General features: G+C 48.0%; 5 protein-coding genes, 1 long non-coding RNA gene and 2 pseudogenes across 18 annotated transcripts; 2 read left to right on the forward strand and 6 right to left on the reverse strand.

The window, feature by feature from the left end:
- Window positions 1–239: 239 nt before the first annotated feature.
- Window positions 240–4,296, forward strand: DAZAP2 (DAZ associated protein 2). 2 transcript variants are annotated; one of them, XM_060657587.2, is made up of 4 exons: window positions 240–372; window positions 1,406–1,524; window positions 1,917–2,085; window positions 2,840–4,296. In XM_060657587.2, exons 1-4 carry the CDS (start codon window positions 360–362, stop codon window positions 3,160–3,162), a joined length of 624 nt encoding a protein of 207 aa, XP_060513570.1. In that variant the 5' UTR covers window positions 240–359; the 3' UTR covers window positions 3,163–4,296. The 2 variants fall into 2 exon arrangements, with proteins under 2 accessions (XP_060513570.1, XP_060513569.1); XM_060657586.3 differs by having other exon boundaries at window positions 1,917–2,162; window positions 2,840–3,078.
- A 1,376-nt stretch (window positions 4,297–5,672) lies between these two features.
- On the reverse strand, window positions 5,673–23,361 carry SMAGP (small cell adhesion glycoprotein). Its single transcript, XM_060657588.3, has 4 exons — window positions 22,451–23,361; window positions 21,477–21,535; window positions 7,158–7,238; window positions 5,673–6,435 (listed from the first exon to the last, which is right to left on the reverse strand). Exons 1-4 carry the CDS (start codon window positions 22,561–22,563, stop codon window positions 6,257–6,259), a joined length of 432 nt encoding a protein of 143 aa, XP_060513571.1. The 5' UTR covers window positions 22,564–23,361; the 3' UTR covers window positions 5,673–6,256.
- Window positions 18,913–19,040, reverse strand: LOC144617008 (U4 spliceosomal RNA; annotated as a pseudogene).
- A 3,497-nt stretch (window positions 23,362–26,858) lies between the features above and the next one.
- BIN2 (bridging integrator 2) lies at window positions 26,859–61,389 on the reverse strand. Of its 4 annotated transcripts, none has more exons than XM_060657574.3 (13): window positions 61,266–61,389; window positions 53,144–53,224; window positions 42,935–42,989; window positions 42,541–42,635; window positions 41,729–41,824; window positions 40,166–40,273; window positions 39,774–39,859; window positions 38,080–38,155; window positions 36,540–36,622; window positions 32,138–32,855; window positions 29,867–29,947; window positions 28,176–28,247; window positions 26,859–27,365 (listed from the first exon to the last, which is right to left on the reverse strand). In XM_060657574.3, the coding sequence occupies exons 1-13, from the start codon at window positions 61,344–61,346 to the stop codon at window positions 27,342–27,344; spliced, it is 1,656 nt and encodes a 551-aa protein (XP_060513557.3). In that variant the 5' UTR covers window positions 61,347–61,389; the 3' UTR covers window positions 26,859–27,341. The 4 variants fall into 4 exon arrangements, with proteins under 4 accessions (XP_060513557.3, XP_060513556.3, XP_060513558.3 ...); XM_060657573.3 differs by having other exon boundaries at window positions 32,138–32,858; XM_060657575.3 differs by lacking the exon at window positions 61,266–61,389 and adding an exon at window positions 60,675–61,103 and having other exon boundaries at window positions 32,138–32,858.
- Window positions 61,390–61,413: 24 nt separating this feature from the next.
- LOC132694375 (uncharacterized) lies at window positions 61,414–75,660 on the forward strand. Of its 3 annotated transcripts, XR_013556767.2 has the most exons (5): window positions 61,414–62,058; window positions 67,828–67,948; window positions 71,951–72,037; window positions 74,856–74,972; window positions 75,401–75,660. It is a non-coding gene; the product is annotated as an uncharacterized LOC132694375 (long non-coding RNA). The 3 variants fall into 3 exon arrangements; XR_009617276.3 differs by lacking the exon at window positions 75,401–75,660 and having other exon boundaries at window positions 61,415–62,058; window positions 74,856–75,279; XR_013556768.2 differs by lacking the exon at window positions 75,401–75,660 and having other exon boundaries at window positions 61,416–61,818; window positions 74,856–75,279.
- On the reverse strand, window positions 64,459–87,923 carry CELA1 (chymotrypsin like elastase 1). Of its 2 annotated transcripts, XM_081796160.1 has the most exons (10): window positions 85,840–87,923; window positions 83,707–83,949; window positions 82,102–82,244; window positions 81,341–81,423; window positions 80,072–80,172; window positions 78,845–78,970; window positions 77,922–78,058; window positions 76,502–76,647; window positions 65,412–65,561; window positions 64,459–64,616 (listed from the first exon to the last, which is right to left on the reverse strand). In XM_081796160.1, the coding sequence occupies exons 3-10, from the start codon at window positions 82,139–82,141 to the stop codon at window positions 64,599–64,601; spliced, it is 801 nt and encodes a 266-aa protein (XP_081652286.1). In that variant the 5' UTR covers window positions 82,142–82,244; window positions 83,707–83,949; window positions 85,840–87,923; the 3' UTR covers window positions 64,459–64,598. The 2 variants fall into 2 exon arrangements, with proteins under 2 accessions (XP_081652286.1, XP_060513568.1); XM_060657585.3 differs by lacking the exon at window positions 83,707–83,949.
- Window positions 87,924–89,859: 1,936 nt separating this feature from the next.
- Window positions 89,860–126,534, reverse strand: GALNT6 (polypeptide N-acetylgalactosaminyltransferase 6). Of its 6 annotated transcripts, none has more exons than XM_081796158.1 (12): window positions 125,775–126,534; window positions 117,853–117,975; window positions 112,508–113,101; window positions 110,761–110,933; window positions 99,602–99,751; window positions 98,301–98,535; window positions 95,995–96,112; window positions 94,395–94,595; window positions 93,757–93,888; window positions 92,585–92,686; window positions 91,418–91,570; window positions 89,860–90,394 (listed from the first exon to the last, which is right to left on the reverse strand). In XM_081796158.1, the coding sequence occupies exons 3-12, from the start codon at window positions 112,996–112,998 to the stop codon at window positions 90,281–90,283; spliced, it is 1,869 nt and encodes a 622-aa protein (XP_081652284.1). In that variant the 5' UTR covers window positions 112,999–113,101; window positions 117,853–117,975; window positions 125,775–126,534; the 3' UTR covers window positions 89,860–90,280. The 6 variants fall into 6 exon arrangements, with proteins under 6 accessions (XP_081652284.1, XP_078305980.1, XP_078305981.1 ...); XM_078449854.2 differs by lacking the exon at window positions 125,775–126,534 and adding an exon at window positions 121,836–121,947; XM_078449855.2 differs by lacking the exon at window positions 125,775–126,534 and adding an exon at window positions 121,304–121,786.
- Window positions 126,535–130,379: 3,845 nt separating this feature from the next.
- On the reverse strand, window positions 130,380–131,040 carry LOC132695356 (actin-related protein 2/3 complex subunit 3 pseudogene; annotated as a pseudogene).
- Window positions 131,041–139,017: the final 7,977 nt, after the last annotated feature.

The following is a 139,017-nucleotide window of genomic DNA, read 5'->3' on the forward strand; positions in this document are numbered from 1 at the left end:
CCGGGGAACTGTTTCATGGTCCTGCCTCCGAGCGCCCAAAAGAGAAAAAAAAAAAAAAAAATCCTGTTTTGAGACAATACCTGTATTTGGTTTTCTTCGCGTCTTGGGACGCGGGTGGGGGTTGGAAGACAAGACACAAGGGGCGGAGCCAACGCGCGCGACGGGCGGGACCACGCGAGCCCTCCCTCTAGCTACTGGAGGCCGGGCAAAGGGGCGGAGTTTCCGGTAGCAGCGGCACTCAGGCGTCGGGTGACGCTAGGCGGACGAGTCGTCACGTGACACGGAAGTGACTACGAACAGGAAGAGGACGAAAAAAATAACCGTCCGCGACGCCGAGCCGAACCGGACCAGCAGCCACCATGAACAGCAAAGGCAAGGACAGGGGGCGGCTGGGGCCGTCGCGGGGAACAGCGCTAGCCTGGAGCGAGCGGGCCCGGACCCCAGGGTCGCCAAACGCCAAGCTTGGGGCGAGCTGAGCCTCGCTCCTGGGCCGGCTGCAGTTCCGGGGGCTGCGCCAGAAGCCTTCGTCATCCCCGAACTACGGCTGCTCGCTCCTCCCGGCCCTTTCCCCCTTAAACTCTGTGGCGCAGTTTGGAGCTGCGGGCTCGGGTGGAGGGGTGGGGGGTGGGGGGAAAGGCTTGTCATGATAGGCATGTGCAGGAGCAAATGGGGAGCTAGAGCAGGGATTTGGGCAGGCCAATGGAGAGCCAGCGGAGGCGGGGCGCCGCGCTCCGGAACCAGAGGCTGGCGTCCGGGCTTAACTAGTGAGGTGCCGGCGCTGGTGGGCGGGCCAGGGGGCCAGAAAGGTCTCTTTCGCCTTTTCCTCCGATGGAGGCCTGGACTTCTCCCGGCTCCTGTGATTGCCCTAGTGTTTATCAGAATACGATCCTTTGTTGTTCCTCAGGACATTTACCTTCTCTCGGGTCTGAAGGTTCACTTCCACCACTCACTTTATTTGGAAGTCGACCTTGAGTAGGAAATCGATGGGGTAAATAATCGTAGCCACTGTGACTCAACGAGGTCTTGGCCAGTTACAACCAGGCCTATGAAGACCACCTAGAGCAGAGGCAGGATAGACCGTTGGTACATTGGCAGGCACGGGTGCCCAGACCTGCCCTGCATTGTGAAAGAAACTTGGGCCCAGCTAGACTTTCCCTTACACCAGTATGCTAACGGGAAGAGCGCCTTCCTGTCGATTGAGAATCCAGCATCTTCGGGTATAGGCCGGGGAGAGGGTGCAAAGAGAATGCTTATTTTCCTGGTTCCGGAAATCAGGCCCTCCAGAGCAGTCTGTTCCACATCTCCTGCTTGTTGCCGCTAGGTTAGCTACCCAGTATGCTCTGCCCCATTTTGGTGGTTCTGTGTGATAGGCAACATGCATTTTCCCCCACCCCTTGTCTTCCAGGTCAATATCCGACACAGCCAACCTACCCTGTGCAGCCTCCTGGGAATCCAGTGTACCCTCAGACCTTGCATCTTCCTCAGGCTCCACCCTATACTGATGCCCCGCCTGCCTACTCAGAGGTGCTCCCAGTTTACTCGACTTGAACTGAATACTCTTCGGATCACATTTTCAGCCCTGAGCTAAGCCTGACTTCACATATTTATTTACTCTCCACAAACAGGAGAGAGTGCTGCCATGAATAATCTGAAACCCTGTATACTTCAGCAGTTTCTTTTGGGGTTGAGAATGCATTATCTGATTATATCTTTTGGCACAGGCTGAGGTTAAGAAGATGAGTGTGTGTTCCTTGAGTCTAACATTAGCTATAGCAGGAAGCGATCCAGGAGAATATTGAGTGGCAATGGAAAGGCAGCCTGTGTAACTTAGAGTGTAATCTACCTAAGGAGAATTAAGAGCTCTAAAATTGGAATGTCATGAAGTAACATGTGGCCTTCTCTTCTGCCTCTTGTAGCTCTATCGTCCGAGCTTTGTGCACCCAGGGGCTGCCACAGTCCCCACCATGTCGGCTGCGTTTCCTGGAGCCTCCCTGTATCTTCCCATGGCCCAATCTGTGGCTGTTGGACCTTTAGGTTCCACAATCCCTATGGCTTATTATCCAGTTGGTCCCATCTATCCACCTGGTTCAGCAGTGCTGGTGGAAGGAGGGTACGATGCAGGTGCCAGATTTGGAGCTGGGGCTGCTGCTGGCAACATTCCTGTGAGTATGACCTTATCAGAAAAACTCAGCTCTTGTGTCTTTTAACTTTCTGAAAAGATTACACATTCATCCTTTCGCCACGCCTGGGCAGTAGCTGTGGTATTGGTGTGAGTACTGATATCCAGGAGTCAGGTGTGAGGGGGCAGGAGAACTGTGGCAAGTCAGTAGCATCGGGCACATTCCCTGGGGTCTCAGTTAACCAGATTCCTTTGTTTTCCTGTCTTAGGAGTGCTGTCTGCTGCTCTTTCTGCTTCATTCTGGTACCGGGCTAGTAATACTCCTTATTCATTCCATAAGCATTTACTTTGAATTTGCCATAATCCCTATTAAGTAGCATTTGGAAAGATACTAGAGATTTTAGTTATGTTTCCTGCTTCGCTCCCCCTTGCATAAGAATTAGAGCCCAAATGGCTCTTGCTAGGGCCAGCCACTCAAAACCATATACTAGAAATGAGGTGGGAATGCCTTTGGATGAGTGGTAGGCTCTTTCCTGTTTGCATCTTTGGGTTCACAGAAAATCCAGACCTGCTTTACAATCCAAATTGGTGGCAGAACTAGCTCTAAGATGTGATTGGTCAGCATACTGCCGTCTTCTTAACGGATCCCGTTTTCACCTGTGCCCACTTCCCTCGTCTCAGCCGCCCTATGCCCAGTCAACCTTTGTGTTTTCCTTTCAGCCTCCACCCCCTGGATGCCCTCCCAATGCTGCTCAGCTTGCAGTCATGCAGGGAGCCAATGTCCTCGTAACTCAGCGGAAGGGAAACTTCTTCATGGGTGGCTCAGATGGTGGCTACACCATCTGGTGAAGAACCAAGGCCACCTCTGTGCCGAGAAAGACATCACATACCTTCAGCACTTCTCACAATGTAACTGCTTTAGTCATATTAACCTGAAGTTGCAGTTTAGACACATGTTGTTGGGGTGTCTTTCTGGTGCCCAAACTTTCAGGCACTTTTCAAACTTAATAAGGAACCATGTAATGGTAGCAGTACCTCCTTAAAGCATTTTGAGGTAGGGGAGGCATCCATTCATAAAATGAATGTGGGTGAAGCAGCCCTAAGGATCTTCCTTGAATTCCTCTGGAGTAATACTGTACCATACTGGTCTTTGCTCTTAGTAATAAAACATCAAATTAGGTTTGGAGGGAACTTTGATCTTCCTAAGAATTAAAGTTGCCAAATTATTCTGATTGGTCTTTAATCTCCTTTAAGTCTTTGATTTCTATTACTTGTTATAAATGAAACGCATTAGTTGTCTGCCTTTCCCTTTCCATCCTTTGCCCCACGTCCCACCCTCAACCCTAGTTTTCCAGTTCCTTCCCGCCAATCTCCATTGAATCAATGGTGCAGGACAGAAAGCCAGTCAGACTAACTTCCTTCTCTCCTTGCACTTCTCCCCACTTGCCATCTTTTAACTAGTCTTTCACAAGGATCCTCTGAAACCCCTTCTGTGCCCCAAGCACGGACCCCATCACTTCTGTTTTTTTGCGTCTCCTCAGGCAAAAGTGGAGGGTGCCTCTCGGACCCTCCTTGTAGGCTGTCTCTTCATCCGTGAACTAAACCCAAATTTGCTTCGGTGCCAGAAAACCTGAGAGCTGTATTTGAACAAAGGGTATCAATGCAAACTGTACTGTAAACAAGTTTGTTTAAAATGTCGGGGCAGGGAGGGGGCTGCATTTCAAAAGCCTGATGACGTTAGAGCCAAATTAGGGGACGTTTTCCCATCCAAAAATTGGTCACCATTTATCGTCAGAGTATCTGATGTAGGCACTCACGGCTCCCAAGAACTCCTAAGCTGGGTTAATGGGGTCATATTAGGAATCCCTCACTACAAAATGACTTGAGTCCAGTGAAATCTCATTAGGGTTAAGAATATTTCAGGGATCCTTAATATTTTGATTTTTGTTTTCTGAAATTGGATTTTATTTTATTTTATCTTATAATTTCAGTTCATCTAAATTTTGTGTTCTGTACATGTGATGTTTGACTGTACCATTGACTGTTATGGAAGTTCAGCGTTGTATGTCTCTCTCTACACTGTGGTGCACTTAACTTGTGGATTTTTTATACTAAAAATGTAGAATAAAGACTATTTTGAAGATTTGAATAAAGTGATGAAGTTGCATTACACCTCACTTCAAGGATTCTTTACTCAGCTTGTTTTTAGGTTTCTTCTCTATATATCTTATATTCCACCTAAAATTCAAATAGGTACTGTTGTCATTCTGTTGGGTTTTGTTTTGTTTTTTAACGAAGCCTTTGAAATAAATGCAGGAGTGTAAGGCCAAGATTTGACCATTTTCATGAGTCCCGTTCTAGATGTTTTCCTTTTCTTTATTTCCTAAGCTCTTTCAGATTTTTAGAAGCCTGTTATGCCAGAGGTATTCAGAACATAAACTTAAGGGGGCGCCTGGGTGGCTTAGTTAAGCATCCCACTCTTGGTTTTGGCTCAGGTCATGATCTCATGGTTCTGGAGACTGAGCCCCAAGTCAGGAGCCTCGCTGACAGCGAGAAGCCCGCTTGGGATTCTCTCTCCTCACTCCCTCTCTCTCTGTTCCTCCCCTTCTTGCTCGCTTTCAAAACGGGCTTGAGCTCACCTGATGTAGAACTCGAACTCATGAACTATGAGATCATGACCTGAGCCAAAGGCAGATGCTTAATGCCTGAGCCACCCAGGCGCCCCTGAGAAAAATGTTTTAGTATAACAGTTTTTGTTAAGTTCGGGGTAACCTTTCAATTTCACCAAAGTTCTGTGTGGAGAAATACTGAAAGCAGATTATCAAGACGGATTCCTCAACTCCTGGGTCTTAACTGTGGGAGGAACAGAGTTTGGATGATGGAAGCAATACAATTTATAGACTTCAAAGGAGATTTAGCTTAATTCCAACTAAACAGTACCTGGGGAGCCAGGATTCCTACTGAAACACTGTATCTTTTAAACACCTCTAATTTTGGGGACTAAGATCCAAGAAGCTTCTCTGGGCTTGATTCAAAGGACATTGGTGGGTAAAATGGTAGGGAGGTAGTTCCTGGTGCCCTCTCTGTATACATAGAATGGGTCTGGGAAATTCTGGCCCTTTCCAGGATGGAAGGTAAACCAACTCATCACCCCAGGGATGTTTCTAATGACACTCCTCTGGGACAAGCTTCCCACCACCATTTTTGTTTCAATCTTGTGAGATGGTTCTGGAACTTCTGAAACTTCCCTGGGGTTCTTACTGCTTGGGAGAGAACATATGTAAAAGAGTTAAATAAGCAAAAAAAAAGAAAAAAAGCCTGGGGGTACCTGGGTGGCTGGGTTAAGCGTCAGACTTCGGCTCAGGTCACAATCTCGCAGTTCATGGGTTTAATTAAGTAAGCCCTGCATGGGGCTCTCTGCTGTCAGCACGGAGCCCACTTCGGATCCCCTGTCTCCCTTTCTCTCTGCCCATCCCCTAAATAAATAAACATTAAAAAAAATTAAGTCTGGATAAGTCAAAATATAAAGGTAGTTATTTCTTGCACACGAGAATCGGATTTCTATTATCAATAAACATTTTTAATTGTGAAAAAAATAGTAGCATCAGTGTAAGGTTGTTGGGGAATATGGAAAGGAAGAAGGCTCAGGAGATGGAGCACATTCATCAGGAGGTGAGGTCTCCATAGTCTGTCCCTCCTGGTCTGGCCTTTTACTGTGGTATCCAGCACCTGGCAAGAACTAGTATGGACACTATCTCTGCACAGGCTGTCAACTAGTTGACCAGGTAAGGGATAGGGGAGCAGCCAGCGACTCTTAACTGTCCTTCCCTTCGACCTTGAAAACACTGAAGATGATTGGGCACATACTCATGTTGTCGGGTAGAGCTCCACCTTCTTGGGCAGCCACAGAAACCCGCTATATTAGAAAGGCCTGGCTAACGACATCATGAGCAGTTTCCTCTGTGTCCCTGGTGTCAGTGACGCTGGCATTCATTTGGGCCTGTGTCCTAGAAAGAGCTCAGGTTTGCCTATATCGATCAGTGCTGCTCACTGGTTTCAGATAAAACTTGGCGCCTAATAAATTAAATAGTGTGTTAACACTGGAGCCTGGATAAGCTCCTTGGGGCCCGGGAGTCATTAGATGAAATATTCCTCCTTCTCCCTGCCCTTGGCTGAGTCACTCTCCATTTGGAGGATGGCGCTGGGCTCGCCTTCTGCAGGTTCGTAGGTGACGTAGCTGCCTTTGTTCTTGTACAGGTAAAAGAAGATCAAGATCACGACCGAGAGCAGGGTGAGGAAGACCACGGTGATAACAACTTGGAAAGGAGAGGGAAAATGCAGACATGTTTCAGGACTGAGGATGTCTCAGCAATTCATGGGGCCCCCTGAATTTGACGATTCCCTCGCTATGTATAAGCACCCTCACTATTTCTAAGAACCAGGGTTCTAATTAACCGGTGGCCACTTGCAAATCCATATTCCCCAAGTCCAACTTCCATGGTGCATGACCCCCGGAGTACCTTGGTACTTAAGCTAAGGACACAAGGCTTTTGATTTCTGACAAAACAACTCCCTCTCAACCGGTTCCTGATGATTAGGATAGAAACAGGAAGGAGGGAAACAGGAAATACCTTATCCCAAGAGGAAGGCATTTTAAAACCCACAGCCTCCTGCAGGGATTTCTCTGATCCCTCCCATCCTCTTCCTCACCCACTTGACAAACCACACACATCCTCATCTCTCCCCGCACAGTGGAGTGTAGCGCCCGTACGCGCTTACATCTGTTTGTGGCCGCTTCCCACGTTTACCGGCAGTGTCTCTGGCACAGAGCCTCTAAGAGTCTTTTACAGCCTTGCGTGTGTGCGTGTGTAAGATAACCTATGTGCCCAAACGAGCCCATTACTGGATTTGGTCTCCAATCTGTGGTGCTTTCCTGCATAGGGAAAATCCTAGTTCGGCCACTGGGTTCCCCATCTGTGGAGTGAGATAGCCGTGGAATTCAAGAGGTCTCTCAGATTTGGCTCAGGGCGTTTGTTACCTGCTATGAGTGCTGTGCTGGCCTCGGCTTTGGGGGACAGGGCTTCAGTGGCCTGCAGGATTGGGGTGGTCATTGGCTCTTCTGGAAAATTTAGAAAAGTGAAAAGGGAAATGGGGTGAATTCTTCTGTCCTAAAACATACATCCGTCCTTCAAATTTTACCACCCCACCTCTTCCCTAATAAAGAAGTTATCATTCAACTCCTGTAGTAAATCCGTATAGAAAAACCTGGAGAATAGAAGAGAAAATAAACTACCATCCAAAGACCATGAACAAGTTGATGGGTTTCTCTCTGCCTAATATAGTGGTTAAGAGTATGGGCTCTAGAGCCTAAATGATGAGGTTCGAATCTGAGCTCTGTCCTTTACTGGCTGTTACCTTCAGAAAATTACCTACCCCGCCCCACCCCCCTGCATGTGTCAGCTTCCTCACCTGCAAAATGGAGATAAAAGTATCTACTTTATAGGCTTGTTGTGACAGGTAGTAAGTAACTCAATAAAGATAAGCTATTGTGGGGCACGTGGGTGGCTTAGTTAAGGGCTCAGGTCATGATCTCACAGTTCATGAGTTTGAGCCCCGCATCGGGCTCTGTGCTGACAGCTCGGAGCCTGGAGCCTGCTTCGGATTCTGTGTCTCCCTCACTCTCTGCCCCTCCCACACTTGTGCTCTGTCTGTCTCTCTCAAAAATAAATGAGTGTTAATACATGGTCTTACAAACTCTTTGTAAACGTTATTTTAAAATAATGAAACGAATGCTTCTCTCTTATTAAAACCCTTTCTTACACTTCCAGAGTAGGCCCTGTAATTTAAAAGGTTCCGAAACAAGGCCTCTCCTACCCTAAAATACATCTCCTACCTCCTCCTGCTATTGTTCTATCCGTCCTTTAGAGCCTGAAAGTCCCGCCACTAAGGTCATTACCTAGGGTGGGAACACTCAGAACTACAGGTCTCCAGAAGTCCCTTTTAAGTGTTTATGCGGGCAGTCAGGGAGACGGAGCCCGTTTAGTTCTCGCCCCAGTTAGCATTTTCATGTAGGGATTTGAAGAGGCACCAGGTTCAGTTAACTGCAGGACAGAGGTATCCTGGGGAAAACAGGGGGCATTATTCAATATTCATTCAATAAATAATAGCAGCACTCATTAACTGCCTACCCTTTGCCAGGTACTGTGCCAGGCACACTTGGAGATGCAATGGTGAGCAAAATGGTGTCCCTTCCCGGAGCCTACCCTCCACCATGCCACGGTTCACAGTTAATGACCGTGATACATGAAACAAAGGAAATCGCCGGGCACTCGGGAAATCATGTGACTTGGGCTTGATCTAGTCCTCCAGCAGGTGCAGCCTCCACAGGAAGTAAGATTTGAGGTGGGAGCCGAAGCAGGGGTAGGTGTTTACAGGGGAAGAGGGACAAGAGGCGGGGCACATTCTAGGCAGAGAAAAGAGCCCGGGTCAAAGCTCTGAGACAAGAGCCGGTGCGGCTGGACCACAGGGCAAGAGCGTGACTCCTGTCTAATGCCTGACACCTGCAGGTTTCCATTTAGGGCAAGTGAAATGAAGTCACCAGTGGTGGGCCTGGGAGCCGTGTTGAAAGGGGCCAATGGTGGTGAAGGGTCTTTTTTTTACACAGGCCAAGAAGAGGCCTGATGAACCTGGTCTTGCAACAAAGCAGAGGTGAGCCGCCTACAGCACCTGCCCTCCCCACGCCAGGCCAAACCCTTCTCCACTATTCTCCACTCTTTCTTTAGGAATGGATAGCTCAGCCACTCCATGGCCTTGGGCAAATGGTTACATCCCTCCCATTCACTCAAGTGCTCTAGTGTTGCTGATGGGGGGTGACATTAACCAACTTTGCAGGGTGATGGTGAAGCCTGAAAGAGCTCGGAAGCATCACAGAGTGCTTACTACTCAATATATTATTTAAGGTGACTTTGTTTATGTGCTCAGTGATTAAAAGCTGCTCTCGGTTGGAACCCTGCACCGACAAATTACTAGGTGACCCCTTAAGGAAGTTACTAAATCTCTCTGAGCTTCAGTTTCTTGATTTCCAAAATGGGAGCATGGTGGGCAGCTGGTGAGATGGCTCCAGACGATCCTTGCCACCTGGTATTTATACCTTTGTGTAAGCCCCTCTCCCTGTGCGTGGGCTGGACCCAGCGACTTCTAACAAACAGAATACAGCAAAAGCGATGGGATGTCATTTCTGATAGACACCCTGAACTTACCCTCCTGGTCAGACTCTGACTGCTGCCTCTTAACACGTACACTTTCCTCCCCCAAACGTCCCAGGGCTGGCTGCACTCCTTTGCACTCCACCTTCTAGAATCCTGTACAGATGCTCTTAGTTTTGACTTTCTTTTTTCTTTCTTTCTTCCTTCCTTCCTTCCTTCCTTCTTCTTCTCTCTCACTCTCTTTCTCTCTTTCTTTTAAGTAGGCTTCACGCCCAGCGTGGAGCCCAATGTGGGGCTTGAACCCATGACCCTGAGATCAAGGCCTGAGCTGAGATCGAGTTGGACCCTTAACTGACTGAGCCACCCAAGCATCCCAGTTTTGCCTTTCCTAAACATGAGAAAACATAAGACATACAAAAAGCCCTGAGAAGAACAGTTTATGTACAGAATCTTAAGTATAAAAATTAAGAGGATTCCGTTCAATCCACCAACAGCAATTTACTTTGCACCTCCTGGGTGCCTGAGGCAGAGTCATAGATGCTGGGAAAGGTGACAGTGATGAGGTCAACCAGGGACCGGACCATGGAGCTCAATCTCAGTGAGGGTTCAGAGGACAGATACATAGGACTCCCTGGAAAGAGAGTCTGGGGCGGAAGATGATTCCTATTTGGGAAATTCTGCAAACGATCCCGATTATGACAGCTGCTATTTCCTAAGTCCCTGCTTTGTGCTGGGTGCTTTATATACATGCTTATTAATCCTTACAACATCAATCACTTCCAAGTAGGTGTTTTTATTTGCTAATGTGGACCTGGAGGCCCTGGGGGAGTTAAGTGACATGAGGCACGTCACACATGAAGGAACAGTGCATGGAGCCAAGCTCTGAATCCAGGACTACCCGCTCCAAAGCCCGAGCAAGGTATTTACACTAACACTTCCTACTACCCTCCTTTCCTCTTTTTTCGAATAGTGAAGGAGAGGAGGAGATCATAAAAGGTAACCATGAGGCAGCACAAGAAACTTTCCAGAAAGTTCAAGGGTTTAAAAGATACGGATAAAGGCGGAAGAAGAACCAGCTGGCCACAATCAACGACACACTGTGGTGTCACAAAAAGTGCATCCTTAAGGGCAACTGGTAAGCGGGGAGTGAAGTCAGCGTGATGTGGGAGCCACATTACTTCATATGCAACCTCCCTGACTTTAATGTTGGATGTGATCAGAGGCAAGCTGGCTACAACTAAAGGGTACATTTCAGCAATAGACCTTCACAGACAGAAGATTCAACAGAAGTGCCTTCCTTGGATGCCGTGATGCCGTTCTTGGTCGGTTTCCATTTACGCAAAGCCATCTGGTGAGGCAGGAAGTACGAATGAAGGAGGTACAAAGAAATTTACCTCTCTATGAAGACAATGGATTAATGAAGAAGGCAGACCCAACATCAGATTTTTACTTCTGATGAAAATGGTCTCTTTTGGAAGTGAAGGCTCTTGGGAATCTACTTCTAAAAGGAGGAAGCACACCTCTCAGGAACAAAGGCTCATCCATTTTGTTGCATGTGTCGGAATTTCCTTCGTTTTAGGGCTGAATAATGGGACACAGGAAATTCTGACACGTGTTACAAAATGGATTCCACTTATAGGAGGTACCTAGAACAGTCAAGTTCATAGGGACGGGAAGTAGAATGGTGGTTGTCAGGAGCTGGGCAGAGGAGGGATGGGGAGTTGTTGTTTAATGGGTATGAGAGTGTCAGTCTGGGAAGACGAGAAATTTCTGGAGATGGATGGTGGTGATGGTTGCACAACAATGTGAATATACTTAATAGACATAATATTGTAAATGTTATGTATAATTTTACGATAGTTAAAAAAACCCTTTTCTTTATACAGTTTACATTCTCAGAAGGGGAAGATGGACAATAAACTAAGTAAGTTAAAGATATACTGTATTAGATGATGATTGGTGCTATGTAGAAAAAAAGAGCAGGAAGGGGGTTGGGGCTTGGCCTGTGGATAGGGGTAGACGGAGAGTCTTCCTGATAAAGTGACTGGAGTAAAGACCTATGGAAGGCGAGGAAGGCAGCCAGGCAGAGATCTGGGCAGAGGGAACAGCAAGTGTGAGGTGGGGGTATCCACAATAGTGGAAAGCACTGGGGCTGTAGAACGCTTGGCATGCGTTAAGGCATGGCATGGAGGTCATGGTGGAGGGGGGGGGAATGCCAGCAAGAGGAGATGGAATTAAAGGGGCTGTATATTTTGGCTTTTTCAGTGACTGAAATGAGAACCTTTAGAGGTTTTTGAGCAGGGACTGGATTTATATCTCAAAGCACTGCTTTTCAGTCTCTGTGGTGCATAAGAATCTCCTGAGGATCTTGTTAAAATGCAGATTCTGATTTGGTGGGTCTGGGGACGGCAGGGGGGTGGGGTGGGGCTGAAATTCCAAAGACCATACTTCTTCTTCTTCTTTCCTTCTTCTTCTTTTTTAATGTTTATTCCTTTTTGAGAGAGAGTGCTCAAGGGGAGGGGTAGAGAGAGAGAGGGAGACAGTGGATCTGAAGCAGGTTCTGCACTGACAACAGAGAGCCTGACTCCCGGAGGCTCGAATTCATGACATGAACTGAGCTCATGAACACGATTACATGACCTGAGCCAAAGTCTGTCGCTTAACCAACCGAGCCAGCCAGGCGTCCCCAAAGACCACACTTTTGAAACGATGAGACCACCATGTTGTGAAGAAGCCCGATGTAGCCCACAGGAGGATGAGAGGCTCCACGTGGGGAAACTGAGGCACCCCACGCTCGGCTGACAGCTAGAAGCAGCTGCTAGATGTGTGAGGGAGCCTGTTTTGGACCTTCCAGCCAACTGAAGCTGCGGGAATGGGCACAGACGAAACCAGCAGAAGTGTGCCAGCAGTCCCACAGAATTGTAAGAAATAATAAAATTGTTCTTATTGTAAGCCACTGGTTGTTGAGGTTTGTGATGCAGCAATGGGTAACTGAAACAGAAGCTGATTTTTTTTTTTTTTTTAGAGCCCCAATGTGGGGCTTGAACCCACAACCCTGAGATCAAGGCCTGAGCTGAGATCAAGAGCCGGACCCTTAACCAACTGAATCCCAACCCTGCAGGTGCCCCCAAACAGAAACTGATTTTAAAGGATCCCTTTGCCGTGTGGACAAGGGGCTGTGGGAAGATAGGACAGGGGTAGAAGCAGGTTGTTGTACCCTCCCCAAGGCCACAGCTGCATCCACCCAAAAGGGGTGACTTTTTCTACTGGCTTGGAAGCACTGACTGGGTCTAGTGGCAGCCCAGTGAGAAAGTGGTGGGATTCTGGCAAGGGTGACGGCAAGGTTTTGGGACTGAGTAACTGGAGGGCATGGTGTCACCCGAGATGGGAAGCCTGCAGGAGGAACAGATGTGGAAGGGAAGATCAGAATTCAATTCTGGACACGACTGCTTATTAGACATCCAAGTGCAGATGTTAAGACTGGAATTTTGGGAAGAGGTCTGGACTGGAGGTTTAAAAAGTCAGCATATTAAAGCCCATGAGAGTGTGTGAGATCACCAAGGGAACAAGTACCAATATGCAGGCCCAAGGGCTGAGCCCACAAAGGAAAGAGCAAAGGAGACTGAGGAGTAACAGCCAAACAGATCAGGTACTAGCATTACTGGGTTTGACCACGCAGGGCTCACATGTTGTCATGACCCGGACAACACAAGCTGTAGTGAAATCCGGCGTCAAAGGCCCTGGTTTACAGTGGATTCAAGGAAAGAAAAAAGAAAAAGAAAAGAAAAAAAAAAAAAAATGGAAGAGGAGGAACTGGGAGCAGAATATAGATAAACTTTTTCCTGTAAATATGAGCAGAGCAATGGGGCTGTAGTGGGAGGGGGATGGGAGTTCAGGGTTTTTGTTTATTTTTTTAAGGATGGGAGAAATGACAGCATGTTTATTTATGGATAGGAATAACTCAGAGAGGGAACAGCTGGTGATACGTGAGGGAGGAGAGTGGCTCCAACCACGTCCTTGACGGGGACGGGACCCAGTGCACAGAGAGACTGGCTGGCTGCAGGAGGAGCAGAGATCTGGCGTCACTGACACGCACGGGGGCAGGCGGCAGGTGCGCGGGGGCGGTGGGAGCCTCTGGCAGTTCTTTCTGAGAAGTTTAATTTGCTCAAGAAAATAGAACGCAAGGTCATCAACTGAGAGTGAGGATGGGGACTGGAGTTTAAGGAGAGTTGAAAGGTGCGGTAGGAGTAAATAGCCTCTTATCACAGAGCATGGGTAAGACTGTTTCTAACATCCTGCGGAGTAGTACAGGCTGGCTCTAAGGTCTAAGTGGAGAAGTGATTGACCATCAAGAAACGAAGTGATGCACGTGTAACCACAGGGTCTTCCGCTAGGATCTGACCTCGGTTCTTTCTGAATTGATACTATTATGTCAAACCACGCCGGTTCTAAATTTAAGGTCCCTCTGTAATTCAAAATAAGTCGTAAGATAGGTATAAGAAAGTTCATGTAATTCAAAATATGTCGTAAGATAGGTATAAGAAAGTTCAGAGGCGCCTGGGTGGCGCAGTCGGTTAAGCGTCCGACTTCAGCCAGGTCATGATCTCGCGGTCCGTGAGTTCGAGCCCCGCGTCGGGCTCTGAGCTGATGGCTCGGAGCCTGGAGCCTGTTTCCGATTCTGTGTCTCCCTCTCTCTCTGCCCCTCCCCCGTTCATGCTCTGTCTCTCTCTGTCCCAAAAATAAATAAAAAACGTTGAAAAAAAAAATTAAAAAAAAAAGAAAGTTCAATATCATTTTTCCCTTCTGATAGTAACTCTGCCTTTTTTGCTTGCCTTGTAAGACACTGCACGTTAAATCCTTTGCAAGATCTTTAGGATCTTTTTTTGGTGATCTGCTTTACTGGTGCCTTCTACACGAGCTTAGTGTGGAAGGGCTCAGTGCCCTTTGGGTAAAGGCAGACTCCTGCAGGCCCAGGGAAGGTTCCACAAATTTGTGCAAGTCTCCAAGCAAGAGGGGCAACCAGTAAACTGATGAACAGAGAGATTTCAACTGACTGCAGAAATGGGCCAAATTGAACAAGATGAGAATTCGACAAGAGTCCTTGGTCTTAGGTTCAGCAAACCAACTACTCACGAAGAAAGAAGGGGGGCGCCATGGGTTAGCGGTAGCATATATAAAGACTTACAGTGAGATCAGTGGAAAGCAACTGGTACTAGAAGGATATACCCCAAAATGGCAACAAGAGTGATAGCTAGGTGGTGGAATTTTCGATGATTTGTAATTTCTTCTACATGCTTTCCTTTATCTTCTCAATCTCTTATGGTGATAACTACAGTTGATCCTTGAAGAACACAGGTTTCAACTGCATGGATCTACTTCTCAGGAGGATTCCCCCCCCCCCCCAAATACAATATAGTACTGTAAATGTATTTTCTCTTCCTCATGATTTTCCTAATAACATTTTCTTTTCTCTAGCTTACTTTACTGTAAGAATACAGTGTATAGTATGCATAACATACAGAATATATGTTCTGTGTATGTGTGTGTGTATGTGTATATATATATATATATATATATATATATATATATACACGTTATATGTATATACAATCGACTGTTATTGGTAAGGCTTTTGGTCAACAGTAGGCTATTAGTAATTAAGTTTGGGGGGGGGAGTCAAAAGTTATACATGGATTTTTGACTGTGTGGAGGTTGGTGTCCCTAATCCCCATGTTGTTCAAGGGTCACCTGTTCTTTTACAATCTTAAAAAAAGTTAGGGGCGCCTGGGTGGCTCAGTTGGTTAAGCATCCGGCTTCAGCCCAGGTCATGATCTCACAGTTCATGAGTTCGAGCCCCGCACTGGGCTCTCTCTCTGCTGTCAGCAAGAGCCTACTTTGGATCCTCTGTCCCCCTCTGTCTCTCTTCCCCTTCCCTGTTCATGTATTTTTTTTCTCTCTCTCTCAAAAATAAAAAAAATAAATAAAATAAATTTTTTTAACTTGCTGTCATCTTAGGCCCCCGTTAATATAAATACGGTCTCTAATAATGGAGGTAACAACGTGGACCTACTTTGTGCCACTCTTAGACTGCAGAGCTGCATCAGGGTGTGACAATTATGTGGTGAACAGCCAAAATAATGAAAGGCTTGGAAACCATCAGATAAGGAAAGCTTCTAAGACAAAGTCCAGACAGAACACTTAGGGAGAGCCCAGAATTTGAATGCTATCTTCAAATATGCCGACGGATGGCCTGTGCAAGAGGACCACTGGCGGAAACTAATGGGAGAGAGAGGTCTCCCCCACCCCCCCGCTGCCACCGGGCAGGAAGACCAAAACGGGTCACATGCTTCAATGGGGTACTGGAGAGAGAATTTTAGCACAGAATGGGTGGGTGAACTAGCTGACCCTCAGGAACTTTCTCAGCCTTAATTTTGGAATTTAAAAAAAAATTTTTTTTTAATGTTTATTTATTTTTGAAAGAGACAGAGCACAAGCAGGGGAGGGGCAGAGAGAGAGGGAGACACAGAATCCGAAGCAGGCTCCAGGCTCTGAGCTGTCAGCACAGAGCCTGACGCGGGGCTGGAACTCACAAACCTTGAGATCATGACCTGAGCCGAAGTTGGGACACTTAACTGAGCCACCCAGGCGCCCCAATTTTGGAATTTTTATAAAGTGAAAGTGTTCCTTTAGAATTTTCTTCGAAATCAAATTTCTGAACTGGTGAAATCTCAGTGAAGTCTCTAGTTTAGTTATCAGGATTATACCGATGTTAATGTGTTGGTTTTCGCAACGTGCCATGGTCATGTAAGATACTGACATTAGGAAAACCGGCTGAAGAGTACATGGGAACTCTCTGCATTATTTTTGCACCTTTTCTACAAATCTAAATTCCTCCAAAATAAAATGTTTACTTTTTTTTTTTTTTTAAATCGAATTTTGAACTCCACTCCACTAAAGGTCATGGGGTATCCTAGGTGCTAATGAGCTAGGGTCTTCAGGCTTCAAGTGTCACAACTGTAACCTATGGGGGTGCCTGGCTGGCTCAATTGGTAGAGCCTGTGACTCTTAATCTCAGGGTTTTGAGAGACATAGGGAGCAAGCGGGGGAGGAGCAGAGAGAGAGGGAGAGAGAATTCCAAGCAGGCTCTGGCCTATCACTGCAGAGCCCAAAGACGATGTGGGGCTCAAACTCACAAACCTCGCGATCATGACCTGAGCCCAAGTCAAAGAGTCAGAAGCTTAACCGGCTGAGCCACCCAGGTGCCCCTTAACCTCAGGGTTGTGAGTTTAAGCCCCATGTGGGGCATGGAGCCTACATAAAATTAAAAAAACAAAACTGTAGTCTATATTTGCACTTTATACATTATAACATACATTATTTTCTCTCCACCCCATGGTGGTGATGTAAACAGGGTTGGTGTTATCATCATGTACGAGCTCAGCAAACTGCATCAAGCAGCCCAGAGTTACTCGGCAGTTGGCTGAGTTGGGCTTCAAATCTATCTCCTTATTTCAAGGTTCTTTCCACCGCACAGTACCAGCTCTCCAGGTTCTGGAAACATCTCTGCTCTACTCCCAGCTAGCCATTTTGTTTACATGTCCACTGGGTTTGGTTCCCGGAGTTTTACTGCAGAACGGAAAGGGTGTTCACTATAGCACTGTTCGCAAGAGTTGACACATATCTGAATGTCTATCGGCAGGGGATGATTAAATAAATTACAGGCCATTCATTCTGGAAACACTATACAGTTGTTAAAAGGAACGTGGTTAGATCTGCTATTACTGACACAGGATATACGGTTAGATGAAAGAAGCAAATTGCTAGGGCAGTAATGTGTAATATGATTACGTGTTTGAAAAAAAGTAAATTAAAATGAAACTATAAACGTACACACACACACACACACACATACACATATGTCTGCGTATACACCGAAAAGGTCTAGAAGTCTACTCCTTAAGTGGCATGTCACAGCTTTTTTTAAAAAAATAATTTTTAAAATTGTTTATTTATTTATTTGGAGAGAGAGAGAGACAGACAGACAGACAGACAGAGCGAGCACCAGCAGGGGAGGGGCAGAGAGGGAGAGAGAGAGAGAGAGAATCCCAAGCCGACTCTGTGCTGTTGCCGGGATGCGGGGCTCCATCCCACGAACCGTGAAATCACGACCTGAGCTGAAACCAAGAGGTGGACGCTTAACCGACTGAGCCACCCAGGCGTCTTGCATGTAACAGCTTTTTAATGAAAAAATAAACAACAGGGGCACCTGGGTGGCTCAGGCGGTTAAGCGTCTGACTTTGGCTCAGGTCATGATCTCAAGGTTTGTGGGTTCGAGCCCCGCATCGGGCTTTGTGCTGACAGCTCGGAGCCTGGAGCCTGCTTCGGATTCTGTGTCTTCCTCTCTCTCTGCCCCACCCCTGCTTGCACTCTGTCTCTCTGTCTCAAAAATGAATAAACATTAAAAAAAAAAAATTAAAACAAAAGAAAAAGGAAACAACAACCAAGTAAACTTAAGTTCAGGAAGCCTGGCAAAAAAAGGGGGTAAATGGCTTATAGCTTTCCTACCATCATCTCCTGTTCCTACCCTGCTTCTCTCCTGTCTCCCTGTCCAAATAAAGGAATAATGATGTTACTCTCTTCCTTCCCTTCTCAGACATGGAAGGACTGTAACACCATTTTTCATTCAGGCGGGAGGCTTAGGGTACAGGACCACAGTAAGATTTGAGGCTCCACCCAAATCCTAACCAACAGCAAATGAACTTCAAGATCTATTTTGCCTATTTACCCTTTTTTGGTTCTTGTTAACCCAGATACCTGTCGGTTTCCTTGTGACCCCTGTTTCCAGGCTAAATCTCTTATCACTGAGGCATCATATCCTTTGCCACTTCAGTTTGCCAACCTACTTATTTGCTCTAAGCTTGCCCAACAAAGGGCGGCTCCCCCAGTTCTCCTTTCTATGGGAACCCGCCCTGGAAGTCTGCTCCCTTTCTCCTTCCTTCTCTTTCATGTGCCTGGGCCAACGGGGTGGAGTGAGACTCTGAGAGCGATGTACGATGGCAGAAAAACCACAGGCTTTGGAGTAAACCAGACCTGGCACAAAATCCTGCCTCGGCCTTTATTAGGCACATGACCTTGGGAGAATTTAATCTCTGTACATTTCTTCATTGCCTCGAACGTCAGTTTTTGCTTCTCCAAAATGAGAATAAAACCTGTTCACAGGGCTGTGAGTAGGAATAAGCAAGATGAAAAAGGTGGGGGGTCTAATTCAGAGTGAAGACAACCTAGGATGTGGCTGTGTAATTAGGTGGCACAAGAGATGGGCTTAACCTGGCGCAGGGCAGGGGGAGACACAGCCCACAATGCCAGTTTCCACTCCACCCTGCTTTCAATAGGGCGGCTTGTGTGCTGGGCACAGCAGGCACAATGCCTAGGGTCTACAGTACTTTAGGGGCCCATCAAAGTGTTTTCTGAGGATTTTAATTGTAGCGATTTAAATTTCTTTTAAAATCAGAAGAAAAAAATGGAATGTTAGGTCAAGGAAACTGTCATATTGTTATATCAATCAATTATTAATTATAAATATAAAATAATGGTTTCATTATATCAATATTGTGTTCTTCTTTATACCAACACGGTTGTAAAACAATTTTTCAATTAGCAATAATCACACCTTCAATATCATAGCGTTGGCTGTGATACAGCCACTATGCAAGCTTAAAAACTACAATTTTATATAAATGTAAATATATTTTTTAATGGAAGAATGGGCTCACAAAGGCAAAAGTACCAAGGGCCTCTGAAAGCCATAACGTGTCCTCACTTTCAACACTCCCAAAGGATCTCCTTTAGGACATCTTTATAGATTAGGGAAAAGGGATGTGAGGCGGCATAGGTGGGGAGGCGGGGAAGCCACAAGCAAAACTCTCAATTATCCCATCCTTCAAAGTACAAGCCCTCCCCCTGTCTGTGATTTCCCTGTCCCTGTCAAGGAACTTTTGTTCGCTTGAACCCCATGAATGGGGGGCTGTATGATACATCCCAGAATACCACTTCATTCATGTCGCTCGTTGGGTCAAGAATACAAATATAAAACTCAACGACAACCACAAAACCAGCCAATTAAAAAACGGCCAAGGACTTGAATCGACATATCTGCAAAGGAGATATGCAAAAAAAAAAAAAAAAAAAAAAAAAGAAGGAAAGAAAAGAAGAGTGCTGTTAAGGATGCAGAGAAATTGGAACCTTTGTGCGTCAATGGTAAACAGTATGGCCGCTCCTCAAAAAATTAAACAGAAACACCACATGATCCAGCAATTTCACTACTGGGAATGTACCCAAAAGAACTGAAAGCAGGTACTCGAGAAGTCATTCATATTCACAGCAGCCTTATTCACAGTAGCCAAAAGGTGAAAGCAATCTATTGATGGGTGAATGGATACACAAAATGATGTATCATATATATATGTATAATGATGTATGTGTGCTATTATTCAGCCTTAAAAGGAGAGAAATTCTGACACATGGTGCAGCATGGATGAACCCTAGACATGTTAAGAGAGTCAGACAGAAAAGGACAAATATTGTATGATTCCACTTACATGAGGTACCTCGTCAAATTTCTACAGATAGAAAGTATATTGCTGGTCATTAGGCGCTGGAGGGCAGGGCAGTGGGGGGTTATTGCCTAATCAATACACAGTTTCAGTGTGGGAAGATGACAAAGTTCTGGAGATGCGCCGTCACGATGATTGCACAACAGTGTGAATGTTAATCAGTATTTAATACCACTGGGCTACCAAAACGTGGTTAAAATTGTAACATGTATAGTATCTGTATTTTACCACAAATTGAAAAAAGGAAAGAAGAGAATTTACCCAGGTCTTAATTCCTCAGTTAGCTGCCCAAGCATCACTTCTTTTCCCTCGGGGAGGTTTATTCTCACGGTCCTCTGCCCTCTCCTCCAGAACACCGTCCAGGACAAATGCAGTCTTGGTGGTTTCGCACAAGGCACGAACCTGATCCGGAACACTCACTGTGCCCTTCTTGCTGTGTACAAACCTCATCGATTCTTTAAGCGTAAGTACTCCATTCCATTCCCCACTCACAAAGCCTTTGCTGACCAATCTGGACTCCTAGCCACTTCTCCCTTTCCTCATCTCTCACTGGACAACGAACATTGTGAATAGTGCGCATCACCAGTTACAGAGGACACTGTCTTAGACTTCCCTGGGGTTGTCACATGTCACATCAGTATAGTAGATAATGTCGGTCCTAATGACGAATGAGGCTGTGTATATGAAAACAAAGGTGTATAGACCAACCAAGGTTTTGTTCCCCACCCCCCCACCCTAAATGAGTACACAACGAAAACACAATCAGTGACTATCTGATGGTTTGTCTGGCTCAGCTTGGTTACGGAACAAAAGGCGGGGAATCTGTTCTCAGAGTGAGGAGAGGTGGATCCCTGCCTGCAAGAAACAATGGGTTTTGATCCTGGACCGTAGCATCAGAGGAATGGAATTAAAAAGCAGGCAGGGGCACCTGGGTGGCTCAGCTGGTTAAGTGTCCGACTTCGGCTCAGGTCATGATCTCACGATCTGTGAGTTTAAGCCCCACATTGGGCTCTGGACTCTGGGCTGACAGCGCAGAGCCTGCTTGTCTCCCTCTCTCTGCTCCTCCCCCGCGCTCTCTCTCAAAAATAAACAAACATTTAAAAAAACAAAACAAAAACAGACAGAATTCCTTTCCAGGAAAATGTGGGTCTCTAACAAGCACTTGTTTGTTACCAACGTTACTGAATGCTTACTAGATATGAGACACTGTTGCTAGGTGTTTTATATGTGGTATCTCATAATAACCTCGCAAGATAGGCACTATTTCCCCCATTTTACAGATGAGAAAACTGGAGCTTTGAGGGTAGATCACTCACTCAAGGTCACAAAGTTTTAAGTGGCAGTGTCGGGGACCAGCCCAGGTCCCCGCGATTTCAGATTCAAACCGCACCAAAGTAACCACTCTGGTTGCCCTCTGGGCCTTCCAGGCCCTTTGGAGGTGAGCACGGAGATCTGGGCTGAGGCCTCAGGGAATTCCAGGCCTGGGCTGGGGGTAGACGAATGTCTCTACCATTAGTATTAGGAAAGGCCTTCACCTACCTCCTGGAGAAGGCGTGGTTAGCAGGCTAGTCATCGCAGCAAGTGGAGAGAGAGCAGATCTGTGGGAAGAGGGACAAAGACGGCATGAGGTGGATGGGCCCCTACCTGGCGCTGGAGAGCCTTTGGAGCCAGGTTTTCGTGGGTCCCTTCCCTCATGGGGCTAGTCCTAAACCCTTCTCTTTGGGTTTCCCTGAGCACATCTTCGGGCTGGAGCTACCAAGAGCAGAGCCGAGATCTCTGGTACTTGGCGGACGCTGCCTTTGAACGTGCCACCCCGAGATCCTTTCACTCGGCCACCAACCACATTTACCTAAGGGATCTCTCCCGGCCTGAGAAAGTTAGGCGAAGGTATGCAAATTAGCAGCGCACCCAGTTTCGCCCGGCCACAGGCACGGGTGCTCTGCGCTTCGCGAGCCTGGCGGCTGCGCCCAGCCGTCCACTAGGGGTCAGGAGAGGGCCGGGAGGGCAGGACGCACCGGCCCCCCCGCGTGGGGGCAGGGTCGGGGCCTGGGGGCGGGGAGCCAGGCACCAGAACGTGGAGGTGAGGGGCCTCAGTCGCCTTCGGGCCCGTCCCCGACCAGCCGCCGTCGGGCCCTGGCCCGCTCTCCTCAGTCGTCCCTTCCCCGTCACGCTGCGCCGTCCGCGCACCCCCTGCCGTACCCCGCCCGCCGGCCACTAACGCCGAGCCCTGCTTGGCCCCGCGCGGACGTCGGGGCTGGCGCGGCGCGGACCCGGCGACTCGGCCTCGGCCTCGGCCCCGCCCCTCCAGCGTTACCGGCACAAGGCTCCCGGGGCAGCCCGCGGCGCGTGAGACCGGCCGTCCGGGGCGGGCGTTTCCGAGCGGCCGCGACGGGAGGCTCCGGCCGCTCTGGGCTGGCATCGCGCCCGCGGCCGAGGCGACTGCCGTGTGCTCGCGGCCCCCGGGTTCGGCCGGGCCTCCCGCCCTCCCCAGGTGCCCTCCTCCGCGTGCTCACCTTCCCAGTCGGACGGGCTGCCGCGGAAAGGGCCCGGCGCCGCTCCGCGCGTCCTTTTGAACTCTCCGGGGGGCGGGAACGGCGGAGATTCGCCGAGGGCCGCCGAGGGACATCGAGCGGGAGGAAGCCGCGGACCGGGGCGCGGAGCTAGCTGCGGAGGCCGGCCGGGAGTGGGGGTGGGGGGGCCGGCCGACTGGGTGGGACAGGAAAAGAGGAGAGAAACCGCCCTCTGCAGGTTCCCTCTGCCCGCCCGGCCGCCGCTGCTCCCCCGGGAGGAAAGGCTGCTTTTCCTCGTCCGATTGTCACTTTCCTCTCCATCCGGAGCCGCTTCCTCCCTCGTCCCGAGGCTCCAGACGGCGTGGGATCGGAACTGGGATAACTGAGATCTGTCCGCTTTCCCCCGATCGACGGAATTTGAACTCCCAGCAAACGCGGAAAATCACGTTTACTTGCGTTTGCGTATCGTTTACGTAAACAGGTCCGCGTCCAGAAAGCTTGGAGCTTCCCGCGGCCGGGAAGACGGGAGGCTCGGAGGGGGAGGGAAGCGGGGCCCCATCCGGATCTTCCTCCTCTGACATTCTTCCGAGGCTGTGTAGTATAGAGGGTAAGAGCGTCACGGACTTTGGATTCAAACGGTCCCAGCGCCGCGGCTTGTTAGCTGTATGACTTTTGGGCGAGTTACTTAACATCTCTAAAATCTGTTCTCTCATCCCTGAAATGAAGCCATTTCACGGCCACACTTCTAGCACCTGGTAAGAATCTCAACCTGTTAATCAGTGCCACACTTAAGCCATCTTGACTCACTTCTCTGTGGCAGGAAATGTTCTCATATTAATGAAGTCAATGACTAAGGATGTAATAGTATAAACACAGGCTCTGCCATCCGCCCTGCTGTGTGATCTTGGACAAGCGACCTTGGTTTCATTTCTCCATCTAGGGCAGTACCTCTTTCTTGGAGTTACTGGGGGTGGTGGAGGATCGAATGTTAATACACCTAAAGCATTAGAACATTACCTGGCACATAGTAAGTGCTCAATAAATGGTAGCCATTTTTATATTGACTTCCTACTTAGAACTCAAGTGGTTTATTCTGCCTTCCATTCCAGTGATACAGACTTCCTTGCTTCCTTATTCCAGTGAGGAGTTCTCTGGTTTGGAAATCAGTATTTATATACACTGATGGACCGATCTTGTGCATGTTCATTTGGGGAACAAAGACTGACGGAGAAAGTCTCAGAGAATAGAGGCATAGTGTGAGAAAAAAAGCAAAGACACAAATAAGCAAGGGTAGTTGCTTTCATTCCTAAAGATATTATTTGGTTGGTAAAAAACAGAGGGAAAAGAGTAAATTGATGAAATTCATTTTATTTAAATATATCTTTAAAGGCACAGTAGGTATCAGTGAGGCAAAAGAAAGCCCATGTATGGGAAAACTACCAATCCAGCCAAGAAAGACAAAGAAAGTAACATGGAGGCAAGATGTATATAAGTTAGCCAGTGCCTGGATGGCTCAGTCGGTTAAGAATCTGACTTCGGCTCAGGTCAGGATCTTATGGCTCGTGAGTTCAAGCCCCATGTCCAGCTCTGTGCTGACAGCTCAGAGCCTGGAGCCTGCCTTGGATTCTGTGTCCCCCTCTCTGCCCCTCCCCCACTAGCGGTCTGTAACTTCAAAAGGTTTGCAGGTACGTGATTTTATCCGTGTTGGCACATACCTACCATTCATTTTAAAAGTATAAACATGCAGAAGAAGGAGATCAAATATGCATATGCTCAGCACCTAATTGAGCATAAAACAGCAATACCATAAGCATCAGGTGTATTCTGTTCTTCGGTATAGCCTATATATCCTGGATGTGTCATGTTTCCAGTGTTCTCTAGGTATCTCACCTAGTCTGTCAATGCTGTCCTTCACATTACTGGAAGGCAGGGACTGGGTGATGTTCTTGCAATTCATTTTATATGGAGATGCATACAGACAGATGATGAATGGAGCCTCATTGGTGGTGAGTGTTCTCTAAGGATTAAATGCTAAACTTCAGAAACTGGAGCAGCCATTCTTTGGTCAACAGACCTCAGGGGCCTCAGGGCAGGGAATAAGAGATACTCATCTCTGCCCAAGGTATTGGCTTCTAGCCCCTTCTTGTGCTGCTGCCAGGACGGCAGTCTTCTCAATCCTAGCCTTTCCCCTGGACAACTTTACCGTTTTGTAAATCAGGGTAAACGATTTGGTTCCTCGTCGGGACTATCTTCCCTAAATAAGCAAAATTCTTCGTTAATGCCCAGCATACTGGCCCTTTCCCCTGTCTTCCTGGGACCATATGCAGATGAAGTGTCCATCTCACAATCTAGTAAATATCTGCACGTCAGTAGTGCCTCTGTGGTACCAGTTACTTTGGGTGCTTCCCCCCGCCTCCCCCCCCTTAAGACTATAAGTCCCTAGAAGTCCTCTCTGGCACACCCCTTTCCTAGGCAGGAAAGCCTTGCGGAGAAAAGACATGAATTGGATTTTGCCAGATGAATGTGGGAGGGGCAATTCCAAGCAGGTCATGGAAGGCCTTGGACAGCTAAGGGCCTGTATTCCCAGCGTCACCCCTGCCAGTAGCCCTGGAGTATCGCTCCCGGTTGTGATTCTGAGTGCCGCAGGGATGGGATGCCTTATAGGAGAGGTGTTAACATACAGGCAGTAGGGCTTGTACAGGGCAGCATGCAACCTCTTGTCTGTTTTGGCAGGAGCGACCTTTTGAAGGCTTTCAAATAAGATCAGCAGGATTAGCTCTTAGAAAACTCCTAAATACAAACACTGATTTCCAGTTCCCCAACAGACGTATTTGCTGGAAGGTCCTGCAAGTTCTCGAGCTCCTTGTAGCCCGTGGTTGTAGGCAGAAAGCGTACACTTTGATCAGTTCTGACGCGTGTGGGTACTCATTAAACGATCACAATACCATGGATGTTTCCATCGCTCTAAAAGTGTCCTTGTGCTTCTTTGTCATCCATCTTCATTACCACCGCCCCGTCGTCCCACCACCCCCACTGGTCTCCCTGTCATCGTAGACGCTAACCTGCCTCTCCATCAACTGGGCCAGATTCTTTCTCCAGGCACTCTGAGTCTGGAAAGGACACAGTGGCGGAAGGTGGTGGAGGCTGAGTCCTCCCTAAAGGACAGTCCACACATTCCTGCCACAGACACCCATGGGCTGGCTCTTGTCCTTTCCTGTTCTTTCGGTTCTGTGAGCTGCCTGATATCCCTCCAATGTTGTGTTTTTGTTTTTGTTTTGTTTTTTTTTTTTGATGTGGAGCTTGAACTCACAAACCATGCGATCATGACCTGAGCCGAAGTCGGATGCTTAGCTGACTGAGCCACCCAGGTGCCGCCCCCTCCAACATGTTCTTTATTGCTCAATTGTGGCCGTTTGTTGTTTGCAACCAGAGAACCCGCAGGCGGCAACGGCCTTCCTCCAGGGTCACCATTTCAGAGAATGGCACCCCCAAATCCTTGTCTCTCAAGCCTAACCCAGAGTAATTCCTGAAAAACTTCAGTCATGTGTCCTCCTCTAACCCATTGCTAAATCCTGCCCATTCTGCTCCCTGATCAATATTCTGTCTCTATAAAGTTTTAGCTTCTTCCTCATCATTATTTGTCTAGTACCTAGTACAGTACTTGGTGCAGAGTAGGTACTCAGTAAATGCTTGCTGAATGACTGAATTGTGCCGTTGTCCATAACCCCAGACACAAAAGCAAAGATGTAGGAGTGTGTGTTTTTAGGCTGGCAGGAAGTCGAAGTGAGTTTTTAATGTTTTCACAGAAGTAAACGATAGGACGTGAATCCTGGATTTTGGATTCTAAATTCAATGCCGTTTCCATTATATTATCATATTTTGTCGGGAGTTCCATTTCTTCTTCCATCCTGCTGAGATGCTTTTTTTTTTTTTTAAGTTTATTTATTTATTTTTGAGAGAGAAAAAGAGCATGCAAGCCAGTGGGGGAGAGGCAGAGACGGGGACAGAGAGAATCCTAAGCAGGCCCCACTGAGCCCAACGTGGGGCTCAAATTCATGAACTATGAGATCACGACCTGAGCCGAAGTCGGACGCTCGACCAACCGAGCCACCCAGGCGCCCTTCAGATGCTTATTTACGCCAAGGACCACATTGTAAACACTAGACACAGCTCTAAAATGCAACCTCTTTCCAAGGGCATTTGCTTATTAACTGAAAGTGAGGGAGGGCATGCAGTAAAGCGTCTGGATTGAGGAAAGGAACCTGTGGCCCCCCTGCAGCATTCTGACCGAGCTGGGGGTCAAGGATGGGACTGACGCTTTCTGAACAAGGGGTACATGCAATACGACCTAAGCGGAGAACAGTGAGCTGGGCTGGAACAACTTTGTGTTAAAATAAGGATCCACACACGGTTCGAATAATACTTTTATTTATTGTCTGCAAATCTGTTCTTCTGGCTCAAGGTCTTGCCAATGAGTGGTGAGTCAAAGATTTGTCCGCTGTTCTCTGAGTATGTGTGGTTATGGGTCTCTGTGCGGACGTGTCTGTGTCTATAGATGCTTTTGCTAATTTATGGTCATTTTCCGCCTACTTTAATTAACATATAAAGTCTTCTTATTCTGACAATGCTAAAGCCTGAGTTAAATACTCCCCGAGTCTAATGGTTTCTTCTCCCAAGCCTGCCTCCCTCCCTCCCCTAAGTCTGCTCCTCAGCCCCCATTAATGCTAGATCTTTAGAGACCATCAGCATTCACACGGGTGAAGAACCTAAAAATGAATGCTAGATCTTAAGTCCCTCTGACCTGTACCCTTGAGTTGAGGAGCTTCTTGGGGAGGTGTGTGCTGCGGGGGGGGTGGGGGGGTGGGGGGTGGGGCTCGGCAGTCCCTCTTCAGAGTTAGTCATTTTGCACTGTAGTTACCTGGAGAACAAACAAAGGTGATTGGGTTAGATGCCGACCTGCCCTCTCACCAACCACTCCCGGGGAGGAGTTGGGGGTGGAGGAGCTCAGTTTGCTTCTAGCAAATTGTATTTCTTGTAAGGTACTGAGCTGTACCCAGGGAGGCGATGTAAAACTGGTTGCTGGGATTACTGTAAAGACTGGGTGCAGATACTGTTCGTCGCATCATTTGCCATCTCTTTACGAGGACTCACCGAGGAAACTTCTTTTCATCTTAGTAACAAGAGCTGTTGCTCTCTTGAGGAGTGGGCAGCACGAACTAAATGAGCTGATCATGTTTTCCTCTTTTCCTTGGATGTTAGAAAGTGTTGCAACCACTTTTGTGGTCCACCCTCGGTACTTTTATTTTATAGAATGCTTTTTTGTCTTTCCCTAGTTCATGGCTCCATTTTATGTCATGGTTACTAATATACTTCTGAGTATACTGTGCGTGTGTACGTATTTACCTTTTTGTGTGCCTTTTATATATATCTCAACTCCTTTTTGAAATAAGTTCCCATACAACTAAACACATATTTAGGAGATAAGGCTACGGCGAGAGGTCCAGAGGTTCAAGGTCAAGGGCTAGGAAATGGGCACAGAAACCACAAAGGCCCAGGTTATTCTTGGTTCCTCTGGCTCCCACCTGCCTGACTTTGCCCGGAGGATACTGTTCACTGCTGGCTTCCCCCTGTAGCCCACGGTGAGGTTTCCAGACTGTAACCAAACCTCTGTCCACCCCTAGTGCCCAATCTTCCCACTCATCCCATTCTGTGGATCTGGCCTTCTTACCTCTTCTTGAGGCTCGGGTGCCACGATGTCGCTCTCTTCTGGAACTGCGGAGACGTGAAGCTGATCTTGGCTCTACAAAAAGAAGAGTTCTGCTGGTAAGAGGTGGATCCAACTCCCCAGCCTCTCCCCAGCTTAGAAGGGTCTTCTGTGCCCTACACTTTACAAGGGGCAAAGACAACACAAAGGGCAAATGTACAGTGTTGTTTCACTATGGCCTGAGAGCATTGGGGAAGGCTTTACTGTCATGCTCTGTTACAGATCAAGAGACCCAGATTCAAAGGTGAAATGACAGGAAACCGGGTCTTGGGACTCCCGTTGTCTCCCTGATCAGACACTGTGTGATCCATGTGACATGCATCTGTATATAAATCTATGTGGGAGTCTAGGAGGGTATAAATGTAGGTCTTAAAAACACTACCCACCACTTTTAGACTAACCCTCCTTGAGAACGCACTGCGGCTCTCACGCTGAGATGATCATCGGCTGTGCCGGTTTGGAAAGGCCAAGTGGTATGATGGTTTCTTTGGGGAAGAGTTCTGGGTTCTGAGATGGGAACCTGAGGCACGGAAAGCCCTGTCCAGGAACTGCTAAGCCAGGGGGAGACCCTGGCATTCTAAGGTTTGGAGTGAATGTATTTTTTTAATTGAAATTTAACCTACACACTATAAAATTCACCCGCTCGAAAAGCAGGACCAACTTCTAACAGTCTGGGACAGCCACTTGGAAGTCTGTGGTTTCTCCTTTCAGGGATCTTTCTTCTTCTTCTTCCCTCCTCCAGTTCCAGGCTGTGAATTACCCCAAAGGTAATACTGCCTCCCAGAAAAGTACTATTCTTTCAGAGAACCTTCATTCTCTCTCAGGTGATTAAGCAAAAATATGCCTCCTTAGGGGCGCCTGGGTGGCGCAGTCGGTTAAGCCTCCGACTTCAGCCAGGTCACGATCTCGCGGTCCGTGAGTTCGAGCCCCGCGTCAGGCTCTGGGCCGATGGCTCGGAGCCTGGAGCCTGTTTCCGATTCTGTGTCTCCCTCTCTCTCTGCCCCTCCCCCGTTCATGCTCTGTCTCTCTCTGTCCCAAAAATAAATAAAAAACGTTGAAAAAAAAAAAAATTAAAAAAAAAAAATATATGCCTCCTTAGCTGAGGACTGAGCAATCCCCCAGGAGAGGCTGGGAGTAAGGAAATACTATAAATCTCAAACATAAGGAGGGGAGGAGCGGGGAGCAGGTTGCGTCCTATATCTCTTTCCCAAGGAGGACAGTGTTACTAGCGCATTCCTCAAAAATAGACAGCATCTCGGCCCCTATAATCGCCCCTCCAATAAGATTACTCCAAAGAGGCAAACCTGTTTTATCCTCCAGAGCCAAAGAGGCCATTCTATTGCTGACCCCATACCAAAATCATGTAATATGTTACAGTCACACTTAAATTGATCTTGGACCTTCCATGCCATTGAATTGCTCTTTGTGGTGCAGACAAGTGAAAAGTGGCTACACTTTACCCGTTCAAAATCCCACGGTTAGCCTGCACTTATTCACTGTCCACAAGTCCTGCCTCTTTCTCCCAGTCAGCATAGCTTCCTCACACGAGAAGCCAACAAGGGGCAAGTTCTAGATCTTGCCCCGTTAGGACCTTCAGTGCCTCACGTGGATCAAGACCGAGGGCATAAGGGCGTTGACGACTTAGATGTTAGTACCTCAGGGGAGTCGGTGAAGCCCAGCTTCTTGTTCTCTTCCTTGTCTTCTATCTTCTTTGCCTTGTCAGACTCTGAAAAAACCTGTGGATCAAAGCGGACAATGTATGAGGAAGTCCCACACCTTCACACCCTGGATGCCACCCTGGATGCTTTGTCTGTTAGCTGGTGCCCACAGTACTGGCATGGTGCCTAGGTCCAGATACCAGGAGGCTCTCAAGGTAGCCCGGTCAGCCCTCAGTGAGGCACAGGCAGTCACGGGGTGGTGTGAACCGAGGGGCACCAGGAATCTCAGACTCCCAGATATCCACGTGGTTCATGCCCCGGCCTCCTTCATTGCCCAAATGTTTCCTTTGACCACACCGTTTAAAACTGCAATTTAGCCAGAGCGCCTGGGTGGCTCAGTCAGTTGAGCGCCTGACTTCGGCTCAGGGCATGATCTCACGGCTCCTGGGTTTGAGCCCCGTGTCGGGTTCTGTTGCTGACAGCCCGGAGCCTGGAGCCTGCTTTGGATTCTGTGTCTCCCTCTCTCTGCTCCTCCCCCACTCATGCTCTGTCTCTCAAAAATAAGTAAACATTAAAAAAAATTTTTTAAAAAAAACCTCCAATTTAGCCTTCGCTCCCTGTGCCTTCCCCTACTTAATTTCTCTCTAGATCTCTTATCAACACTAAATTGTAATTTTACTTATCGTTTCTTGCCTATCTCCCTTATTCTCCCCACCCCCTAGCCACTAGAATGTGAGATGCAGGAAGGCAGAGAATTTTGTGTTTTGCTCACTGTAATATCCCACCTCCTAGAAGAGTGCCTGGCACATAGCAGGGACTCAGTAAATAATTATGGAATGAATGAATGAATGAATCTCGGTGCCATCTAGTGAGGTGTCTCACCATAATCTTCTCTATAATGCACCTGACGGGTGATCATATATTCTTAGCTTTCAACAGCAAGGGACGGGGGCTATTTCTCAAGGTGGCCTATCCTATTTTGGTTTTTGGAAGTCCCTGTGCTTCCTTCTCCCTATATTTGAAATGGGTTTTCCATATCATTTAAAAAAAATTTTTTTTTAACGTTTATTTATTTTTGAGACAGAGAGAGACAGAGCATGAACAGGGGAGGGGCAGAGATAGAGGGAGACACAGAATCTGAAACAGGCTCCAGGCTCCGAGCTGTCAGCACAGAGCCCGATGCGGGGCTCGAACTCACGGACCGTGAGATCATGACCTGAGCTGAAGTCGGACGCTTAACCGCCCAAGCCACCCAGGTGCCCCTCCATATCATTTTTTAGCAGAGCTAATCACTGAATGTTTACCTTATATTGATCCAAAATGTACTTGAAAAAAAAATTACACACAGTTCTGCCCTCAGAAATCTCATAGAACAAGTCAAATCTCTCTTTGATATGATGTAGCCTTTCCGTGTAATTTGAATAGAATACAACTTGATTTCCAGATCCTTTGCAGAACTGGTCGCTCTCCACAGGTCTCTGTCTCTATTTTAACACAATCCTTTTCTCATTCATATCCTCACCTTTCAAAAGACAATCCCTTTTGCCTGACTTTCCCCTGTGAGTTCCTTCTTCTACGCCTCTCTCATCACAGAAGATGCACCTTGGAAATTTGCAGATGCCATTTTTCTTACTGTAGTCACAAGTATGATGAACTGGAATGAGACCCTCCTCCCTGTCCCTACTAAAAAATGTAAAGCTCAGGGTGCCAGTTGTAGATTCTTTTTCTTTAAAAAAAAATTTTTTTTAATCTTTATTTATTTTTGAGAGAGAGAGACAGAGTGTGAGAAGGGGAGGAACAGAGAGAGAAGGAGACACAGAATCGGAAGCAGGCTCCAGGCTCTGAGCTGTCAGCACAGAGCCTGACACGGGGCTCGAACCCACAAACTTTGAGATCATGACCTGAGCTGAAGACGGACCCTTAACCGACTGAGCCACCCAGGAGCCCCGTTGTAGATTCTTTACCTTGGGAACTCCCAGAACTTGGGAGCAAAAGAAAGAAATGAATAAGAATCTGTTCATAACAATAATAATAATATGAGAGATAAGCCCTTTGCAGAAGTCAACCACCCTGAGAGTACAGGTCACTAGATTAGTTGCTATGAATCTGTGAAACGATGCCCAGGACCAAAAAGGTGTCCGAGAATATCCTCGAAACTGTAACCCTAATGACAGAAGATCTTATCACCTGGGGCAAGCTGACTGTAGTAAAGATAATCTACATGGAGGATGTAAAAGGGAATAAAGACTCAACCAGACCCAATCTCACCTCAGAGGACATCAAGGTAGGGGAAGTACAAAGTTCTTCTGGGTTCAGATTGCTGATGTTCTCCTTTTCTCTGGCCTCAGGAGTTCTTACTGGCTTCTCTGGTGGCTGGGGGTCAGGAGAAGCCTCCAAGAGGGCCCTAGGACTGGTGGGCGAGCCCTGTTCAGAGGCTGGAAGGCTGGAGGGGAGGTTCCCCAAGGAGTGCCTGGGGCTGGGAGTGGCTCTGGGCGGAGGTGGCCTATTAGGAGGTGCGGAGGTCCTCTGGACAGGGGCTCTCTTCTTCGGTTGTTCGGACCCTTCACTTGAGGTGCGGGTTCGGAGGACCACTTCTGGGGGAGATGAGGGCTGTTCTGAAGGGAGAAGGGGTCCGCCTGGTGATGGAGATGGGGAGCCAGGGAGCGCTTCCTCTTGGGACTTGCCGTCCTCAATGGTGGGAGAGGGCTGGGCCTGGGTGGGGCCGTTGCAAGCTGGCAGAGGCTCTTCCTCCTCGGAGGAGCTAGCTTCAGACTCTTCCACTTCTTCTTCCTGGTCTTTTAAGGGCTCTTTAATCTCAGCATCATCTTCTCGTGGGGCCAGATCAGATGCCAGCTCTTCTTCACTTGCTGAGATGGAGTCCCCTTCATTCTTCAAAGAAAGCGCGGAGGGACTGGTAGGTGAGGTGAGAGGGCTGGAGACTGCGGATGTTCGAACTGGGGAAGAGATGACTAAAGAGCGTCTGCTGCTGCTAAAAAAGTAAGAGCGTTCAGATTCAGAAGAGCTGAGACCTGGAAGCAACCTAAATACCCCCACGTAAATAATGATGCATGCACATCATAAGAAAATAGAACAAAGCCATCGAAGATATGGGAAAGCTTGGGGACGCCAGGGTGGCTCAGTCGGTTGAGCGTCCGACTTCGGCTCAGGTCATGATCTCACGGTTTGTGAGTTCGAGCCCCGCGTCGGGCTCTGTGCTGAGAGCTCAGAGCCTGGAGCCTGCTTCGGATTCTGTGTCTCCCTCTCTCTCTGCTCCTCCCCCTGCTCATGCTCTGTCTGTCTGTCTCTCTCTCCTTCAAAAACATTAAAAAAATTTAAGACATGAGAAAGCTTGTATACTTTGCGATAATGCTTCTGTTATATAGTGCAAAAGAGGCTATAACATGTTATATATATCTCACGATCTCAATTACGTAAAAAAATATATAAAGAAAGCAAGACTGGAAAGAAACATAGCAAAATGCTGACAGGATGTTTTCTCTGGGGAAAAGATTCACAGGTGATACACAGTCGATTCTTGTGGACTCTCTATTTGCAAATTCACCTGGTCCCCAAAATTGATTTGTAACTCCAAAATGAACACTCATGATGCTTTCTTTTGCAGCCAGCCACGGACACGACGCGAGCTTTGAAAAGTGGGTGCCTGAAGGGCACTTTCCCAGCCAAGGTCTAACCAGGCAACCCTCTGCCTGGTTTCAGCTCTTACAACCGCAAACATGTCCTTTTTGCCATGTCTCTCACAGTGTGCTTTTCGTTGGTGATTTTGCTGTTAGAATGGCCTCCCAAGTATAGCAGTAAAGTGCTTAGAGCGAGACGACTGTGATGTGCCTCACAGAGGAAAAAATGCCTGTCAGATAAGCTTCCCTCAGGGAGGAGTTTTGGTGTTGTGGGCTAGGAGTCAACAACAAGGTGTCTTTCAACAGAAACACACACAAGAAGACAAGGTTACGTACTGATTGGCTGATGAAAATGCTAGGAGTGGGGTCTTATGGGAACCTAACTCCGTGTCTCCCTTAGGAGTAATGGTTGAGTATTCACTAATCCAGTGGTCACGGTGACTTTATGGAACACAATGACCATGAATAATGAAAACTGACTCTACGTATTCAGTAGGCCGGACACGGTGCCGAGTGCTTGTATGGCCAACGTCAGCTTGAGTCCTTCTCACCTCAGGGGCCTCCTATGTACTGTCTACAAACTGATTAAGCAACCCACAGATATTTACTCGACAGATACCAATTATGTTGGCACAAGGATGGGAGATGGGAATAGGCAGAGAAAGAGAAAAACTTCGTTCTGGCCTTGTGGGAGTTTCTGATGTGAGATAATAAGCTGAGCGACAGAGGTTATTTCTAACACTGACATTCTAGGGTCAGTAGCTTTAGAGGCCCAGGACATAGCCAGAAAAAAACCACATTTCCCTACAAGGTTCTGGGACATCTTGGTGTCCGTGATAGTAAGTTTCAGACAAATGGACCACTACAGAGAATTCTGTCTCTAAATGCTGAGAAATGGAGAAACAGAATTTTTGGAGCAAAAAGGGAATTCGTCTAGGAAATCTACATTGACCCTTTAGTGATGATTTGTAATCACTAAACAAATTGCTGTAACAGACTGCTAAATGGATAATACAAGTAACAAATGTGAGCCTGATGCTTCCTTTAAGTCCCAAGATCAGTTTCACCACCTCCTTTAAAAGTCTACCCTGACCATCCCTGCAATGGCAGATACCTACTTCTCTGGAATTCCTACTGGTCTCATTGAGTACTTATATGTGCAAGCTTATATTGTTCCTTGTCTCCATGGGTACATTTTCTGTCCTTTCAACTTTTGGTAAATCACTTCGGGGAAAGGACAAGTCTCCTATGTCTTTGGGTCTCTAACTCTCAGCATAAAACCTTGTACGTAGAAGGAATCAAAGGCTTCAGAATGAGAAAGTGATCATATTCTGAGGGACCACTGAACTGCTTATGTTTACCAGCATAAAGAATGTATGAAGGCAATAGACAACACACACACACACACACACACACACACACACACGAGAAGAAAGTCATAGAATTGAGAAGATATTTGCAATGCATAGCATTAAAGTGTTAATATCCAGAACAAACACAAAAAATACCTCCTATAAATCAATTTGAAAAGGGGCGCCTGGGTGGCTCAGTTGGTTAAGCATCCGGCTTTCGCTCAGGTCATGATCTCACAGTTTGTGAGTCTGAGTCCCACATTGGGCTTACTGCTATCAGGGCAGAGGCGGCTTCAGGTCCTGTGTCCTGGTCTCTCCGCCCCCTCCCCAGCTCACGCACTCACTCTCTTTCTCAAAAATAAATACACATTAAAAAAATTTTAAGAAAAAGGTAAACAATCCAAGTGAAAAATGTGAAAACAAGGTTAAACTGGAAAGTCACAGAAAGGAACCTTAAACGGCCAGTAACACGAAAAGATGCTCAGGGTAACCAGCGATTGTGGAGTGTGAATTAAATTGCAAAAATTCCACTTCATACCCATTAGTTTAGAAAACTAAATAGGTCTGACAGTGTCATATGTAGCAAGAACATGGAGCACTGGGGGGCTTTTACTACTCCTGGTGAGTTGTAAATTCCAGCAGTCACTTGGGAGCCATTTGACAATGACAATCCCTAGCAAGGCTGAAGAAGCCCATGCGCAGACTATGACTCAGCAATTCCCCTCAAAATGTACACCCTAAAGAAACTCTTGGTGATACACACAAAGAGAAATGCAAGATGTGTCCGCTGTAACATTATTTGTGATAGCAAGAAACTGGAAAACAACCCAGATGTCTATCAGCAGGAGGACAGAAAAATAAATTGTGGACAGCCACACAACAGCATCCATCACAGTCAGGGGAAAGGAAAGACAAGAGCTGGTAACACGTAGCAACAGGATAAACGAATGTCACAAACGGTATGAAGAGAACAGAAAGAAGTTGCAAAAGAACACGTCAAGTATGATTCCAGTTTACAAAGTTTGAAAACATGCAAAACGGTTTGCGTGCGTGTATGTGTATAAGAAAAGTAAAAAGACATACATGGGAAAAAGAAATACGAAATTTAAGACAGTGGTCACCTTTGGAGAGGGGGCAGGAAGAGAAAGTGAGTGGGGAAGGGACACCGTGTGCTTCAATGATACATATAATAGCTGATTTCTTAAATCTGGTGGTAACTGTATGACTATTTATTGTATTATTCTTTTTTTATTGTATTTTTTTATACCTTTAGTGATAGCTGAAATATTTCATACAAAAAAAAAAGAATTTATAGGAGGCATAATACAAACAACAAAGTGGGGCGCCTGGGTGGCTCAGTTGGTAAGGGTCTGACTTTAGCTCAGGTCATGATCTCGTGGTTTGTGAGTTTGGGATTCTCTCTCCCTCTCTCTCTGCCCTTCCCTCCCCTCTTCCCCCCGCTCTTTTTCTTGCCTGTGTGTGCACGCATGCTCTCTTTCTCAAAATAAAACCAAAAAACAAAAAAACCAAAAAACCAAACCCAAACTCTTTACAAAAAAACAAGTAACAACCAACATCATGCACATGACCGTGAAGGGAAGGCCAGGATCGGGGATGGAAATGGGAGTGCTGCGAGTGTTCACAGGACAAGGGAAGCAGCCAAGAGTCTCAGAAGTTGCTCACCTTGATACTCCCTTCACCACAAAGACCTTGTTGGAATGTTGCTTCTCCAGTTTGCTCATCACCTCGTAGAGACTGTGGTTCAGCTAGAGCCAGCAAGAGAGACGGGTTGCTAGCCAGAGGGAACCTGAGACTGGCATATCCCTTCTCTTCTCCCTTTCAGACAGTTCCCTAGATAAAACCTCCCCACCCTTAACTATAAAACTCCTCCTCATCTCTTTTGCACTAGTGTCTAGGGTCCTGTCCTGCCACCCCTTCTTCCTTGACTTGTCTGTGTCCTAAGTTCTGTCTCTTCCATCAGACTGGCAGCTCCCTCCCTCAAGGCTGGGTCCTTGATGTCTGACGTTTGATTTGAGGTTCTAGCTTCTCTCAGGTAATCCAGGCAATAAAAACCCATTGTAATATTAACGAGGCAAACCATAATTTAGCTCAAGAAACTGCAGACAGGAACATGTGGATGTGTGCACGAATTCAGTTAATGTTGTAATAGCAAAGAGTCTTGGAATCCCAGGACTAGAAAAGACCCCATGGGGTCATGTTGTGTGGCTGCCTGTCACTGCATAGGACTGGCCTTCTCCATTCACGCCCAACTACCTGAGAAACCGACCTGTGTTTAAACACCGCCCTCCTTGCGGTGCCTGGGTGGCTCAGTCGGTTGAGCGTCCGACTTCGGCTCAGGTCATGATCTCACGGTCTGTGGGTTCGAGCCCCACGTCAGGCTCTGTGCTGATGGCTTAGAGCCTGGAGCCTGCTTCCGATCCTGTGTCTCCCTCTCTCTCTGCCCCTCCCCCGCTCTCACTTTGTCTCACTCTGTCTCTCAAAAATAAATAAATGTAAAAAAAATAAAAAATTTAAAAAAAAACCAAAACACCGCCCTCCTTGCTCCCTAGCAACAGAAGATAAAGATTTCCACAGCCTGGGACTCCTGGCTGGCTCAGTCGGTACAGTATGTGACTCTTGGTCTTGCAGTCGTGAGTTTGAGTTCTGCATGTGGCACAGTGTTTACTTAAAATAAAAAATAAAGGGGCGCCTGGGTGGCTCAGTCCGTTAAGGGGTTCGTGAGTTCGAGCCCCACATTGGGCTCTCTGCTGACAGCCCAGAGCCTGGAGCCTGCTTCCGATTCTATGTCTCCCCCTCTCTCTGCCCTTCCCCTGCTTGTGTGCGCGTGCTCTCTCTCTCTCTCTCTCAAAAATAAATAAACGTTAAAAAAAATAATAAAATAAATGAAAATAAAAGATTTCACAGCTTGGTTCCCCATGTCAGCTATTCCTTCCAAAGGCCTACCTCCTTTATTCATCTGAAGCTCAAGTTTGGCTGCCATTATTCAGTTGTTAATGGAGACGGGGAGGGCCCTCTGAGGCAGGTACAGGTGCTTTAACCCAGTTCAACAATGTCAGTCAAGTGCTATTATCTCCTCATGAGAAAAAGGTAAAAACCCGTGCTGCCAATATCAATATTTAATGAGCTTATGTAAGTTAGGGCTACTTTCACATTTCCTAGGAAGACCCACCTAGCTGTCCACATTCGCCAAGATGTTTCTCACCTTGCTCATCTCCCTGTAGAAGACATCCCTCAGGTTGGAGATGTTCTGGAAGATGGTCACGTAACAGCCAATACGACTATCAGGGGCCAAAAAACAGAAACAAGACCACATGCAGGTGAGCGATGGTAAAGGAAATCTTTGAGATACAAGGGAGGAGCTTAAGCCAACACCAGAGGACACGAAGAGTCCTCAGAGAAAAGCACCCTGCACCCTAGACTCAGGATGTGATCTGGATTTGTCAGGGTGAGGCCAGTAGCACACTGGGCTCTCAGAAGAGTGGGAAGGTCAGGGGAGACACTTATCGGCCCAGCCTGATGCCAAAACATGAGACCTCTAGGTGCGTGAAGCTATCTTGATCCAGGCCCTTTAGGTACTAACGTAGATATGAAAGTACTCTAAAGACTTTTTATTTTTATTTTTATTTATTTATTTATTTATTTTTTTAACGTTTATTTATTTTTGAGACAGAGAGAGACAGAGCATGAACAGGGGAGGGTCAGAGAGAGGGAGACACAGAATCTGAAACAGGCTCCAGGCTCTGAGCTGTCAGCACAGAGCCCGACGCGGGGCTCGAACTCAAGGACCGCGAGATCATGACCTGAGCTGAAGTCGGCCGCCCAACCGACTGAGCCACCCAGGCGCCCCTCTAAAGACTTTTTAAAGTGCTGTAAAAATATAAGGCCATACCAATATAATTATTATCATAAATAATTATTCTTTCTCATTGTGCAATACCTGGGCTTCGATGAAGCCGAAGGCACATTGGCAGAATTCTACTGTGAATGAATGGGGGAAATTTACATTTAAAGAAACTGTATGAAATTGCAATGCTATTTAAATTAGGAGTCACATTAACTGGTGTCTTAGAATACATGTAGTGATTAAAAAGGCTCCACCCGGGGCGCCTGGGTGGCTCAGTCGGTTAAGCGGCCCACTTCGGCTCAGGTCATGATCTCGCGGTCCGTGAGTTCGAGCCCCACGTCGGGCTCTGTGCTGACAGCTCAGAGCCTGGAGCCTGCTTCACATTCTGTGTCTCCCTCTCTCTCTGCCCCTTCCCTGCTCATGCTCTGTCTCTCTCTGTCTCAAAAATAAAGAAACATTAAAAAAAAAAGGCTCCATCATACAGAGACTGATATTAAGTGGCAATATAAAATACTGACTACAGCTGCCATTACAGCATATCTCATACAATGAAAAGTCGGACACAAAGACAATTTCTACTCAGACGCCTCCTCCCAATGTGGGAGATTTACGTCTACAACATGTTTACCTCCTGTGAAGCAAAGACATCATTAATAGAAATAATCATCCCGTGGCTTAGCGTCTCCATCAGGCCGGATGTTCGTGAGCCAAGCCGGCTTAAGACAGTGCACACCGAGGCACGGAACCATATACTCCTGGCTCGCGTGATGACGACCATCTACTTGCCAAGATCGCTCCTGTCCAAGAAGCACCTTGCCTTTAAACTGGAAAAGCTGGCAGGGCAGGCGTGGTTAGCTCCATACCGCCGGTGAAGTAAGCAGGGTCTGGGGCGATAAGGCAGCTTACCTAATGTCACCCAGCAAGGTAGTGGCAGGGCTGAGGCTACACATCCCACTCTTGCACCAGAGCTCAGGTGACACATTTGGGTTGCCAGGTAACCCGGGCCTCCAGCGGCCCGGGGGTCCAGGCCTTTTCTGAAGGTCAATCATTACCTGTGATACAGAGCGGGCAACTCCTCCAGCAGTTCCTGGTTCAGGTCTTCAAACACACTCTGGGCTTTGTTGAACTCTTCCTCTGCCTAGGGGGTGAAACAGACAGGGCCGTTGCCCTCAGTCCCGGGTCTAAGGCTGGAGAGGCTGTGCCTCCTTGATCCTCTGCGGCTTTTCAGGGACTTCCTGGGAACCGAGCCTCTCTTTCCCCAGACCCGTGCCCTCCCAAGCCATGAGTGTTTGACTATGCTGAGAGCACTGGTGTCAGGGAACACAGGATTTCCTTCAGGACACGCTGGATGCTGGATTTATCGTTTCCTAAACCCAGCCTGGCCCAGCGGGAGGGCAGGAAGGTTTTATCAGGGTTGTTTTGTTTTTGTTTTTGTTTTTTTTACCTTGGCAGTCTTGGCCTCATCTTTCTTCTTGGCATTCTGCAACGCCTCCAGGTGGTGTCGGGCACTGTCATAGTCCACAAGTTTCCGACCCCGCTTGGCAATTCTTTCCTAGCCCAGAGGTAGGAGAGAGGCCTCGAGAGTCACTTTTCGGTGGCCAGGATGCAGGTGACAGAGTGTCCAACACAGAGGCATGATGACTGGGTCCTATTATCGCACTGCACTTTCTAACAGTTTTGTGCCCAAGGGATCTCCCTCGCTCTTTGGAAAGAATGGGAATTCTCGGGGGGGGGGGGGCAGAGTAAAGGGAAACCCTACAGAGCATGTGGAAGCCTGCACTAAACATCACTACTTCCTATAAACCCACTAAAATCTGGTTCAGCCTCCAGGTGACATGGCCTTGAGAATCTAACTAAATTCAAAGTCAGGGGTGCTGGGTCTTACTCCCAGTGCTGCCACTTATTAGCCCCGTGATGGAGGGCAAGGCACGTCTCGTCTCTTTTGGAACATCAGCAGCCTCATCTGCCCCTACGGTGTTATTTGAAAGCTCAAACGCGGACTATAAAGTGCTTTGAAAATCCTGAAGCATAATAAAAATGGTAACTTGTTACGTGCACTGAGAGACCGTCTACTCAGTCTCATCCAAACTACTTATTCAATCATGGATTTTATTTAAAAAAAAATTTTTTTTTTAACGTTTTTATTTCTCTTTGAGACAGAGAGAGACAGAGCATGAACAGGGGAGGGTCAGAGAGAGGGAGACACAGAATCTGAAACAGGCTCCAGGCTCTGAGCGGTCGGCACAGAGCCCGACACGGAGCTCGAACTCACAGACCGCGAGATCGTGACCTGAGCCGAAGTTGGCCGCTTAACCGACTGAGCCACCCAGGCGCCCCTCAAACATGGATTTTCAAAGGACTAGTGATGATCTGGCCCAGCTTCCTACTGAACACGTGGAGCTGCAATATCCCAAATTAGTAGTTTACCAATTTCTGCTGGAACAGAGAATGGACAATTCCCAACTTCACAGCAGATTTCATTTTTTGAAAGCTTGATGACAGACTGAAGTCAGGACCCCTCTAATTTCTCCCTATTAATCTAAAAGCAGTGCAGCGCCTGAGAGAGTAGATGTTTAATAAATAGGAGTTGAATGAATAAATGAACTCTAACTCTGCTTTCTGGAACAGCTTAGAAGAGGTTGCATCCCTCTTTTACCTAGCAGACTTCCAAGTATCGGATGTAGTTATCATGACTCCTCCAAGTTTCTTCTTGTCTACAATATACAGATGGGCTGGGTTTTTTTTCCACAAGTAAAAGGGATGCCCTGACCTAGATCTAATTCAAAAACAGCTCCAATCTTCTTCACCCAAATCTAATTCTAAACATGCCCTTCACACACCTCTAACCTTCCACCTTAACCTCCCATCTGACCCCAGACTTTTACTCCTCTTTCCTGAGCTTCATTCCCGACTGTGGGCTCAAACTCTATGTAGGACATTTACCCTGTATGTTCTCTAACTTCCAGGGGCCACCCGTGACCCATCCTTGACTCTGCAAACCGATTACCTTGATCTCGCTGAACTGGGCTACGTAGTTTTCCATGGTTCTCACTGCCTGGTCAGCTAATTTCTCTTCGTAGTCTTCCCAAAGGAGATCATTGTTCTGTGGGGGCAGAGGCAGAGGGCAGTGGTGAGGGCCCCACTTCTCAGCAACAACCGCCTACCAGGGGAAAGCCCAAATTCTGCCTGCCACAGACTTCCTTTTTTGGAGCGCTGTATTTATTTATTATTATTTTTTTTTAAGTTATTTTTTTTAACGTTTATTTATTTTTGAGACAAAGAGAGACAGAGCATGAACGGGGGAGGGTCACAGAGAGAGGGAGACACAGAATCTGAAACAGGTGGAGCGCTGTATTTAGAATATCACGTTGGGTTCCGGTGAAGAAGTCAGGTGAAGGAACAGCCCTTCCCCCAAGGGGCTGCCCTATAAGACACTGGACGTACACTCAGGGATTAAGAACAGGAAGAGATGGTCAGAGTTTTGGACTCTAGAGCTTGGAGGACAGGCAAATTTGGGAGCACAAAACTGCATGAAGTTAACTTTCAAAACCAACCACTTGGGTTTTATGGAACGGAAACTTCCGTAAGGTTTTAGGAGGGGGAGAAGGGCAACAACGGAGGAATCCGTAGACTAGGGAAAACTTGTTTTGACTTCCATAGTTACTGCTTTTTGCTACCGCCCGTGACCGAGGCTACATAAATGAACGATGCGGATTGGCTCCTTTGTTTATCCATTTGCTGGGATACAGAAGCAAAGATAAGGCTGAGATGAGGGCAGGAGTTAGTGCCAGAAGAGGTGTTTAGCCCAAACGCTCTTACCCCTACGATGGCCTTCAGCTCGTCGTGACCATCCCACTCGTTGCTGTAGATCTCCTGCAGGGTTTCTGACACTCTTTTTGAGCTTTCATGCATCACTGAGAGGAGAGAAGTCACGTCTACCATAAAGTTTCCCCCAAAGTAGGCTGGTATAATCATACGGGTGGACAGGCAAAATCAGTGGGTCTATTTCAGAAGGACGCAGACCAAGAAGGTTTGGGTTATCCGTGAGGAAAGCGGGACGGGGCTGGGACAGCACGAGTCGCTCTTGCTCTGCCCACAAGCCCCAGGACTCAGGGGCAGGCAAGTAAGTGATCAAATGCCTGAGAATGGTTGTTTTTCTTTCCGCGCTCAGACTTCTCAGGAGCTCGAATCCCCTGCGCTACGCAATACCCACCTTTGACGGCGCTAAGGAAGTTCTTCAGGTCCTTGTAGAGCTTCTGGCCTTCTGCCTGAAAGGGAGAAGTGCTTTCAGTGACTGAAGAGATACGTTTGGAAAGACGCCTTAGAGGTCAAAGTTGAAAAGTAGGTTCAAAGCAGACGTCAATCCTGGAATCCGCAAATGTTATAAATGAGCCTCTGTTCTCTTTTCCAAGAAGTTGTAGGTTATCTTTTTGGGGGCTATCTTTAAGTTGGGAGATTGTTCCCATGGCACTGGAAGATTTTCTTTCCTCTGTTTGTTCTCCCATCCAGTGAACAAAAGCCTACGCCCCGGGTTCCTCTGCTGGAAATATGTGTCCTCCGTGACCCTGTGGGTTATACTTTCCTCTCTGGGTTAAGTACATTGCTACCATCTTCTTAAGACAGTAGGTCTTCTCCCTCCTGTGCACCCTGACCATTCCTCTCCTCTCCTGATGTCCTTCTCTGCCTTGCCTCACTTTGCCCTTCCCTTCCATCAATCACATGCTTTACACTCTCCTTCACACAGCCTCATCACTGATTCTCCTCCTGTTCCAACATCAATAGCTTCATCCATAGCTCTATCCATCTACCCAATTCTTTCTTTGTTCCCATGTCTGAATTCTCATTTTTTAAAAATGTTTATTTAAGGGGCACCTGGGTGGCTCAGTCGGTTAAGCGTCCAACTTCAGCTCAGGTCACGATCTCGCGGTCCGTGAGTTCAAGCCCCGCGTCGGGCTCTGGGCTGATGGCTCAGAGCCTGGAGCCTGCTTCGGATTCTGTGTCTCCCTCTCTCTCTGCCCCTCCCCCGTTCATGCTCTGTCTCTCTCTGTCTCAAAAATAAATAAACGTTAAAAAAAAATTAAAAAAAATGTTTATTTAATATTGAGAGAGAGACAGAGACAGAAAGTGTGTGAGTGAGTGGGGGAGGAGTAGAGAGAGAAAGGGGGACAGAGGATCCAAAGGGATCCAAAGTAGGCTCCATACTGACAGCAGAGAGCCTGATGTGGGGCTGGAATTCATGAGCCATGGGATCATGACCTGAGCCGAAGTCGGATGCTTAACTGACTGAGCCACCCAGGCGCCCCTGGATTCTCATTTTTTAAGGCTAGGACTCCCAAGCACAGATTAGGTCTCCTCCCTAGTAAAAAAAAAAAAAAAAAAAAAAAAAGGGAGAAAAGAGAGGAAGGTATCATTTAAGTTTGGAAGTTTTTATCTCAACCCCACAGGTGACCCACTTCTGTTTTAACTCTGACAAATGTTCATTGAGCCTCTGCTTCTTGAATCCAGCAACCAGAAACTCGTGACTTCTTGCTGAGACTGCTTCAATTTAAAATAGCCCTAGGGGCACTTGGGTGGCTCAGTCTGTTAAGCGTCTGACCCTCAATCTCAACTCTGGTCGTGATCTCTCAGTTCGTGAGCTCGAGCCCTGGGTGGAGCTCTACACTGTCGGTGTGGAACCTGCTTGGGAGTCTGTCTCTGCCCTTCCCCCTGCACTGTCTGTCTGTCTGTCTCTCTCAAAATAAATAAATAAATTTCAAAAAAAAAGGTTCTATTAGAACTTTTGCCCACTGGTCTTAGGCTGGCCTTCTGTACTCAGAGTAGATCTGCTTTCTCTTGCACATATGTTTGAAGACATCTGTCACATACCCCGCACCAAGTCTTCTCTTTCAAAGGCTTCCTCTGTTGTTCCTCATGGTGTTATTTAAAGCTCCTTCCGACTCTGGCCTCTTTCCTCTGTGTGAACTCCAGTTTCTGGGAGTTGAGCCTAGACCATTGACCTCTTGGAGCCTGACTTCAGGAACGTGGGCTTGGACTGAAAGGTGCAGTCCACTTAAGGGGGTTTCCTGGGGCCAGACCTGTGGGTCAGGACAGTGACCTTCATGCCAGCTCAGGTGAAGGAGTATTTAAGTTGAGATGCATTATTATGAAGTATACCCATAAGCTACTTGTGAACTTGCTCATTTACTTTATTTGTTTGTGGTCATCACTAGATAGGCTATTGAGCATACCAAAAGTATAAACAAATGTATGGGAGGAAAAACTGAATATTCAGAAAAGTCTAACAACTTAAACTTTTTTTTTTTTAATCTGCGGAAATCTTTGCAGGAAGGACGATTACTGTGTACACAGCAGAAAATCTAGGTCAACTCGGGGTCAAAGTAAACTGGACTAATTATTTCATCCATGTTTTTGCCTCCAGCGCTTACTTCTAAGCCAGTCCAAACTTAAAATTTTTTTTTTTTTTTAGCATTTATTCATTTTTTGAGGGACAGAGAGAGAGCATAAGCGGGGGAGGGGCAGAGAGAGGGGGAGACACAGAATCCAAAGCAGGCTCCAGGTTCTGAGCTGTCAGCACAGAGCCCGATGTGGGGCTTGAACTCATGAAACGCGAGATCACGACTGGAGCCCAAGTCGGACGCTTAACTGACTGAGCCACCCAGGCGCCCCAGCCAGTCCAAACCCTTAACCATACTTTAGGTTGAAAGTTCTGGGAGCTGGGATGCCTTTAAGCATCTGACTTCAGCTCAGGTCATGATCTTGCAGTTTGTGAGTTTCAGCCCCACATCGGGCTCTCTGCTGTCAGCACCGAGCCCACTTTGGATCCTATGTCCCCCTCTCTCTCTGCCCCTTCCCTGCTTGTACTCTCTCTCTCTTAAAAGTAAATAAAACATTAAAGAAAAGAAAAGAAAAGAAAAGAAGAGAAGAGAAGAGAAGAGAAGAGAAGAGAAGAGAAGAGAAAGGAAGGGAAGGGAAGGGAAGGGAAAAGAAAAGAAAAGAAAAGAAAAGAAAAGAAAAGAAAAGTCCTTGGAGCTGAATGCCAGGGCTCTAAGGGACATGAACACACAGTCTCAAGGGCGTCTAAGACACTGTCAGGGAGGTGGGAAAAGAACCGGCATTGTGCGGTATTTCACAGCAAGTGAGGATCAGGAGAACATCAGAGAAATGACCGGGGCGGGGGGGGGGGGGGGTGGTTCAGATGTTATAGAGAGGTTAGAGTGCAGGAACAACTGGTCACAGTAACTGGACTTGGTAACTGGAGGTCACTGGTAATCTTGAGAAAGTGCTTTCAATAGCATGATGGAGACGGTCAGTCAGCCACCAAAATTCAGAAACACTCAGCATTCATCAGGAAGGATGTTTCACTTCCTTCTTGCTTTTTCATTCATGGGAAAAAAGTTGAAACAGCCTAAGATGTTAAACGTGCATAAAAGCTTTTAAAGATGGAAATGGTAGGTGGGTGTAAGTTTGAGAGTTTTAAAAATGTGACAGCCAAGGTTTGAAAGAGTTTTGAGGATTATACAAATTAACAAGGATTTCAAGTTCCTTTTTGAAAGAAAACAAAACGAACTCAACTTTTTACCTCACCATGAAGATTTGGTCTCCAAAGTACATATTGGAGTAACAAAACCTGTTAAACCATCTTGCGTAATTTATTTAACAAAAAAATTTTTTTAATGTTTATTCATTTTTGAAAGAGAGAGACAGAGCACAAGCAGGGATGGGGCAGAGAGAGAGGGGGGACACAAAATCCAAAGCAGGCTGCAGGCTCTGAGCTGTCAGCACAGAGGCCGACGCGGGGCTCGAACCCACGAACCGCGAGATCATGACCTGAGCCGAAGTCGGACGCTCAATGGACTGAGCCACCCAGGCGCCCCCATCTTGCATAATTTCTACAAATGAAATTCAAATTGTTTTTATCCCATTAGACATTATATGGCCCGACAAATCTGATCAGTAATCAAGGCTACCGTGCATGACCATGCACTTGTATGTATGCTGTTCAAAACCAGGGGGTTCTACTGATACCAGAGTCCATAAAATGTGAACGCCTTCTGCCTTCCGTGGCACCTCACAAAAGCCTAACTCCCCTTCTGTGTTTTAGGATCAAGCTTCCAGGTCAAAGTTCTTCCTTTAGGAAGAGTTCTTGCTCTTTCCTTTGAGGAGATGAAGCGCGTGTGTGTGTGTGTGTGTGTGTGTGCGTGTGTGTGTGTGTGTATGGGGGGGAAGTGGGGTAGCGGGACACCAGTGGGTATCATTTTTTTTTTTTTTAATTTTTTTTTTTAACGTTTATTTATTTTTAAGACAGAGAGAGACAGAGCATGAACGGGGGAGGGTCAGAGAGAGGGAGACACAGAATCCGAAACAGGCCCCAGGCTCTGAGCTGTCAGCACAGAGCCCGACGCTGGGCTCGAACTCATGGACCCGGAGATCATGACCTGAGCCGAAGTCGGCCGCTTAACCGACTGAGCCACCCAGGCGCCCCCAGTGGGTATCATTTTATTTCACTGACCTGTCTGCCCTCCTACCCTGAAATGTCTCTAGGCTGAAGAATCCTAGCCTTCTTCTTCAGGTATGACTTTTACGGTCTTAGGTTCCTCCCCATCTGTGAGTCAAAGACTTGCAAGTTATTCCACTTTTCCGGTTCGAGTTTCCTCATCTATAAATGTCGGGTCAGACCATTTCTAGCCCTAAATCTTATCGTTTTAGCACTTCCGCTCTCTGAATACCTGGCCAAATTCTTGGTATCACCATAAAGAGTCTGACTTGGTCCTTCCAACCCCTATATAAACAGCCCCAGCCCTCAGGTAATGGACCATTCGCTGTGGAAGCTTGTGCTAAACCCTCAGGTAGACAGAGCTGTGTCCTAAGAGACTGCGGTACTGAGGATGGAGAAGAAAGTCCTTGTCCTGGGACTCTCCACTTGCTGGAGAGAAATGGACTCAGAGAAACCCAAACGCTCTGCACAATAGTAAGTAGCCTGAAGGTCCTGGAGTAAGCTCTAGAAATGCTCCATCTAATGGAGGCCCAGAGGGGAGACGAGAAGCTGGATTGTTGGGTTTGATTTTAAAGGCAATGAATTGGAAGCAGCTGTCACTACCAGAAATAAGAGATTAAAATACTGCTTGGGGAAAACAATTCTTCCTCTATAATATGTTTTGAAGAGTGGGGGGGGGGGGGGATGGGGAAGTAAACAAAGCCTTCAAAGAAAACTTACCTATGGAAATTTGATTAGGAACCTGGGCAAGCGGCCTGACCTTGAAATCAGGCTGGGAAGTTTGGGAGTGATATTTATTTATTTATAAACAATTTTTTTACAACGTTTATTCACTTTTGAGAGACAGGGAGAGACACAGTGCAAGCGGGAGAGGGGCAGAGAGAGAAGGAGACACAGAATCCGAAGCAGGCTCCAGGCTCCGAGCTGTCAGCACAGAGCCCGATGTGGGGCTGGAACTCACGAACCGTGAGATCATGACCTGACCCGAAGTCGGATGCTCAATGGTCTGAGCCACCCAGGCGCCCCTGGGAATATTTATTTATTGATAAAAAATACACCTACAAGCTGATTGCGGTAAGGGACTGGGTACATGACCAGCTGGTCCAACTTCTGGAACACTTCACTTTCAATCTCCTTGACCTTGTCTTTCCCCCCTCTGTTAGTCTGAGCTATCCGAGGTCCCGTCTCAGAGCTGACTGTGTTGTTACTGTCTTTTTCCTTAAACGGTGAATGCCTGAGGGCAGGCGTATTGTCTTATTTGTGTTGAAATACCAGGATCTAGCCTGGCATACAGCAGGCTCGCTTGTTAAGTGAACTTTTCAGGCAGGCTCAAATACCAGTCACTACGGGTAAATCATTCTCTCAGGAGAAAAGCTTCCCTTATTCCTAATCTCCCTCCATTTCCTTTCTCAAACAGATCTCCACCCCCTCTTCAAGTGACGTTCAGCTGGTGGGCTCACCCAGGAGATTCTGAGGGGACTGTCTCATCTGATCCTCGTATTCTTCTAGATGGCCCTTCCTTCATCGCTGACCCTTCCTTCCCACACACCTGCCATTGGTAGATCCAGCCTTTAAGGCCGAGAGGAGGAGAAAGGACCGAGCTACAGAAACCTTTCAACGTGGGTGTTGACTTACTGACTCCTGTTCTTTTCATACTGGGGTTAAAAGCTGAAGGGTAACCTTGATTGAGCAGAGGCCCAGGGAGGCCTCCTCGTGCGGTCCAGGGGGAAAAGCACAGGGTTCACGTTTGAATCCTCGCTCTGTAGCCCTTGTGCTTTACCTTGATTAAATCACTTCCCTCTCAGATCCTATTCCCCGCCCTCCGCCCCCCTCCCCCGCAATTCAGACTAAAATCAGTGGTTGCCAAATGCTGTTCTCAGACTGGCTACCACCTCATAATTACTAGAAGCTTAATATACAACATAGACTCTCCAGTTAATGATCAACTATGGCTGTTAGTGTCACATAAAAAAAAAAAAGATAAGAACACGTTATGTGCCTCCAGATGAGAGAATATCCCACCTAGAAAAATATCAAGTATTCCTGCCACCCAAACAAACAAAATCTGAATCTCATCAAACCTCTAAATCTATTCATTTATGGAAAATACAAGAGACAGAGGATCATGTTAAACAGTACCATGGGGATTCAGTCAGCCTGCAGGAAACTTCAGGAAAACAACCCGGGGTCAGCAAGTAAACCGCAAAAAGGGAGGGATTAGAAACCTGAAGATGAAGAGATTTAACTTTAAGGGACTTAAACATGTCCACAAGTTGCTGATTTAAACAAATCAGGGGAGGGGCGCCTGGGTGGCTCGGTCGGTTAAGCGGCCGACTTCGGCTGAGGGCCTGATCTCGTGGTCCGTGAGTTCGAGCCCCGCATCAGGCTCTGTGCTGACTGCTCAGAGCCTGGAGCCTGTTTCAGATTCTGTGTCTCCCTCTCTCTCTGCCCCTCCCCTGTTCATGCTCTCTCTCTGTCTCAAAAATAAATAAACGTTAAAAAAAATTTTAAACAAATCAGGGGATTAAAAAAATAGGGGAGTGAACATTGGACATTTTGAATTATGAAATTATTGCTGTTTGTTTTTTAAAGGTATCACTTAATCTTATGTTTTAGTGGGGTGATTAACTTGAAATATCTGAAAAGATATTTGTATTACGTTGTTAACTGAAAAGGGCAAGTTATGAAACCATTACAAACAGAATAATCTCACTATTGTGAACCTTATATTTATTTATTCTGGATTTACTTGGCTACCATACACATACATAGCACAGTGACCGTAAAGATATGAAACAACAGTGGTTGTAGCATGGGAGGGTGCAAAATCATGATTTTTTAATTCATGTTTTTCTTGTCCTTTCTGGTTTGTTGTAATGAGTAAACATCTTATAGAAAAATATTTTTAGGCGTGATAATGGCTTTGTGGTTATATTTTAAAAGAGTCCTTATCTTGGGGCACCTCAGTGGCTTAGTCAGTTAAGCCTCTGACTCTTGATTTCAACTTAGATCATGATCTCACTGTTCGTGGGTTTGAGCCCCATGTCGGGCTCTGTGTTAGCAGCATGGAGGCTGCTTGGGATTCTCTGTCTCCTTCTCTCTCCGCCCCTCCCCAGCTCTCTCTCTTTCTAAATAAATAAATAAACTTAAAAAAAAATTAAAAAAACTGGGGTGCCTGGGTGGTTCAGTTGGCTAAGCATCCAACTCTTGGTTTCGGCTCAGGTCATGATCTCACAGTTTTGTGAGATTGAGCCCCACATCAGGCTCTGCACTGACAGTGAGGAGCTTGCTTGGGATTCTCTCTCTCTCCCTCCCTCTGCCCTTGCCCCTCCCCCTCCCCCACTCACGCTGTCTCTCTCAAAAAAATAAATGAACTTAAAAAAAATTAAATTAAAATAAAAAAATAAAGAGTCCTTATCTTTAGAGATTAATAATGAAATATTTATGGATAAAATGATATGATATGCAGACTGCCCTTCATAGTAATCAAGGATGGGGGAAAGTGGGTGGAGACATAAGTGAGTTGACTATTAAAGCTGGGTGATGGGTACATGTGGATTAATCATACAGGTTTTCCTATCTTTGTGTATATTTGAAATCATCCATTAAAACAAGTTTACTAACTATGGAATCCCAAGCCCTATTACAGGTGACCTTGCATTTATTTATTTATTTATTTTTTTTCAACGTTTTTAATTTATTTTTGGGACAGAGAGAGACAGAGCATGAACGGGGGAGGGGCAGAGAGAGAGGGAGACACAGAATCGGAAACAGGCTCCAGGCTCCGAGCCATCAGCCCAGAGCCTGACGCGGGGCTCGAACTCACGGACCGCGAGATCGTGACCTGGCTGAAGTCGGACGCTTAACCGACTGCGCCACCCAGGCGCCCCGTGGTGACCTTGCATTTAAAAATATTTCCCAAATGATCCTGATATACCATTAACTGCTGAATTAGATTATAGCTAGGGGCACCCGAGTGGCTCAGTTGGTTAAGTGTCTAACTTCGGTTCAGGTCATGATCTCATGGTTCACGAGTTTGAGCCCCCCATCAGGCTCTCAGCCGTTGGGGCAGAGCCCGCTGCAGATCCTCTGTCCCCTTCTCTCTCTGCCTCTACCCCGCTCATGCTCTCTCTCTCAAAAATGAACATAAGACAAAAAATTTCTATAGGATATAGCTAGTGTCCCTTTAATAGCATCATAAAGAATTACTTTCCATATAATTCGATGCACTGATATTGTGCAAGAATGAATTTGGCTGGTCTTTGTCCCAGTCCTGGGAAGTTAACTTCTAAATCCTTGGGAATTCCTGAGTGATGGGAGTGTGTTCATTTTTCATGGTGGGCCTCTTCAATCACGTGTGAGTTTATAATAAACAAATGGCTCAGGATGGTGGCTGGTCAGGCTGGAAAGATGAACCATGTGATTAGAGGGCTGGGGCTTTGAGACAGGTGATATCAGCCTGACCTCCAGCAGAAGGGAGGGAAAAGGGAGCTACGGATTAAATTCAATCATGTGGCCCATGATTCACCATGTAACGAAATCACAACAAAAAACTCTAGACACCTGATGCTTGGGTGAGCCTCCCTACTGGGTAATCCTATATCAACGTGCTGGGAAGGTGACACATCTTGAGAACACAGAAGCTTCTCGTTTGGAATTCTCCTGGACCTCACCTCATGTCCCTCTTCACTTGCCTGGTCCTGATGGGTGTCATTTATAATAAAAGTGTAATTGTAAATAGAGCACTGTCCTGAGTTCTGTGGGTTGTTCTTGTGGATTACAGGAACTGAGTGGCTAGTAGGACCCCCCCCAAAATTTGTAGCATTGGTCAGCAGTGTGGGTGTCCTGGGAGCTCTGGAGCCTGCAGCTGGTGTCCGAAGTGAAGCAGTCTTGTTGGGGACAGTGCCCTTAACCTGTGAAATGTGGCCGAACTCTGAGCAGTTAAGTGTTAGGACCACATTACAACTGGGTATTCACGTGAGTCAATAACCCCCTTCTATTACAAAGAGGGGACTGCGATCTCCAGGGCTCATGTAAGAATTAAGTGAGATCACGTGTGTAAAGCACCATGCACAATGCCTGGCACGTGGAGATGGAAAGTGAAATATCTTGAGGCACCTGGGTGGCGGTGGGGGGGTGGTGCTCAGTCGGTTGAGTGTCTGACTTTGGATCACGTCACGATCTCATGATTGGTGAGTTTGAGCCCTGCATCAGGCTCTGCACAGACAGGGCGGAGCCTGCTTGAGATTCCCCTCTCTCTCTCCCTCTCTTCTGCCCCCACCCCATTCGTGCTTACTTTCTCTCAAAATAAATAAATAAACTTAAAAAAAAAAAAAGTGAAATATCCCATGGAAGCCTACACCTATTGCCCACTTCTCAATGTAAATTTTCTGTAAGAGAATTACCCGTAGCAGCCAGTGAAGGTAGAAGGAACCGAGACAATAGGAGGTTTGCTGGTGAGAATGACAGGTGAAAAGATGGACGGATCATTTAGAATTCTGGGCTTCGGCGAGGTAGATGTAGTGGCCAAAGAGGCAACAAGGAAAATCGGGGGCTACTACGATGGGAGAGCCTAGGGTGGGAGAGAGGCACCCTGAGGAAGTGATCAGCCAAAGACTAAAGTGGCAGGGGCTCGTTCCAACTTTGTCCAAGGACCTAGGGATGCCCCTGTACCCCGGGGGAACCACTCAGAGGAAAGAACACTTGTCTGTCTCCCAAAACCCAGGGTCGGTGGGAACAAGAAAGGGAAGCGTCTCTGGTTCCCAGAGAAACAAGAAGCAGCAGGTTACTCTGTGGCCCTTGCCTCCCGGGGGGAGGGTGGGGTAGGAGGGATGCCTGTTGGCTTGCCCAAATCTCCTGTTCTTCTGCTACCCGGCCCTCAGGTCTCCCTTCTTCCTCCAAGCTCCCCCTCCCCACCCTCCAGATTACCTGTTGCTGGTGGAAGTTGTTGGCACTTTGTTCAAACCGTTCATCTTTGGTTTCCACAGTCTTCCCCAACTTCTGCAGAACCTGGGAATATAAGTTGGAAAGGTCAGTGAGGTGGAGTCAAGTCCCTCTCATCTGTTGGCCTCCTATGACCCTAGCTTCTCAGAGTCTCAGATGCAATTAAAGGGCTGTACTCGTATCAGCCCAATGGAATTTAAAAAATATAGGGTGCACTGTTGGAAAAAAAATCGTATTTGGTGGTTCTTCTCAAATTGGGGTATGCCTGAGGGTATCTGGCAGTGTGCGAGAGTGTATATACAAAGCCCAGAATAAATACGGCATACATGCCTGGAATGACATTATTATTTACAGTGGGGTTCCGGGGGTGGGCTGGGGTAAAGTATTATATTAAAACAAGGATTAATAAGAATGTAAAATATGCAGCCCTAACGATAAAATATGAGCCTTGAAGGTACTTTTCACTTGAGAGATGGTCTTCCAGCCACAGCCCCAGATTCCTCTAGATAGATGAGGTTAGAGGCAGGCAGGAGACTGTTCTCTTAGGAGAGCCCTTGTGGAAAACGCTGAAGAAGACCGACACAATGCATTTAGAACCCAGCTCGAAATGAATGCTATCTCCTCTCTCCTGGGAGCCAACCACCATATTGGTCTCAGCACTAATATAAAGGACAGGAAAATGAAAAAGATACGGTGCCTCTTCTCACAGGGGACACTCACCTGTACACAAGCAAGAAAGCCCTGCATCTTCCACCTGTAGCCCTCATGTTGGGAGGAGGCACGCTGCCCCCGGGCCAAAGTTAGAATCTCAGAAGTTGCCCTCAACTACTTCTCCCTCACCTCCTTCATCAAATCCCTCAATATGTCCATCTCTGGAAACCGTCCCATGCTTTCTAGTCTCGCGGTCATAACTGTGTTCTGGGCCCTTGCTGTTGCTCTCCTGCATCTGCTTAAAACCTAATGATTCTCCACTTGCCTGCTCAACAAATTTGCATGAAGTGCCCATACGTGTCTCAGTTACTCTTGATCTTGGGGTTGTGAGTCTGTGCCCCACGTTGGCTATAAAAATTATTTAAAAAATTTTTTTTGAACATTTATTTATTTTGGGGAGACAGAGACAGAGCATGAGTGGGGGAGAGGTAGAAAGAGAGAGGGAGACACAGCATTGGAAGCAGGCTTCAGGCTCTGAGCTGTCAGCATGGAGCCCAATGAGGGGCTCAAACCCACGAACTGTGAGATCATGACCTGAGCTGAAGTCAGATGCTTAACTGACTGAGCTACCCAGGCGCCCCTAGAAATTATTTACATACATACATACATACACTTTAAAAAAATTAAAAAAAACCAATTCATACTCTATATCCTTTATGACACTTAACCGCTTTATCCCATTAATCAAGTTAATCACTCCCTTCTAAGTGTTCGCAACTTCTACACCTTGTATACATTTCTATTACCGTTTTTTAAAAATTTTTTAAACGTTTTTATTTATTTTTGAGGCAGAGAGAGACAGAGCATGAGCAGGGGAGGGGCAGAGAGAGAGGGAGACACAAAATCCAAAGCAGGCTCCAGGCTCTGAGCTGTCAGCACAGAGCCTGACGTGGGGCTTGAACTCACAGTCTGTGAGATCATGACCTGAGCCGAAGTCGGACACTTAACCGACTGAGCCACCCAGGCGCCCCTCTCTTACCATTTTATGATTTAGGTTTATCTAGCTATGTCTCCTTCTAAACTGTAGGCTCCTTGAGAACTGGGTACTTGCCTTACTCATCTAGATTTCTCAGTACCCAGCAAAGAGATACTTAATACTTCTAACAGGAGGGAGAGTGGGACTGACAACGGGAGGGGACCGACCAATGGGCTGGGACTTGAATTAAGATTTTGCTAGACTGGAATAGAGTATAAGGGGGGAGGGTGGAAAGAGGACAAAGTCACGGAAATACCCACCCACATTCACACCGCTTTGTGAGGTGACTCAGCATGGCTGGTTTAGGGTGTGTTATGGGGAGTAGCGGGTAAGGGAGCCAGAAAGGGAAACTGGAGTCTCATCGTGAAGGGCTTTGAATCACGTGCAAGAGTGCCCAGGTCTTGGGGAGTGAGGAAGGCTCTACATAGAGACTTGGGCCCACGTGTCCCCATTCTTTCATTTTTTTTTAGAGTGAGAGAGCACACGCAAGCTGGGGAGAGGGGCAGAGGGCGACAGAGAGAGAATCTTAAAAAGGCTCTGCACTGAGTGCGGCTCCATCCCACCACCCTGGGATCATGACCTGAGCCAAAATCAAAAGTTGGAGGCTCAACTGACTGAGCCACCCAGGTGCCCTGACCATATGTCCCCATTCTTTTTTTTTTTTAATGTTTATTTATTTTTGTGAGAGAGAGAGAGAGAGACAGACAGAGCATGAGCAGGGGAGGGGCAGAGAGAGAAGGAAACACAGAATTGGAAGCAGGCTCCAGGCTCTGGGCTGTCAGCACAGAGCCCGACGCGGGGCTTGAACTCATGAGCCTTTGAGCCGTGAGATCATGAACTGAGCAGAAGTTGGCCGCTTAACCTACTGAGCCACCCAGGTGCCCCCACCCCGCCACGTGTCCCCATTCTTTTTTTAAAATTTTTTATTTTTAAAAATTTACATCCAAATTAGTTAGCATACAGTGCAACAATGATTTCAGGAGTAGATTCCTTAGTGCCCCTTACCCGTTTAGCCCATCCCCCCTCCCACAACCCCTCCAGTAACCCTCAGTTTGTTCTCCATATTTATGAGTCTCTTCTGTTTTGTCCCCCTCCCTGTTTTTATATTATTTTTGTTTCCCTTCCCTTATGTTCATCTGTTTTGTCTCTTGAATTCCTCATATGAGTGAAGTCATATGATTTTTGTCTTTCTCTGACTAATTTCACTTAGCAGAATACCCTCCAGTTCCATCCACATTGTTGCAAATGGCCAGATTTCATTCTTTTTGATTGCCGAGTAATACTCCATTGTATATATATACCACATCTTTATCCATTCATCCATCGATGGGCATTTGGGCTCTTTCCTTCCATACTTTGGCTATTGTCGATAGTGCTGCTATAAACATTGGGGTGCACGTGCACCTTCGAAAGAGCACACCTGTATCCCTTGCATAAATGCCTAGTGGTGCAATTGCTGGGTCGTAGGGTAGTTCTGTTTTTAGTTTTTTGAGGAACCTCCATACTGTTTTCCAGAGTGGCTGCACCAGCTTGCATTCCCACATGTGTCCCCATTCTTAACCCAGTGGTTAGCATCTCTAACTTCTGGAGCTCTCTCTGTAGTGGTTACGATCAAGGGCTCTGGAGTCTGACAGATATACGCCCCATCTTGGCCTTTCGATTTATGGCTCTAAGCCTTTAGGCAAATAAGCCTATCTGTCTCTTGAGCCTCTGTTTACACAACAGCATCTCCTGGAGTTGTCCGGAGAATTAAATGACATACATTCTCAGTGCTGCCCTTTGGTGAGTGCTCAGTACAAATCCATTAGCATTATGTCCAATTGCACTCCCTTCCCTATGAGTGCCTATTTCCTTCTCAGTTCAGCCATATGTTTGTCTGTGTCTCTGACTCCAGCTCATTGAACACCTGACCCTGGGTACACCCGGTCTGCCATTTTCCCTGCACCAACCCCCCCTACCCCAGACAACAGAAAGTTGCAAAACCACCTTGTCTAAGTGGTAATTGCAGCTCTCACTTCCTTCCTGCTACTCCTCCCTTCCTTTGCCTGGAGGGGCTGGGGGGTGTTCTTAGGTGGAAGGGGCCGAAAGGGTAGTCAACCCCCGGCTAGCGTAAATGTGGCATGCCCAATATCCCCAACCCCCAAAAGGCTCAAGGCAAAAAGGCTTAGAAGGGGTGTGAGTATGTGAACTGAACACTCCCACCTTCAACTGTGAAACTGAAAGATGAGTGTGATCGCCCTGAGAGCATAACCAGTGCCCTGGGCCCAAAGTCCTTTGTTGCCATAAGCAACAGGGCTGTGTATCCAGGCACTTACGCCGTGTTGTAGATGTTCTCCCGCAACGAAAGTTCTCTGACGGCAGAGAATGTAGAGTGCTGAACAAACATCTGAAAGAATTAATACATTCTACCTTTGGTTCACTTCCTAATGACAGTGCACCCAATGCCAGTTCTCTAAAGTTCTACACTAAGAATTCTGCGTTTAGAGAGAAAGAAGAGGAACAAGAGAAAAAGCGATTACAAAAAAATTCACTGCAGATGTTTGGTGGCTATAGGTCCCTACCAGGACCCTTCCCCCTAATCATTTATGATATTTTAGTTAACCCTCTCAATTGGGGTCATTTGAATAGGGCCTGGCTATTAGAGATGACAGATTTTTGTTAAAATTTTTTTCTTAGGTGTGATAACAATATTGCAGTTTCTGTGAGAAATCCTCATTTTCGGGACATACGTTAAAGTAGGCTTTTCCTTAGCGTGGTCCTAAATTTACTCTCCCGTCTTTTCTGCCACCGATCCCTGTACTCCAGCTCACCTGCATTTCTCACTATTCTGCCTCAATGGTTTTCCACACTCCCTGCCTGGCTCATGCTGGCATTTCCTCAGCTAGAATGTTCCATTCCCCCCACTTGCCTGAGGAACTACTAATCGGCCATCATTCCTACCTCAAATTCCGCCTCTGCTATAAAACCTCGCTCAATTCTCCTCAGTCTTTCTCTCCTCTGAATTCCCACAGACTGCAGACCTCTCAGGTGACTCATTTCACCAATTTTTTTTTTTCTTTTTTTAACTAGACTGTAAGCTTCTGGCAGGTGAGAGTGCCTCTTATTCATCTCTAAATTCCTTCCTGGGTCCAGCCCAGTATCCCGGGCAAAGGAATTTCTCGGTTAAGAATTGTTGACAGAACCCTCTGGGAGACCGGTTGAGTAAAAGTCAGTAGAGGAAAAGACCAGCAAAGGAGGGGTAACACAATGCCCCTTCCGAGCCATTTGCCACAGAGCAATCGTGGATGGTGAAAGCACTCATTTGAACTGTGAAGACGCATCTTCCTGTAAAGACACAACTCAGTCTCATGTTGCGTCTGGGTGGAGACTGGAAAATAAAACAAGAAGAACGCTTCATCTCCCTCGTGTGTGTCGGTCACTGGACCTTCACGCCTAGATTTTCAGAGGAGGGGGACTGAGCAAAAGGTGTTTCTACTCCCAGCTTTGCTCCTGAGAGAGAGGGTCAGCAGGAAGTGGGCAGGCACAGATGTCACAGTGGTTTATCAGGAGGCTTGTAGAGAGAGCGGGCCTGAGGTTGGGATCCAAAGGCGGGACACCTGGGTTTCAGTGACAGTTCTGCCATTTGCCGATCTCTTTTGAGCCTCGCTTCTTCATTTCTAAAATTGGGATATTAATAACATGCACAAAGGGCGGCAAAGGTGAAATGAGATCCTATCACGAGAGCGTTGGCTCCATAAAGAGAGAGAGATCGTGTCTTTCCTGAAGTCCTCTGCCTCGACCATAATCGGCACTCGATACCTGACACATCTATTTGACACGGTGGTTACTACGTATTACTTAGAAGATTACAGCCAACTGCTTATACAAAAACTACAAATTGTTCCAGGGAGTCCTTTCTTTTGACTGTAACTTTCTCCCTCTCTCTCTTTTTTTTAAAAAAAAAAACTTTTTTTTTAAACATTTATTTATTTTTGAAACAGAGGGAGACAGAGCATGAATGGGGGAGGGTCAGAGAGAGGGAGACACAGAATCTGAAACAGGCTCCAGGCTCTGAGCTGTCAGCACAGAGCCCGACGCGGGGCTCGAACTCACGGACCGTAAGATCATGACCTGAGCCGAAGTCGGCCGCTTAACCGACTGAGCCACCCAGGTGCCCCTCTCCCTCTCTCTTTTGCCTTCAATAACGTGTCAAGACTCAAGGACTCTGGCAGGCTGGGCTGAGCTCCTCCTCACATTCCAGGCCATTCCCACTCTATCCAGGCAGCAGCCGCTGCCTCTACGGTGTCAACTGTACTGCTCCAAGTTCAATGTCTGCCCGCCCTTGTGTTTATGTCTAGGTTCAGAGCATCCTCCCGTTTTCTGCCTTAACCTGGAAAGGTCCCCAAGGCAGAGGTGAGGTAGCTCCTCTCTCTGCATTCTCAGGGTTCAGACCAGGAAGAACAGGTTACCTGGGTGGCTGGTTCTCCCTTTGGGGAATATTTGCTTCTGAGGTTCAAGGAACCCTCTCCTGTTCTCACTTTGGCATCCTTACCACGTTGAATTTCCAAGTCACTAAGCATCACCACTCTCATTTTTACACGTGCAGAATCTGAAGCCCAGAGCAGGGACATTACTTATCTAAAGCTTTGGAGTCCATGCTTAGAAAAGGAGAGAAATCCCCAAGGGCATAGTGTTGATGATAGGCTGGAAGAGGACAGAAGGTGAAACAGTGAGGTAAAGTCAACTGCTGTGTCTTTTAAAAATAACTATTATCGGGGCGCCTGGGTGGCTCGGTCGGTTGGGCGTCCGGCTTCAGCTCAGGTCACGATCTCACGGTTTGTGGGTTCGAGCCCCACATCGGGCTCTGTGCTGACAGCTCAGAGCCTGGAGCCTGCTTCAGATTCTGTGTCTCCCTCTCTCTCTGCCCCTCCCCCGCCTGTGTTCTGTCTTTCTCTCTCTCAAAAATAAATAAACATTAAAAAAAAATTAAAAAAAAAACAACCAAACTATTATCCATGAATTTTTTTGTCTCCTGGGTTTTCTTGTTTTTTCCAACCCGTCACGTAGCTGGTGGCTCCTTCTCTTCCACACCACTTCTAACCAGACCTTCCCACAGGCTCTGATCTCTATCAGATTTGTAATGAGACAGCCTTCGAAGAGGCTAAAATCGTGATCAAGGTGAAATCAGAGCAAGGTGAAGTAATGAAGTTGAGCCACACAAAATCTTGCCTTTTCCTCCACTCTTTCATATGACCCCGGCTTCCTCAAAGGCAGAAAAAGGAGATCCATCTATCAGAGTGTTGCTACGTGGAGAGCAGAGGTTCAGGTTAAAAGGGAAGGACATACCCTGGACAGGTGGAAACAAGAATGTCATGGGGCGCCTGGGTGGCTCAGTCAGTTAAGCGTCCAACTTGGGCTCAGGTCATGATCTCGCAGTTTGTGGGTTCAAATCTCCACCTCGGGCTCTGCGTAGTCAGTGCGGAGCCTGCTTTGGATTCTCTGTTTCCTATCTCTGTCCCTTCCCCACTTGCACTCTCTCTCTCAAAAATAAATAAACATTAAAAAAAAAAAAAAAAGGAAGAAACAAGAATGTCACTAAAATGTGTCGAGGAGTGCCTTGGTGGCTGAGTCAGTTCTGCCTCAACTCTTGATTTCAGTTCGGGTCATGATCCCAGAGTCTGGGATGGAGCCCTGCCTCAGGCTCCAGGCTCTGGGCTGGGTGTGGACACTGCTTCAGATTCTCTCTTCTTCCCCCTCTGCCCCTCCCCAGCTCATCTTTTCTCTCTCTCAAAATAAATAAATAAATAAAAATAATAATGTGTAGAGAAGTGTTACAGGTGGACAGCCTACCTCAATGTTGACGCTGGAGTAAGGCCACCCAGAGCCAACCAAGGACCCAATCTAAAAAGAGATGCTCCTTCATCATCCTGGACCGTGTACTTTCCAACGCACAGAAAGCAGATATGGGCTACTGCTCACATCAGCTTAAACACTGCCCAGAGGCCAGGCAGGGTTAGGTTACGGTCCCCGCTGGCAGCACAGCTGGTCATTGCTGTCCTCACTTTGGGGAGAATGCCCTCTTGCAACCTTCAATTTCATCGTCTGTGAAAGAGCACCCTGGCTGGATTGCTAGGACAAGTCTGCCAACGTTGGTTCCTTTCTCCCACCTTTCCTGGGTCGCCTGAGCGTTACTTAGGGTTCCCGAGGGAGACTGTGGTCTCCTCTGCTTCCCTACCCTTGCCCAAGAACGGGTAGTTTTTTTCTGTTCTCTACCAACTCTTTGTAGTTTAAGGAAAATCCACTCCCATTCCCGTCTGCCTGGGACCTTCTGTTCAGCCCAGGCCCCCCGGACACCCCCACCACCCCCCACTCCCACCGCACACCGCTCTCTCGCAGAGCCAGGCCGGCCGGAAGGGCAGGTGGTGCGACCCGGCCACATACCTTCTCCTGGGCCCTGCTGAATTTCTTCTGCACCTGCTTGGCGAAGAGGCCGGCGGCGCCACCCGCCTTGCCCTCCGCCATCCTGCCGGCTCCGGGTAGACTGGGCCCAGCGACCTGTGGTTTTCTGGAGGCCCCCAAGGAGGAAGTGCGGTTCCCAGCATGCCTCGCATCCGGCTGTGGCCGTGGCCGCCCCGCCCCACGCCGCTCGAGACCCCCACGGGCTCTCCAAGAGCCCCCCCCCCCCCCAGCGCCGCCACGATGGCCCTGGGGCCCCCACGCCCACCGCCGCTCAGCTGCCCCCCCCCCCCCCCCCCAGTCCACCGGGCACTTCTGGAGCCCAGGTTGGGGGCTGCACCTGTTCAGGAGTAGGCTGGAAACTTGGGCCTGCCCTCAGGCGGCGCTCACTCAAGCCCAGCGTCAGTGCTGCGCAGCCCCGAGGGACGGGCGCGCCAGCCCCAGGGAACCGAGTTTTCTCCTGCGAGCCAGGACACTTTTGCGCCAGAAAGCCGATTCGCCGAAACCCTCAGCACCGGGAAGCCACTGGAACGATGGGGTAGAAAAGATCGCGATCTCCACTTAGCACGGGCATTGACCACATCGGGGAAACGTGTTTCACGTCCGCGGGCACGTCTCCTGGGTTGTCGAGTAAAATGCGCTTCTGGTGCCAGGGATTTTCAAGATGGAAAGCCTCTGCGGAGAGGTTGGCAGTAAGCCTAGAACTGGTAGGGATAGAGCGCGGAAAGGGACAGGACTCCACAGGCGGATTTGAAAGGGAGCAACAACTGAGCCAGAGGTAGAAATGGGGGTCCCTGGGAAAGGAGAGGATCTTACTGGAAAAGGACTGGGGAGGAGAGAATGGAAGCTCATGCTGGGGTGGGGGGGAGGGGGCAGACTTTCTGGCTGGACAGACTAGGGCCTATACTGGGTGGAGCAGAGTGAAGACAGACCAGGAAAGTGGGGACGAGGCTGCTGAGATTACATCTGTGCCTTCCCGAGGGAGAAGGTTCCCGAAAGGAAGTTACTTCCTGTCTCCCTTGAGGGGATAGCTGGAAATTAGGAACAGTAGGTTTGGAGGAACCATTTACTCACGGATTTTACAGCGGAGGTAACATTTCTCCAGGAAGGGAAGAGGATCAAAATAATTTCCTGAGGAGTGTGGAGAGGGAGGCTTGTCTTCGATTGTTTTACAGGCCATTCCCCCAAACAGACATACTGCCCTCAGGGTCAGCTGTGTGCTGGGCATTGCTGGGTGTTGGGAAACCAAGATAAAATTAAAAAAAAAAAAAAATTTTTTTTAACATTTGTTCATTTTTTTTTTTTTAATTTTTTTTTTCAACGTTTTTTATTTATTTTTGGGACAGAGAGAGACAGAGCATGAACGGGGGAGGGGCAGAGAGAGGAAGACACAGAATTGGAAACAGGCTCCAGGCTCCGAGCCATCAGCCCAGAGCCTGACGCGGGGCTTGAATTCACGGGCCGCGAGATCGTGACCTGGCTGAAGTCGGAAGCTTAACCGACTGCGCCACCCAGGCGCCCCCATTTGTTCATTTTTGAGGGGAGGAGGGAGAGGCAGAGAGAGGGAGACACAGAATCCAAAGCAGGGTCCAGGCTCCCAGCTGTCAGCACAGAGCCCCACGCAGGGCTTGAACCCATGAACTGTGAGGTCATGACCTGAGCCGAAGTTGGATGCTTAACCGATGGAGCCACTCAAGCGCCCCAAGATAAATTTTTAAAAATGCAGTCTCTGACCTCAAGATGCTTGAAGTCTGAAGGTGGAGATGGGCTGGTCATCAGACGATTATAATAGTATGTGCTTAATGCATTTATATAGAGGTGGATACAAAATTGTCAGGTTCTACATCATTAGGGTTTATTCTTGATGTTCGTCGTGGGGCTGTTCTAGAAGGGGTGAGAATACAGAAAATGGAAGGACTTGATGTTGGATGGGAAGAAGAGGGGAGAAGGCCAGAGGATGGCGGTGCTGTGGGAACACTGAGAGAAGATGGTGATGATAACAGGTCTGTCACTAGCAGAAGGAGGGCAACACCGATGTCACTCACAGGACAGGAGTCCACAGCATCCTCAGCCACACAGCCCCCAGCCACTGCTTCCTAAGAAACTCTCTTCCATGCCAGTCTCTTGGGAACTGAAATTGATGATCACCAAATCCTGTGGTTTTAGAGCACGGACGATCTTCAGAAGTTAACTAGAGGAGGAAAGTGAGTCAGAAAAAGCTGGTGACTTGCCCAGAGGTTCCCCAGTTCCTCGGTGTTGGAATTGAGATGGGGACGCAGACGTCCTGACCCAGCTTCTTACAGTGCATGCCTACGCTGTTCCAGAGGCCTTTGCTGACTTTGCAGCCTGCACATTCCAGGACCAGTCTTAGCCGGTTTCTCCTGTTATAATGTTAACTACCTATTCCCTCTGGTCTGGTCCTCTGTGATCGCTATGAAAAGCTGCTTCTCAACCTCTTAGCCTTCTTTCGGTTCCCTGTTCGGTCGATTGTAGGCCACTCCAACAGACTGAGCCCCGGCCAGGATGAGGCAGAATTATCAGCTTCCCAGTTCTCTGTGGTTTACAGAACCCTGGATCCGGTGGTCTATTTCAGTCCTGACCTTGACATGCTGACTCACACTTAGCTGGAGGCCCTGTATTGCGGTCTCTTCTCCATTTTTGTTCTGCTCAACCCTTTCCTTTCTTCGTTCAGTATCTTCTCCTTTTTTTTCTATTCTCGCCTCCCTAGCCTCCTTTGTAATTTGTCACTTTCTTTGTCTGCTGGCATCTGACCTACTACTGAAGCCTATCCTCCGATCTGTAGTGTATCCTAGCAGTTACCATCGCCCAGAACCGTGGGGCGGCGCCTGTTCTAGGCACTGGAGGGGGGAACAAAAGAAGGATGAGCCCACAATCTACCTGGGAGAGTCAGGGCACGCTTCGTCACTCAAGAACATTAGAAAACACTCTGTGCCTTTGCATATAGCAAATGTACATGGGAGAAATACCAGATGGGCAGATTAATGGCTAGGTGGGTCCTAAAAGGATGCAAAAAAGAGTAACGTAAAACCACTCCCACTTGGCGTAGTTTGTGAAATGGCAGTAAACGGAAGATCCAGCACAGAAATGTGAAATCCAACTTGGGTCCTATAACTCCATTTCCTCTAGAGGGCCTAATAGCGAACAAAAAGACTCAGGATGATCATGCATATTCAGTTTTATTTGCTTTTCTGGATCTGGCTCAATGGCCTCTCAGAATGTTTTTTTTCCTTGATGGCCTCAAGTCCTTTCTTGGGTCTAAGCATCATCTTGGGAAGGCCATGAGATTCAGGAAGACATTCAGTTGGGAGCAATGACCTGAAGGAAAAGCCAATATGTCCACAGTCAGTAACTTCTGCCTCCCTCCCTTCTGTTTTCTTCAGGGCTCCTGGTTGAGTGTAGCCCGGCCCTGTGTTTCTGAGGGGAGTTGAGGGAGTTGGGGGAGGGGGGGCAGGAGAGGGAGGGTAGGTGTATGGTAGGAAGTAGGTCTCAGCTATGTCAGGACAATTCAATGTTCTAGGCACATATGTAGCACCTAGTGGCAAGAATAGGCCTTGAAATGGTTGTGAATCAAAGTTCACGCCACGAGACTCCAGAGTGTGTTTGAAGGCTAGAGGGCATAGGTGGGATGATTGTGAAGCTACCACTAGGTCAGTGTAGGTAAAGCCTCATCTAACCTTCAAGCATCATCTAAGGTAGTAAAACCTCTTGCTAAAGGGTAGAGCAGATTCTCATAATGCCCTTAGAAAGAGCTCATGGGAGAAAACGTTAGTGACTCTTCCCTTTCCCAGGTGCACGCAGGACTTTCTGAAGCTGTTTTTCTCTTGGCTTTGACTTAGGACAGCACTGCCCTCTGTCCGGTTGAGGTCTGCTGTTGTCACCACCTTACCCTAAACAGTAAGCACTTGGGTGATGTCGGCTGAGCGGGTATGCAGAGGGGAACTTGGGATGGCAGCATTATTGAGGGGAAATGCATCATGGAGGCAAGGGAAAGGAGTAAACGTATGTGGTAAGGAAGATGATGGCCTCCCTGTCCAATTATTGCTCCCCAGCCCCGCCAGTGTATGGGTCTCCAGGTGACCCTGTTTCAACCTGTCATGTGAGAGGACTTACACTGTTGATCCAGGAGATGTAAGCAGAGACCCGTGTGAAGACTGTGGGCTTCCTGGCGACGTTACAGCCCAGACTGGACACAAAACTGGTCACTCCATGGACAACATACTTGCCATTCACAAGGCAATGGAGAGGGCCCCCAGAATCACCCTGCAGGGAGGAGAAGGAGGGTCCTAAAACTCCATTTTAAAATCTTTGGACCTTTGCTTTTGCTTATACCCCACTTCTGCATGCAAACCCTGTGCAGTTTTAAAGCTCCAATTCAAATCCCTACTTCCTTCATATCCCCACAATCCAGATGAATCTCATCTTCCTGTCCTTTCTTTTGCTGTACTTAGGTCATATTCTGCCTTGTATTTTGGTTTCATAATTTGTTTCTACCTGCCACACCTGTCTATGAGCTTTTTGAAACAGCTTTTTGAGACTGTGTCTTACTGACACGTTTCCTCTCCACAGTGCTAGCATAGAACTTTGAATGTCTTAAGCTCAATAGCTTTTATTGACTTAAATCGAACCTGGGAGTGGGGGGAGTAGGGTGTCCTCATGATGTCTTCATCCCCAGCATTTAGACCAGTGGTTCCAATTAGACTTAGCCTTTAGACACAGGGTAAGTAGTCAACACATGAAACTAAACTGGGGTGAAGGGGAGAGAAAATGATACATTGGGTAATGGTTACATGCTCAGGCTTAGAATCAGAGGAACCTGGGTTTACCTGGACACGCTCCTCCTTACTCAGCTCCCAGGATGCCAGTTCTATAATTCCAGACAGAAAATCAAAAGATAGTTCTCTGGAAAATCTGACCAGCACAAGAAGGAAGACCTAAAGATCCTGCCATTAGAGGTCCTCCACTGAAACCACCAGACCTTCACTAGGTCACCCAACAGACCAGTTCAGTGTGGATGAATCCCACCGAAGGCTCACAGCTACTGATCAGCTTTTTATTACCTCACTCTGAAATGAAAGGAGATGGTCAAGGAGTACCACACATCTGAAGAAAGCCTCTAAGATAAAAATAGAATTCAAAACGAAGAGACAAAGAAATAAACAAAAAATGAAGGGGCAGCCAAGGGTATGCAGGGAGAAGGAAACAAGCAATAAAAACCTGTGATTAGTATTGCATCCATGATGCAAGAACAGCATACTGCAAAACGAAACATTCAGAAAACAAAAAGAGCCTTCGGAAATTATGAGTATGATAGTAGAAATGAAATGTTGGAAGGATTGGAAGATACAGTAGAACAAACAAAATATAGAGAAACTAAGAAAATAAGAGGACCGTCTAAGGAGGTAAATAGGTGAATAACAGAAATTCTAGAAAGAGACTATAAAAAATGGAAGGAAAGAAGTCATCAACAAACAAACATTTTCAGAACCAAAGTTCTGGAGTTTCTAAAATGAGAAAACCCACCAAGGCTCTCTCACGATGAATGCAAATAAACCCATACAAAAACACAAAATACTGGGGTCAGGAGAGGGTAAAATAAGTCACTTAAGAAATTAGTGGGGAAGTGTGGGGCCGAATCAGTGATAAAATGGGCATATATTTTGCCGATTTAAGGACAGTTTTTAACTCCAGGGAAAACAAAGTTCTGCAGGAAATGAAAAGTGATTTTAGAATACAACATGGATAAGAGTTCAGGCCTTAAAACAGAAGGAAATCTTGCCATTTGAAACGATGTGGATGGACCTCGAGGGCAGTGTGTTCAGTGAAAGCAGTCAGAGAAAGGCAGATACAGGATGATCCCTCTTACTGGTGAAATCTAAACACAAAACAAAACAAGCTCATAGGTACAGAGAACAGAGTGGTAGTGGCCAGAAGGGGAGGGGGGAGGAACGGGAAAAAAAAAACCCCAAAACGCTTCCCTTTCTCATGAACTCACTGAAGGATTTGCAGCATCAAAGAAGAAAGAGAAATACAGGAACACAGGACTAGCGACCCACAATAAAGCATATGCGTGCTTGTGTGTGCCAAGCCTGTCTCTGAAAGGATGGAGACAGCCAGGAACAGCCGTTAACTCCATGAAGATATATGTAATCTCACTTATAATGTTGCTTTTGATCACAACACACTCTTCCAAAACGTTCCAACTGTTAAAAAGGAGACAGCAGGCCCAAAATAAAGTCACTTATGCTAAACTCCACCAAGACTTAATACCTAACCTAACGGTAGCTTCAGTTTCTCCCAGAAATGTGACCTTTAACCAGCCAACCTGGAATTTTTAGGTCAACGCTAGGCGGCAATGTGCTGATAGACCCCTTAGGAGGGCCACTTTGCCTAAAACAAGGCATTCTTTGCCACAGCTCAATGAAGCTGCTTTCCGTTCGCTCGAGGAGATGCCATCTGATTCATGAATCATTGAATGAAGCTGCTTTGATCTTTAAATTTACTCAGCTGAATTTTTGTTATTTAACAGATTTGGTGGCAGAGGCCACAGCAAAGGGCACTTCTGACAGCTTTGGGGACACCAAGAAACAGGCATAAAACTCTGCAAACACTGAGTTTACTGTCTTTCTCACCATTTCCAAGGGCCATGGGTAAGTCCCTTTGTCAATTCCATTAAGAATGAACTCTCATCACATCTTTAATAATGGGCATTTCTGGTCTTTTATCATGTACAGAGAGTTACTGTTTTACAAAAGCTTCCTGCAAATGTGTTTTATCCTCAGAGAAATTCATGGAAAAGAATCTAACGGGTACTCTAGAATACAGGTTCCTGATAACTTTCAGATCAAGCAACTGAACTGGGTGAGAACTTCCAGAACTAGTGGGAAAAATGGATTCAAATAGGACAGATGTTAATTACATGGGCATGAGTGAACTGAGGAGGAGAGGATGATTATCATTTGTATGACTTCTTGTTTAAAACACTACCGGTTGTCTAATGTTTTCTTTTCCAGATTTTAGGAAACCTTTTTATCTTTTCTCTTAAGCTATCAACAATTTGGTAAGATATACATTTGTGACCAAAGGTGAAACATTTACTTGTTTTTTCCCTACCTGATCCCTCCAGAATTCAAAAATTCTCAAGTAGTCTTTTCATGACAATATACAGTTGACCCTTGAACAACATAGGGGTTAGGGACACTGACTGTCCCTCCCTGTGTAGTCAAAAATCCCTGTATAACTTTTTATTCCTCCAAAGTATAACTACTAGTAGCCTACTATTGACCAAAAGCCTTACTGATAAGAGAAACAGTCAATTAACACATATTTTATATGTTAGATGTGTTATATATGGTATTCGTGCAGTAAAGTAAGCTAGAGAAAATAAGATGTTATGAAGAAAATCATAAGGAAGATAAAATACACTTACTGTTGTATATTTATTGAAAAAAGAATCCACATATAATGGACCCACACAGTTCAAGCCCATGTTGTTCCAGGGAAGCTACAGTTAGTTGTTTACATAGGTTCAATGAGAATCTGATCTCCTTGTAACAAAACACAATTAGAAACATTGGTTATATTACCAAAGCTCTGACTGGAATACCATATTTGAGAACATTATGCATAGACTCAGATATGACCAGACACTTTCAAGAAACTAAGATCAACTTGGGGTGCCTGGGTGGCTCAGTTGGTTAAGCATCTGGCTCTTGATCTCGGCTCAGGTCACGATCACACAGTTTGTGGGATCGAGCCCCACATTGGACTCTGCACTGACAGCATGGAGCCTGCTTGGGATTCTCTCTCTCCCTTTCTCTCTGCCCCTCCTCTTTCTCTCTCTCAAAACTAGAAAGAAAGAAAGAAAGAAAGAAAGAAAGAAAGAAAGAAAGAAAGACAGAAAGAAAGAAAAGAAGGAAGGAAGGAAGAAGGAAAGAAAAGAAAGAAACTAAGGTTGACTTTACAGAGCCAATAAAGCCTCATGGAAAGATTGACCTGGCACTTTGCTTGTAAGATTCCAGCAAAGCAGTCTTAAAAAGAACTTATGTGGTCAGTCACTATTCTTGCTGCACTTATGTAAATAATCAGGCAAAGTTTAATGTAAACAAACTAATTCTTCTGTAAAAAAATGAAGGTAAGTGTAGAGAGAAGAACTTATGTTTACACTATCATCTGTATTAGATTCTAATCCTGTTAATTGTCTCTGAGGTTCTGTTATGTACTTATAAACTGGATCCTGAATTCTTCTAGTTTCCTAAAAAAATCTGGCTCTGACTCTTCAAATTAACATTTCCAATGTTCTCTCACCCTTTTGATTTGGAATCAATAAGAACACAGATTGCTCCTGAAAGTCCTTGGAAGGGACTACCCCAGGTCCTCCTCACCACCCAGATGGTGGTCAGACTCCAGGGACTTGGACATGCATCTCACAGCTGAAGAAGGTCCCACCTGACATCGGGTCCTACACAAACACTGGAGATGTTCCAGTCAAAGTGACTAGGAAGAGAAGTAGCTGACATGGAGGTAGACTTGCTTCCTCCCAAGATGCCAGATGAAGACTTCATACTTTAACTGACTAAATACGAAACCCTTTCTTCTTCCCTTTCTTTCCTTCACTCTGGAGCTGGCCTAGAAAGATAATGCCATCATCCATATCTCCTGGGCCATGGCTAAGGGGGATAACCTCTGGAACTTAGAACAACTTTTTTTTTTTTTTAATTTTTTTTTTAACGTTTTTATTTATTATTTTTGAGACAGAGAGAGACAGAGCGTGAACAGGGGAGGGGCAGAGAGAGAGGGAGACACAGAATCCGAAACAGGCTCCAGGCTCCGAGCAGTCAGCACAGAGCCCGACGCGGGGCTCGAACTCACGGACCGTGAGATCGTGACCTGAGCCGAAGTCGGACGCTTAACCGACCAAGCCACCCAGGCGCCCCTAGAACAACTTTTTATTTCAGGCTGAGAGAAGACGTAACTGACCCCTGGCTTGAATGGACAAATGCAACAATCCCTGAGAATGAATCCATTAACAGTGCCATCTTACTGAGAAGTGTTTTGTGCCCTGAGAGGGGTTGTCTTTGTGGTAATTATCACTCCCCTTGGGCCTATGAATGACAAGATAGCTAGCACATAGCCAGGAAATGCCTTTTAGGTTATCCAACTGTGCCCCTAGGCTTTCCACAAATGAACTAAGACACCTCATTGTACAATTGCCCTGGATTTACATCTCCGAGTTGGAGAAAGAATTGAGTTAGAAAGGAATCATCGAGTTAGATCATTGAGTTAGAAAGGAATTTTTCATGATTCAGGATTCACTTCCTTTGGCAGGGCTACACTTCCCTGGTTAGGAGTAAAGGTACATGAGCATATGATCAGAAACCTCTCTTTAACTCTTAAAGATATTGTAGAATCTGTTGCCAAGACAATAGCTGCCCAATAAAAATCCTTAGACTCTCTAGCCAAAGTTCTTTTTTTTTTTCCTTAGGGAGAGAGAGAGAGAGAGAGGGAGTGAGTCAGGAAGGTCAGAGGGAGGGAGGGAGGGAGAGAGAGAGAGAGAGAGAGAGAGAGAGAGAGAGAGAGAGAGAAAGAAAGAGAGAATCTCAAGAGGCTCCACACTCAACACAGAGCAGAGAGCTCAATGCGGGGCTTGATCCCGTGACCCTGGGATCATGACCTGAGCCAAAACCAAGAGTCAGACACTCAACTGATTGAACCACCCAGGTGCCCCATAAGTTATTCTTGATGATAGGATAGTCTTTAATTATCTTTAGCTGAGTGAGGGGATGTCTGTACTGTGGCCAATACCACCTATTATGCTGGATTAACACTTCTGGAGAAGCTGAAACTCAATTACGTAAGATCACTGAGCAAGCCAACGTGGTTTACAAGGGTGACTGCTACAACAGGGTCTTTCTTTGACTGACTTGATTTTGATTGGTTTGGATGTTGGGGACCATGGCTCCAAAGTGCATTCTAAACACTGGGAATTATTCTGCTTATAGTAATCATAATAGTCTCCCCTGTCCATTGTTATTCTGTCAAATGTTTTAAATGCATGTTCACAGCCACTAACCACCAAGAAAATGATCTCCCCAAAACAGGAACATCAGAAAAAGAATGAGGAGAACGAGCAACCTACAGATCGTTGAACCTGAAGTCATGGCCTGTGAATATCACAGAGATTAAGCAAAAAACCATATGACCTGTGAATACCACACAAAGGATCAACAAAATTTCACAAAAAGCTGTGAGAACTACAGGGCAGTTGCTGAGGAGACAGTAGATCCAAAACTGAGTCACTTGTGCTAAACCCCACCAAAACTTAACACCTAATCTAATTGCAGCTTCAGCTTCTTTCAGAAACGTGACCTTCAGCCAGCCAAACTGGAATTTCCTGGTCAGCTCGAGGAGGTAATCTGCTAAGAGACCCTCTCTGTTCCCCTTGGGAGGACAACCTTGCCTAAAACAAGGCATTCTTTACTAATAATTTCCTTTATTCCAGCTCCCTCTCTGCCTTTAAAAACTTTTCCTTTTCTGCAGCTTGATGGAGCTCCTTTCTATTTGCTAGATGGGGTACTCCCCAATTCCTGAGTCCTTGAATAAAGCCACTTTGATCTTCAAATTTACTCAGTTGAATTTTTGTTATTTAACAGGTACCTCTGTGAAAAAGGAAGAGAGATCCACATCACCCATAATGCCTGAACTGAAAAGTAGGAATACAAGCATTTATTTTTATAGAGGTATGGAGACCCCAAAAGAATCAGCTGACAAGAGTTGAAAGTGGTCCCTTCTGGGGAGGGAGATCTAGAAGAGTGGAAGGAACACAATGATTGTTCTTTTCCATCATTAAACTCATAGTTTTATTTGTCACCTTAAGCAACTTAATACATATAGCCTCGTTAAAAATTGAAGCTTAAAAGGAAAAGACACCAAAAGTTCACATTGGGGATGATTCTTTTAAAAAGGAACTAGCTGTACCACACCCCAACTACTGCTTAGGAAAAGAGGATGTTTTCTTTAGACTACTGCACTCAAAACAAATCAAACAAAACAACCTAAAAATCTTCCACCCAAATTCTAATAGAGGGTTGAGAGTGTTTCTGGGCTAGAGGAATGGAAGGTAATTAAATTACATATAACACTATCATCTTATGTTAATTGACTTGAAAAGAAACACAGGCTCTGGAGAGATGGAAGGTGTGGCTGAGGATCTGAGGGCAGGAGGAAGAGCTGGGAAGGAGCTCGGTGGGAATGAGTGGATCCATTCTGAGGTGAAGAGTTGGGGGACCCAGAAGTCTGAAAACCTAGAAGACACACTCTTGGGAAACTCCAGTGGCAAGGGATCTGGAGACACAACTGCCTCAGAGAATTGTCAGTTTAGAGCGGCTGCAGGAAGAAAAGTACTCTACTTATTCAGACTTTAAGACCCTGAGAGAGCAGAGGGAAAGTGAATTAACTCAGAAAGGTTAAACCTTAAGGTAATAGGGGAAGCTGGCTGGTGAGGACCTGGAAGAGAACCGCTTACCTATCAGTCTCTACCTGCATGTAGGGCTCCCAGGATACAGGACTTCTATGTTTTAACACTAGGAGGGCAAACTGGGATGAGCTGGTCACCTTACTTCCATGGTTCTAGGTGCTCACCAGAAACATTTGGTCCTTTGATCCTACTCTTTCAGTCAGCCTACCATCCTACAGCTGGCTTCTCTTTTTCCACTCAGCTCGGACCTTGCATTTGGTCTGCAGTCTTGTCCTTTAGCTCCAGTAATGCAGGAAAACCCAGCCCTGGATTAACGCATCCCTGCAACTGGGTCTTGAGTAAAATGGGAGTGAATCACACGCTCACTTAGTCACTGCGTGGTCTGCAACCTCACTCTATCAGTAACATCTTGGAGGTCAGTCATCGTCCTACTCACTTTAATTAATCCAGACCCATACAACCCTTGTACCTTCATTATCAGCATCCAACCTGACTCCTATTTCATAAGTAAATAGACAAAATAATGCAAACCCCTGCCATGCTCCAGCCACCCAGCCTGCACACTCTTTCATATCCGCGCACATTTTGGTGTCTCTCTTCCCGTGCTCTTGGTTCCATCGCTCTTCCTCTGGGATCTTGTGCTATCCGTTATTTCCTCTCACTGACTCTACAAGATGCTTTCTTCTCTGCCTATTAACACACTCACTTTTAACATACTATATTCAGCCCCTCCATGACTTGTCATTCTCCTTAAAGCTACCAGACTTTTTTTTTTTTTTGGTCCCTCTCTTTCCCCCAAGATTCTTGGAAGAGCATTCTCCATTCCTTACTATGTTTCTTGTTGCCTCTTCATTTCTTATCTTCAGTAAAACTTCTGCCCCCTCCAGTCTACTGAAACTGTTCTTGCCAGTTACCAGTGACCCACCAACTGTGCAAGTCGGCACTTCAGTGATCTACTGTGGCTCCTGGATGCACTGTGTCATACTGTGTATGACACGTTAGTATTTCCTGAGATTCTGGAAAACCCTTATCACCTCTCATTCCTCTTAGGTCTTATGGGTTCTTTGTCCTCCACCTACCCCTGCAGCATTCAAGTATTCATGTTATCATAGTTTTTCCTCAACTCACTGTTCTTTCTTTTCTCATTCTACAACCTTTCCCCTGCAGGATGGGGGTGGCTGGGGTGGGGAGTGGAGCTCATCTGCTGTATCTCTAGCCCAGCTCTCCCCACACTCTCTTCTTCTTTATATCTAATTACTTACTGGTTAATTATACCTGAATGTCCCATTGGGATTTCAGACTCAACTTGTTCAGAATCAAGTTCATCACCTTCTTTCCCAAATCCTATAAACCTTCTGTCATTGGAGGCAGCAAACCCCTCCCCTAAATCACTTAAACCGGATGCCTGGAAGTCACTCCAGTTGCTCCTTCTTTCTCCCTCCTCTCCACTGCCCTAGTTCAAACCCTCAAATTTATTGCCTAGATAATTACAATAGTCTCCTAACCTGTCTCTCATCCACCCTTCCCCTCTTCAAAGACACGCTTACCTTGTCATTAGACGATACCTCTAAAAGGCAACTCTGATAATGCTATTCTCCTTTTTATAACTCTTCAATGGTTTCCCAGTACCCAAGAGATAAAGTTCATGTCCCTAAGCATGTGATGGAGATTCAGGGCAGGCTGCCCCAAAATATACCACTTTGGGACCTTGATTATTTTGAATTAAAGTTACTTAAGCACAGACAATGTAAGAAGGATATTCTAACCCTACTTTGTTTCTCGGAAAGCAGAAAATAAATGTCCCATGTGAAAGGTACCCCCCCGTACCAGGAGGGAAGGAGACATCCTTATGGTTGGATATAGGGAATTCAGGGCTATAGAACAAACCCTCTTACCTCACCTTGTTGGGTCTTAACTAATTTACACCAAACCCAAACTTCTTTGTCTTGCCAATTCTTCACAGATTTATTTTTTCTTTGTCTAAAAGTTCTTTGAGTCTCAAATGTTTATGAGCTCCTGCACATATGAGATTAAATTCGTTTTTCTCCTGCTAATCTGTCCTATGTCAATTTAATTATTAGGTGAGCCAAAGAACCTAGAAGGAAGACGGAAAAATTTTCTTCCCCTGCACATGGCACTTGAAGCCCTAAGTCACGTGGCTCCTGCTTGCCTTCAGTGTCCTCTCCTGACCTTCTCTGGTATGGTAATAGTTTATTTCTAGACCAAGGGTCAGCCAACTTTTTCTATAAAGGGCCAAATAGTAAACATTTTAGATTCTGCAGCCTGTGGAGTCTTTGTTTCAACTATTCAACTCTCTGAAAGCAGCCGCGAATAATATGTAAATAAACAAGTATGGCTGTATTTGTTCCAATTAAATGCTCTTTAATGAACATTAGAATCTTATATTTTTCATGTGTCATGACATTATTTTTGTAAATTTATTCCCAACCATTTAAAAATGTAAAAAGCATTCTACAGAATGGTTGCAGAGAAACAGGCCGTGGATTTGGAGGCTTGTGGGCTCTGACCTCTGCTCCAGCTGTAGGGAAGGCCCTGTAATTCTCTAAGTGTTCTAGATGGTTTCTTGGCCCATGCCCTCATTCATGCTGTTTCTCTCTCTGAACAGCTTTTCCCCTTTATGCCTGGCTTTCTCCCATTTAACCATCAGGACTCACTACAGGCTCCACTCTCTTGGGGGGAAACAAGTCTTTTCTGACCCCAACAGGTACAGGTAAGTGCCTATCTTTTGGGCTCCTATATCACCCTACGCGTATCTTTATTATGACACTTACCCACGTTGTATTACACGTTCTATCGTATGTCTGCTCCTGCCATTCCTCCACTAAAACACTGTATTTGAGTCATCTTTGTATCCCTAACACTTAGCACAGTGTCTGGCCTCTAATAGATAATCAAGAACATTTGTTGAACTGCATCAAGAAATCTGTAAGATGGTACACTGCTGACTGATTTTGTCTAAAGAGAAGAGGATCCCATGTATCATATATATAAATGATTATAACACTATTTTGTGCGCTCTCCCCTGCCCCATTCATCCGTATATACTCCTGGAAATACTACTGAGGTAAAGGGTTGGTGAAGAAGGAGGTACAAGGAGGGGCGCCTGGGTGGCGCAGTCGGTTAAGCGTCCGACTTCAGCCAGGTCACGATCTCGCGGTCCGTGAGTTCGAGCCCCGCGTCAGGCTCTGGGCTGATGGCTCGGAGCCTGGAGCCTGTTTCCGATTCTGTGTCTCCCTCTCTCTCTGCCCCTCCCCCGTTCATGCTCTGTCTCTCTCTGTCCCAAAAATAAATAAAAAACGTTGAAAAAAAAAAAAAAAAAAGAAGGAGGTACAAGGAAAGCTGGGATCGATGGGAACAGAGCTTTTCTTATACACAGTTACGACCACCACCACTCCAGGCTGTAAAAAGTCTAGGTGACAAACAACTTCCAAAGAACGCACACATACACCAACACGCAAATGTTGGGCCACATCCAAGCCTCTGAGGTCAGGGCATTAGGCAAGGTGAATTTCAGCAGATTCCTTGAGTGCCGAGTTCCTGGCACAGACTCATTCTCACTGAGACGCCAGAGTAGCAAGCGGAGTCTGGACAGGGGGTGGGAGCAGGTGTGGAAAAGGGAGTGAGGAAAAGGTTGGGGGTGGGGTTTGGGAGGCCAAGAGGGGAAGGGCCCAGCCTGCGATTCCTGATGCCTCCTGCATGTGTTCACCTGGCATCCAGAGCGAATTCCGTCTCCTCCAGCGCATATCATGGTGCTCTTCACGGTGGAGCCCCAGTAGCTGGAACTGGAGCAGGTGGCATAGTCCACACTGGGCAGGTAAGCCTGCTGCAGGGCCTGGGCCAGGTGCCCATTGGCTGAACAGGACACACAGCGTTGGAGGTCAGCCCCAAACCCTCTCGGGGGCGGGGGGAGCCTTCCACACCCTCCCAAGCCTTCCCAAGCTCCAGTGAAAGCTGAACTCAGGGCAAGCTCCTTCCAGGGCGTGCCACACATCCTCTCCCCTCCCCACTTTATATGCAAGCTACAGGCCCCTTCCTTCAGGGCTCATCCTTGATCGCTGTTCCCAAGCTCCAAACCACCAACCTCCAATCTCCCTACTGCTGCTTAAAAAAAGGAAAGCACTTTAAAGTCACCGGAATGGTCGTATTTGTCGAGAACTCCCCTGCTTTCACTTCACACTGTAAACGCCACGAAGCAGAACCGGGACCATACACCCTTCTTTTCATGTCCTAAGAGCTTGCTGCAGCTTTCCTTTATCTGGCTCTTTGGACTTTTCAAAGCCTTTGCACATGAATTACTTCTCTGTATCCTTACAACGATGCTTTCATGTTCTAGAGATCAGGAGGTCGAACCACTATGATATTAAGTGAACTGAGAGCAGCTGCATTAGAAGCATGTCTCTCTCTCTCTCTCTCTCTCTCTCTCTCTCTCTCTCTCTGTCAGCTCCAGGTTTTCCCAGCAGACTGGCTGCTTGTGGCAAGGCCTTGCCTCTCCCCCAGAGCTCAAATACCGCCTCCTGGCTGACAGATGTCTGTGTCAGTCCTAATGTCCCTGCCCTTCTTAACCATCTCTGCTCATAGCCCGTCCTACCTTTCTGTGTTGTCTGGATGGCATTGCCTACCCGAACTCTTCCCGCGATGAGCAGAAGAGAGCTAGCTGAGTTCTCTTTTGCCTTCACTCCTCTGGACCTACGGCTACCTCTGGTTTATTCACCCCAACCCACAGCCCGGCGACTTTGGAGGTAGCGTGATGGTGTAACGACCACCAGAGTGGGAGCCAGATACCCGGGTCCTGGCTCCAGCGAACTAGTTACTAACCAGTCACGTGGTCTTAATTTTCTTGGGCCTCAGTTTCCTCAGGTTATAAAATGAGAGGCTTGTAAAAATACGCCGTGAGGGAAGGTGGCATGTTTTGTTTTGTTTTGTTTCTCAGTTATAAGACTCTATGAATCTCTGACTTGACTGTTCCATGGCCTATTCTTAGCTCGATTTCACGCACCAGTTCTTCGATCTCTGGTTCCTCGTCCCTGACTAGGGCTGCGACCTAGGGCTACAGAAAAATGCTCCCCAGAAGCCCAGCTACCTACTCAAGCCCCGTGTGGTGGATTTTGCCAACGCAGGCGACTTACTCTTGGTCATGCCCCAGCCCGTGATGTAGCAGGGATTGTTGTTGGCCAGGATGGCCCCCGCCGGGGGCAGGACACCCAGCTGCACATAGTTGTTGAGGGTAACTCTCTGGGCCAGGCGCAGCAGGGCAATGTCATAGCTGTGGGAGGAAACGAGCCTGCTCAGGCCTTCCGTCAAGGTCGGCACGCGGGGCGGCCCTCACTAAGCCTTTGTGTGCCCATAGAATTCGAAAGGAACAACTCAGAGAAAGGGGGAGGCTGGTTTGCTCAGCCTCGGACTCAGTCAAACACAGCTGGATTGTAGGATATTACTTGTCGAACAGCAGCACCTGCTGGTGAGGTCTTGGTGTTGTGGTCTAGCTGTGGCCTCTGCGACCTCGGTGGTGGTAGTGGGGCTTACGTCTCTCAGTTATGAATGGGGAATCAGAAAGGAGCCGAGTGCTGTGATCTTGGCCATAGAGAAGAATTCTCAGGGAAGAAAGACCTACCGTGCCGCGTGGGTCTGAAAACTCCGTGGCGATATCCCAGCTCCTTGAACCCGCTCCCCGCCCCCCACGACCCCCAGCACTGACCACCATTTTAACTACCCCCTTTCCCAAAACGTACGGCTCAGTCTGGCACGAGTTTTCTCAGATCAGATTCATTTTAAGACATTTACTTTTGCTGACGGAGTCGATTCCCTAAAATGAATACTAAGCAACAGCAGAAATGGAAACCTTGAACGCTGCAGAGAAGGAGTTTCAGGTGACCCGATCACGCAAACCAGCCTAGATCAAACAAGTCACAAAGGCCTTCCAAAATTCTCAAGCCTCCCAAAAGCTAAATTCTCAGAGGCCTTCCGAATGAACGTGAGGGAAGCCAAGACCCTGTTGCTGGCCAGTCAGCCCCCTACCTCCAGGCCAAGGCCAGCCCAGCCCTGTCCCTACCCGGCGGCCACGTTAGTGCTGTTCCAGTAGCGATGCACCACGATGTTCTGCACACTCACACGCTGCTCGGTGCCATCGTTCTGGCTCAGGTTGTGCTCTCCAGCCACCACACGGAAGGTCATTTTGCTGGAGTGAGACAAGAGCAGGAAGCCCTGAGTGATCCAGGGGGCTCTTTTCCCTCAGAGAAAAGTTGGGAAGCCATCTCACATCTTATCTTTAGAACAAGAACTCATCGTAACTGGCCCAGGCAGAGGGCAGATGAAAAATCCTGGAAGACGAGGCAGTAACAAGCCCCCTCGTTCTCGAATTTACTAACCTGTGGCGGTGACAAAAACTGCCAGCAACTTCACTGACCCATTTTTAAAGCCCAGCAGCAGAGGCTGAGTATCTCATAGCCTGGGAGAGGTATGGTGAACATAAATGAAATAATGGCTCTCAGCCCACAGAGAGATTTTGAGGGAAGGATAAACCAATAGTTTAAAGCATGATCCCTGGGCCAGCAGCGCCAGCATAACCCGGAAACTTGTGAGAAATGCGGATTATCAGCCTTCAACCTGAACCCACCAAGTCAGAAGCTCTGATTTGTGCCTTCCAGGTGATTCTGATCCATGCTCAAATTTGAGAACAGTTGCTCAAGACACATACGAACAAAAATGATTGCCAGCCAGGCATTGACCAGGCACTGAAATATTTACCTACTTAATCCTCACAATAACTCGGCAAAGTAGGTATTATGACCCCATTTTAAATTTTTTTTTAACGTTTATTTATTTTTGAGACAGAGAGAGACAGAGCATGAACGGGGGAGGGTCAGAGAGAGGGAGACACAGAATCTGAAACAGGCTCCAGGCTCTGAGCTGTCCGCACAGAGCCCGACGCGGGGCTCGAACTCACGGACCGCGAGATCATGACCCGAGCTGAAGTCGGCCGCTTAACCGACTGAGCCACCCAGGCGCCCCGACCCCATTTTAGAAATAAGAGAATGAGAGCTTAGAGAAGCTAAGGAAGTCATCCAAAGGCACAAAGGTAGAAGGCGAAACGGGATGGGAACCTAAGCTTGCCCGATGCCAAAATCTGTACCTTTCATTATAGTCTACTACCTCCCCACAGGCCCCCCAACACCCCCTTAAAGGCTTGTCCTGAGTGCTCAAAGATACATCTTCCTCCAGAAAGGCCAGACTTCTCCCCTTCCAGAAGCTCAGCAAAGCTGGGTTTTGTTTTTCTCACCGGTCCACGCAGTGAGCAGCTGTCATCACCCAGTTCTGTCTGATGAGGGTCCCCCCACAGGTGTGATACCATTTGCCCCCAGAGAGGTACTGGAGGGAAATCTAGAAGGGGAGGAGAGAAAGGAGGGAGAGGTTGGCGTTTCTTAAAAGGCTTTGCCCCAAACTGCATATTACACTTCTTTCCATTCCTTCCATCCTTCCAAACATTCTCCAGCTTTGTGGGCCAGAGATGGCAAATGGGTTTCATCTGACCTGTCAGTTTCTACTGATCGGTCGCTATTGGCTCCTCGGAGTGGCGGTGAGAAGGGGTGTGCCGACGGCCCCGGGATCAGCAGGGAGTGCTCCACTGTTGGGTGATGTTTGCTGTGTACGTGGATGGGGGAGGAAAGGCACACACACAGCGTATTTGACATCCCCACTCGGGGTTGGTGCAAAGGGCCAAGAACCCAGGTCCTTTGACCTGCATTCCCTCTTGGAAGGAAACGTGGCCATGGAATGGCTCCATCACCTAACCCACAGGCTTAGGTCTCCAGAGCTCCCCCTCCAATGACCTCCAGACATGTCCTGTCCCCCCACTTCAGGGAATACTCAGAACCACCACTGGAATATTCAATTTTATCAGTTCATGTCTTCCTCAGCACCTCGTGTTCCACCATCGCTCTACTTCTGAAAATTCGGGTGCAAACTTCGGTGAACTGAATTGAATTCCAATTGGAGTGATTCCTCTCAAAGTGTGGTTATTCACCAGTTAATTTGCCAGTTTTACGCATTTAGAATTGCTTAACTCAAAGCCTAGCTGCCCTGTGACGAAAGTAGAAACGCTTTAAATAGCCAAATAAGCTACATGCTCTACTTGGGGGGGGGGGGGTGGTGGGGGTGGGTGGGGGTGTGCTTGAATGCAGAGGCACACAGTGAGGAGTGGTGTGTGTGTGTGTGTGTGTGTGTGTGTGTGTGTGTGTGTCAGGGTATTGGGACGTGGAGCTGTGGGTCTGGCATGCAGTCTTGCTCGTGCCACTGGGAACATAAATGTGGTTTGGGTTTGGGTGCTTGCCTGGGAAAGTAAGTGTGGCTGGTGTTCAGATCCCCTCCCCCAAACCTGTTGTATGCTTCTTCCACCTTAAGCCTGGACCCGTTCAACCTTTTACCTCTAGAATCCAGACAGTTAGAGAACTTGTGGGTAAGGATGTGCACAAACACACATGATGTTGTATACCAGCACACATGCAGCTCTCGTTTTGTTGGAAGTCTGGGGCTGTGAAGGAACACCCACCTGCGAGGGCCAGGAATTCTTCCGGGCCTCAGTCCCTCCAACTACCCGGGCGTTGGTTTCTGGAAAGTCCTGGGTGCTGTGTCCTTTGTGGGGCAGAAGAAAAGTGAGTGATGACTAAGCATGGGGTCAGCTCAGGGTGGGGGGCAGGGTGGCTGTTGTGCTTTGTCTGCGAATTCACAGTTCCTCCCTAGCAAGTGAGGGGCCCAGCTGAGAGTTATGGGAGCCCTTTCGCCAAACAGGGGAGTCCGAGTGGCTTCTGCTTCCCCCCACCCCCAGGTGTCCCCAGAACTCTGGCATGCTACGAAGGACCCATCTCACATCACTGGGCTAGGGCCCCAGAGGCTCCCTGTGGTCTCAGCCTTGCTCGGGGTCATCCTAATGGCCCGAGGTGACCTCTCACCCCTCTACCCACACATACGGTGCTTTGGCAGGATTCTCCAGGGGGCAAGGACGGCAGTGCACATCCCAGCCAGACACCTGCTGAGGATGTCTTCCTGTCGATGAGGGTGGTAAGGAAGCCCAGACCCATGAAAGGGGCTTCTCTGTTTCGTGGCTCAAGGCCCTGCCATCCAGAGGGTCCTGCATGGAGAGTGGCTCTCACTGCTCCTACCCTGGATTCCAGGAGGGTAAAGTTTTTGCTAGACCCACAGGGTGTCCCATCTCACCCTGGGATAGAGAGCAGGCCTGGACTTCAGGATAGCTTTTGGCTCTGCTGTCCAAATCCTCCGCCCTATAGAAGTCAGGCCCGAGGACCCACTTACCATAAAGGACCAGGGTGGCGAGCACCAAGAAGCGTAGCATGTTGCCGGCCGAGCAGACCACTGCCCCCTTGCCATGAACCAAGCCCTCTTTGTACTCCTCTTATCAGCAGCTTTGCTGACCGTCTTGCTGCCAGCTGTCAGGGCTGCAGATGGAAGGCCGGGGAAAATCACAGGTGACGTGGAAATACAAATGAAAAGATGTATTTTTTTTTTTTTTTAATTTTTTTTTTTTCAACGTTTTTTTTTTTTTTTTTTTTTTTATTTTTGGGACAGAGAGAGACAGAGCATGAACGGGGGAGGGGCAGAGAGAGAGGGAGACACAGAATCGGAAACAGGCTCCAGGCTCCGAGCCATCAGCCCAGAGCCTGACGCGGGGCTCGAACTCACGGACCGCGAGATCGTGACCTGGCTGAAGTCGGACGCTTAACCGACTGCGCCACCCAGGCGCCCCGAAAAGATGTATTTTCAAGTAAACTAATTTATCTGTTGTTCAAAGGCAGAACAAGGTCAGGTTAGGGCTGACTTAAGCATCTGCATTCAGTGGAAAGGCATCCAGTGAACTCTTTTTTCAGAAAAAAGAGAGGGAACCAGGGCTGGTCTTTCCATCAGGGTGCTCCCTTCACAGTCTGTCACTGCCTTACTGTCCTCAGTGACACTGTAAGTGCAGAGATCCATTCAGTGCACCAGGAGGTGGAGGCAAGGGGTGGGTGTGGAGGAGGGAAGAGTAGTTAGCAAAAAGAAGAGACCACGACCTCCCCCTGCCCAACGAGGAAGGTGGGCTATGCCTCCAGGACAGAGGTGTAAATGCAGGAGGACTAAACCAAGTAGGGATGGTGGAGGGAATTCTGGTGGAAGAAGGTACTAAGAAACGGGTTTGGGGAGACTCAGACAGAAAGCCAACCAGAGAGCTCCCAGAGAAGGAGACCATGAGGTGGGTTAGAAGGGGTAGCCCCAGGATAGGGAGATGGTCTGAGCACTGTGAGCATGGAGGGCAGAGGGAGCAGGTGAGGAACAGGCCTGGCCTGTAGGTGATGAAGGGCCCTGCCTGTCAAAGTCAGGAGAGGAGAAAGGAGGGAGGGGCAGGGCGCCTTGAGGCGGGCAGAGGACTTTGGGTCAGGAGGCCCCAGAGCAGAGGGCCAAGAGCGGGGCTGTGATTTAGGCAGAGAGAAGCCAGGAAGCCTGGAGGGAGGCAGGAGAGTCATCTGGTTCACCTGGGGGTCTTTGTGGCCTAGACACTTTCCAGAATCCAAGGTTCATGCCTGCAGTTGCAAGAGAGGCCTGGAAAAAGCTGTAGGAAGGAGCTCCGTAGGCCATGTCATAGAGTTCGGGGCCATCACATTATGGCTCTCGGGGCACCCGGAGGACCCCCTTTCCAGTCTGACTGCCAGGATTCCAATAAAAGCAGATGGGGAAGAGGCTGAGCTGAGCTGGGCTGGGGAACTGGGCCTCTTTGGCCATCCTCTCCCCACCTCCCTAGTTAAGAAGCCAGCTCTAGCTCCAGGATGAGAAGCCCAAGAGGAGGCCTTTAGGGCCACCTAAACATTACCCCTCAATATCACATACTCCAAAGTAAGCCTCTAAGGGCGCCGTCGATGTCACACTCACCTCCGTACCCTTGGCCTAGGGCCACCCAATCTGTGTTTGCATAAAAACCAAAGTCTTCAGGGACGACACTTAAGGCCCTCGCAACCAGCAACCGGTGCCTAGTCTGCATGGCCCAGCCTCATCTCCACTGCTGGTCAGACTCCCATTTTCACCGTTGGGGCCAGACGTAGACAGTAGTTGTGGTTAAATGTTGAGGCATTGTGTTTCTTCTGACCAAGCAATTCTAATTCTAGGATTGCAATCCTTTTGAAAGAGACACAGGCACAAAAATAAATGTACGAGGACGCGGGTTATGGTAGAGGTTGTCACCAAGTTGTCGCAGGATTGGGAAAAAAAAAACCCCAAGTGTTCATCAGCAGGGAAAGGTGAAAGAAATTAGGTGTAACCAAATGATGGGGCACTCTCCAGCTTTTAAAAAGAATGAGTTAGACTTTAATGAACTGACATGAAAAGATGTCCTTGGGATATTAGATGAAGACATCAAATTGCAAATGATATGGTACTGGGTATGTGTGTACTTGTTATTCACAGAAAAAGGGTATGAAAGGGTTTATACCCGGAAGTTGGTACTTCTAGGGAATGAGTCAAGAGGTAGGGAGGCATCGTGAGGATCAATTTCACTTCTTTTTTTTTTTTTTTTTTTTTTTAATTTTTTTTTTTTCAACGTTTTTTATTTATTTTTTTTTTGGGACAGAGAGAGACAGAGCATGAACGGGGGAGGGGCAGAGAGAGAGGGAGACACAGAATCGGAAACAGGCTCCAGGCTCCGAGCCATCAGCCCAGAGCCTGACGCGGGGCTCGAACTCACGGACCGTGAGATCGTGACCTGGCTGAAGTCGGACGCTTAACCGACTGCGCCACCCAGGCGCCCCATCAATTTCACTTCTTAAACTCATGTTTTTCGGTATCGTTTGGCTCCTCTACACCATTACTTTTGTAATTAACAATAAGAATCTCTCCTGGGGTATTTGGCTATTTTGGGCAATGGCGCCAATATTCTTCAAGTAGGAAATAGAGCCCCAGGAGGGACCAGCCATTTAACACTACAGTGAGAGTCTTCGGGAACCAGGGGATAGTAGCACAGCATCAAGGTTTTAAGCAAGATTTAAGCAAGGTGTTAAGGTTTTAGGTGAACTCTGAGAATGATCAGAGGGGTGAATTTTAAGGAACAGTGCAGATACTGGGGTAGGGTGAGGCCAGCCCCAGCTAAGGGGAGGCCATGAAGTCTTGTATCACCCCATCAGTGGCCTCTCCCTCTTCTTGACCACCAATCTCCCCTAGTGCTCCCCTCACTCCCCAATCTGGACCTACTCTCTAGGTGTCATATGTGCTTTCTTCCTCTCTTCTGCTGCACCTCTCATTCCCTGTGAGTTACTCTTAGCTGACTGCCCCTGGGAGAGATTATACTGCTTTTGCACAGGGGTGAGGAAACTTGGCACTAAACAGGCCACCTTGGTTGGGCATATATCATGATATTGGCTGGAGAGCTGTTGAGTGAAGCCATAAGAGCATGAAGGATATGGGATAAATGGCAAACAATCAACACCTGATAAATGTTTGGATCCTTAATGCAACCAAAGATAAAGCTAGGATTAGAGTTGGGATCTCTGGCTCCCTATGGTTTACCCGAATTAGCATGGCCTTCAAAGTCTTCTCACTTGGGTCCCAACCCACTGTTCTGCAGGCCGACTTATCCCATAGGCACAGCAGGCACAGTGCCTAGGGCCCACAACACTTTTAAAGCCCACAAAGTTTTCATTTCTTTTAAAATCAGAAGAAATAAAATGAATACCATCAGCCTGGATTATATTCATTTTTATACCAATGCGGTTGTGAAACGTAATTAAAAAAAAAATTTTTTTTATGAAGACAAAAGGGCCTAGGTCCCATGAAAGTCACAATGCGGTCCCCATCCTCTAGCTTCTACATCCACCACTCCTTCACCCTGATGTCCCCTTGGTTTGTCAGATCCACTTGTACCTTTGTCTCTCTGTGACTCTTCTGAGTCTTGATGGTTGCTTGTGTGGGATCCCACCTAAGGACCCACCCCTGAGGTCAAAGGTCAAATGTCACCATCTTTGTGAGGCCTTCCCTGACTCCCCTAAATGGAAGGAGCCGTTCTTTCCATCTCACCTGGCGCATCTCTGAACATCTCCAAGTTGGTCCTGACTTGCTTGCAGCTGCTTCGCCAGCTCTAGGGTATAAGCTCCGTGGAGGAAAAGCCGCATCTTACACCTGCTCATGTCCACATGGGCTTGACACACATTATGTAGGCTAGATTAGGGGCCACAGGGATGTCTGGGGACAAGAGACAGTGATGTGACAGAACTTTTCAGAGGTGATGTGTGTGGCTCTACACAGCCTGAGCCAACTGATTCTCCAACAGATCAGCTAAGGGACACTATGGGGGAGGAGGAACCAGTGGTAAGTTTCCTTTACCAATGCCATAAACCCTTTATTTTCCCTGGGACCTCGTGTCCAATTTTTGCCAGCAAGGAGTTTTTACTTTCCCCACCCCTGGCCACATCCTGGCCACATCCTGCCACTCTCCACTCTCCCTCTGGCTAGGCTACCCCCAGAATGTTTCCTCCACAGGGTCCTGAAGGCTCTCAGCAACTTAGACCTCCTGCTGTGGGAGTTGTGCAGGGAGAGGCAGCTGCGGTCCCATGGCACCCTCATGTGGTAATGCCCAAGATGACAGCCTGCTATGGAAAGTCAGAAGCCCTTCTGGAAGGAGTGTGAGTCTTCCTCTAGGCAGCTGGGCTCTCTAGTTCAGACAAGGTGGCCATGCATGGTGGGGTCCAACTTGCTTGGAGAAGAGCTGACATGCATGCTGGGTCTGCTCGACGTGGAAACTTCATGTGGGTACAGCACTCAAGGCCAGTTAAGCAGTCCTGCTCAATTCTACACACTGTCCCTACTTCCTCAGACTTCCCAGGGCCTCAGGTTGCCAATACCTTGCTGTGTGGCATTGGACAAATTATTTCCCTTATCTGGCCTCGGTTTCACAATATGAAAACGATAAGGTTGGACTATAACGATGGTTTCAAATGGTGCTCACCGACCTTTAGAGGTTCAGGGGCTGCTGGGCATTGCCCTCACCTGCCCTCAACTTCACCCATTGCCACTTGGCTTTTCATCTACAGTATAGATGGGGCACTGAAACAAGGCTTCTAGGACTTAGACCTGAGAATCCCAGGCTCCATGAGCTGGCTTTCAACATGAACATCCCAGGATCCCCAAATATGGCCTCCCTCATGGCTACCTGGCTCCACCGTTCTAGGCTTTACAGAGACCCGCCAGTCAGAAGTGATCGGCATGGAGGGAAGAGAGAATGGGAAGGCTGATGGCTAGGTGTCTAGTGTTCCTGTGGTGTGGTGGAAGGAGCGCTGGCTCAGCCGGCATTCCAAATCAAGTCTCAGTCTCAGCTCCCGCCATCCACTAGCTGTGGGACTACAGACAAGCCCCTTTATCTCTCCCTGCCTCTACTTTCTTATCTGTAAAATGGGCAAGGTGGCTCCCCTCCTGTCTTTCTCACAGGGTTACTATGCAGATGAAGTAAGCTAAAGGATTCTTGTTAGGGTGCTTTCTGTAAATTACTCAGCTCCAATATTAGCAGGGAGACTGCTGTAGACCTCTGTACTATTTCACTAGTTCTGTGGCTGCTCTACATGACCAGGGACCCAGGACGTGGACTCAGAGGTACTTTTCTTGAACTCAGCATTGCTGCCCTGGGCCCTACCCAGCCTGCCTTCCCTGCTTGGAAGTATGTTTCTAGGACAGAAGGCAAGCTCTAAGCCAAGTATCACAGGTTCTGACTGTTTCTTCCATCAATGTGGAGCAAAGAGAAGGGGCTCTGTGATGTTGCAAGGAATAGGAAGGTCCTGCCTTGATATCCACTGGGTTTACAAATCCATCTTTATACTCGACATGGAAAACCCGAAAGACTCCACCAAAAAACTGCTAGAACTGATACATGAATTCAGCAAAGTCGCAGGGTATAAAATGAACATACAGAAATCGGTTGCATTTTTATACACCGATAATGAAGCAACAGAAATCAAGCAATCGATCCCATTTACAATTGCACCGAAAACCATAACATACCTAGGAATAAACCTAACCAAAGAGGTAAAAGATGTATACACTGAAAACTATCTAAAGCTTATGAAAGAAATTGAAGAAGACACAAAGCAATGGAAAAACATTTCATGCTCATGGACTAGAAGAACAAATATTGTTAAAATGTCGATACTACCCAAAGCAATCTACACATTCAATGCAATCTCTATCAAAAGAACACCAGGATTCTTCACAGAGCTAGGACATACAATCCTAAAATTTGTATGGAACCAGAAAAGACCCCAAATACCCAAAGTAATGTTGAAAACAAAACCAAAGCTGGAGGCATCACAATTCTGGACTTCAAGCTGTATCACAAGGCTGTAATCATCGAGATAGTATGGTCCTGGCACAAAGACAGACACATAGATCAATGGAACAGAATAGAGAACCCAGAAATGGACCCACACATGTATGGCCAACTAATCTTCAACAAAGAAGAACAGCCAATGGAAAAAAGACAGTCTCTTTAGCAAATGGTGTTGGGAAAACTGGACAGTGACATGCAGAAGAATGAATCCGGACCACTGTCTTACACCATACACAAAAATAAATTCAAAAAGGATGCAAGATCTAAATGTAAGACAGGAAACCATCAAAATCCTAGAGGAGAGAACAGGCAACAACCTCTTTGGCCTCGGCCACAGCAACTTCTTACTAGACACGCCTCCTGAGGCAAGGGAAACAAAAGCAAAAATGAACTATGGGACCTCATCAAGATAAAAACGTTCTGTAAAGCGAAGGAAGCAATCAACAAAACTAAAAGGCTACCGATGGAATGGGAGAAGATATTTGCAAATGACATATCGGTTAAAGGGTTAGTATCCAAAATCTACAAAGAACTTACCAAACTCAACACCCAAAAATCAAACAATCCAGTGAAAAAATGGGCAAAAGACATGAACAGACACTTTTCCAAAGAAGACATCCAGATGGCTAACACACACATGAAAAGATGCTCAACATCACTCATCATCAGGGAAATACAAATCAAAACCACAATGAGGTACCACCTCACACCTGTCAGAATGGCTAAAATTAACAACTCAGGAAAAAACAGATGTTGACGAGGGTGCAGAGAAAGGGGATCTCTTGCATTGCTGGTGGGAATGCAAGCTGGTGCAGCCACTCTGGAAAACAGTATGAAAGTTCCTCAAAAAACTAAAAATAGAACTACCCTACGGCCCAGCAATTGCACTACTAGGCATTTATCCATGGGATAAATGTCCATCAACTGACGAATGGATAAAGAAGATGTGGTGTATATATATATATATATATATATATATATATATATATATATATATACACACACAATGGACTATTACTCGGCGGTCAAAAAGAATAAAATCTTGCCATTTGCAACAATGTGGATGAAACTAGAAACGTATTATGTTAAGTAAAATAGTAAGTCAGTCAGAGAAAGATAAATATCATATGATTTCACTCATATGTGGAATTTAAGAAACAAAACAGATGAAAATAGGGGAAGGGAAGGAAAAATTAGATAAAAACAGAAAGGGAGACAAACCATAAGAGACTCTTAAATACATAGAACCTGAGGGTTGCTGGAGGGGAGGTGGATGGGGGGGGGATGGGCTAAATGGGTAATGGGCATTAAGGAAGGCACTTGTTGAGGTGCACCTGGCTCAGGTGGTTGGGCATCCAACTTTGGCTCAGGTCGTGATCTCACAGCCGGTGAGTTCGAGCCCTGCATCGGGCTCTGTGCTGACAGCTCAGAGCCGAGAGCCTGCTTTGGATTTTGTGTCTCCCCCTCTTTGCTCCTCCCCTGCCCGCACTCTGTCTCTCTCCTCTCTGTTTCTCAAAAATAAACATTAAAAAAGAGAAAAGGATGGCATTTGTTGGGGTGAGTACTAGGTATTATAGTTTAAGTGATGAAATCATTAAATTCTCCTGAAATCATTATTACACTATATGTTAACTAACTGGGATTTATTTATTTTATCTTATTTTATTTTATTTTATTTTATATTTATTTTATTTTATTTTAATGTTTACTTGTTTTTGAGAGAGAGAGAGACACACACAGAGCACAAGCAGAGAGGGGCAGAGAGAGGAGACAGAATCTGAAGCAGGCTCCAAGCTCTGAGCTGTCAACACAGAGACCGATGTAGGGATCGAACTCATGAACTGTGAGATCATGACCCGAGCTGCAGTTGGATGTGGCTAAGCCAACCAGGCACCCATTAACTTGGATTTAAATAAAAATTTTAAAAAATTATACAAAACTTGTGGAAAAAGTGTTTAATCACCAAGAAATGCACATTAAAACAATAATAAAATACCTTATTTTACTTAAAAACAAACAAAAAAAAGAAACCCATCTTTAAGGCCTACTGAGAAGCTGATAATCAGGTTCTCAAACATCAGGTTCCCCAAAGTCCTGTTTCCTGAGAGGCTTGTGGGAACTCCTGTGGGGGTGATGAGGAGCTTAGACGAAGAGCCAGTGCTGGTGGGGGTCACTGGGATTGCAGGAGGCCATGGCTGGCTTTTTGTTCTCAGATGTCAAGCAGGTACCAGATCCTGAGTTCCTGATTAACTGGTCCTAAAAGATGACACAGTAAAGGGTCAGCCTGGGCCTCAGATCTCTAACGGTGCTACTAGGCGGGGAATTTGACAGGGGGCAATAAATAAAAAGCAAGGGAAATGCAGCAAGGCCCAAAGAGGACATTTCCACATTTCTTTCTTTGGATGCCAGATACCCTGACGGGATGCATTCCTGAGTTTCCACCCGTAGCCAGTGTCAATTCCCCACTGCTGGCTTCAGCCTGAGCGGCTGGACTAGAGGAAGGCAGGACCGTGGGGCTAATGCTTTCGAGAACCCCTCCTCTGGACGGCCAGGCTCAGAGCCCTGAGCCACTGCTGCATACCCCCACTTTCTGCCTTTGATCATATTTTGACTCTTCCCTTCCAGGCAGGCCCAAAATTAGGTTCCTTTTCCCCTAAGCCAAGGCCTGAAGATTGGGGTAGGGTGGGGTATGGAGGCTCACTGGCGGTGCTAGTCTGGGACCAGTATTGTAGAGATGACATTCGGTACCCTGAGGCAGTGTGGTGTACTAGAAAGAACCTGTGCTTTTAAGCCAGAAGGATCTTGGTCTGAATCCCAGGCCAGCTATTTACTAGTGATGGGGCTCGGGCCAGTCACACACTTGCTGAGCTCCAGCTGGCTCATCTAGACATGTGGGGGCACCACCCACTTGGGAAGAGGGTCTGCAAGATTACCCACACCCAGTGTATGTACCGGCACACGGAGGCCAGGCGGGAACCATAAGTGACTACACCTTCATCTAGTTGGGTTCGGCCTAAAAATACTGGAGCCACGACAGAGATGGCCATGGACCACAACTCCTAACCCCGGCTCTCTATCAGCCGGAACTAAGACTTCACCGGACGCTACCGGGGCCCTGAGGACCCTGCCTGTGACCGAGCCCGCTTTCTCCACACTCCCTCCGTCGTTTTGATCCACCACACGGCATCTCAGGCACAAGGTGCAGAAAACGAGGAGGGGGTGGGGGGCAGTCGCGGCCTCAGATTCTAGATTCTGAGCCTCCCGGGGCTGCTGACTCACCTGGGTCAATTCCCACTCCTCATCCTTGGGGACTTGGCTGTTTTGGCCAGTGAAGTGACAGCTCCGCAGGCCCAGAGTGCCGGCACTGGCGTGCAGACACAGCTGCTTCGCGATGTTATGGCGCAGGTCCCTCTGGGTTGTGTACTCAAAGTACTAGGAGTCAAGACAAGGGGAGGCGGAGAGTTTGCCCACTACCTTCCGGGGCCAACCGCCCTAAGATTCCAGCCAGAGATGGCCTTTGAGGGAAGAGAGTGACTGAGTGCCAAGACTGCCGCGATCCCTGCACCACCTTCGGGTCTCTTACCGTATCGAGGCTTTACCGGAATAATCATGGCTTAAGATTTTTTCTTTAAAATCATTAAAAACTGAATTCCATTTTTTACATGCGATCTGTGAGATCGTGGGCTTGATATGCTAGTTCCTTGGTTTAAAATTAAAAAAAAAAAAATGCTCGCCAACGTACCACCTCAAATCATCACGCAGGCCAGCGGTACAGGAAATGGCTTATAATGATTTTGTTTGGATTGCGTATGTTGGCAGCCTGTTCCGTGTCCCTTGCCTTGTTTTGGCTCCGTGTCAGGTGCCTCTTACTTACCAAACACTGAGGGACTGGGGGTGGGGGAGGACTGAGGACTAGTTATTGCTCAGGGAAGCTCTGGGCACTGGAAAGCACGGGGTACATTCCCAGGATGCCAGGTTATTGTGACATGTCGGTAGATGGTTGTTTTGGGGTCGCTGCTGGGTGACAGAATCAGAGCGGTAGCTTCTGGGCTGGGGAGGCTTTGAAGCAGAGTGCGGGGGAGAGCAAGTGCTCAGAAAGTTTCCACAGTTCCTCTCAAACTTCGCTCAGTAGCTGGCACCCTCCAGAAGGCCTTCCTGATTGACAATTGTCCCCTCCCACTCCCTCTCTAGCACCTACCACTGATGCCCAGTGCTCCTCAGGTGTCCCTGCTTCATCCTTCAGACCTTGTCTGCCTGTATCATATATTCCCCCTCGGACTGGGAGCTTTCTGAGGGCAGGGGTGGTATCTCCTCCTTTCCCTGGATCTCCCCGACCCCAGTCCTCCGGAAAGGATGATTCTGAGTGGAGAAAGGGGTCTGTGAAAAGAGGAGTTGTTCAAGAAGCAGGCTTCTCTGGGGCCTGCCCGGTAAGGTGCGGCTGCGTACCTGGTTGCCACCAAGGCCGTGGCAGGTGTACATGATGAGGGGTTTCCCCCCATGGTTGTTCTCACCCACATCCAGGCACTGATCGACGCCAAGATTCCTGATCTGCAGAATGGTGAGGACAGAGGGGAACGAGGATAACACAGTTAGGAATTTTCTGGTGTGTGGTGTGGGGCTCAACTGGAATAAATTTGCAGGGCTGGATTTCCCCTCTGTGATTTTCCTCCTCTGCTCATCAACCCAGATGCCAGGAGTTCATAGCGAGGTGAGGTGCTTCGCCTAAAGGCTGGGCACAGTCAGGCTGGGCAAGCTCCCGGGCTGCCAGGTCCCTGGAAGAAGCCCCTCAGCACGTGCGAATTTCCTTATGAGCAATGGTTCTCAAAGTGGGATCCCCAGACTGTCAGTGCCACCTGAGGACTTGTTAGAAACGGAAACTCGGGGCGCCTGGGTGGCTCAGTCGGTTAAGCGTCCGACTTTGGCTCAGGTCGTGATCTCGCGGTTCGTGAGTTCAAGCCCCGCGTCGGGCTCTGTGCTGACAGCTCAGAGCCTGGAGCCTGTTTCAGATTCTGTGTCTTCCTCTCTCTCTCTCTGACCCTCCCCCATTCATGCTCTGTCTCTCTGTCTCAAAAATAAATAAACGTTAAAAAAAAAAAAAAAAGAAAAGAAACGGAAACTCTCAGGCCCCATACCAGTCCTACTGAATCAGCATTCTGTGTGTGTGTGTGTGTGTTTGTGGGGGGGGGGGGGGGGAACAGAGGGAGAGAGAGAGAGAGAGACTGAGGGAGAGAATCCCAAACAGGCTTCGTGCTCAGCGTGGAGCCCGATGTGGGGCTCGATCCCGCAACCCTGGATCACAGCATGAGCCAAAATCAAGAGTTGGATGCTCAACTGACTAAGCCACACAGATGTCCCAGCAATCTGTGTTGTAACATGCCTTCCAGGTGATTCTGATGCAGGTGAATGTTTGAGAACCACTGCTTATGGGCTGTTTCCCCCTTGCAAGGTTTGAGCTATCTCTAGAAGCCCCAAAGTGGCCTTCCAGTACTCCTTTGGATAAAGGAGTGTAGAGAATAAAAATCAATTCTTGTTTGCCATCCGTCTGTGGGGTAAGTGGTCTTGGACCACTCCCGGGGCTTCTGTGATGATGGGTGGGCAAGCTGGTTTTTAAGACTTACAGCTCCGTAGAAGGTGGGCTTAAGGTCGGGAACAAACATCTCTGGGTAGATGTTGTGCAGGAACCAGGAAAAGTTGCGACAATGTAGTCGTTCCTTCAGCTGCAGTCGTTCCGAAATGTCACCGAAGGATTTCTGTCAACCGAGCCAGCCCCCAAAGGGTGAGTACCACCAGCCTTGGCCTTCTTGTATGGTTGAAGTAGGCAAGAGTTTCTGGGGCCACTTTCTCCCAGAATGGGTCTCCTGCTCATCCCTGCTCAGATCCTGTTGGGGCTACTGGCTTAGCCCCACATCTAAACCCAAGCTCCCTGTCTTGGCTTTCGGATGCCCACCCATAGCTCCCTTCCTCCTGCATCTCCTGACTTTCCTATCAGTTTTCTCCCAGACCTCAGTACCAAGCCTCTCAGAGCAAAGCCCTTCTTAAAATGCCAAGACTCTCTAGGCGGGACCAACAAAAGCTCCTCCCATTCACTAGCCTTCAAAATCTGGCCTCTCTGGGCTCTAGCTCACAGGGTCTGAGGGGTAAAGGGAGGCACCAGATGGTAGCGATGGGTGGGCCTCCACCACTCAGCCCTTGACTATGGTCTGGGATTCTGCACTTCTCTTCACCCAAACACGTCCCGAGCACCATTTCCTCTCACCTCTTGGGCCATCTTTGCTGCCTGCAGATTTCTCCGATAGAAGATCTCCTTGTAGCTATCCATCCAGACCTCAGCCAGGCGCACTTGGTTGCGAGCAATGACACTGATGCCCTTGGGGAAGGTGTGAGGGCTCTTGGTGCGGAACACGTGGCCTACCACAGAGCAGGGGATGATCTCCATTTGGCCCCCACACTGCCACACCTGCCACAAGAGGACACAAGATCGGGCCTTCAGGGGAGTAGTGGGTCACTGTCCCCTCCCCCAAGTAGCTCTGTTCTATTCCCAGGGTACTAGGGTCCCAGGTCTAAGAACTCAGGGCAATGTTGCTCTCTCTCCTAAGGGGGGGAGGGCGGGGAGAGAAGGACATTGACCAGGATTCTTCCTAGGCCGTGACTATGCAATTCCTAGCTCTAGTGTTAGTTCAACTCCGATTTAAGCAAATGGAGATTTGTGGGGTCCTGAGGGTTGTCAGGGCCCTTTAGAGAAAGGACAGTCGCTTGACTTTGTGTCTGAATACCTCCTCTAAGCTCTAGGCACTTGGCGTGTTGACCTGGGAATGCTGAGTTTATCCGCTCACCCAGGCGTTACTGAAAACTCAAGCTCCCTCAAACCAAGAGGCTTGTGACCCCATCAGAGCCCTGGCGCATCAATCATAGCAAGGGTAGTCAACTCCCGGGTGCGCTGTGGTAGTCGCCCGGACTTCTAGCACATTAGCTGCCTAGGGAAGAGACTGAACAGAGATCTGAGGCTCATGGATGAACCTGCAATCAGAATCTTCTGATTCTGGTGACTGACCTGGCGACCCTTCTCTATGCCAGTGGGCTGGTTTAAGACATCCCTCCCACCCGTGTCCTCTCTTTTTTAGGTTTTAGATTAGTAAGCATGTTGTTATTCGTTTTAGTATAGCAGCGACAGAGCTCCATGCCCACAGTCACAGTCACACAGGCATCAATGATGTGATTAATCTGTGCAGGCACGGCGAGAGGTGACTTCATGAACGAGCTCATCTACTTGCTAATTACCTCTCCCCCGGTGCGGGGATCTGTGTGGATTTCACGGAGAGGAAATTCTTTCTTCCTAACCTAGTCCTGAGTTGCCTTTTCCTGGAATCCCTTAGAGTTCTGGGGTCCACGAGAGTTTGGGCCATCACCTTCAGTAACACAGAGCTTGCTGAGCAGAGGGTAGGAAACTTCCAAGGCTACCAGGGCCTGTGCCCTCTAACCTGGAAAGGGAAACCCGACTTTTCCTGAGAAAGGACAGCGACTGCTGACTGCCCTGTTCCACCTTCATGCTCACACTTTTCCCACAGACCTCACAAAAGATGTCTCCAGTCCCCAGGTGTCCAGGTTCTTTACCACTAGTATCCCTTCTCTCTGAGGAGGTCTGCCCAGTAATTTGGCCCACGTTGTCCAATCTGATTGCCACGGACGGGGGTGGGGGAACCGAGGAAAGGGGACGGACACCAGGACAGGAAACAGCCACCCTTCTAAGTCCACCTCCAGATGTGATATCCCCGAGGCTGCCGCTGCCTGAGAGACAGGGCCTCAGGCTGTCCCCCCGGGACACCGTGGCTCCCCCATGAAGCCCTCTTCACTCTCACCCGGAAGGACATTTCCACGTTCTCCCCTCCCCAGATCTCCATCTGATTATCATAGGTACCGATGTGCTCAAAGTAGGACTTGGAGATGGAGAAGAGGCCGCCAGCAAACGTCGGGGATCTGGGGAGACAGAGGGAGAAGCATCTTTTGGCGGGGATGACGCGTAGAAGCCTGGTGCGGAAAGCTGAGGACCCGGTGTTAGCTAAAGCCCGGCCACTCCCCGCCTCCTTTCTTCCTTCCTGGGATATGCAGCCCCTCTTCCATGGACTCATTCCTTCAGCAAATATTTACAGAGCTCTGTTGTGTTCTCTCCACCTTCTGGGACCAGGTCAAGGAGAGATGTGATTATCATCACTCCTTCTGAAAGGCACTGATGCGTTCGTTCAAGGTAGGATCTATTAAGCACCGGCCACCAGGGCCCAAGTGCACGTTAGTCACGCAGCCTAGAAAGCTCTGTCTGAGAGCTCAGTCTAGAAGCAGATGGCAGAAGCACCATTGTCTGCTTTGGGGCAGCAAAGTTCCTAGAGCACAGTAGTAACTCCGTTATCAGAAGCTGGGTGAAATGGTCTTTGGAAATAGGATTCAAACCACGAATGAACGAATATGACCTGGATGGACCCTCTTCTGTTTCAGAATCCCCGGTCCTTTCTAGGGATTAGAAAGGCGTGCTAGTAGGGCCTAGTCCTTCCGCACCAGAAATTTTAGCTTTCGGGAAAGCTGCCAGCTGCTTTGAACAAAGGAAACCGGTAACAGGTGCTCCTGGAAGCAGAGTAGGAAGTGAGGTGAAATTAAGCTCAATTTGGACTAACGGGAGCATTTGGAGGTTCCAAGGAGCTTCTGGCTTTCAGACAAAGGCAGGGAGGTACAGATCCACTGTAGGGGAAATTGGTAGAAACGTCCCATTTCTAGAATTCAGATACCACGTTGCTCATAAGACAGGCGGGGCCAAGAGTTGAAGGCAGGGTCGGAGCCTGAGGAAGACAAGGGCAGGAGTCTATATATAATCACTAGCTGTTGGCATCTGCACCGTGGCCAGCCTGGCTTGGATAGGGCTTTGCTGTCCTCAGTGGGTGGCTCCATGTGCTACAATCAAGCAGAAAGATCCTAAAACCTTCTCTATCCACCTAGAACCTATCAACATGCTTTATATGCAGCAGGGGCTCAGTCAGTGCTCACTGGACTGATTGGTCAAGGAGCCTGACCTTAGTGTTACCCTATGGATGCTCTTGCCACCCTGAAGTAGGAGTTGGCTCCCAGAGCCACTTTCTGGAAGGACTTGCAATCAGGAGTCATGCTCAGGCAGGCCTTCTGTCATTGCTTCTGACCTCTCCCAGGCATCCTAAGCCATCCCAAGTAAGGCCCAGAAAGCCTCAGAAAGCCCTGGGATTCAGGTGAGCACTTCAGAGCTAACCTACTTCTTCTTGAGGGTCTCCCTCAATTTATTTATTAAAATAAAATAAACTTGTGGTCTCTAGCAACACAACCAGCAATCCGGAGAGGGAAGGACAGGAGGTGAATGAGGGGCAGACCCAGCTGGGCATTAAACAGAGGGTAAACTTTTAAGCATCCACCCTATAGCTCAGGGGTGGGCAAACTATGGCCTATGGGCCAGAGCTGGCCTGGCTTCACAAAGCTCTGGGCAAAGAAAGGTTTCTACATTTTTAAATGGCTGTTAAACGAAAGCAAACGAACAACAACAAAAAAACCCCAAACCAACAGAGAGTAACGTGCAACAGACTGCATGTAGCTGGAAGGTCCTAAACTATACGCTATCTGGCCCTTTACCAAGAAAGCTCAGGGCAACTGTACCCAACTGCAGAACACTTGTCCATTTTCTTTTAATACGTTTTCAGTCTTTTCAAAGGTAGTGATCTACAAGGGCTATTCAACAGTGACCTCTACCCACCATCTCTCAGCACCTCTGCAGGCGCCAGTCACAGCCTTCCATGTGTGAGGAGGAATAAACAGAGGACCTACAGAAAGCCTTCGGTCAGCGCCTGGCACACACTAAGTGGTGAGGAAGAGCAAGCAGCTACGGCGTGAGGCAGCGCGCGGTGTTGCAGTTAGCAGCATGGGCTTTGGGTCAGGCCGGCCCCGATGGCTTTCCTATTCCACCAACTGCTAGCTGCCTAATCTGAGGCTGATTGCTCACCACTAGGAGCCTGTACAACAGCCCGTACCCACCTCAGAGGGGGTGAGGATTAAGGAAAATATGTCAAGTGCTTCCTAGAGTGCCTGATAAATGTGGACGTAAGACGGTCCAGGTCCCCCGGGGCCGGCGTGGGGCTCAGCAGGCCGTGGTCCTTACTTGATGGGGTAGGTCTCATCTTTGCGCCTCTGCTTCTCATGTGCGGGCAGAGCCTCCCAGCCAAAGGTCAGACTCCAGTCAAAGTTGCCACGGCTGTGGACCCTGCCCCTCGGGACGGGCTTGGAGAACTCGAAAGTGTTCAGGTCGATGGTGACGATGTCTGGGCTCACCACCACCGTCTCGTCCTCAGCAATGCGAGCCAGGAGGGGCTCCAGCCAGCCATGGAAGCACTCGCCTGCAAGCCGGGGACCGGAAGACAGCAGTCAGGGTCACACCCAGCCACGCCCAGGCCCCACGCCCGCAGGGAGACTCGGGAGGACGAGAGAACCTTCCACACACTCCCTAGTGTTAGAGAAACGTAGGCAAGCTCCACAGCTATAGGAAGCAGAGAGAGGTCTTCCGAGACCCTCCTCTCCGGCCCCCGCCCCCAACCAAAAGGCGAAGGTAACTCTGAAGAGAAGGATGGAGGGCTGGCGGGGAGTAACATGGTCAACTCAAACGATCCAAAGCACAGGGAAGGCCCCAGATGGGTGACTTCAGGGTTTCTAACTATCCACTGTGTGGATTTCAGAAGGGGGTGTCTCCTGTCCCAGAGGGACCGCACCCCAAGCTCCAGATCCACTTGTGGAATAATAATCCCTTTCACTTGTCTGGCCCTTTGAGATCTTCAGGGAACTGCATAGATTACTTTATTTGGACTTTGGAGTAGTAAATCTGTTGGTGAGTAAGGTCGACATCCTCGTTCCCACTTTACAGATGAGGAAACTGAGGCGGTTAGTGACAGAGTCAGAAGGCAAGCCCAGGTGTCCTGACTCCCAGTCTAGAGCTTTCCCTAATACATATCACCACTTCTAGGGAACAATTTCTTTCCAGACAATGGCGGGGAGGTGTTTGGGTTTGGGGCAATGGGGGGGGGGACCTTTTTGTCCCCATGTGGCCCTGCGGGAAAGCTCCACACAAACCGCTTCCCAGGGGTGATGGGAGGCCTGAGGGGCTGAGCTCAGAATGAGGTACAGAGCAAGCAAGGGAGGGAGAGAGGAGTCTGGGGCTCCAGAGCACAATGCCAGCAATTGTGGGGTCACCGTTGTTTTAAGGCCATGGGTGCCTGCTGATTAAACATCCTTGGGATTGGGACGAGAAGAGGGCACGAGAAGCCGAAGTGAATCCCAAGCCACCTCCAGTCCCAGAACGGCAGGGGCCTCGGGGATGCCCCGGCCCTGGCTCCTCGGTCCACCAGGGGGCGGGGGAGGGGAGCAGACACTCCCCCACCCCCACCCCCTACCAGGTCCCCCCATACTCACAGTGGGCGTCCAGGAAGGTGAGCACCTCCGCCTGCGCCACGCTGGCGCCCAGCAGTCGGGCAGTGATCAAGCCCTTCCGCTCCTCCTGCCGCACCACCCTCACGATCTGCAGCTTCTTTACGTACTGCTCCAGTTGTTCCTTCAAGTAGTCTGGAAGGGACGGGGGCATCGGTGCCAGCTCACTGCCGTGTGGCAAACCTAACCCCTCTGTGAGCGCCAAGCCGGGCGCTTTCGGGCCCCCAGCAGGCCTGAACCCCTATCGACCTAAGCAATTCCACGGGCGCCGAGGATGGGAGGGGGTGGAAGGAGGAAGTCCCGCGTGTGGCCAAGCAAACCCTGCCACCCCGAGCCCACCGTGCCAGGAGACTGGCCATGCCTGTGCTTGTTGACCTAGGAACCTTCCCTAACCTCCGAGCCGGGGCCTCCGAGCTGTGTTTCTTTGGTCTCAAATCAAGTTTAAACTTCCGACAGAGGCTCCCAGCTGCCCCTTGGTCTCTGCATCCTCTGGGTCAGCCTCTCTGGGAACCGTGATTCCGGTCTCCTTTCCACACCTGGAGGTTGTGGCAGTCATGTCTCAGTATCTAGGACTCCCCGTCTCCCAGGCTCCTCTGAGCGAGCCGACAGGTAGAGCACACACCAATGTTGATTTCTGGCTTGCTGGATCAGCAGCCAGAATCGTACTCGAATCCTCCCTATTACCTCCTCTGCATGGAGGAATCTTTAAGAAGATGAAAAGACACCGAGCCGCTTTTCAATCAAATTTAAAAACCAGGTACCAAGGGCCGGCCCTGTGCTGGGCACAACGGTGAGCCTGTTACCCAGGGAAGTGGCGATTACAGGGCAGGTAATCAGTGACCTGCCGGAGGTAGTGCAGGGCTGGGGGGAGCCTGCAGCAGATGCAATCATCCTGGATTTGGGGAGAGGTGGGGAAGGCTCTCTGAAGGGAGGGAGGGACGGCTCTGCTGAGATCTCCAGTTCCTTCTGAGTGCGGGCTTACTTCACGACCCTGTTATCCATTCTGAAATCCTCAGGGCTTTAAAAATAGCTCTATTCTGAAACCTATTCCAGGTCCTCCTTATGTCTTATTAACTGCTATACTGCAGTGGCCTACAGTTTCAGAAGAGGAGATTGAAGGCAGATGTGACAGATGAGTGTGTCCTTTCTGTTTTGGGCTGTGGGATCAGCCCAGGGCTTAGGCCTTGCTTTACATGCAGTGTTATACAAATTGTGGGGCCCCAAATCAATTTTGGGGGTGTGTGATTGATATCTCTCTCTCTCACACACACACACGCGCTATGCCCAAATACCTGAGCGCCTACTCTGTGCCAGTCATTGAACTAGGTGCTTGCACGCTGACTTTCTTACTTAATCTTTTCTACGAAGATTAAAATGTTCTGAAATATGGAATACTGTCCCTGATGTTTATAAGTCAAAATTAGCCTCATTCGGCAGCTTGGGTCTAGCACTCACTCAGCAAACACATGCTAACACACTGCCCAGGTGTCAGACATTATCCAGGGCAAAGTCGGGCCTGGTGCGGCTCTTGCCCTCAAGGGGCTCCTAGACTCATCATCTAACCATAGCCCCAAGGGTCGGCTCTAACAGGAAGGAGGAGGGAGGAACCCCAACCAGGAGCCTCACCTTCTCAGCATGGCTGATGTTTCCCCTTAGAGCTTAACTGCACTCAGAGGAAGTTCATGGTGGTGGAGATAACCCAAGGACAAAACATCACAGGAAGTGGGTTTTGTGGTAAGAGACTGCAAAGTGCTGAGCTGTGAACCCCACGGGGTGCTGAGCTCTACAAAGCCCTGCGCCCACGCCTTCCTTCCAGTCTCAGGTGGCTAGGCTGGACCTGGGGAGTCTGAGCATCACCCTCAGACCCTTCTAGGGGTGGGAGACAACTCCCCTCCTTCCTGTCATATCCTTGGACCCACTGGACACATGCCCCAGAGATGAGTATAGCAGAGCTGAAGGTGGAGACCCAGCTGAGCCCATCCATACTCTCTTACGTCCCCTAGACGTTATCCTCCTAATTCAGGTTCAAAACCCCACCACCCCAACCCAGCTCTGTTCCTCATGGCTGGAGTCTATGAGACCCCTGTGACCTCTAACACACCTGCCTGACCCAGTCCCATGGTTTGAAATACCATCTCTCTGCAGATGGCTCCTAGGTCTTTTTCTCCTGGCCCTGCCATCTTCACTTGGGTGTCTAACAGAACCACAAACCTAACACACCCAAAATGAAACTCCAGATTTCTTCCCCTCTCTAGTCTCCCCATGTCAGCATGTGGTAGCGGCATCTCTCCAGCTGCTTTAACCTAGGAGTCATGCTGGACTCTTCCCTCCTCTCACCCACCACAATCAGTGCATCAGCCAGTGCTGCCAGTTCCTTCTCTCCACCCCCACGGTCACCCCAGCAATGATGTCTTAGCTGGTCTCCTGGCCTCTGCTCTACACCACTCTTTCCAGTCATTCTTGACATAACAGCCGCAGTGAGCAGCAAAGTTATCTCTTCAAACTATAAATCAGATCATCGCACTGCTGGGGCTTAAAATTGCACTTAAAGGGGTGCCTGGCTGGCTCAGTTGGTGAAGTGTGCAACTCCTGATCTTGGGGTTGTGAGTTTGAGCCCCATGTTGGGTGTAGTGCTTACTTAAGAAAAAAAAATGCACTTAAAAACAAATCTGAACAGTATGGGGGCTCCTCAAAAAAATTAAACACAGAATTACACAAGATCTAGCAAAGGGTGGATGAATCAATAAACAAATGTGGTATATACAAGCAATGAAACATTCAGCCTTTAAAAGGAAGGAAATTCTACCATAATCAATTGAGATTTACCCCAGGGATGCAAGGATGGTTCAATATATGCAAGTCAATCAACAAGATACACCACATTAACAAAAAGATGGTTAAAAATCATACAGTCATCTCAATAGATTCAGAAAAAACACTTGACAACATTTAATGTCTACTCATGATAAAAATTCTCAACATTAAGTCAGTAGAGAGGGAATATACCCCAACACGATAAAGACAATACATGACAAACAGACAGCTGACATTACACTCAATGATGAAAAGCTAAAAGCTTTTCCCCTAAGATCAGGAATAAGACAAGGGCACTCTCACCACTTTTACTGCACACAGTACTGGGAATCCTAGCTGCAGCAATTAGACAAGAAAGAGAAATACAAGACATCTAGATTGGTAAGGAAGAAATAAATCTGTCACTGTTTGCAGGCACGATATTGCATATAGAAAACCCTAAAGACTTCACCAAAAATCTATCAGAACTGATAAGGGAATTCAGTAAAATTGTGGCACACCAAATCAATAAACAGAAATCTGTTCTGTTTCTATACACTAATAATGAAATAGCAGAAAGGAAAATCGAGAAGACAACCCCAGTTAACACTGCAACAAAAAGAACAAAATACCCAGGAATAAATTTAACAAAAGAGGTGAAAGACGTGTATTCTGGAAACTATCAGACATTGTTGAAAGAAATCAAAGATGACACAAATAAATGGAAAGATCTACCATGCTTATGGGTTGGAAGAACTAATACTGTTAAAAATGTCCCTACTACCCAATGCAATCTTCATTAAAATACCAAAAGCATTTTTTTCACAGAACTAGGACATATAATTCTAAAATCCGCATGGAACCGCAAAAGATCTCAAGTAGCCAAACCAATATTGAAAAGAATAACAAAGATAGAGGTACCACAATTCTAGATTTCAAACTATACTGCAAGCAATCGTGTGCAAAGCACAAAAACAGACACATAGATCAATGAAACTGAACACAGAGCCCAGAAATAAACCCATGCTTATATGGTAAATCTGTGACAAAGGAGGCAAAAATATACAGTGCAAATCAAATAGTCTCTTCAATAAATGGTGTTGGGAAAGCTGGACAGCTACATGCAAGAGAATGAAACTGGATCGCTTTCTTACACATTACACAAAAATAAAATCAAAATGGATTAAAGACCTAAATGTGAGACCTGAAACTATAAAACTCCTAAAAAAAAGACACAGACAGTAATCTTTTGGACATCAACTTTAGCAATATTTTTCTGGATATGTCTCCCCAAGCAAGGGGAACAAAAGCAAAAATAAACAAGTGGGGCTACATGAAACTACAAAGCTTTTGCACAGAGAAGGAAACCATCAACAAAATGAAAAGGCAACCCACCGAAAGGGAGGAGATATTTGCAAATGATATATCCAATAAGGAGCTAATATCCAAAATATATAAAGAACTCCTATACCTCAACACCAAAAAACCAAATAATCTGATTGATTAAAAAGTGGGCAGAGGACCTGAATAGACATTTTTTCCAAAGATTTACTTTTCCAAAGTAAATCTTTTAATGTAGAGCAACTGTGCTGTAAATATGTTAGAATTTCACAACAGACGGCCAACAGACATAGAAAAGATACTTAACATCGCTACTCATCAGGGAAATGCAAATCAAAACCACAATGAGATATCACCTCACACCAGTCAAAATGGCTAGTATTAAGAAGACAAGAAGTTAAGTGTTGGTGAGGATGTGGAGAAAAGGGAGCCCTTAAACACTGTTGGTGGGAATGTGCACTGGTGTAGCCACTATGGAAAACAGTCTGGAGATTCTTCAAAGAACTAAAAATACAAGTACCAAATAATCCATTAATTCTACTTCTGGGTATTTACTTGAGGAAAACAAAAACACGAATGCACCATTATTTGAGGCATTATTTACAATAGCCAACATATATATGGAAGAAACCTAAATGTCCACTGAATGATGAATGGATAAAGATGTGGTATATATACATAATGGAATGTTGCTCAGCCATAAACAATCATGAAATCTTGCCATTCGTGATAACCCAGACTGACCTAGAGGGTATCATGCTAAGTGAAGTAAGTCAGTAATAGAATGCTAAGTGAAACACTGTCTAATTTCACTCATGGGGAATCTCAAAATCAAAACAAACAAACAAACAAACAAAACAACAGTAACAAAAAAGAGAAAGACTCATAGACACAGAGAACAAACTAGCAATTGCCAAGGGGAGAGGGGTAGAGGAACAGGTGAATAGGTCAAGAGGATTAAGAGGTATAAACTTTCAGTTATAAAACAAGTCACAGAGATGAAATATAGCATAAGGAATATAGTCCATAATATTGTAATAAATTTGTGTGGTGATAGATCGTAACTATGCTTATTGTGGTGAGCATTTCATAATGTGTATAATTGTCAAATCACTATGTTATAAACCTGAAACTAACAAAATATTCTATGTCAACTATACTACAATTAAAAACTTAACAAGGAAGGAAATACTGACACATGCTTAAACACGGATGAATCCTGAAGACACTATGCTAAGTGGAATAAGCCAGAAACAAAAGAAGAGATAGTGAATAATTTCACTTATGTGAGGTACTTAGAGTAGTCAAATTCATAAAGAAACAAATGTAGAATACTGGTTGACAGCGGTTGGGGGAGGAGGGAATAGGGAGTCACTGTCTCATGGGTACAGAGTTTCAGTTTGGGAAGACGAGGGAGTTCTGGTGATGGACGGTGGTGATGGTTTCACAATAATATGAAGGTATTAAATGCCACTGAATGGAGGGGCTCCTGGGTGGCTCATTCAGTTAAGTGTCTGACTTCGGCTCAGGTCACGATCTCATGGTTCGTGAGTTCGACCCCTGCGTCGAGCTCTGTGCTGACAGCTCAGAGCCTGGAACCTGCTTTGGATTCTGTGTCTCCCTCTCTCTCTGCCCCTTCCCCACTTGCACTCTGTTTCTCTCTGTCAAAAGCAAATAAACATTAAAAAATATTTTTTAAATGCCATTGAATGGCACACTTAAAAATGGTTAAGATGACAAATTTTATGTTATGCATATTTTACCACACATACACGCATGAAAAATCCAAACACTGACCACTGTTTACAAAGGTCTTGGGATTCAGTTTTGCTCATCTTTTGAGCTCACTTCGTACCGGTGTTCTTTTTGTCTCCTTGCTCACTTCTCTTCAGCCATGCTTGTCGTATTTCTGCCCTATTAACACACCTAGGCTGAAGGCCTTTCGACTGGCTGTTCCCTTTGCACGGGACCAGAGTAGCCTTTCCTGGCTACCTTGACTAAAAGAGCTCTGTGATTATTCACGAGCTCATTATCCTGCATCTTTTCTTTTTTTTCCCTCTAATTTCCTCATAGCCCTTATTACCCGAAATTATTTACTTTCTGTCTTTCCCATTAAAAAAGCAAGCTCTAGGGGCGCCTGGGTGGCTCAGTCGGTTGAGCAGCCGACTTCGGCTCAGGTCATGATCTCGCGGTCTATTAGTTCGAGTCCCGCGTCGGGCTCTGTGCTGGCAGCTCAGAAGCCTGGAGCCTGTTTCAGATTCTGTGTCTCCCTCTCTCTGACCCTCCCCCGTTCATGCTCTGTCTCTCTCTGTCTCAAAAATAAATAAACGTTAAAAAAAAAAATTAAAAAAAAAAAAAAAAAGCAAGCTCTAGGGGCACCAGGGTGGCTCAGTCGGTTAAGTGTCTGACTTCAGCTCAAGTCGATCTCATGGTTCGTGGGTTCGAGCCCCACATCAAGCTCTGCACTGACAGCACAGAGCCCACTTTAGATCTTCTGTCTTCCTCTCTCTCTGCACCTCCCTCACTCATGCACACACACGCGCTCTCTCTCTCAAAAAAATAAAATAAAATAAAATAAAATAAAATAAAATAAAATAAAATAAAGGGTGCCTGGGTAGCTAAGTCAGTTAAGCTGTGGACTCTTGGTTTCAACTGGGGTCGTGATCTTGCGGTTCCTGAGTTCAAGCCCCACGTTGGGCTCTGTGCACATAACACAGAGCTTGCTTCAGATCCTGTCTCCCTCTCTCTGCCCCTCCCCCACTTGTGCTCTCTCCCTCAAAAATAAAATGTTAAAAAAATTAAAAAAAAAGAAAAAGTGAGCTCCAAGAAGATAGAGACCTTGCCAACCTGTTCACTGCTGTACCCCCATGGCCTGGTACAGGGTCTGGTGCCTGGTAGATAACTAAAAAAAATACTTATTAAGCAAATCAGTGAATGCCGCCTTTATTTACTGTTTTCTTGTGGGCTGTCCCCCTCTTCCTTGGCTTCTGAAAAATCTAGAAAAGAACAAGAGAAAGCCTTTCTTGTAGGGAGGACTTCCTCACTAATTTTTCCTGTTTTGTTTTTATTCTGTGTTCATGCCTATCTGTGTTTTATTCAGCCTTGAATCTAACTGCAACTGGGAGGTTTTTCTTGATGAATCCATTTGGAAGGATAAAAGGAGAAGTAAACGAGTATGACACCCCATGGGAATATCCTACAATTCACGGGTCCAGATAGAACACGTGGACACAGGGTCGTACCTTCAAACCTAAATCAAGATTCGCTGTCGGCCGCTTTCCGTTTCCAGGTGTAAGGAGTAGACTGGCAGATGAAATTAACATGTGGAAACAGAATTTCTTTATGGGCAGAAACGGAAGAAAATATGGAAATGGAAACCTTCCCAGAAAATTCAGGACATAGAGTTACTACTAAGTCTTCTTATATTATAAAACAAGGACAGAGGTAGGAGATAAAGGTGATAAAGCAACTTTACCTGTTGAAATACACACCTGAAGTTGTAATTCAACTAAAATCAGAGGCTTTGAATAGTTTCTGACTTGCATTGCTTAGGAGTTTAGGAGGCCACGAGACGACCTGCTACTTCAGTTCTGAGAGGCAAGTGGAAGTGAGGGAACTCTTGGGCTAAACCAAAGTGCTCCCCAAATGTCTCCTTCCCTGGGCTTCGCAGTGTATTTCCTGACTTCAGGGCTGCCCTTCACCTGCTTCCCTTCCTACAGCACCCCCTGCTGCCCAATGGCACCTCCTAACTCCTCTCTCCGTGAGCAACTTGTTGAGAGTCCTGTTCACTTCCTGACTCTCTGGGTCCTAAGTGTGTCTGATTTCCTCCCATCCATCTAGCAAATTCCCACAGGATGGAGGTGGGGGTTCTCTCCCCCTCCCCCTCCCCGAGGGGCAGGGCAGGACTTTCAATATAGGGATGCCCGGTTGGGGGCACAGTAGACCCATGGGCCTCGAGGGCCAGTTTCGAGAAGCTTGTAGAGCGTGCCAGACTGGGAGTGGACCTGGCCGCTGACCTGGCCATGCAGGAATGAAATATGTGCCTGGGCTTCAGACTCCAAAGTGGGAAAGAAAAAGTTCCCCAGCCTGGCACCAGGCCTCATCTCCCGCACCCTAGTATCAAATGCCTGTATAGTCATGGCCATAAATCTGCTGCCAGGTGCCTGGGTAGAAGGGCAGGAGAGCATGGACATTGTGTTTCAGCAGAGACACAGCCCTTGTTTGTGCGTGTGTAATGAGAGCCAGTTAATCTGATCAAATGGTCAAACACGGGAAATTGTATCCCACGGTGGACTGTGGAGATTTCTGACCACGGATCTGAGTTTCTTCCTCTTCCCCGCTGATCTGAACGTTGAAAGTATGTCTAAGAGTCCGAAAGCCCTCAGGGTGGAGTTGTTTATCGTAGGGTCCACAAATTCCCTGGAATCCCCTGCAAAAATGTGGGTGTGTGCACACTGATGTAGCAATTGTACACTATTCTAGGGAGGGGGCATAGTTTTAACAGATTCTCAAAGAGGCCAGGATGTAGAAAAATAAGAATGACTGCCTTAGTTTTTCAGGCAGGTGATTCTGAGATACTGGACCAGGCTCTGAGACAACCAGAGAGAATGGGAGCACGCATCTGGTGGCCGGCGAGGGGCAGGCCCTTTGAAGGAGCCAAGGGGGTTACTGCAAAGTCCATCCTACCAGGCATAGGCTGCTGTGCCATTCATGCATTCATTCATTCATTCATTCATTCTTCATCAGAGAGATTCATCAGAGAGAGCACAGGCAGTAGAGGGACAGAGAATCTTAAGCAGGCTCCGAACTCCACACCCAGTGCAGAGCCTGGCAAAGGGCTCAATCTCACAACCAGGAGATCATGACCTGAGCCGAAATCAACGGTCAGATGCTCAACCAACTGAGCCACCCGGGCACCCCTGCTGTGCCCTTTAGACACCACCGATGCCAGGCTGGCCTGATGTTACTTGTCTTGCCTGGTCGGAAGGGTTGTCCTTTACGGATGCCCAACATTCTGGGTGGCAAGGTGAAACAGTTTGGAACTGCCACCACATGTGAGTCAAGCTCAGCAGCTTCTGCGGGAGGGGCAGCACAGGGTTGGGGGGAGAAGGGTTTCCTGTTCGAGAGGAAGGGCAGCTGGTCCACCTGCTCTCGCTCCAACCATTCCATTGCTACCGAGTTTCCCTGCAGGAATCTATCGAGATGCCCCTTCCATCTCTGCTAAACTCTTTGTTCCTCCCTTCTGGAAGACCGATCTCTAGCTCCTTGTCCACTAGACCCTCCCGTTGCATCCCTGAAACGGGCTCGGTCCTTGCTTTGTAAGTGCTGCTGCCAGGTGTCTGTTCTCCCCGGGGAAATGTGAACACCCTGACTCAGTGGGGCTCACAGTCAGTTCCTTCTGCTGCCTTCCCTGGCCCTATTCCATTTTTTGGCATCAGTCCTACTCGAAGGCAGGAAGGAGACTGGGGAAGGTAAGGGGACAGCGGCTCTACTGGAATGGCCCCCGGGCACACACCGGGAAGTGTGGAATCAGTTCCTGCCCTTGAGAAGGGAGTGCGGGCCCTGGAGGCCAAGCTGGGAGAGACACAGATGGCTGTGTGCCGCAGAAGGAGGAGGAGAAGATGCCCAGTGCCACAGTCCCTGTCCTCTTCTGGCCCATCATCCCACTCTCAGGTGACTCTAAGAACTTCCTCCCCGGAGTTGGGGTCCTCTGCCTCCCTTCCTGACACTTTCCCTCCCCCCAGAACGGCCACCCTTCTAAGACAAGGTCATTCTCCAGCTTAAACACCTTCACTGAGTCCTCTTTTTTTCCTAAATACTTTTAGCATGGTACCACCTTCAATGCAGCATCGTTTATAGTCATTTCCTACAACAAACCTAAGCTTCGGCCAAGGCAGACCTCTCAATTTTTCACAAACACACCTATGCCTCTAGAACATTCTGCTACGCCATTCTGTCTTCTAGAAATACCCTTCAGTGCCTCTTCTCTGCCTAGACACTCCTGCCTAAGGGCCCAGCTTCAATCTGGTCTCCGTTGTGGACGGTCCTCGGCATGCCATGCAGAGATAACATCTGGCTAGGTGCTCCCACAGCGCAGCGTTCCCATACAAAGGGTGAACCAAAACTAATGCTTACGGAGCCCTTCCTCGACACTAAGCACTCTTTGGCACACGGATTGTCTCATTTCTTTCCCATCTCTGATTCCTCGCCCAACATGTGAGGGAGTCAGCTGTCTTCATTTTCAGAAGAGGAAACGGAGGTTCGGAGAGGGTAAGTAAGTATCTTGCCCAAGGTCACAGAGCTAGGAAGAGTCAGGGCTAGGATCTGATTTCCTGGGTGTCAGACCCTCAAGTCCATGCTCTTTCATGTGTGTTAAGGCCGTGTTATGGGCCGTATGCCGCCGTGACTGGTGTTATAAGAGGCCATCTGACCTGTGGGGGTTGTTGGCCTTCTCACGGCAAGATATGTCCCATGTCATTCGCCACTGCAGCCCCTCTGCCTAGGTCAGTGCCGGGCAGCGTATTCAGTGGCTGTCTGCGGAACTGCTTTGAAGGGTGCAAGTTTGGAGAGCAACCTCACCTACCTCTTACCAACTACCGCAAAGAGAGCTTCCGAGGTAGATTCTCCCAAGAGTAGAAGAGGAGTTTAGCAGGTAGGAGACAGCGGGGAAGGCCCATCCCCACCATCTGCCCCGACTTCTCCCCGCATTTCTGACTGGGGGTTGGGCCTGGCAGCTCCAAGGGAGTCTTAGAAGCCAGAACTGCAAAGCTCTTGGAGCTCTTTGGCTGAAGTGGGAATAAAGTCCAGGCTCTAGGAATGTGGTCTACCTGCTCCCTGTCCCCTACCTTCCTGTCCCTCACCTGCCTTCTCCCTGCTCCTGGACTTCATGGTGAGCAGTGACGCCAGGCAACAGGTGGTGAGGGTGTCTGCTCCCTGGAGAGAACCTGCCCTCCTTCCCCGAGGACCAGGGGAGGCACTGGCCCCCTCCCCAGGGCCCCCTCCGGCCTTACCGTCGGTGCTGGCATCATCCACCAGTATGATCTCCTTCAGCAGGATGGCGGGGCTGGTGTGCAGGACGCTGTACACGGTTCGCAGCAGCGTGGACCAGGCCTCGTTGTGGAACACAATGATGACGCTGGTGGTGGGCAGTGGAGGGCAGCGGCGGAACTTCTGGTCGACACACCTGGACAGACGGAAGCATACAGATAGAGCTCTCCAGGTCCCCGGGAGTTCCAGGGGCGGGAGGGCTCTGTCCGTAGGTTTCCGTGAGCATCCTCTGCTCTCTGCTGCGCTTGGGCATGGCTGTTCCCTGTTCCTGGCTTACTCTGGTTTTCTACCTGCTCTGAGCCTCTGCACCAGGTCCTAGCCGACCCACTCCAAAACCTGTGTGCCCCACAGCTGGCTCCGTGCACCAGCCGCGATGCGGAGGGGCTCCCCTGCCCGCCCCCCCCCGCCCCCCCCACCACCCGGCTTCTCTCATCTGCTCTAGGACGTCCCAGGGCTGACTTTCTCTTCCTCGGTAATGAGCGTACTGCATAGAGTGTAATCCAATCCAGAGGTCCCAGAGGGGAAGTAATAGAGCGCGAGTTTGACATCCAAGAAAGGCGACTACAATTTCCACACTCAAGGAGAGAATAAGGCTCTTCTCTTTGCAATGTACGGTTCTTCTCTAACCCATTTCCTCGTTAATTACCTGTCATCTGATGCTACTATCACACATGATTTCCTGTGGCCTCTTCTCCGCCTTCATCTACTCCAGCTACGCTGGGCACGTGGCCACACCGCTGCCCTCCTGACATTCCGCCTTGGGTGGGAGTGGGAATGGGTGAATCCTGGATTATCAAGGAATCACGTGGCCTGACGGCCTCTCTTATCCCCCTCTGCGGGTCACAGAGATTTCTCATGGACCCTCCAGAAGAGCCTCCCCAACTTCCTCCACTGGCTGCCCTCATGCCCGACGCCCCTCCCTGCTGAGGAGCTCCCGATAACTCCTAGTGGCTCCACCTTCTAGGACTAGAATAGCTGGTCCAAGTCCGAGGAACCCTAGGTTCACAGCCCGGAGGAACCCTGAACCTGAGGATGGGAGCTGCCACATGAGAAAAGGCCAAAAGGGTGTATAACTCTTGCTTTGGGAAAAAAAACAACATCTTTGACTTAAGGGCGGTGTGAACACGGCCACGGCAGCCTCAGTGTGAGGTGGCCGAGCAGGGATCCAAGTGCTGGTTCACTGCCCAGGACTGGAAGTATAAATGGCTTCCTATAAAGGTTGGAATGAATTCATGGCCCCGTGGGCCTTCATGGCAGGAAACCAGGAGGTGCTGGGACAGTCCTGACCATCTGGGCTGCCGTCAGGAAATGTCCTTTTCTCAGCAGCTCAGCGGCAGAGTGCTCCAGGCTCAGGCAGGCCTCAGCAGAGGGCAAGGCCACCGACTCCGCAGCCTGGAACCAGCCCTCCCAGATACCCTTGTGTCAGGCCCTGAGTCCCTCCTTCTGTAACCTGTCACTTTCATAACTGTAACTTCATAATTCATCATTTTACTCGCACAGTATCCCTGGGCCTCCGGCCTGACCACAATACCAACCACCAGCATAAGGGCACTGGCCAGGAAAAGAAGGGAGGGCTTAGAGGAAATCCTTGCCCACATGATAAGATCACCATCAGCTCTTTAACCTGGCATTTGGCCCGTGGCCATGACCATACCAGCCACGCTTTTGGCAGAGCCCTGGCCTCACCCCAGGACTTTGGGTGCTACTTACTCAGGGGGTCGGGTGTCCGGCCCCAGGGCCCTCTGCAGGGAGATCCGGTCACTGGCAAACGCATTGAAACAGTGTTTCTTATAGCCTTCTTCCTTCTCCTGGGTCTCCAGACTGGTCCACTTGTCCTTCTGAAATGCTTTTCCATCTGCCCCAGGGCTATTGGGATCCTGTGGTGGCCGTTCCCAGAAGGGCCTCAGCTCTGCTGGGGTATAGAGCCCAGGTAGGCAGGACCGGTTTATGGAGACCGGTGTCTCCTGGGGCTCTGGGGCCCGGATCTGGAGCTTAGGCATCGAATCTCGAAGGTTGTTCACGGCCCCCAGCATGAGGTCCAGAACATGGTCCTTCTGGCTCACCAAAGACTTCAGCCACGGTTTCTCTGTGGCCTGTTCCGTGCTGCTGACATCCCTGTGCAGGATGAAGAGAAAGAGCACGAAGGCACTGCCCACCATGGCCAGGCGCATGGGCATGTGGCGTCTACGGAGGAGACGCATCCTCGGGGACCGATGGGGACCCCGGCTGGGTCAGCTCTGAATGCCGGGCCCGACCCTGGAAATAGCTTGATCTGTTGCGGTGGCCACACCTTGGGGCCTCAGCCTGAGAAGGGAAGGGATAAGAGAGAGAAATGAGCCAAGGCACAGGTGTGGAAGGGGCTTGAGGTTTGAGGCCAGGCTCTGTTGCTCAATGCAGACAACACCCTGGCCCAGTCACTTCACTTTTCTGTGCCTGACTTTACTCTCTCCATAGAATGAGGAGGCCAGACTCAGTGTCTCTTTCCTGCTCTAAGACTGTGCCATTCATGGGTCTAGGACACCGAGACTCTGCATGAAGAGGTTTAATCGACGTAACCACCTTGGGAAACAATGTGACATTATCAAGCAAAATCGGAAGTACACATCTATGACCCCGCAATTCTACTCCTGGTTTTACATCCCAGATAACCTCCTGCACACGAGCCAGGAGGCACGCGCAGGAAAGCGTCTAGCAGCGTTGCCTCAGATGGCAAAAAGGAGAAACAATCCAAGTGTCCATCCACAGAACGCATAAGTGTGAAATACCCATAGAACAGAGGATTCTACGGCAGTGACACAGGACGAGCTGCTTCCACAAGCAGCTACATGGTGTAATTGGTGAGTCTAGACAGCAGGTTGCAGAAAGATACATACGGTATGAATCCACTTACAGAAAATTCAAACACCTAAAACTAAACAATATACTGTTTATGAATACAAAAATGAACATGTAGCGGGGCGCCTGGGTGGCTCAGTCGGTTAAGTGGCCGACTTTGGCTCAGGTCATGATCTCATAGTTTGTGAGTTTGAGCCCCACATCAGGCTCTGTGCTGACAGCTCGGAGCCTGGAACCTACTTCCAATTCTGTCTTCCTCTCTTTCACCTTGCCTACTCACACTGTCTCTCTCTCTCTCTCGAAAATAAATAAACATTAAAAAAAATTTTTTTTTAAATGAACATGTGGTAAAGCTATAAAGAAAAATGAGGGGGGAAAAAAACCCTGAAGGAATAACAAAACCAAAATTTCTGGAGACAGAGGAAAATGTATGGGAACAGAGGCGCACAGTGGACTTCAAAGTATTTTTTTTTAATTAAAAAAAATCTTTATTTATTTTTGAGAGAGACAGAGTGTGAGCAGGGGAGGAGCAGAAAGGGAGACACAGAATCCAAAACAAGCTCCAGGCTCTTAGCTGTCAGCACAGAGCCAGACGTGGGGCTCAAACTCACCAACCGTGAGATCATGACCTGAGCCAAAGTCGGACGCTCAACCAACTGAGCCACCCAGGCGCCCCACAAAGCATTTTTTCTTAAGTGGATGGTGGCTGCTGGCTGCTGGTAGAACTGTTATTCTTTATACCCTTACATATGTTTTATAAATATTCTTTTCTATCTACTCATATTTAATTTTTTAATGTTAAGTTTTGAGAGAGAGAGAGAGAGAGAAAGTGGGTAGGAGGGTAGGGGAGTAGGGGAGGAGCAGAGAGAGGGGGACAAAGGATCTGAAGAGGGCTCCACGCTGACAGCAGAGAGCCTGATGTGGGACTTGAACTCACGAACCACGAGATCAAGTCCTGAGCCGAAGTAGGATGCGTAACCGACTGAGCCACCCAGGCACACCTATCTACTTATATTTAGTTAAAAACAAACAAACAAATAAACCCAGGGGTGCCTGGGTGGCTCAGCTGGCTAAGCGTCTGACTTTGGCTCAGGTCATGATCTCACGGTTCATGGGTTCGAGCCCCGCGTTGGGCTCTGTGCTGACAGCTCACAGCCTGGAGCCTGCTTCGGATTCTGTGTCTCCCTCTCTCTGCCCCTCCCCCGCTCACGCTCTGTCTCTCTGTCTCTCTGAAAAATAAATAAACATTAAAAAAAAACAAACAAACCACAAAAAAAGCCCCGAAGGTTCTATAACATCTTCCAGACAGAGTTGGGCTTATGGGTTTACCAGCTTCTGTCCTCAGGCACGTGGTCCCATGGCTCAGAGGATGAGTGTTTGCCAAACTTTCTGTGGAGAACTCTAGATATTGGTGACAGTAGACCTGGGTACAAATTCTGTTCTGCCTCTTCTAGTAATAATAACACCTACCTTCTACGGTCGTTGTAAGGATTAAAGTACCATGTGATAATTCATGGAAAAAGTTTAGCAGTCTCTGCACATAGCAAGTTCTCAAAAAGTGTTAGTTTCTGTTATTAGCATCTTGTGTGACCCTTGGACAAATTCATCTCTCTAAGGCTCAATTTCCTCATCTGTAAAGTGGGAGGTAACTAATACCTAACGCACAGGGTCACCATGAAGATTAAATCAGCGATAATGTAGGTACAGTGCTCGGCAGAGTGCCTGGCACGTACTAAGCCCTCACTAAATGCTATCAATTATTTCTATTATTATAATTAATAAATCCCTGCTCAGCTTCCCAGCAATTATCCTTGAGTACCTGGTCCTTGGCCAAAGCCACACTCATTACCCGTAGCATGTCTTGTTGAAAAGTAATTCCAGTTGAGCTACTTAATGCTGTTATTTAAACACACAAGCTCCTTCCTGCCTGTGGAGAAAAGCCTCGTGTCTGGAGTCACTGGGATCTGTGGAATATGCATCCATCATGATCTCCAGAGGGAGCGGGGCTACACAGGTGGTTTTCTTTTACAACGTCAGATTCGACACCATCAGCAAAAGTCACATAAAACGAAACCTCTTTGAGCAACTGTTTTGTATCAGGAGTTGTCTAGGAGACAGGAGAGGAAATGTGTTAATTCCGCCAGCAGTGATTGAATAGGGCAGGTACTCAGCCAGCCAGATTGGGGATGGCGAGAAGTGGGAGCTGATGCACTGAAATAAGAATATGCGGATTATGACCTGCGGAATGAGGTGGCCCAGGCCACCCACATGGCGTCTGTAGGTAGCTCCCTCAGCATCTGAGGTCCCACTTGGGGGAAGTGAAACCCGTGGGGTTATTCTGATTGAAGGCTGAGTTTCTACACACCCACACAAAGGAAGCAGAGGCACAAGATTTGTTATTACTTACAGGTCCCAGAAGCGAGGGGGCGCAATGAGCCAGGGGGAAGGGCTGTCCTCTGTCTAGGGTCACCAGGAAGCAGGAGACAGACATAGCTAGCTAGCACCTATACTTAAAGGCGACCGGGGCAGAGGTCACTATCTTCTCCCAGGCTTAAGTCTAAGTAGTTATTATTTTTTTTAATGTTTATTTTTGGAAGAGAGTGGGAGCAGGGGAGAGGCAGAGAGAAAGGGGGACAGAGGATCCCAACTGGGCTCCACGCTGACAGCAGAGAGCCCGAGGTGGGGCTCGAACCCAGGAACCGTGAGATCATGACCTGAGCTGAAGTCGGATGCTCAATGGACTGAGCCACCCAGGTGCCGCCTAAGTGGTCATTTTAAAAGGTGCCCTGCTAAAAGCAAAGTGGGAACTTTTGGCAGGCATCCTAAAGTCGAGTCCTTATCTAAATGTCCAGGCTGTGGATGTGAGTAGGGTTATCATACTGTAAAATGCCAAGGCAGCAACTCAGAAAAACAAAGCCTTCTTTCTCCAAAGTTGTTTTTCGCATCACTGTGGGGAGGCAGAGATGGGCAAGTCCAGCCTTCAAGGAGCATACAGTCAATTGGGGAAGTCAGATTTTTTTTTAATTGAAGTACAGGTGACCTGGGAAGTCAGATTTTCAGTGGAGATCAGCCAATGAGACAGGCATCCTTGGTGCCCAGGGAGAGTGGATGCAGGAAACTCAGCAAGTGGGGGAAGGTGACGTCTGTGAAGAGGTCTCATGGGGGGAGGAGCTTGGGCTGAGCACTGACTCACAAGTAGGAGCTGGCCAGGCCAGGTGAGCACCTTTCAGGCAGAGGGAACAGCACCAACTACGGCCTGGAGGTGGGAGAGAGCATGGCCAAGCAGAAAACTGCCAGTAGTTCGGTATGGTGGGAGCACGAAAATAGCCGAGGATGGGCCTGGAGAGGTGGCTGCAGGTAGGTCCCCATGCCAAGGAGTTTGCCCTTGGCCTGAGGTATGGGAACAACAAAAGATTAGCCAGGGCCCAGCATTACAGAAAAACAGTATGACAGCTGGTGGAGGGTATCTAGGAGATTGATCTGATTGGCAGGTGGATGGCCAACAGAGAGGCGTGTCGGTGGCGGTGAGGGTCTGACCCAAGACAGCAGGAGTGTGGACGAGGAGGCAGGACCCGGTGCTAGGAAAACTCCCTTGGGTGATGGGACGGGACAATTTGCTCCAGTTGGGACACAGAGGGGTACAGAGCGGTATGAGAGAATTCCTCTCTCCAAGAGATCTTAAAATCTAGTTGGAGAATAAGAATTGCCAGCACTGGGTCCAGGTAGCACCTGTCCAGGGAAGACATGGGAACAGGAAAAAAAAAAAAAGGTCTTTCACTGAACACCCTTCTGCACTTTGAACCCTGACTACATTATCTATTCAAAAATTAATAAAATTAAAACTTAATAATAACAGCACAGGCAGTAAGGGCTAAGCTGGGAGACAGATCTCTCTGTGGGCTTGAAGGAGGCTTCAAGGAGGGAATGGGGATTCAGTGCAGACGCAGGTTTCTGCCCTAGACGTTGAGCCGTGCTGGACCAGCACAAGGGGTTGAGCTAGACACCTCCTCAATTCTGGAACTGCCCCAGCTAAACACAAACAACAGGGCCCGTAAGTGGGGAAGTGTTTGCCATGACAGTGTTGCCCCATCCTGCAGGCTGCATCTTCCCTGATATTTTCTGTGTACCTTCCGACTCCAGCAAGAAAGAGGGCGCACAGTTAGGAACAAAGGCTTGGTAACAGCTTAGTTACCAGCTGCTGCCAAGTGCTCAAGACTCACCTCCTCCAGGAAGGCCTCCCTGACTGATTCACTCAGAATCACCCAGGTCACTCCAACTCCCTCGTCCTGGCATTGCCTCGTGGTCCTTTGCAGTGGGGTTCACCTTTGCTTCTTTTATTTCCCCTGGAGAAAGAGACCTAGGGTTAAATTGAGTCCTTCCCAGCCATCTGCTCTCTCTCAATCCAGTCTGCCTGTCTAAGCCTTGCTCTCCGAAGTCTGCAGTTCCTCAAGGTACTAACCACATCCTGAAATGAAACGAGACACCTGTGATTAGCCGTGGCAGGAAGGGACTAGGTCTCCAGCTTGTTTGCTCAGCATGTGGGCAATAGGAAAGAGTCCCTTAGAAGAGACACACAATCGGATGGAAACCAGAAGACTTTGGGATGAAGGATTCCTGGCCTCTGTGTAGGAGATTCCCAGAAGTGTGGTTAGCAGGACTGGGGAGTCAGCCCTCCACCAGCCTGGTGAAGGAGTCGTCCCTATTGTATGTAGTACTTGGTGAAGTTCAGGGCTTCCCAGGATCCTCACCCCAGTGTCTTCTATTGCCCCTCACCTTGAGGCTCCCACGCCTGACCTTGAGGCTCCCACGCCTGACCTACAGGACCACTGGGCAAGGGTGCCCATAGCCCTCATCCACTCATTCCCCTCCTGCTACTGCTGCACATTCATTCCCAACTCTTTTCCCTCCAGCCACCCTTGGTATTGCCACACATAGAACCATCTTGGTTTCGGTACTGAGATGACACCGGAAATCCTCTTCTTCCAGGAAGCTTTCCTAGATCGAACAAATGCAACCTGCATCTCTGGCCCCACCAGCCAGAACACGAACTCACCTCCTGTCACTGGTATAAGGGACTTGAGGTTTTACCCACGCGAGTGCCTGTCTAAGCACTGATTACAACCCATCATAGGATTGTGGAATAAATTTCAGGTGTTGCAAATCGGCATGAAAAACATTCTTTAAAAGATCAGAATAAGATAGAACAAAAAAGAAAGTCTCAAAGTGCCTCATATGCAATAGGGGTGAGTATTGTTTTGTTAAAATTTCATGTCAGTTATTACATATACATACATAGAGTACAGCGAGTGTCTTAGCAGTTTGAAGCTTTAACAACTTCAGAAGGATAACTACTACAAACTTAACATCATTTGAAAATTTTTTACCTGATTTTTATGAATTTTGAATAACACATTTTTATTTTCATGCTGTTCTCCACCCATTGGAGACGATAAACATATCCCGACACAAAGTTAAAATGAAAAATGTGTTACTAAAAATTCATAAAACTTTGGGGCGCCTGGTGGGTGGCTCAGTCAGTTAAGTGTCTGACTTCAGCTCAGGTCATGATCTTGCGGTGAGTTTGGGCCCCACATCGGGCTCTGTGCTGACAGCTCAGAGCCTGGAGCCTGCTTCAGGTTCTGTCTCCCTCTCTCTCTGCCCCTCCCCCACTCACTCTGTCTCTCTCCCTCTCTCAAAAATAAATAAACATTAAAAATTTTTTTTAATTCATAAAACTTAAAGGTTAAGGAGATTTAAATTATTACCTTTTTTTTTTTTTTTTAACGTTTATTTATTTTTGAGACAGAGAGAGACAGAGCACGAACAGGGGAGGGGCAGAGAGACAGGGAGACACAGAATCTGAAACGGGCTCCAGGCTCTGGGCTGTCAGTACAGAGCCGGACTCGGGGCTCGAACTCACGGACCGTGAGATCATGACCTGAGCCGAAGTCGGACGCTCAACCGACTGAGCCACCCAGGCACCCCTAAATTATTACATTTTAAATGAGGCTTTTTCTAGGGGTGCCTGGGTGGCTCAGTCGCTTAAGCGTCCGACTTTGGCTCAAGTCATGATCTCGCAGTTTGTGAATTCGAGTTCTGCATCGGGCTCTGTGCTGACAGCTCAGAGCCTAGAGCCTGCTTCGGATTCTGTGTCTGCCTTGCTCTCTGCCCCTCCCCCGCTCAAGCTCTGTCTCTCTCTCTCTCTCTCTCTCAAAAATAAATAAACATTAAAAAAATGTTTAAATGATGCTTTCCTGTTAGTTTGTAGAATTCATACCTCTGACGTGATTACAGTGTAAAGGTGAGACTTTGGGGATACGCTGTCACATGGAAGCAGGCACTAGGTCTTGTAAAATGTCTTTCTTAGGGGTGCCTGGGTGGCTCAGTTGGTTAAGCGTTGGACCCTTGATTTGGGCTCAGGTCATGATCTCATGGTTTGTGAGTTCGAGCCCCATGACTAACAGTGTGGGGCCTGCTTGGGATTCTCTGTCTCCCCCTCTCTCTGCCCCTTCCCACTTGTGTGTGCGTGCTCTCTCTCTCAAAATAAATAAATAAACTTAGGGGCACCTGGGTGGCTCAGTCGGTTAAGTGCCCGACTTTGGCTCAGGTCATGATCTCATGGTTCATGGGTTGGAGCCCTGCATCCGGCTCTGTGCTGACAGCTCAGAGCCTGGAGCCTGCTTTGGATTCTGTGTCCTCTCTCTCCCTGCCCCTCCCCCACTTGTGCTCTGTCTCTCTCTCTCTCTCAAAAATAAATAAACATTAAAAAAAATTTTTTTAAATAAACTTAAAAAAAAATGTCTTTCTTATTTTGGCCCAGTCACAGAAGTTTGAAAGCAGGGCTGCAAGATCTGTTCTGTCACACCTTTGTGAACTCCTGGGCCAGACAGGCAGGTTGTTTTCACCTTTGTTCTCACTTGCAAAGCCTAGCACAGGGTTTTTTCTGGAGTAGATGTTCCATAAATTCTTGTTACATGAGATGATGCCTGAGGGGTTAAAGTGAGCTGTTCAAAGCTCCGAGGGAACGCACTGCACTGGCTTCACCGAAAGATATTTTGGATGCGTTTACCACAGCGAGCATGTGAGTTACAGGATATTCTGTGGTCACACATCAGCGTGCCGCTTTGGCTAGGTCTGTCCGCGAGCCCAGCACCCTCATTTTACAGGAGAGGCCAGAGTGGCCAGGTGACTTCTGTAGTATCACACAGCCTGTGGCTCCCGGGGGGCCAATGCCAGTCTCCCAGCTCCCAGGCCACTGCTCCGTTCCCACACTCTTACCTCCCGGTTACAGGTCGCCTGGGGGAACTGGAGACCGGTTAAGCTCTTGCGCCCCAGGGGCCAGGCTGTTCCCCCCAACCCCCCAGCCTCCCCACCACCCACTGCTCCGCTCTTACACCGCCCCTCCCCTCCCTGGCACCTGCCCTCCCCCAGATCCTACCTAGGACTACCGACAGATGCTTTAAAGATGCCAAAATTCTAAATCCCAGGCAAAGTCTCAGCTTTTGTGAAAACCAGCGGCAGCCACCCAGAACACGCCCTTGCCGGCCAGGTGGCCTTTTTGTAACAAAGTTTCTTTCTGTTTATCAGCAAAGCTGCTCACCTCCGGGAGACGTGGCAGCCAGGAAGTAGGCAGTCGACACCACCACGGGGATGTTTGCTCAGGTTACTCACCCTACAGCTCAATTACAGGTTCTTCGACAAGTGCCGACTGTTGCCATTCTCTCACCGAGGGCACAGGTGTGTGGAGCTAGACATCACGCTGGGGAGGGGACAGGTCAGGCTACTGGCGAGGGGGAGGGGGACCCGAGAGGCCGTTTGGGGCCAGAGGATTCTTTCTTCGCCAACAGCACTTCTTGCCATCAAACACAGCACGCATTTCACTTCCTCTGTTCTCATGAGTAGCAAATTCTCTCCTCCAACCCGCCCCCCTGACCCTTCAGATTACAGAAGGCTGGGAGGTTTTCACTTTCCCCATAATTACACCTTCAGGACATTTCAGTTGTTCCTGAAGACTCAGGCGGCAGTCCTGTGGCTTATTTTCCCAGAAAGATGCCCCGAAAGTTATTTCTGTAGCTAGTCTATCAAGTTTTTTTCCCCATGGTGTCTAGGTTCGTTTTATGTTTGCATAAAATGTTAAGCCTAAGTTACCCAAACACGGATATTCCATTGAAAAACCCACCCCAAACTGGCTCACAAGGTATACCTCGAACGGTGCTCGGCGAATGTTCGCTAATTTACTCCGAGGCTGTAAAAGCCACTGCAAATCAAAATAATACGTGACCGTAGTTGAGCAGCTCACAGGTTTTTCACCGGGACCTCCAGGCCTGTCGGGTGGGGGCAGGGATGTGCAACTGTTCTCACACTGAGCCTGGAGACTGCTGGCTCCTTCGAGGGGTGGGGGGGAGGGAGGATGGAAGGGGGGGGAGGGGTTAACCGGAAGGGTACTCCCGAGGGCTTGGGCTGGTCCCCAGATTTGAGGAGGGGGTGGTGAGGGGAGAGGGCAGAACGGAGGTTTTTCCTTCTCTCCTCACCGCACGCTTTGCTCCAGGCTGTAGGACTGCAGTCCAGGACCACCTATCCTCACACACACCACACCCTGAACTCAGGGTCTATACCCTGCCCCCTCGGTGGGCCGGCCTTCCCAATTTCCCCAAGGCTGCCAGGAGCATCGAAATCTTTGAAACAGCCCCTGCCCTTGCCCTGCTCCCAGGCAGGTACAAGGGCTTTCAGTGCCTTCTCAACGTCAGGTTCACTCCACGCCCACTCCCCGGTCCTGCTGATTCATTCCCTGCCTCCTGGATCCTCCTCTTCCTCTCTCTCACTCAAAACCTTCTTCGGAGACTGAATCCTTATCTCCCAACATCTGGAGGATAAGCAGAAGCTGCCGGCGGCCTCCTTTGCCTCAGGCCTCTCTCCCTCTCACAATCTGAACAGCTGTATTCTTATTCCTTCAGTGACATTTGATTGTAGCGGAGACAGGGCCTGGGCGGTCAGCTTCCTGCTTGCCACTCACCCTCATTGGCCTACCTTTTCCTCCTCACAGCCTTTTCCTTATATTCTTTTTCTTTTTTAATTTTTTTATTAATTTTTAAAAATTTTTAAATTTTTTAATATTTATTTTTGAGAGAGAGAGCACGTGCGCGAGTGGGGGAGGGGCAGAGAGAGAGAGAGACACAGAATCTGAAGCAGGCTCCAGGCTCTGAGCTGTTAGCAGAGACCGATGCGGGGCTCGTGAGATCATGACGTGAGCCCAAGTCGGATGTTTAACCGACTGAGCCACCCAGGTGCCCTTCCCTTATATTCTTGCTCAACAAGCTGTGTTCTATTCTCTTTCAAATTCTTCCTCAGGCTCCCCTCCTCCAAGAAGCCTTCTTAGACTAAGGGGCCTCTTACCGCCCTCAGGATCCTGGTGCATTTGTTTCCAAATTTCACTGCCCAGGCTTCCCCTTGTGGGACTTCCCCACTAGATTTTGTGAGAGAGGGAGAGCCGGTAGGCCTAGACTCAGGTTACCTACATCCTGTTTGCTTTCTCCTTCCCAGTCCTTAAATCTCCTGGGCCTCGGTCTTCTGCCTCCAGAATGGTTTTCCCCGACAAACCCACCGAGCCTTCTAAGCCCCAACCAACCCACCTAAGCCATCTAAGCCCCACAGCATCCCACAGCCCTGGGGAATTTGGTTGTGCTATTCTACTGCCTTGTTCTGTCTGTCCTTTGTTCTCTCTTATGGGTAGAGCTGAGGGTGAGGATTGGGTTTCTTCCTTCCTTCAAATCTATCTAGGGCTCAGGACCAGGTTGCCAAGGGTGTAGGAGAATAATGTGACCCCACAGGGCTCTCAGGTGCCACAAAAGAGTCTTCTGACGGTCCCTTTTCTCCCCAGACTGAACCCAACCTTGTTCACTGTGCAAGCCTTTGACACAGCACAATTACAGCATTGAGCACAACACAGAGACAGGCACTGCCCTGCACTTGACCCCTCATTTATTCAAACCCTCACTCTCATTCCCATTGAATGAGAACGGACATTTTGGGCTTTCTCAGAGTGGGCCAGAGGGCTGGATGAAGAGCCAAGTTCACCCAAGTCTTTGGCACAGCCATTCATTGGGTCCCTCTGGTGTACGGACACCCTCTCTGATCCTCAGCTTCACTTCCAGGGCTGGCGAGGTCTGCATGAGCCAGAGGAGGCTAAGGGCAATACCACCACCATTTTAATATCACCGCTTACCACGTCAAGTCAAGGGACAGTTATCTTTTCCATTTTACACAGAACGAAACTGAAGCACAGGGAGGTTAAGTAACTTGACCAAGGTCACACAGCAAGGAAGGGGCAGAGGCAGGGTTTGCACTCAGTCCCACATCTCCAAAGCCCACTGTCTTCACCATGACCCCGCACTGCCTCCCACTTGGCTGGTGCTTGGAGCTTCGCCAAAGCACTTTCACATACACCTTCTCATTTGCTCCCCACCCAGGGAGTGTTTATGTGACTTGGCCAGAGTTAGGCAGCTAAATTAGAGACAGAGCTGAGTCAGCCGCCTGGATCCATGATACCTACTGCCTCCCTGCACAGGGAGACCCCTGGTCCTAGGGTTAGCTGCCCCCTCCCATTCCTGACTTCGGTTCTAGGCAATGGTTAACTGGACTAAGACTGTGGTCATATCTCCTGTTCGTTTATCTCCCACCTGAACGTGGGCTAAGACGTTTCTGATCTCAGAGGGCATCCAGCATGCATCCGTGCCTCCCCTTATCAGCCGTGATGTTCCTCCATGCTGCTGTGGGTGGGTGTCTGCTGTCCTGAGCAGTGATTACCAAGGACCAGGCCATCTTGGGCAGCTCAATATCCTTCACGGTTCTACCGGCTCCAGATGAGCTCTTCTGTCTTTGATAGTCCTGTCCTTTCTGTCCTGATACCCCTGAAAGTAGTTTGCTCTTGTTCTTTCCATGTGTCTAATGGTTGAAGAACAGGAAAGAACTGTTGAGGAACTAGGGAAGTACCTGCAAGGATACTGGCTTCTGCAGGATAATTTGAACCAAAGTCTATTTCAACCCCCTCACCTTACCTTGTACTATCCATGGCATGAATTTGCCTGTCTCATCCTTTTTACCCTTCCTAGGAGGGGTAGGGGATGAGGCTCCTGTGTTGGAGAGGTGAATAGGGCCTGTGTAGTGCACACACATCTCTGGTAAAATGAGCCCCAGGTTCTTTGGTGTGTCCAGAGTTATTAACCTCACCCAGTGCCTGTGAACTGCATCTGTGGGTCTGGAGGGGCAGCATTAAAACCTTTCCTGGGACCGTAGCCAATAGAGGGGGTCTGTTTTAAGCTTTGCTGGTAAAATGAACCCCCCCTTCCTCCATAGGCACAGGACAGCCCATCCTACCCTCCGCAGAAGTCAGGGTCTGGGGTGACTAGCTTTGGGGGCAAGTAACAAACTGTTCCTCCTTTCAGTTAGCCTGGGGCTTGTCGGAACAAGTGACGGGGAAATAGGGAAGTTGGGGACAGTCACAGTCATGAACACCCATCAGACTCCCTTCCCATAAAAACCACACAGCTCCCACTCCCCAAAGGCCCAAGACTCTAGAGAGAGGACATCTGAGACCCCACCTCTACTCAGGAGCAAGGTGGCGCTGGCAGGAGGATGCCTCTCTGAAAGATTTCCGAGGTGGAGCACGTGGGCTGGCCCACTCTGGGAAGAAGGCGGACGGAAAGAATACGCGGACGTGGATGGGTAAAGGGAAAAGGCTGTAGAACCCCGGAGGGGCTGCTGTGGCTCGTCCCTCTCCCACCCCACCCCTTCACGTCCCAAAGGTCTGAACTTTTCATTCCTCTTTAAGCGAGGCGCGGAGGTGGAGGGGGGGGGGGGGGGTCGTACCGAGGGAGGAGCTAGAGGCCGCCACCACGGACGAGGACCCGTCTGGCCCAACCCCTTCATTTCACTACTGGGGGTGGCGAGGAGGAAGTGGTGAAGCAGAAGGTCGGCGGAGGAGGGAGGTGGGGAGCAAGGACCTGGCAGAAGCCAGTCCGACTGGGGGAAAGTCCCGAGCAGCGGGAGAGCTCTGAGTTCCAGGCCCGGCGGAGGGGGCGGGGGGTGGGGGGGAGTCGTCTATCGCGAGGGCCTGCGAGGGTCGCCGGCAGCTTCTGCCACTTACCTGGCGCGCGGAGGGAGAGCCGCAGCCGCTCGGCGGTGTGGCTCGCGGGTTTCCCGACGGGACGTCCTGGAGGGCGGGGCCGGGGCGGGCCCTGCACGGCCGCTGGGGCGCGCACTTCCCGCCGCTCCCGGGCTAGGTGCAGGCGGCCACCCGCAGCGCCCGGAGCTCTGCTGCGGGCGGCCGGGAGGCCGGCGGCCTGCTGGGGCGCGCCCCCTGCCCCAGGCTTCCCCCGCCCCCGCCCCGCCGCTGCTAGAAGCTTCTCCAGCTTCTCCTGGTCTCAGCCCACCCAGGGGTACCGTCCCCGCGGCCAGGCTCTCGGCGCCGAGAAAGATCGGAGGGTCCTAGTGGCTCCGAAGACTCCGAAGACGACAGGCATTAAGCCGAACCGCCGGCGGCGCGGAGCAGTGTGCGCAGGGAACCGCAACGTGCGGCGCGCCGGCTCAGAGCGCTCAGCGCTCAGAGGCGGCGGCGCCGGAGGGCCAGAACGCGGCCGGGCGGCGGGAAGCCCCGGGGCTCCGTCCCAGGTTTGCTTCTCATTGGCGGGGTGGTCTCGGGCACATGACTCCTCCCCTCCATCCCCCGACGACTGCAGGTGTTAACTGTGGGCCGCGAACAGCGCTCGGGGCTTCTGACGCCAGCTCTCGAGTCAACCCCAATCCCAGCGAGCGCGAAGGTTATGAGCCAGAATGTACACGGGACGCGGCTGATCCCACAGCTAGAGTGCTGCCCTAAGTGTGGTTTCCGGAGCTGCAGCATCAGCATCCTCCGATAAGTTGTTAGAGACGTAGATTGTTGGGTCCCACCCCAGACCTAAATAATAGGAAACTCTGGGGGATGGGGCCCGGCAACTTGCGTTTTTAAAAGTCCGCCAGGTAATTTTGGTGCATGCTCAACTTTGAGACCCACTGAGCAAGCAGGGGGAGGGCTAGAATTAGAATCAATACATTCAGTTCCGAAGCACAGGCTCTGAATCCCCCTGCCTTAGCCTGGGGCTGCCCCAGAATTTCCCTCCAGCTGTACGGTCCTGTGATGTCATCTTTTGGGTCCTTTATCTCAGTAATAGAGAAGTAACGTGGATGACCACAAAATAGCTAGTAATTTGGAAATTTTCTATGGTAGAAACTTGGACCACTAATTCTGGTTTTCTTTTTGTTCGAGTGTTTGTTTATTATTTTTTTTAATGTTTATTTATCTTTGAGAATGAGAGAGGGAAAGAGGCAGAGTGTAAGCAAGGGAAGGGCAGAGAGAGGGAGACACAGAATCTGAAGCAGGCTCCAGGCTCCAACTGTCCGGACGGAGCCTGATGGGGTGCTCGAACCCACGAACCCCAAGGTCCGGACTTGAGCCGAAGTCGGGTCGCCCAACCAACTGAGCCACCCAGGCACCCCTTGTCTGAGTGTTTAAATGCATTTGTGTTTTTAAGCCTGTAAGACCTGGGAGCCATCGTGTACACAAGGGGGTAAATCTGAGCACGAAGACTGCTCTCAACAAGAACTGGGAAGGGCAGGGAAGCCCCTTGGGGATCCACAGTGCACCTGAGGGAAGTAATCTTGTTTTCAAATCTGGGACCCCGAGGCACAATTGAGTTATTCAGAAGGAGGCCGGAGGTTTTTGGGTGATGGAGTCTGGAGAGATGAGATGAGGCCAGTGGAGGCTGGAGAAGACCTTGCCCAGGAACACTAGATCAAGGGACCATGAAGGATGGACTTCCCCAAAGGAGGCGAAAAGGGAGGCACCCATTCACTCTTGGCATGGTCCCCTCTCTCCTAACTCCAGGCCCTCCCATCCCCAACTCCCTTGCTTTCACATTAGATCCTGGGGTATAAGCTTCTGAAGACAAATCATCTTTTTTTTTTTTTTTTAAATTTTTTTTTTTTTAACATTTATTTATTTTTGAGACAGAGAGAGACAGAGCATGAACGGGGGAGGGTCAGAGAGAGAGGGAGACACAGAATCCGAAGCAGGCTCCAGGATCTGAGCTGTCAGCACAGAGTCCAATGTGGGGCTCGAACCCACCAACCGTGAGATCATGACCTGAGCCAACTTCGGCCCCTCAACCGACTGAGCCACCCAGGCGCCCCTGAAGACAGATCTTCTACAGAATTTACTTTGATTCTTTACAGACCCTCAGGGCTGGAAGTCCCACCCCTCCAGCGGCTACCATTCTTGTCACTTACCTTATTCGACAGGTGTCTTACTCAGACGAATGGCGTCTCCTGTGAAAGACTGTGGGCTGTCGTCCCTCATTTGTGCTTTCTGGGGCTAGACAGTCCTGTACCATCTGACCCTTCGGTCTTTGGGGTTCCTCTAACTCTGCTCTGGGACCCTTGGGGTTGTGTGATCCTGGCCCGGCCCTTGGGCTTTAGTCGGGACTCAACTTGACCTGAGGGTGATAGGCTCGGCTGGACTCACAGCCTCCGTTCTTCCCCCAAGTCATGGCAGAGTCACAACCACTAACCCTAACCAGGAGTTCCCGAGAGGGTGGTGTCGGGCTTCTCAAGGAAGCCTCATCAGTCTGCGTCGTGTGCACCGCATTCCAGAAGCAAATTACTCATCCCATTTTACTTCAGCTGACTCAAATTTCAGATATGACTTTGAGTCCTTAGAATAATTAGCTGCCTAATTTGGAGGTGCATGTAGTCTGCAGGATACGTGACCCACCCCTGATGTGTCATACACTGAGCTATTCTCTCCTAGCTGGAAGGATGGTGTGGAGGTCAGGAAGGTCTGGAGGTGAGCCGCTGCAGAATGGTGACCGTGACCTCAGCCAGCCACTGGTTGCAGCCGCTTAAGAAAACAGTGTTCTTTTTTCTTTTTTAAAAATGCTCATTTATTTATTTTGTGTGTGTGTGTGTGAGAGAGAGAGAGAACACAAGCAGGGGAGGGGCAGAGAGAGGGGGAGACAGAGAATCCCAAGCCGATTCCACACTGTCAGCACAGAGTCCAACGCGGGGCTCCCATTCACAACCGTGAGATCATGACCTGAGCCAAAGTCAAGAGTCTGACGCTTAACCAACCGAGCCACCCAGGCGCCCCAAGAAAACAAGTTTTCTTTAATTGAACTTACATAGGCATGTGGTTAAAAATTTTTTTTCAAGCACTATAAAAAGGTATGCGGTGCAAGCGACATTTTTTCCCCTCCTTAGACCTTTAGTCCTCTCCAGAAATCACCTCTGCATAGTCATCCACTCTTCCCCATCACTAAGCTCTTCTGTAGAACAGGTCTGAATTCCTTGCTCCTCAAGAAATCCTGTGAATTTCATTATTTTCTCACAGTCTTGTTTTTATTTCTCGGTCATTTTAGATTCTGTTTCTGGGCGTTCTGAGTTTTGCTTTTTACATTATTGTGCTTTGGGGATTCCCCCCAGAAGGCAGGAAATGTGGTGGAGAGCAGATCGGTTGAAGCAAGCGAGACAAGGGCAGCTGACAGGACATCGGCTCTGGCCCTTATCAGGTGTCTTCCTTCCACATGTAGTCCTCGGTGAGGGGGATGCCCACCTCTAGGTGGGGCAGAATGACCGAGACTTGCCCATTAGGGCAGGTGCTGGCTGCACTTTGCAGGCCAGGGTTACAGAGGAAGCTGCCATGACTTTGCCAGGCAGGTAGAAGTGGGGTTAATGATGCCCAACATTGCTGTAAAGCTTGAGCAGATAACTGATGTGAAAGCATGATAATTTGGTTCTTCTGTTACATCTGTTTCTTTATCTTCTCTCCCCATATTCCCCTTCCTCCTTCTCATCTCATTTCCATGCCCCAAAGAGAAACACGCAAGGCCAGAAACGTTCTAGGATCCCAGGCAGAGCTGTCCCAAGTTCTGCCACAATCCCTCATGTGGTATAGTTCACTCACCTCTGGGTACCTCAATTTCCTTATCTGTAAAATGGGTACTAGGGTAAGGTGAGTGAGGTATTTGCCTTAGGTGCAAAGTTGAAGGGGACATCAAACCTCAGTTAATCGAGTAATATTTAATATGATATTTTAATACACCCAAATTAGTGCAAAAAACTTATCTTGAACAAAGTATCAACAATGGTTTTTTGAAATGTTAGAAAGTTTCTATTTTTTCTGTTTATTTATTTTAAGAGAGAGAGAGAGAGAGCGAGTGGGGGAGGGGTAGAGAACGAGAGGGAAAGAGAGAATCCCAAGCACTGTCAGCGTGGAGCCCAGTGCGGGGCTCAAACTCATGAACCGCGAGATCGTGACCTGAGCCGATGTCAGACACTTAACCGACTGAGCCACCCAGACGCCCCTGGAAATTTTTTGTAATTATGTTTTGTTTTTTTTTTTAATTTTTAAATGTTTATTTTATTTTTGAAAGAGAGAGAGAGAGAGAGAGAGACAAAGTGTGAGTGGGGGAGGGACAGAGAGAGAGGGAGGGACAGAATCTGCAGCAGGCTCCGGGCTCTGAGCCATCAGCACAGAGCCCAACACGGCGCTCAAATCCACAAACCATGAGATCCTGACCTGAGCGGAAGTCAGGTGCTTAACCGACTGAGCCACCCGGGCGCCCCTAATTATATATTCTTATTAAGCACCAGCTTAATATTGCAGAACACTTCAAATTATCTTTCAACAGCCCATTCTTCCCTCCCTCACCCAAATTCTTTATAATAAAGAGCTCTTGAGGTAAAGACACACTCCCTTGTCTCCGTATAACCCTTTATCAAATAAAGGCCAAGAGCCGTGTACATCCGCCCTCAAATGCTGCCCCCGGCTGTGGAGGCAGCGTCTGCCCAGACTCAAGAGCCTGAAAGACTCTTTGTTCAGGAGCTGTGTCTTTACAAAGCAGGTCCACCACTTGCCGGGTTTATCATCCTGAAGGTCAAAACCTTTCTCGGCGTCTCAGAGCCAGAGTCCAGTCTCTTGCCTTAGCTGCTATACGTGGGCCCTCATCACTTCCCCTTCCCCTTTGTTGACAAGTTTGGCATAAGCTGCATTAAGTGGAAGACCGGGTTTCCAGGCATGGGAAGACTAGAGATTCCCAGGGTGTGCGTTTCTCTCTCACCGTGGCTTTTGGAATCTCATTTTTTGGGTTCCTTGCGACACCAAGATGCTCCAAAATGTAGAGTTCTGTATACCAAGTTTCTGTCAGCCTCATTCTAATCTCACGGTCTCTGAAGAAGACATGGCCTCCAAGCAATAGATGGCTTCGTCCGTCATATCTATATCCTTTTGTCTCTCTAGCGGTGGGTTGTTTGAACTGACTTCTGATAGGCAGCAGCGCCACGATTCCAATGAGTTTGGTGCAGGGCTCGCGACAGAAGAGTGATCAGCTGACATCTTGGGGGTGCCCCGAAGTATCAATTTAAAATAAATGATAGTGACCTGCTGGGCCGTATAGAAGCCTGAGGCAAAAAGAAAAGGTGTACCTCATATACATTTAAAAAGATATTTTTTTGGATGCCCAGGTGGCTCAATCCAGGAAGCATCTGACTTCGGGTCATGATCTTGAGTTTCATGAGTTCGAGCCCCACATCAGGCTCCTGCTTGGGAGTCTCTCTCTCTCTCTTTCTCTCTCGCTCTCTCTCCGCCTCTCCCCCATTTGCATTTTCCCTCTCTCAAAATAAATAAATAAACTTAAAAAAAAAACAAAAAACTTTGAAGTCTACAGCATAGAAAATTTGCTTGAGTCTCCAGCCTGCTGGCCTGCCCTGCCAGTTTCTGACTTGCCAGTCCCCACAACTACGTGAGCCAATTCCTTAAAAGAAATCTCTCTCTCTCTCTGTATATCTTGTGTCTCCAGAGAACCTGACTAATATAGTGGTTATGCATGAGGTGAGACTGCAGACATCGGGCGAGTATGGAGAATCCACTGGAAAGTACGGCTGGTCACAGGTTTAGGCCCAGCCTTCTAGGCCTCTGCCCCGTTTATGGCAGAACTGGCTGGCATCTTCTTCCTCTGTGGAACCTGGTTTAAAAAACTTTTTTTTTAAACTTTTATTTATTTTTGAGAGACAGAGAGAGACAGAGCAGGAGCAGGGGAGGGGCAGAGAGAGAGAGAGAGAGAGAGAGAGAGAGAATTCCAAGCAGGCTCCTTGCTGTCAGTGCAGAGCCCGACCTGGGGCTCAGTCTCATGAACCGTGAGATCATGACCCGAGCCAAAAATCAAGAGTCAGATGCTCAACTGACTTAGCCACCCAGGTGCCCCAATCTCTTGGTATTTTATATTTTGGGTGCTGTTGTAAATATTACCTACTGCAGGAAACGCTTGGTCAGTTTGTCTGCTGTATAACAGAAGCCTCCTTCTATCATTCAATGAGTAATTTTTCCTCTCTTGGAAAATCACATGGGATTGGTGAAGGGTGACTGTGGACTCTTCTGGTTACATCACACAAGGGCTTCTCCTTAAAAGCACTAAATGTTGTATGGAAACCAATCTGACAATAAATTATATTAAAACAAAAAAAGCACTCAAGATGCCCAGGATCTATCTTATGTGGACCTTTGGCAAAAGAGAACTTTAATAATTGCAAAGAATAAAGCATCTAAATGCTCACAAGGTTTTGCTGTGAGAACATTTTCTGCCCCAAGTTAATGATATCTTATTGTTTAATAGCTTTCCTAAAAAAAAAAAAAAGAGAGAGAGAGAGATGCGCATTGAACCTTCTGAGACAGAGGTAATTGGATCTTAGCCTGACAGTCATTTTACCCAGAGGGAAAAATAATAAAAGGAATAATAAACTGTCCCCCAGGTGACAGCAAAATCTTTGTTAATCTATTCCAAAAAGATAGAAGAGGTTCCTATCTTCTTAAACATTTGAAAAAACAGTAAATTTCATTGGAGAGGGTTGAAATGCTACCTGATATCATCTGAATGTTGTTTAATATTGTTTTAGGTTGAAAATGATTGAGAGGTGATAGAATAACTCAACAGTAGTTTTTTTTTAATGTTTATTTATTTATTTTGTGTGTGTGTGTGTGTGTGTGTGTGTGTGAGAGAGAGAGAGAGAGAGAGAGAGAGAGAGACAAGGAGAGAGGGAGAGAGAGAATCTCAAGCAGGCTCCACGCTGTCGGAAAAGAGCCCGATGTGACCTGAGCCGAAATCAAGAGTCTGATGCTCAACTGACTGAGCCACTCAGGTGCCCCAATTCAACAGTAGTTCTAATGTCCTTTTATTTTTATTTTTTTAAAAATAAAAGGACATGATATATATTTTTTATTATTTCATTTGAGAGAGAGAGAGAGAGAGAGAGAATGAATCTCAAGCAAGCTCCACACTCAGTGCAGAGCCCTGGATGCAGGGCTCGATCTCACGATGGTAAGATCATGATCTGAGCCAAAATCAAGAATCCGGCGCTTAACCGACTGAGTCACCTGGGTGCCCCCTAGTGTCTTTTTAATATCCTGAACTTTTAAAAAAGTTTATTATTATTATTATTTTTATTTTTATTTTTATTTTTTTTTTTTAGTAATCTTTACACTCAATGTGCAGCTCGAACTTACTACCCTGAGATCAAGAGTCATATGCGCTTCTGACTGAGCCAGCCAGGTGCCCTGCACTTTTTGGCTCACTGCTTATTAATCCTGTGGAATTTTGATTTTCAATAGGTTACACATTCATATGGCACAACAATCAGACATTGAATAGTGAGGTGTGAGTTTCCCTCCTACTCCATTCCTGGTCGCTTAGGTTTGCTCCCCAGAGGCAGCCACCGTTACCAGTTCCTTTTGATTCCTTCCAGAGATGTAGCCCAGAGAGGGAGTCACCTTGATTGTAGCAGTTACCTTAACTAGTAAATTGTTTCACTATATTGTCTGAAATGGTTAAAGTCGTTATTAAAAGAAGTCAGCTTACTGAGCTCTCTTTGTGGCTCTGCTTTTTAACGGATTCTCTGGGGGTTTCTATTAGACAGACATACCAACAGCATATAAGATCGGCAAGGTGGAAACAGTTTTGGAGCGAGAACTGGGTTGAATTCTGGCTCTCCCAGCTACCAGGTGTCTGATTTTTAAATCCAGCCTTCATAAAATGTAGCGCTCTCCAAAGGCAGTGTGTAGGTACAAAGTGGTCCTTCCTTCCCAGGTGTGGTAAATAGAGTAGGCAGAGGCCACAGAGGGCCAGGTCCCACCCCTCCACCCCCTTCTGGGTTTGGACCTGTGGATAAATCCGGAGGGCTTTGATCTCAGTGATTTCTAAACACCCCGAGATCAAGAGTGGAGCCTGAAAAGGCAGCCCTAAACTAGAATAACCTTTTCTTTCTCCGTGAAAGAGTGGCGGTCATGTTTGCTGAGAGCAGGTGAAAGTAGATTTTATTGTTTAAAATTAAAGATTTACAGAAACTCGTTGAAGAGCTACTGATTATCAGTGAGGCCCTATGAACTCCCCACAGTGGTAAGTGGGTAGAACAGTTGGACACAGTGGGAATGTGCATGGGTTTTCTTAGAGGTGGGACCTATTGCCAGAGAGGGGGTTGGTATTTAGTGGGGAATGGTATAAGAAAAATCCATGCTTAGTGAGGGGGGAAAAAAACCCCACATATTCTTACTGGTCCGTGGTGTTTTATCAACTTGAAGGGATGCTCCAGAACATCTCAGGGACTCCTGATCCCTTTAACCACTCCGTGGTAAAAAATGATCTGGGATGTAGATTAGCTCGTTTACCTACACGACACGATTATTCTTGCATAACCTCAGAGAGGAACAGGAATGCACTTCTTCATATCTTCTACTAAAGAAGACGGGCCTGAAGAGGTGCCTTGATATATGCGCATTCTGCCAGACTACAGTAAGAGGTGACAGGCGTTTTGCCACAATAAGGGGTGAACTCAAACTTTGAAAAGGTACTGGCTCCACTTATGAATGATCAAGACTTAAAATAGCCTGGGGTTCAGCTGTTCTAAGAGGTTCATGGAAAACTATTCCAGGCTTAACCAAACCCAGTGACTTAGCAGGTACAAAACAAGGATGCCTCAAGCATAGAGGCAGCGGGCCCCCTGCAGGGAGCTGGGGAGGGAGTTTTAGGGCCCTGATGGACTCTGTGACGTTGTTATCCTGTCTTGGCATTTGATATCTTGCTGAACCCACAGGTGCTAAGTTTCAAGGTAAATTAAGTTCTTGGCCCCACTTCCAACATACGCTCGTACCTGCATGGGCGTGTGTGTGTGTGTCCGTGCGTGCGTGCGTGTGTGTGCGTGTGTGTAGGCTTCCTCCCACCAACAAGTTGTTCTCAGACACCTGCTGGGTATCCTACAATTCAAGTCAGTTCTGAAGACAGTGACAGTATCAGATTCGCAGGTTAGTGGTTCCATCTTATAAGACTGCCCCCCTCCTCCACTTCAGAAGCCAGTTGCAAGCCTGTGTTGTTACCTGTGCTTCTGATGGACTGGTTATAAATCACAGTTCCCAAGACCCCCTTTCTGGCTTTGATTAACTTGCTAGAATGGCTCACAGAACTCAGAAACATTTCACTTGCTAGATTACTTGATTATTGTAAAAGGATATAACTTAGGGATAGCCAGAAGGAAGAGTTGCATAGGGCAAGGGATGTGGGAAGAGGTGTGGAACTTCCAAGCCCTTTCCAGGCACACCACTCTTCCCAAATTGTGCGTTCACCAACCTGGAAGCTCTATGAACCTTGTCCTTCTGGGATTTTATGGAGGCTTCATGATACAGGCAGGGTTGATTAAATCATTGACCATTGGCGAAATGATTCAACCTCCAGCCCATCCCCCCTCCCTGGAGGTCACAAGGTAGGACCGAAAGTTCCAACCCTCTGATCACATGGTTGGCTCCCCTGGCAACTAGCCCCCATCTTTAGGTGCAGTGCAAAAGTCACCTCATTAGCATTACACAAGAGACACCTTTAAGCTCTCAACACTTCCTGAAATGGCAAGGGTTTTAGGAGCTGTGAGCCAGGAACCATGGGTGAAGACCAAATATATCTATTTTTCCTTTCTTTTTTTTTTAAACTTTATTTATTTATTTATTTATTTATTTATTTATTTATTTATTTAGAGAGCATGCTCACGAGTGGGGGGGGGGGGAGAGAGAGAGAGAGAGAGAGAGAGAGAGAGAGAGAGAGAATTCCAAGCAGGCTCCACACCGTCAGCACCTAGCCCAATGTGGGGTTCGAACTCATGAACTGTGAGATCATGACCTGAGCTGAAATCAAGAGTCAGACACTTAAACGACTGAGCCATCCAGGTGCCCCCCCCCCCCCATATATGTTTCTTATCAATCATAATACCTAGAGTGGTCTGGGCAGTTTACCCCTTGGCATTTATTGGTCCCTTGGTGATTAATCTAAGCTCAACCCTGTGGTCCCATTCTCCTTGCCAGGGATGGGCAAAGAAGAGTATCTGCTGGGAACCTCTGAGAAAGCTCTCATTCCTTTTGAAAAAACAGATTCAAGAATAAGACAGCCCCTCAGAAGCCTACCTGAGACTAAAGGTCACACAATGTCAGGGTGGAGCAGAGGGACAACAGAACCGGGGTCCCTGTTGACACTGTTGAGCTGGAGCTGATGCTGTTCACGGGGTCCATCCCTCCCTGGTGTCTCTGATATGAGAGAACCCAGTGGGCTGACTGGATCAAAGGGAAAACTGGGGGCACCAGCCCCAGGACCTCCTCTGTGGGCTAGACCTAGACATCCTCTGTGGGCTTTAAGATTTTGCCTTGAGTCTACGAAAACTAGAATTATCTACAGAACCCATAATGCAACGGGGGAAACAATCCTACTTGGGGAGTCAAAGGACCTCAGAGCCCCAATGGCTCACAAAGTCATGTCTGAATGGGAACTGTAGCCTGCTGCCCGTGTGAGCGGCTTCTCTGAGACCTTGTAGAGGAGTCCATTCTGGAACTGCGGCTCAGGCACTTCTTGCCTTTGGAAGCAGAGAGTTCGAGTCCAGGGAATGATCTAGAGGAGCCAAATCACTTCACCTGGGTTATCCCATGGCTAGATGCTATGGGAGAGGCACAGCTCGGTATATGGGGCTGGGTGGCGGGGAGGGGCTGATAGAACTACCCCCAATTCAAGGAGACAGAGAGTGACTGCATGAAGTCCCTCAGTTGCTGGTGGTTCTGTAATGTGGGCAAGTTGTTTAACCTCAGAGATGATAAGGGTCTGCTGTGAAATTTAGATGAGATAATATTTACAAATTGCTTACTTGCTCAGAGATGATAAACACTCTGTGTTCAACAACAACAACAACAACAACAACAACAACAACAACAACACAGGCACGCCAGGCCACTCCTCTCTCCCCACCGAAGGAGAGCCATTGAACTCTACTAAATCTGCTGGGGCCACTCAAGCCTGAGTAGGACAGTCAGTGGAGCCAAGGTGTGGCTTTCTTGGTAGGTGACTATAACTCCACCTGAAAGTTTTATTTACTCATTTTCAGAGTTTCAGTAGGAGCCTTGCAGCTCCATGAGCTTGACTGACCCATGAAGTTTGGTCTGGGATTGAGAGTGGGCAAGAATGACCACTTGGATCCTGCTCAAAGTTCTTTCATTTTGGTTTACTCCTAAAGCAGCTGAAAGCAGTGCACAGGAGGGAAATGAGACAAAGGTACATCCAGCTGGGTGGCTGCCACTCCCCACGGCCTCTTGTGTCAATTCCCAGAGAAACACCTCACTCCAGAGTTTGGAGGTGTCAGCAGTCAATGGGGAGCAAGATGTTGGCCAGACCAGACAGCACAGGACTGTGAGTTCGTTACCTTTCTACCTCTGCCACGTCATACCCAGGAACAACAAAGATATCTCATAAAGCAATCATTCTGATACTTGAGCCATGTCGCTCGGGTCTAAGTCCAAGCCTTGAAATTCTTCCTGTATCACCCTTGGTGCAAGCACTCCTTATCTGTACCTATGTTGTATACAGGTGCTTATTAGCCTGGAAGGAGCCTGGTGAATTCTTAAAAGCTGTATGAATTGTGAAAAATTCCCCCTTCCTCTGGGCCAGTGCAGAAATGTGTCAGGACACAAGCTGTACAACCACATGTTGGACAGAGTTCCCATTTCTGTCCAGGGCCTGCCATCGTGGACTCTGTCTCCGGGTAGACAAGGGAAGCGGGCTTCACTCAGGGTGAAGCCTGACTTATGGGCAAACTCTAGGAATCCCGCTGCTTAGTCAGTGTTGCTGTTTCCCTAAGAATACACCCAAATCTGATGTCAGGAGCTGCATGGAGCCTGATGACAGCTTTGGAACCCGGGGCTGCCTGCTGAGCACAAAAATGTTAGTCTGTGGAAGTTGACTCCTGACCAAACTCAGGAGAGATTGGGAAGCTTGACTAAGCACAAAGACACACAGGGATTGGGACAGTCAAGTGTAAAGGACCACACCTTCTTTGTCTAGCATATCATCAGGGGACTACCTCCCTTTGATTCTTAGTCCATAAAATTCAAATGAGGCCCAACTCACTCCCCAGCACCAACAGTGAACCTGTGATCCTTTGGCCACAGTGTTTGGGTTAGGGTTAGGCATAGTACCCAAACCAGACTACTCAGAGCCTCCTCTGAGATATTTCCTGAAACCAGCGTAAAAACAAAACAAAACAAAACAAAACAAAACAAAACAAAAAACCCTTCCCTCCTGCCCATACTTCCTACCCTCCACCCACGTGACCACTGTGGAATCATTAGCTGAGAAGAGGATTAAGTTGAGAGCTGCTAAGCTAGCTATCATGGCCGTAGCAGGAGAAGGAGAGTCAGCCTGAACATGAAGCCAATACTGAGAAAGCAGACAATAAAGGAAAGAGTGAGAGGAAGTGTGTCTGAAGTCATTTATTCCCAGACTTCTCCCTTTTCAACTTTGTTTTCTTTCTTTCTTTCTTTCTTTCTTTCTTTCTTTCTTTCTTTCTTCCTTTTTCTCCTTCCCTCCCTCCCTTCCTTCCTTTCTCCATCCCTCCCTCCCACTCTCCCACTCTCCCTTCCTCCCTCCCTCCCTTCTTTTCTTTCTTTCTTTTTAGAGAGAGAAAGCACTCACAGAGGGGCAGAGGGAGAGAGAGAGAATCCTAAGCAGGGTCAATGCTCAGCTCAGAGCCCATTGCAGGCTCGATCCCATGACCCTGGAATCATGACCTGAGCTGAAATTGAGAGTTGGATGCTCAACCGACTGAGCCATCTAGGCACCCCTTCAACTTTCTTTTCTTTCCTTTTTCTTCTTTCCTCCTTTCCTTTTCTTCTTTTTTCCTTGTTTTGGTTGAAATTTTTTTGAGTGTGTTTTTGTTACTTGCAACCCAAATAAAGAATCTGACCAACAAATAGTGTGTGCACTGAATTAATGTATTGCTAGGGCGGGGAG

This window comes from Panthera onca, chromosome B4 (assembly GCF_046562875.1).
Source record: "Panthera onca isolate mPanOnc1 chromosome B4, mPanOnc1 haplotype 2, whole genome shotgun sequence".
NCBI classification, from domain to species: domain Eukaryota; kingdom Metazoa; phylum Chordata; class Mammalia; order Carnivora; family Felidae; genus Panthera; species Panthera onca.

Bases quoted from the DNA above. Each gene is read 5' to 3' on its own strand.
- DAZAP2 (XM_060657587.2), top strand. The intron at 1,525-1,916 runs GTGCTCCCAGTT...TGCCTCTTGTAG, and splicing joins CCCCGCCTGCCTACTCAGAG to CTCTATCGTCCGAGCTTTGT. The intron at 2,086-2,839 runs GTTCAGCAGTGC...TTTTCCTTTCAG, and splicing joins TGGTCCCATCTATCCACCTG to CCTCCACCCCCTGGATGCCC.
- SMAGP (XM_060657588.3), bottom strand. From the start codon at position 22,563: ATGTCCCTCGGCGGCCCTCGGCGAATCTCCGCCGTTCCCGCCCCCCGG. The intron at 21,536-22,450 runs GTGAGCACGCGG...CTCTTCCCACAG, and splicing joins CAGCCCGTCCGACTGGGAAG to ATCTGCTCTCTCTCCACTTG. The intron at 7,239-21,476 runs GTAGGTGAAGGC...TAAATTTTCCAG, and splicing joins AACCACGCCTTCTCCAGGAG to AAGAGCCAATGACCACCCCA.
- BIN2 (XM_060657573.3), bottom strand. From the start codon at position 61,346: ATGGCGGAGGGCAAGGCGGGTGGCGCCGCCGGCCTCTTCGCCAAGCAG. The intron at 28,248-29,866 runs GTACTAACATCT...TTCTTTTTGTAG, and splicing joins GCTTCACCGACTCCCCTGAG to AGCCAAGATCAGCTTCACGT. The intron at 27,366-28,175 runs GTAAGAAGGCCA...TTTGTTCTCCAG, and splicing joins CACCCGAGCCTCAAGAAGAG to GTAACTACAGTGCAAAATGA.
- CELA1 (XM_060657585.3), bottom strand. From the start codon at position 82,141: ATGCTACGCTTCTTGGTGCTCGCCACCCTGGTCCTTTATG. The intron at 80,173-81,340 runs GTGGGTGTTCCT...CTCCCCTTCTAG, and splicing joins AGAATTCCTGGCCCTCGCAG to ATTTCCCTCCAGTACCTCTC. The intron at 78,059-78,844 runs GTAGGGACAGGG...TTCCTCCCACAG, and splicing joins AGCACTAACGTGGCCGCCGG to CTATGACATTGCCCTGCTGC.
- GALNT6 (XM_081796158.1), bottom strand. From the start codon at position 112,998: ATGCGTCTCCTCCGTAGACGCCACATGCCCATGCGCCTGGCCATGGTG. The intron at 93,889-94,394 runs GTGAGAGGAAAT...CTCGGTTGACAG, and splicing joins CAGCAAAGATGGCCCAAGAG to AAATCCTTCGGTGACATTTC. The intron at 92,687-93,756 runs GTAAGTCTTAAA...ACCATTCTGCAG, and splicing joins AGCCCACCTTCTACGGAGCT to ATCAGGAATCTTGGCGTCGA.